Source organism: Peromyscus californicus, unplaced genomic scaffold, assembly GCF_007827085.1.
Source record: "Peromyscus californicus insignis strain IS unplaced genomic scaffold, ASM782708v3 Scaffold_4__1_contigs__length_199733344, whole genome shotgun sequence".
NCBI classification, from domain to species: Eukaryota; Metazoa; Chordata; class Mammalia; order Rodentia; family Cricetidae; genus Peromyscus; species Peromyscus californicus.
Genome location: NW_026294562.1, coordinates 185,503,020 through 185,641,894, shown reverse-complemented (window position 1 = coordinate 185,641,894; position 138,875 = coordinate 185,503,020). Strand labels below are relative to the sequence as shown.

At 42.6% G+C, this 138,875-nt stretch overlaps 2 protein-coding genes and 2 pseudogenes across 2 annotated transcripts; all 4 read right to left on the bottom strand.

The window, feature by feature from the left end:
- Positions 1–17,412: 17,412 nt before the first annotated feature.
- LOC128124191 (leukocyte immunoglobulin-like receptor subfamily A member 4) lies at positions 17,413–47,802 on the bottom strand (annotated as a pseudogene).
- A 9,779-nt stretch (positions 47,803–57,581) lies between these two features.
- On the bottom strand, positions 57,582–83,244 carry LOC128124190 (leukocyte immunoglobulin-like receptor subfamily A member 5; annotated as a pseudogene).
- A 3,169-nt stretch (positions 83,245–86,413) lies between these two features.
- LOC128124189 (leukocyte immunoglobulin-like receptor subfamily A member 5) lies at positions 86,414–102,746 on the bottom strand. Its single transcript, XM_052760383.1, has 3 exons — positions 102,416–102,746; positions 102,009–102,311; positions 86,414–86,610 (listed from the first exon to the last, which is right to left on the bottom strand). The coding sequence occupies exons 1-3, from the start codon at positions 102,744–102,746 to the stop codon at positions 86,414–86,416; spliced, it is 831 nt and encodes a 276-aa protein (XP_052616343.1).
- Positions 102,747–131,806: 29,060 nt separating this feature from the next.
- LOC128095356 (adenylate kinase 4, mitochondrial-like) lies at positions 131,807–132,472 on the bottom strand. The gene has a single exon (XM_052714217.1). The coding sequence runs from the start codon at positions 132,470–132,472 to the stop codon at positions 131,807–131,809; it is 666 nt and encodes a 221-aa protein (XP_052570177.1).
- Positions 132,473–138,875: the final 6,403 nt, after the last annotated feature.

Below are 138,875 nucleotides of genomic sequence, written 5' to 3'. Positions count from 1 at the left end.
CCGTCTAGGATTCAATCTCTCCAATTTCATCATTCACATTTCTTACTTGTCCTCCCCTCAATCCCTCCATACTTGTCTCTTTGTCTCACATTCTCCAGTTTCTGTGCACTCCTGTCCAAAGCTCTCAAAACCTCCTACTTCATCCCTTCCATACACAAGAAGGTCTTCCAGCCTACACTTCTGTCTACGATTTTCATGTGGATGGCAGCTCCTTCCTGTCAGTTGGCCATATCAGATTGACCCCTCCATTATCAGTGAAGACAATAGCCACAACCATTTTTACAATTCACTCCACTTTCATGACTCATCCTCTTCCCTCCGGACTGTCCTACTACATAACCCAGATAACGAGATAATCCGGATACTCGGCCCTCCTTCAACACAGGACACTCTGCCAACTCTTCCATTTCCTATTCCCTCAAAATCACCCATTCCCCACAAATCTCATCTCTCTTCTCACATTCCTACTTCTCTCTGCCCAAATGATTGCCTAACATCCACCACCAACTGACTCCCCTAAATTATTTAACTGTCCAGACATTCTCAGACAACACTCTGAACAAATCCTACATTCCCAATTACAAAACATAACTAAAACCAAGCTATATCCTCTCGAACACACGCACACACACCCTTTCATGGCCAAACCCTCCCTTGGGTCGAGGTCATGCAAACTTCCCTGATACCTACTTCAGTGCCTCTCACTGCTTTCCTTTCAACTCTCTTCAGTACCCTGAGTTAGTCACAATCCTTCTCACCACCAGTGCCCCAGCTGCCAATACCCCATCCCCACTACCGGCTGCTTGTCCCCTTCACCATCCAACTCCCCCTTTGGGAACCAAAGCCATGTTCTCTCAAGTTTCCCATAGCAAACCCCCCAAACCTTTTACACACTGGCCCGCTCTCCAACACAACCATACCCTGTTTTCACATAGCAATTTTTCTTTCTGTATTAACCTTATAGAGCCAATCTAAATTTTCCTGGCTCCTCTCAAGAACTTGCAAACTGACTCCAGACAAATACTTCTGTCAACTAATACCCAAAGTTTTCCTGCATTGCCTATTCCTAAAGATGGGGTCTCTTCCCCTTGCCCTGGTCTTTGGACTCTTCTTCACAACTACCAGGACCATGAACAGTAACAATGAAACCTAACAGTTTCAAATATACATCCATGAACAAGTTTTTTCTAAACTCCTTAACTTCACTTCTATATCTACTCTATCTGTCCCAACAGATTTCAAGTCAACTACAGACTGCTCCAAAAATTCCAGCACTAGCCTCAGCTGTCTCCTAGGAATCTATATCCTGGTCCATCATCATGTACTATGCTTCTCATACTCAGATGGTCCCACAGAACCTGGACATCAACGGACACACATCATGCTTCTTCCAGTCTTAAACAATACCCCAGCTTTCTTGGGTCCCATAAAAACTATGTCACCTCAGGGTCAGCAGGAAGTAGCCAGAGAGAATGATGCACACTTACCCAACACCTGGCCACCCAATAATAAAACAAAAAGTTGGGAATGAAGGGACACTAGCCCACAGGATCATGTGGCTCAGGCAGGCCTTGCCCTTCTCCCCAATTCCCTTTGCCTTGCTAAAAACCTGTTAGATTACATTCCTAGAGCAGGCCACCAAGGTCCATTTCCTTATTTGGCTAATCCCTCATCCTGAGGCTGACTACCAAGATCCAGCTATCAAAGTATTAAAATCCAACAATCAAAAGCCCCCTTTGGCTCACCTAATTAACATGCCCAATTAAAATTAACCACCTCATTCTAACACAGGGTTTCCTCTTGTATCTTTATAAACTACCATTTTCCTATGGGCCACATCTGCCTCCTCTCTATGACTGGAGGCAGTCCTTTTCCTCCAGGACAAATAACCCTTCCCCCTTTCCCTAGTTCCCTTCCCCTTTTCCCTCATCCTCTATCTCCTGTCTTTGTCTCCTATCCCTGCCCTCTGTCCCTCTGGGGAAAATAAATCTCCTTTGTGCTGAGAACTCTGAGAAATTCGTCTTGTGGTCCTAAGACAATACGTTCCTTTCAGTTTGTCTTTTCTTGATAAACATTACCAGTATTACATAATCTTTTGTCTTAATTAGGGTTTTTATTGCTGTGAAGAGATGCCATGACCAACTTTGCAACTCTTATAAAGGAAAGCATTTAATTGGGGCTCGCTTACACTTTCAGAGGTTCAGTCCATTATCATCATGGTGGGGAGCACGGCAGCATGCAGCCAGATATGGTGCTGGACTAGTAGCTAAGAGACCTACATCTTGCAGGCAACAGGAAGTCAACTGAGACACTAGGTGTTATCCTGAGCATAGGAAACCTCAAAACCCACCTGCACATTAACACACTTCCTCTAGAAAGGCCTTACCCACTCCAAAAAAGCCATGCCTCTTAATAGTGCTACTCTCTTTGGGGATCATTTTCTTTCAAACCACCACACCATCATTATAAATAAGACCTCTTTGGTGTGCAAATGAAAGGTAATCACTGTCAGAATTCCACATATTCACAGAGTACATTGGTCATGTCTTTCCATACTTTCTTTACACTGTATCCACAAACTGTTTTAAAATTTTATTTGGCACAAGGCCTCTCTGAGTTCCATAAGCTGATGTGAACTCTCTTTGTCACACAATCTGGCCTGAAATTCCTTATGTAATTGAGTTTGGCCACAAACTCATAATCCCCTTGTTTCATCAGCCAAGTGCTGGGAATACATATCTTCACACAACACTCATCTTTAGGCATGAATTTTTACTATATTTTCAAGTACAAATTTTATACATAAATAATGTGGGATGTTATCTTGACTATATGTGGAATGAACTGTAATCCAGAAATGGAGGACACACATGTGATCTGGATCTTGAAGCAAGAAGACAGCATACTTTTTATCAGGATCTTGAGGCTAGATGACACACCTTTAATCTGGGCCACACCTTCTGCTAGAAGGACATGGAAGAAGTAGGAGTGTGTTTGTTCCTTAGCTGCTTTCCCTCACCTGTCAGGACATCCATTTTCTTCACTGGCATTGAAGTCTACTTTTCAGGATTCTAGCATAGACAGAAGACAAGTTGAGACACACAGCCTTGTGGGACTGAGCAACTACTAGATTCTTGGACATTCTGTTCACAGATAGCTATTAGATCCGCTGTACTACATGTGGCCTATAAGTCATTCCAATAAATTCATGTATATATATATATATATATATATATATATATATATATATAGAGAGAGAGAGAGAGAGAGAGAGAGAGAGAGAGAGAGAAAGACAGACAAAGACAGGGACAGAGAGAGAAACAGAGACTGAAACAGAGAAAGAGATTTGTTCTGTAAGTTCTGTAACTCTAAGAACCACAATTAAAACATGGTTTTATTTTTCTCCAAATTATCATTTATGCTAACATTGTCATTACCTTATGTTGACCTTTCTCAAAAAAAAAATTTTGCGGTGTACAGTAATATAAACAGCTTGGTACTGGCATAAAAACCGACATGTGGACCAATGGAATCGAATTGAAGACCCTGACATTAATCCGCACACCTATGAACATATAATTTTTGACAAAGAAGCCAAAAGTGCACAATGGAAAAAAGAAAGCATCTTCAACAAATGGTGCTGGTATAACTGGATATCAACATGTAGAAGGCTGCAAATAGATCCATATCTATCACCGTGCACAAAACTTAAGTCCAAGTGGATCAAGGACCTCAACATAAATCCAGCTACTCTGAACCTGCTAGAAGAGAAAGTAGAAAGTAGTCTTGAACGCATTGGCATAGGAGATCACTTCCTAAATATAACACCAGTAGCAGAGACACTGAGAGAAACAATCAATCAATGGGACCTCTTGACACTGAGAAGCTTTTGTAGAGCAAAGGATACGGTCAACAAGGCAAAGCGATAGCCTACAGAATGGGAAAAGGTCTTCCCTAACTCCACATCTGACAGAGGACTGATATCCAGAATATATAAGGAACTCAAGAAATTAGACATCCAGAGGCAGGCGGATCTCTGTGAGTTCGAGGCCAGCCTGGTCTCCAAAGTGAATTCCAGGAAAGGTGCAAAGCTACACAGAGAAACCCTGTCTCAAAAAACCAAAAAAAAAAGAAAACAGAAAAGAAATTAGACATCAAAATGCCCAACAGTCCAATTAAGAAATGGCCTATAGAACTAAACAGAGAATTGTCAACAGAGGAAACTCAAATGGCTGAAAGACATTTAAGGAATTGCACAACATCCCTAATTATCAGGGAAATGCAAATCAAAACAACTCTGAGATACCACCTTATGCCTGTCAGAATGGCTAAGATCAAAAACACTGAAGACACCTTATGCTGGAGAGGATGTGGAGCTAGGGGAACTCTCCTCCACTGCTGGTGGGAATGCAAGCTTGTACAACCACTTTGGAAATCAATATGGTGCTTTCTTAGAAAATTGGGAATCAATCTCCCCCAAGATCCAGTTATACCACTCTTGGGCATATACCCAAGGAATGCTCAATAATACCACAAGAGCACTTGTTCAGCTATGTTCATATCAGCATTGTTTGTAATAGCCAGAACATGGAAACAACCTAGATGCCCTTCAACTGAAGAATGGATAAACAAAATGTGGTACATATACACAATGGAATACTACTCAGCAGAGAAAAACATTGACATCATGAGGTTTGCAGACAATTGGATGGATCTAGAAAAAATCATCCTGAGTGAGGCAACCCAGACTCAGAAAGACAAACATGGTATGTACTCACTCATGGGAGGATACTAGATGTAGAACAAGGATGACTGGACTGCTACTCACATCACCAAGGAGGCTACCTGGAAAACAGGACCACAAGAAAGACACAGGGATCACCCAATGACGGAGAAATGGAAGAGATCTACATGAGCAGCCTGGACATGAGTGGGGGTAATGAAGGGCGAGGGTCGAGGGAAAGATAGCTTGGGGGAGCGGGAGATCCCAGTTGGGTCAACAACAGAGAGGGAGAACAAGGAATAGGAGACCATGGTAAATGAAGACCACATGAGAACAGGAAGAAGCAAAGTGCTAGAGAGGTCCACAGAAATCCACAAAGATACCCCCACAACAGACTGCTGGCAATGGTCGAGAGACAGCTCGAACTGACCTACTCTGGTGATGGGATGACCAAACACCCTAATTGTCGTGCTAGAAACCCCATCCAACGACTGAGGGATCTGGATGCAGAGATCCATGGCTAGGCCCCAGGTGGAGCTCTGGGAGTCCAATTAGCAAGAAAGAGGAGGGTTTATATGAGCAAGAATTGTTGAGACCAAGGTTGGATAAATACAGACAAATAGCCAAAGGAATGGAAACACATGAACTATGAACCAGTGGCTGAGGGGTCCCCAACTGGATCAGGCCTACTAAAGGGTGAGACAGTTGATTGGCTTGATCTGTTTGGGAGGCATCCAGGCAGTGGGACCAGGTTCTGTGCTCATTACATGAGTTGGCTGTTTGAAACCTGGGGCCTATGCAGGGTCGCTTGGCTCGGCCTGGGAGGAGGGGACTGGACCTGCCTGGACTGAGTCTACCAGGTTGACTCAGTCCGCATGGGGGAGGCTTTGCCCTGGAGGAGGTAGGAATAGGGGGTGGGCTGGGGGGAAGATTAGGGGGGCGGGAGGGGGGGAGAACAAGGGAATCCGTGGCTGATATGTAGAACTGAACTGTATGACAAAATAAAAAAAAATTTTATGGTGATAAAGATTTAAATTATACATTATTCAGATATTTTTGTTGTAGAATTTTTATTTTAGCCTTTAATTTAACCATTTCCTTCAGTTTGATGTGCAATTTAAATTATATTTAGTTATACAACTTCATGTATATAAGTGTGTGCCTGGGTGTATGTGAGAGTGCACTGGTGTGCAATTTTAAATCTAGAATACTTGGTCATTGTGATTTACTTCTCTGTTCATTGACTATTAGAAGATGGACCTTGTACTTAAACACATCTACTGTCTGGATACTCTTTGACAATTCCCTAATATAGGTACTATATTTTCTTACAGAAACACATGAGATACTCAGATTTATTTCTCACACTCTGTCACCATGAAGGGTCTACTGCTCTCTCTTCTGTTCACCTCTGGCTCCAAATAGGGTCCTTCTTTGATCAATTGGCATGAGGTAAGAAGGAAATCTGGATGAGCAAGGTTTAGGTATCCAGTGCTGGTTCAATCTTCTAGAATCTGACCCTGAGTAATTTATTGTAAACATATTTAAGCACAGTACAATTTGAAAAAAAATGGTCTGGTATAATGTAATCTCCTGTACACAAAAAAGCATAACTATGTTGGAACTCAACTCAAAGTACAAATCACTTCTTCTAAGAAGATAGGTTCTAGAGATAGGGTAAATGCATTATCTTAAGGCCTAGGGAAGGATCTGGTGTGGACTCAGTCATGCAGATAGTACAGAGATCACTTGAACTATTGGCCGCCTTGGGTCTTAGTTGTGGGAGTTTGGGGGTGCCACTGCCTATACAGACAATGCAAAGATCACCAGGACTCTTAGCCACCTCAATCCTGCCTGTGGGAGCTTGATATGGCCTGGTCCTACAGACACCATAAATCACCAGGATATCCACCTCCATCCCCAGCATTCTGGGTGGAAAAACAGGTTATTCATCATTTTCCCTAAAAAGACAACCCTGCTTTTATAACATACCTGGTTTCTGAAACCCAATCTGTAAGAGCAAGGACTTTTGTGCTCCAAACAATAGTCACCTGGAATTTTCTGGATCAAGGTGTAGTGGTTGTGAAGAGTATTTCTGAAGACAACCTTTTTGGCCTCCACCTCCATGAAGGGTGAATAACACTCCTTAGAGAGTATCATTCACTCACTTCTGAATAAAAATTTCTCTGTGGGAAGAATACTGATTGTCATTTGAGTTCATAAAGGGCAGGGCAAGGAACTTCTTGAGAGACAATGAGCTTCATGTTGTGGTAGTCTGGATGCAATGGGCCCTCATAATCTCATAGGGAGTGACACTATTAGAAGATGTGGCTTTGTTGGAGCAGATACTGCCTTGTTGCAGGAAGTGTGTCACTGTGGGGAGGACTTTGAGGTTTCCTTTGCTCAGGATACTAACCAGTGTCTCAGACCATTTTGTGTTGCTGCAAGAAGTAGGACTCAGCTACTTCTTCAGCACTACGTCTGCCTGCATGCTCCCCTCCATGATGATAATGAACTGAACCTTTGAAACTGCGAGTGACCCACCCCAATGAAATGTCTTTTGAAAGTTTTGCCATGGTCATGAAGACTATTCACAGTAAAATAAACCCTGACTAAGACAACATGGAATGGGGATATGAAAACCAGTTTGGGGATGAACCTTGAAAACTATGTATAGCACATGTTGGTACCTTTGAGGTCCTAGATCTCAGGCTCATAAGCAGAGTTTATTATTCTGCTCTTAGATGAAATGAGGATAGGATGCTGCCTCTTTGGACAGGGGTGATGTCTACCAGATTCCATTACTGGAGCAGCCGGGAAACATGCCTAAAGATATTCAGATATCTCTAGAGCGTGTAGGTGAAAGGATGCCAACTTTCTTCTGAGCTGACACCTCACAGGGCCTATCCTGAAGACCTGGGCAAGGTCCATCTCCACGGGTCTTTCACTGCTCTCCTCTCTCTGTGTGTGGATGAGATGGTTATCACACGCCTTGCCTTCTGACAATAGGGCTTTGAAGAGGCATGTAAACCTTAGCATTTGTATTGGTCTATATAAAAGCCATTTACAGGGCTCATGACAAAGTTGGTATTCAAAAATCTAACTTGAAGCTGTCAGGTTTTTCTCTGGAAAAGGTAACATCCTTTTTGCTTGAACAGAGTGAGTCTATCACAGCTGATGTAATATCAACATTGAAGGGTCAGCTTCTCTCCAGAGACCAGGAGAGAGCCTTGACAACTTAACAAGGAGAAGTTTTTGCACAATTCTAGAGGGAAGTCAGGCTGTCTGTTGAAGAGATTGTTTGTTCTAAATTTCTGTCCTTTCCAATTCAGGCTGCAGCTGGCATTCCCTCTCACACTCTGGCACTCTAGCTCAGGGTTGGAACTCCCTTCTGCCACATTCTTACCTGGACACTTCGAGCAAAGCTCATGGAAAAGGGTTTAAACAACTCAGAAAATGATAGTCAATGATGGGTCTTCCTCACCACTGATGTGTATTCCTGGGGAGAGGGGGCTGTTACTGAATTCTGACCACACTTGTGGGATTCTCTCTTGCAGTAGTCACAACAATTGAATGTCCCTAGGCAACTAAGGGTGCCACAAAGCATACAGAAAACAGGGCTTGGAACTACCCAGAGGATGTCTCCTATGAGTCTAAGGCCCAAGAATTCTGTTCTCTTTCCTTCATGAGAGAAAATCCATCATTGCCTCAGCTGTGAGAAATGCTGTTGTATCATGTCATCTCCATTACTCACCACAGGGATGGGCTGGATTGATAGGCTATGTGTGCTGCAGAATCCTAAGAGAGGAGGTGAGAATATGTTCAGTAGGGTTACACAGCCCACTTGTCCCTCAGGGCTGTCTGTGAGAAGGGAACATCACTAACAGAAGACCCATTTCTGAGGGAAGAGTCTTGGGCTGGGATCCCTGAGTGTGTTCTCACATGTCACCACCAGCTCCAGGGTGTCACTGTGCTCTGACCAACCATCAGGGCTGTAAAAATAGGAGTGATATTTTCTTGTCTGTTGACATGTCATAGATGTTATAGAGAACCTGGCCTTGTTCCTGATCTCCAATGGAGTCTATCTGTCCCAAAGTTCTGGGTTTACCTTTTTTTGCAGAGTTTATATTTGGGTTTCCATGGTCCCCTGACACCATATTGTCACTGGATTCCCTGAGATGATCACAGAGCCTGGCTCAGCCCTGATGGTGGGTATGGGAATGGTATCTGAAAGGAAGCAGGTGAGGAGGTTGGTGTGTTTGAACAGTGCTGTGGTAATATATTGTGTACCTTTATAAAGCTTGCCTGAGGGTCAGAGGACAGAGCCAGCCACTAGATTAGAGGTCAGGCAGTTATGGCACACACCTTTAATCCTTGCACTCAGGAGACATAGATCCATCTGAATCTATGTGAGTACAAGGCCACCCTGATCTACATGAGATTGGCTCAGTCTAGGAGAGAAACAGAGCTAGACCATGGTGGTACACACCTTTTATCCCAGCACTTGAGATCTCATGCCTTTGCTTAGGAAGCACACATGCCTTTAATCCCAGGAAGTAACGTGGCAGGGCGAAGCAAGGTATATAAATTGTGAGGAGACAGGAACTAAAGGCTCTTTTTGCCTGAGGCCTTTTAGATGAGGACTCAGAGGCTTTCAGGATCAGCTGAGGAGTTGGCAAGGTGAGGTGGGCTATGGCTTGCTGTGTTTCTCTGATCTTTCAGCTTTTACCCCAATATCTGGCTCAGGTTTGGTTTGTTTGTTGTTTGTTGTTTACTATTAAGAGCGTTGAAGATTCAAACAGCACAGTGGCACAGAGAAGGCAACAGTTGGAGATGACCTGGAACTGCATTTGACGAGCCGACTATTTTCTCCAGAACGTCCCAGGGTTCCATTTCAAAGCCATCCAACTTGCATAAGGCTCACCATTATTTACAGACAGGCTTGGGCCTCCTTATCTGACACCAGGAGCTATAGGGTCTCACTGGGGTTCTGACCGTACTTACGGGTTTCTCCTGTATTAGCCATAACCTCTGAACGTTCACCTCTGGCTGAGGATCACGGCCCTGTAGGGAATAGGATCCTGGACTGCCTGGTGTATAAACACTATGAGTTCAGGGTCCAGGAGAACTCCTGCTTTCCTTCCTTGCTTTGAATGAATTATCATGGGCTTATTGTGAGAAACACTAAAGAATCACATTCCCTCTTGTAGTCACAGCAAAGCTGGAAAGGGCTGACATGCTGGGTTCTCTGTAGTAGACAGGTAAGAGGAAAGGAGACAGTGTGTTAAGTGGGCACTCGTCTTACACATTGCCAGTCAGTGTTAGGATGTGATAGTTGGACAACCCTGAGAGAAGACCCTTTCTCTGAAGGTAGATGCTGGGGCTGGGAACCATGGGTGCTCTCTCACACGTCACCACCAGACCCAGAGCATGGACCAGTTAGGACCGGTCTAATAGTCACAGAGCTATCTCTCTACATGGTGCCATTCAATAGATAGACAGGAAATTCAGCATTGCTACTGGGTTCCAGTAGGGTCTGTCTGCACCATGGATCTGGGCTTCCATCTTTACAGAGATGGCATTCTTGGAATCCTATTGTCCTCTCCACATGATTGTCGCTCGTGTCCCCCAGGGAACGACAGAGCTTGGCTCAGCCCTGAGGATGGGTTTAGAGAGGGTCCCTGCCAACCCTCAGCCTAAGGATCTCCCTTGCATCTCAGGGATCAGCCCATACCTGCTAACCACCATCTCAACTGCCCAGGAGGGGCTCATAGTTACCAGTTAGCAAAGAGCAACCTGGGACAGCCAGAAACACACTCACCCAGCAGTACCAGGTTCCAGAGAACAGACTCGACCCTGGAATAGATTGTCCTATGAGTGGTCTGTCCCTGAAGTCCTGACCAGTTTGATTCTTCTCAAGAGCTTCCTGGAGCCCCTAGGGCTTCCGATGGGTTATATTATGTCGCAGACCACACAGTGCCCTCCCACCTTCACATCTCACCCAGACAGAGCAGGGTTGTGAAGGGAAAAGTCATGGCATCTCCAAGGGGCCACAAGGCCTGGATGGATGGACAGGCACACAGGATGTGGCTGATGGAGGCTGGTGCTACTTGTCACGTGGTTGTCATTACAACAGCCCCACCGGGTAGGGCATTTCACTCCCTAGATGCCTGGTCCTCATTTGCTTGGTGCTCTAACAAGGACAGCCTCAAGACCCTGTATACATTTCTTACAGAAATGGTGTTTGCCTTGTGGGTGCACAAGATGCTGAGAATCAATAACAGTTGGGTGATCAGCCATAAACCAGACGTTTATAGCACCACAAGGAACACCATGGGAAGAAGAGCAGAAAGGATACAAGTACCAGAAGATAGGGAGGATGGTGTGAAATGCTGTCATCTGGGAATGGCACAGCTAATATAAGCATGAAGCTAGAACAGCTGTGGTCACTTGTTCTGACACCGCATAGGACTGTCAACAACCAATCACAGATGGGGGTGGGGGCCTCATGGGACCATGTGCTCCCCTTCTGAATTATTGGCTATTGACATATTCTAGGAAGTGCAGAGTCTTTGTCTTCAGCTGTGGACCCATTGGTGAACTCACCATGCTCCCATGAAGGGCTCTAAACCCATGGACACACAGATGCCTCTGGTTAAACCCTGAGAGTCACAAAACATAACTGAAAGAAAAGAATACAAAAACGGATTTACAGGGAAGAATTCAATTTGAGAGGGGTGGGAAAGAGACAACAGAGGGCAGAGGGGAGAGTACTGAGAATGTATTATATACAAGTCTGAAATGATAAAAGAACAAATTTAATTAATAAAAAAAATTAATGAGAGACTGGAGAGATAGGTCAGCAGTTAAGAACACTGACTCCTCTCAAGAGGACATTGATTTGTTGTCTCATAGAAGATATTTGATGAAAACATCCCATACTTTCAAAAAGACACTCTTTGACTGAACCTCAGAGCCAGAATTAATAGTACATTTTGAGGTCTTTTAAGACTAATAACCTGCCTCCTGTTCACCCTGTTTAACATGCCTTTAAGAGAACCTTTAAGAGGACAATGAATCAACAGACATTTCTTGCCTTGGATTTCCAACAAAATAAGCTTCTACAACTTATGCTAATGCATAACTTTATTTTAAATTAGTTAATCTCACATTCTCAAAACCCAGAGTAATATATCTTCTACAACAAATACGCACCATAAATGCTTAAAACAACATACAGATATTACTCATAAACAGATACTGTAGGACTGAATTCTTTGGGGTTAGTCAGGATAAGTGAATTAGTAATCCCTTATGAAACTCGGTTAAAATCTCTGTGGAATGCCCCTCATTCCTTCCTCATGTGATACTTTCTTTGTTGTTCAATACATGAAGAGACAAGCCTTTTGTTAAGGACTATCAGATACTACAAAGGCACAGCCAGACACACAGCAGAATGACAGACTAGTTAGAGGCCATGAATTGCGGATGGACAGAAGGAGCAGGGAGAGAAGTAGAGAATTCAAATTTGGTCTCCATCTTGGTCAAATCAATCTAAGGAAAAATGTTTCTTTCCATAACACAGCACTGACACATTTTGGTGATGCTTCTGAGGCTATCTATTGTTTTAATTAAGAATTTTTTTATTCATTTTATATACCAATGACAGATCCCCCTCTCCTGAGGCTGTCTTTAATGTGTTTAACGAATGCACAAATTCAGTTCCTAGCATCCACCATGAGCATTAGTGTGCTATTTCTGATATTATGTGTTATATTTCTTTGGAGTCTATTATGTGACTTCTTTGCTCAAATTGTTTATGGTCATCAGGGAAAAAGAAAAAAATGTGTTGAGTAAAGTAACCCAGGCCAAAAAGACAAAAATCTTGAGGATGGAGAGATGTCTTTGTGATTAGGAGTACACACACTCGTCTACGGGACCTGGGTTCAATTCCAAGCACCCATGTCAGATTGCTCACAGTTTGCTATAACCACAGCTCTAGGGGGATCAGATGCCTCTGGCCTCCCTGGACACCTGCATTCATATACACCATATCTACACATATAGTTTAAAATAAAGCAAATCTTTAAGAAGACAGAGGCCACTGAAGGCCTGAGCTGTCAGGAAGACACCCATTTGCTTCCTGATGCCATTGGACTCAGGTGGATATCAGGGACCCAGAGGCCAGCTTGAGCCCTTAAGGCTTGGGCTGGTGGGATAACATCCATAGGCCTGCCTGATACCATTCTGCTTTGGTGTGCGGATACTCCCTGCTGCAAGCTGCAGGAATACATTATAGAGATTCAGCTGTATATAATAAAGCTATACCTAGAAAGGTCAAGGGATCTTTCTAGAGAGAAGTCATTTATCAGGGAATATTTGGTATTATCTGGCCTTTAATAGATCAGCTGTCTTCTACTATGAATTTCTTGTGTACTTATACACTACTAGACCATATGGCAAACAGTATGAGCTTCTCAGACCTACTGCTAATCTACTAGGTAACACCCCCACAGGCAGTAAAAGAGACAGGCAGTCTGTAAATACATAGCTTTGTTTCTTGTGCAAATGAAGCTCAGACCATCCCTTCCTTCAGGCCTAGTGGCATGCCAGAGCTATTGACTCAAGACAAAAAGAGGTTTTTTTACATAAGGAGGTGCAGTAAAGACTAGGCCAGAATTCATGTGGCCAGAGAGAAGAGAACAAGGCAGAGTTTCTGCAGATGGTCAGGCAGACTGGCTCAGGCCAAGGAGTAAGGAGCAAGGAAAAGTTTTGCAGCCTGTAGGTGGATCTGAATCAGGTCAGGAGAGGAGAAGAGGAAGGAAAGATGGAGGATGAAGGAACAGAGGACAAGATGAGGTCAGAATTTAGTTATTACTAGGGCTATGAGAGGACAGAAAAAGAAGGGACAGAGAGGAACTTAGTGTCAGAACAGAACTGAAGCTGTGTAGATAGAAGTTTGTTATAGAGAAATATAGTAAATAGACATAAGAAACTGGTGTACATAGATTCTTTTCCCTCAGATAACCCCACACTGGATGTAGCATCTTCCCCAGGACTCTAGAAAGGATTTCCTCATGGCAGGACCTTGGGAAAACTCCAATAACTGCCCACTGACCAGTCTGGGTCCTCAAGGTCTGGACTGACTGAAGACATCATCAAGCCTGTATGATGCCATATGTCACAGGTAGATAGAAGCTACCCACAGGCCAGCCTGGGTCCTCAAAGCCAGGGATAGCTGAAGACATCAACCAGCCCACCTGGACCCTCATTGTACCAAGCAGGTAGGCACCATTATGATGAGCACATGTGTGGTGGAGAAATGGAAGAGGAAGAGAAGCATAATGGTGCATGTGTTGTAGAAAGAGGCAAAAAAGATGAATTGAATGTGGTGAGGGGCAGGTTGATATGGGTGGCCTACTTGCTACCTGAGGCCATGGTGAAATCTGGTTCCAGACTGCTGCCAAAGGTCATGTTTTGGTCTGTGGTCCTACCACTGCCCGTGTCTGTGTTGACATTCACGGCCCATGTTGCCACCAAAGGCCACAAGGATGCCCAGCCTCTGGGCTGCCACCTATGTCCATGTAGGTGTCTGAGTGCCTTGTCACAACAGCGACCATACTGATCTGAGTGGCCTGCACTGCCACCTAGTGCCATGGTGATGTAAGGGCCAGAGCTGAAAGTGAAGCCCATGCCTGGGCCCTAATGCAATCAGGGTAAACTTTGTTGATGACTTTGCCTCTGTTATCACCAAAGGTTGTGGGGTTGTCTGGGGTCTGTCCTGCAACCTGAGGCCATGTTGGTGTCCAAAAGCCATAGTGCAGCTATGACATAATGATCAGAGTGGTTTGCTCTGCCACCTGGGGCCAAGATGACCCCCGGGCCTAGGCTGCTCTTGAAGGTCTTGTCTGGGCCCATGGTCCTATTGAAGCTAGGGTCTGTGTTAAAGTCCATGGTCCATGTTGTCACCAAAGGCCACACAGAAGCCTGGGGTAGTTGGTGTCCAAGAGCCATGCCACAAATGGTGGATGACTACAAGGAGGCAGTGTTTTCTGACCTGGAAAGGCAGCTGCACGTCTGAACTCACAGCAGTGATGACAACATATACAAGCCCCTTATAAGCTCATGTCTGACCAAATATGAGCATAGAGAGGGGAGTTGGACATGAAGGCTCACCCATAGCTGAGGCAGTGCTGGCAACTGATAGCTCTTTGGAGATCCGACAGTCTGTATTTTTAAGGGCATGGGCTCTGGTTGATGGACCATAGTCCAGCGAAGGACTCTCTGGTATGTTCCTGAGAAGATATGTTAGGCTTCTTACAGTCACTTGAGCAACTAGGAAGAAATATAACAACCATGGGGGTGTGAATCTGGGGCACAGCCTGAAATGTCTACACACGTGTAATGGGATATAGGATAGCTTGGTATCTGCCAAGGGCCCTGGTGTTTTAAAGAATATATTACGAGTGTTCATTCTGCACTTGTCACTTCAGTGTTTAATACAATACGTAAAAATGGAAACTATATTACTAAGAGCTACCTGAGAAGAGATGACATGGGTGTGTGGATTTGTGGTGGATATTGCTGCATATGGACATCATGGAAGAGGAAAAATAAAGACTCTAAGAACCAGAAGATTGGGAGAATGGCCACCAAGTCATGACTTCCAGGTATAACACAGCCATTGCAAATGTGAACTATGTAGCCTGCACTGGATGTGTAAATTACTGGCCCTATCATCAGTCCATTATGGGTCAGGAAAGAACTCATGCGTCTCTGATCATGAGCTATTGACTCGTGATGAATTCTGGGTCAAGGAGACTCACTGTCTTAAGTTGCACACCCATCAGTGTACCTGCCAGGTTCCTACAGTTCTAAACACAGGTTCAGATGGACAGTTTTGGTTAAAATTGGTGGGAAATTACAAAAGAAACACAGATAAAGGATTAGGAATTTTAAGGATGAGATAAGAGTTGCTATGGATAGGAGGGAAATAGAAGAGGATGGGATAAGAATAATCAGAGAGAGGTATGTACATGTATGATGTTGTCAACAAACACATCCATTTAATGAAAAAGAAAAATAACTTGTAAAAAGGTGTAATTTGCTCTGCAAAGAGAAGTTCTGTGAATGGATCTAACATCTATGTTTCAGTCAAGTTGGTGATAGAAATCTCATCGTTTCCAAGCCTCAGCTACCTCTGAAGTCCATGTGATGGTGGTAATAGGCCACACTATCAGGAGGTAAATCTGTGCCTCAAATGGTGTTCTGTGGAGAGAAGCTCTCAGTTTCCATATGAATATAAACAATATCTGATGCCTTAAATCAACACCAGACATCAGTGTTACCATGATCCTGTCATGCTGGTATCTAAACTCATGCAAACTTCAAAACAATAGATAAAATTCTTGGGGAAGATTATCTCCTCGCCATGCATACAGCCTGGCTTCTTTTTCTTAGCAACAGTGGTTTCTGTCAATTTTCATTTTGCTTAACTGTAAGTGTGCTTTCTTATCAAGATCTTAGTTCATTGTGGGGATTATAATTCCCCTAAGAAGTGTGTGAGGAGCTGTTGAGAAAAGTATCAGAGCTAAGCTTGTAACTTAGAGCAGATGAACCTTCATACTTTCCAAGTCATGGTCCTCTAGCTAGAGTTTACAGCCTAGTAACGACAGAAACTAGATTGCAAAGGCTGACCAATCTTCACCTTGTTATTTTCTGGAGGAAATGGTTGACAAAATAGGTTCATGGTGACCTGAACTTTCAGCCCAGATAAGATCAGTTACTGAATTTCTGTGGAAGTGTCTTGCTCTGACATTCAGAACTGACTAAATGGGAGAGCGTGCCCCGGATGTAGGAGACAGCCAAACCCCAAGGTTTTGATATAATTCATGAAAGTGACCACTCTAAGAACGGTTGAAGCAACTCACCTTCAAACAACCACCTTCAGTGATGCTCCACATGCCCTGTCCAGCAAATGAGGGATTTCCTCTGGTCTCTTTTGTTATTTCGTTTGTGACAGTCTCACAATGTGTACGAGGCTTGTATTGAACTCACAATAATCCTTCTGCCTCAGCATTTTGAGCACTGAGATTACAGCCATGAGCTAGGATTCATCTCACTCCGCTATTCAAACTCAAACTGCATGGATTTCTAGTGTCAGTTCTAAAGACCACTTTAAGAAGAGCGGAAGATGGGGGATGCTCCTTTTCTCCCCTCCCTAAAGCTAGAGCCCCTCCCCTCCCACAATTCCTCAGTGTTGCTAGAGGTGTTGGTGAGAGAGAAATGACTTAGTGTGTCACTTTAGATTTAGCTATTTCACCTTGAGACTGACGTTGCCAATTGATTTCATTTTTTTCATTAAATTTGGGATTTGAGTTAAAGAAATAAAGCCTCTGCGTCATTCACGAAGGAATGCAGTTATTAACCCAAATTATTAAGTTACATGGAAAAACAATAGAAAATGAGTACTTTAGGGAGCCAAAGGGGTAAGAAAAGAAGGGACCAGTCAGAGAAAATAACAGCATTTGTGGGAAAGTATCAGAGTTTAATGGAAGAATAATTCTCTTCAAAAACTATCCTGACATCTCCGGGCTTCCAAATCATGTCACTGCCCTTGAGATTCCAAACTCAGAGTTCACCCAGTCTGTGCCCAGATTTAACTCCAGAACCACATCAGCTTGTAGAATTCAGTACGCACAGTAGTCGTTATTCCACCACTCAGAGATGGGTACTGCTGTCTCCGTTGTTCTCCTCCTGGCTGCATCTGGTGTCTTTCTCGGGCTGTGCTGAGCCTCAAATAGAAGAATTCCAAGAACCACCAGGACCAAGCCACCCAATGTGATCCTGGTAAGATTCTCCACTGTGTGATCTTGGAGATGTGAGTTCAGACACAGAGGTCACACTGCAGTCCAGACTCTATGTTCCCCACAGGGCACTTACCCCCACTAGACAAGGCTTGAGTGTCTGCAGCCAGCTCTGTATCTGCTCTCCTTACTCACCTGTTTTGGGGTCTGACATGTTTGGTGATGAGCTGGTGGTCTCAACCATTCCTAAGAACCATAAAAGAGGAAGAGAATAAATAAAGTGGCTAAGAGAATAGGTCATTGACTATTTCCTGGATTCCTTCTCTCTGTAAGTGTATGTTATTCTGATCATGATGGTTTGGGATGAACTACTTAACTGTTGGCTAAGGGTTCTTTCCAGAAACTCATCTTGCTTTCATATACAGCACCGGGCTTATGCCACCCACTGTGGACTGAGCCATGCCACATCAATCATTAATCAAGAAAATGGCCTACAGACAAATTCGATGATGACATCTTTTCAAGTCATGTTCCCTCTCTCTAGATGACTCCAGCTTGTTTCAAATAGACAAAAAACTAATCACCACAGAATGCATTATAAATATATATATATAAATTATATATATATAAAATAATATATTTCATAAATGTTGTATTTGTCATATATTTATATTATATCTTATATAATATGCATTTTATATATTTTATGTTTATGCAATGTAAATTTATATATTGTCAAAACTAAGATAAATTAATAAAAACACTTAACAAACTGTATCTACATTTGGGGACGGAGAGATACATTTGAGGATACATTTGGCTCAGTGGATAAGAGTACTCAGTGCTCTGGCAGAGGACCTGAGTTCAGTTCCCAGCACCCATGTAGATGGTTCACAAGTGCCTGTAACTCTACATTCTGGAGAACTCAATGCCTCTGGCTTCTGTGGGCACGTTAGTCATGAGCACGTACTCTCTCCACATTTATACACACAATTAAAAGTACAACAATCTTAATTTTTTCCACATTTTAGAATCTATGTAGAAGGACACACAATAACAACCAACTGGACAATATTAAGCAAGTGAATAAAAATAGTAAGCATGAATGTTTTCAAATGTAAACATAGGATGTTTATTATAGGTGAGCATGCAAGTGGTTTATCATGGAAGATGTGCACATACGTATATACACGTAAGACAAGAATGTTTGGGTACAAATAAGAAGTTAAGATGAAATTTTCCAACTTATTTTGGCTGATGTTCATGTCCTCCGTAAATGACAACAGACTGAAGAACCGTGGTGTGTCAAGAGGGAGGTTTCCTGGACAGTCCTGAGGGAGGGTTAGGTGAGGACTAAGAGGTTGTTTGTGAAAACACTTGCCAGCAGCCATTCTGCACAGCAGCTGCCTCCACTTCTCAAAGTGTCCATCTCCAGTTTAGTAGCACAGAACGAACAGAATTGGAAAGACCTCGTTGGGGTGTGACAATCATTTACAACCCAATCACAAAGGACTTCCCACTATTGGGGACAAATATTCAAAAAACTGCCCAGAGACATATACAGCACTGAAACCCTAAGTCATGAAAGAATGCCCAAATTGTGGCCATCCTTTGAGGGAACAAAGCCCAGAATTGTGAACAGAACATGTACACAAACCTCTGAAAATCTATGCAGAGGTGTGAAAAAAAAAGAGTCTTCACAAGCACATAAGTTTCTCTGCCCCTCCCAACACCCCCCCCCCCCCCCAGTCTACATTTCAACATACTGTCACTATTCCTAAGGCCTGGATACTCACTGATAACAGCCTGGTATCCAGAGCATGCTGGAGAGTGATGTACACATGGGGGCTTGGTACTTTGTTCTCCAGCTCACCCACCTGCTCCTCCCCAGTCTGAGTCCTAACATCTCTATCTGGATGTTCCTTTATGCACCCCACCCTCTAAGTCTCTGGGATGCTGCAGATACTGCTGGGATCTCAGCTTGGCCTCTGGGTCCTTGGACACAAACTGAGTTGACAGAGGAACCAGACAGATGTCCTAAGGGTTGGTAGACAGCCTGCAGATGGAGCAAACTCACAAGAGAGAAGTCAGTGACACTCACCAGATGCTGGAATGGGCTCTTGGGATGAGAAATTGGGGTCTTCAGAGGATCCTGATAAGAACTCAAGTGGAGTATGAGGGAGAGACGCTGACCCTGGAGACTTCATGTCTCATTGTCTACTTACATCTGCCTTGAAGCTACATAAGACTCTCCTGCTGTCCGCTTAGAACTTTCTGAATTTCAATAAAGAGGTGAGATGGGAAATCTCTGAAGGACTGATGCTGGGTTCTACAACTTGGGGTGGTGAATCCCCATGGGGTCCACCCTACCTATTTCCCCTCATGCTCTAGCTAAGCGCTCTTCCCAGGGTAGGATCATGAGTTACCCTTTTAGCATGGAGAGGCCAAAAACCGCTTACCTGAGACCACAAGCTCCACAGGGTAACTAGGGTATGACAATAAGTAGGGGAATGTGTCTTCAAAGCCGTAGCACTTGTAGATGCCCCCATCGATAAAGGTCGCATTGCTTTTGATGAATTTTGCCTGGTATAGCCCAGCTTGCAACACTGATCTTAAAGTCAGAAGTGGGTGTGCAGTCCCCTCTTTAGACAGAAGAAAACTGTCCATTTGATGCCTTGATTGACACAGCAGGGTTACATTCTCTCCAGAGGACACTCTGGGGCCTGGGTACACTGAGAGGGTCGGTGTGACCAAAATCTGACCTGAAGAGAAGAGGGATGGATGAGGGGTGCCTCACCTTCATCTGAGATGATCCTTCATCAGCACTAGTCTCTAAGGACTTGGGTCTCACTGAGTCAACTTCTTCTCTGCAACTCTACCACACACCTCAATTTGACCTTTACAACCTGGACTTCCACAGCCCATACTCTCTAATGGGGGTCTCTGATTGGACTGGCTAGGTTCCTAACTTGTGATCAGGGTGTCCAGAATGTCTCTGGGGTATAGTCCCTCAGAAGAGAGTCTATGAATACCATGTCATCTTTACTTGCCCAACAGGAGACACTCATGGGGCTCAAGGAGAAATTCAGCCCAAGGGCCCATCTGGGGTTGTAGGCCAGTGTGCCAGGAGAGGTCACTTCCTCCTTCCCTTCCCTGGACAGAGCAAATCCATTGAAGCTGATATCAAAGAAACACTGATGGGCTAGTGCCTCACCAGGAGCCAAGATAGGGCCATCCTGGGTCAGGAAGGTGGGTTTCCTGCACAGCCTTGGAAGGGAGACAGATGATTCCTATAATATTTCTGTCCCTTCCCATTATGGCCTGTAGGTACCACTTCCTTAACATTCTAAACCTCTAGTTAAAGAGCTAGGAGTTTCTTTAAGCACCTTCCTGCATGGGATTCCGTAGGGACCAGAGCCCATAGATCTCAAAAGATGATTAGACAGTTGCTGGGGCTACCTCACCTGTGATGTGTATTTCCAGGGGGTCACTGGGCTTCGACCACAGATAGGTACTACTCTTGTAGCCATAACATCTAATCGTTCCTCTATGAATGACTGTCACAGGACCTATATGGAAAAGAGCCTGGGACTTCCCAGTAGCGTTTATATGCTGTGAGTCCTGGGGCCTGGAGAACTTCTCATTTTCCTTGGTCAGAATAAAACTGTCGTATCTCTCCTGTGAGACACACTGGAGGGTCATGTTCTCTCCTGAAGTAACCAGAAGGCTTGTCAGGGCTGATAGTGTGGGTTTTGTGGAGAAATACCCTAGACAGAAGAAAGTAACAAGTTACATGGGCTCACACAGCCCACGTTGTCCCTCAGGATTGAGATGTGGGAGCTAAACACTCTTGAGAACAGACAGACCCCTGTCCTGAATGTAGAAACTTAGGCTTGAACCCTTACCTGTCACCACCAGCTCCAGGGTATCACTCTTCTCTGGCCAACTAGAAGGCTTGTGACACAAACAGACATATTGCCCGGCATGGGACTGTTTAATAAGTGGGATGAGGAATTTGGCGTTGTTTCCAGGCTTCATCAGGGTCATTCTGCGCACAGAAACTAGGTTTCTGTAATGGTAAAGATAGTAACCCTGAGCATCTGAGGTTCCCTCACATATGATGGTCACCTGAGATCCTTCGGCAACCACAGATCCTGGCTCAGCCCTGATGGCAAGCTTTGGAAGTATCGCTGCAAGGAAATCAATAGCTATGATCACCACAGGACATCAAGTTTTAGAAACCAACACTCTGCCCCAGCATCCTTTGCAGTTTCACAGCATCAGCCCACATCTGCTATTCTCCGTTCCCACTGCCCAGAGATGCTCCCCTGTCTTCAGTCAGTACCCGAGGCACCCGAGGACACACTTACATGCAGCTTCTAGGTTCCTGAGGCCCAGAGTCAGTCCTGGAAGAGAGTTCCCTGTGAGAGATTTGTCTCTGAGGCTGGAGTGCACCCTCCCTTCCACAGCTGCCTTCTGGGTTCCTGAGATGTCTTGATAGAACAATGCCGGGCTGCAGGGTAAAGCCCCCCACCCCCGACCAACAGTAGAATGTTCTCTCCCCTTCTTCACATCTCACCAAGGCAGACAAAAGCCGTGAGTGTTCCAGTCATGGCATCTCCTCCTGTGGTTGCACCCTTGTAGACGGTTGGCGACAATGCCTAGCAAGATGGGAAGACACACAGGGTGTGGCCTTTTATGGAGGGTTCTCTCTCTTATCACAATGCTGTCATTTCAGTGGCCTGACAGGAAGAGGAACTGCCTTTCCAGTCAACTGTCTTTGGTTTCTCCATTGACGTGACACAAGAAGGATCTGGATTCACTATATTTTTAGAGAAAGAGTCTGATGAAGCCCATGCAGTTCTCAAACTCATGATCATCATCACTCAGTCTCCTGGGATTATAGGTCAGTGATGAGCTAGTCTTTCCTTAAAGAAGCAGCAATCTCACAAAATCTCCCTATATCTGTCTAAATTATTTTTATGTCATCAATGGCCAGAACTTAGCAATAAATAGTCTCAGTGTCTTCCTGAGCAGTAACTTTCTAGCTGAGAGTTGTGTGTGGCTGACCATTCCTTCTCAAAGCCTCCCCACTGGATCTCCTTTACCATTCCAGCCAGACTATCTTCACAGACCTTCCTTCAGGTGACTTGTTGCCTCAACAGACGGCATGTCATCTGCCTTCTCTGATGCCAACACCCCAGAAATTCAGCCACAGCAGAAGCAACACATCCCTAGTGAGAAAGCAACTCCTCAGAAACCTCATTCCACGTTTATCCCCCAGTCATTGCTTCATGGACACCTCATTCCTGGTTGATTCTTCATGAATTATAGTCTTTTAAGACATAGCTGGATGAAATCTGCTGGTTAATCCTGCAATCGTAGTTGTCCACTAGTGTCCAACCAGCTGAGGACAGCTCTTACTGCTCATGATGGGAAGAGAGTCTCCCTATCTAGACTCAGTCCTGGTGTTGGGCACGGTCTGTGTACCTAGGTCTTCAAGTTAGGGTTTTTGGTGTTTGTGTGACTCTTCCCTTGGTAGCACACACTCAGTACTTTGTGTGTGTTGGCTGTTTAGGACAGTGAGTGATTTCCTGTTCATTTCCCAGTGGGTGCAGATTTCAGATGCTATTGGTGTAAATCATGAGAAGTCTCTGTGGTTGTAGGCCTTGTAAGGTATTGGTGTAGGCTTCGTAGCCCACGACAACTTCCTGAACACTCCTGGGTTGTCAGTGACTTAAAAAAAAACTACCTTTCTTGGAACCACAGTCGACATCACCTGGAAATGAGGTGGATAGGCTCATGACCCTTCTCTAGTAGATTAGGGCTTTTCCATTCTCATGATTTATTTCTGGCATTCACAAATGGCTCAGAAGACAAGTTCTTTTGAGTGCTTTTTAAAGATTAAATATGTTTTCATATACTGTACTTCTTTTTTAAACTTCATCATATTTTATTTTTTACACAAGCTTTTTATATGGAACTTGAAAAAAATAAACACATATCAAAATTCATCACACTAGAACTCTGTCCATCATAATATACTCTATACAATTAGGATAATTTTGTGTTTCATAGGGCAGTGTTGCCGTTGATGTAATTGAGTGGGGTGAATCATGGGAAGGTCATATGGAAAGAAGTCCTGGATGGGAGACAAAGGAGAAATTCAGGCCCTGTGCATACTGCCAAAGTCTCCAAGAGTTCAGATGTGCATCAGTCCTCTTTTGTCAGGAAGACACTGTTTCTTGGAGTCATCCATCACCTGCGCTGTTATAACCTTTCAAATTTGTCTTCTACCCAAAGCTCTGAGCCTTGATGGGAGAGATCTAATGAAGAAATCCCATTTAAGACTAAGTGCACTAAAATCTCACTGTCTGTGCTCATTGTCAAGTTGCGGGGCTTTGTGTTAATTCTCATCTATTCCAAGAATAGGCTTTTCTGATGTGGACTGAGCAAGATACTGATTCTTTATAATGCAGGGAACCACTGCACTGGCTTTGTGGAGCAGCCTTGAGAGGCATGTGCCATAGGTTCTTCAGGTTAGAGTCTATGTTCCTGGGGAACCAATGTGCCTTCCCTCAGAGAAGCACTGTGTTTCTCTGTATGTCCCCTAACAGCCTAGGAAGCATGGAAATTTGACAGGACAATTGGTCTGAGACACTAATCTTTTGTACCCTGTGTGACTTGCAGCTACAACTGTCGTCTACTGTACTTCTAGTGACTCTAATACACTCATTATTTTCCTTGTAAAAGTTCACTGTGGATTTTCTAATTATACGATTAAGGTCTTTGTAAAGACTTTTTTTCTTACAATATCCTTAATAGTTACAGCTCTTTAACTGAATTGTGACCTGCACCACTATACTACCATTGTCGTCTTTATATCTTCATGACCTTGCCTAGGGCAACATGGAGTATGCATGTGAAACAGAAAATACTGACGCCATTCCAAATTTCTAGGGTAAATATGTCACTTTATGCAACAGAAGAAGATTTTTGACAGATTCTTTGTAAATCCACTTGCAGTGAATGAACACTGGTCCTAGGTTTAACATTTCTGAAGACATCTTGACTTTTCATCAAATTCTCTTTCTCCATCTATTCTAGCAAACATGTTTCCCATTTACTTCTTGTCTTGGAAAATATCAGATTGATGTTTGAAATTTTTAAACCAACCTCGTTTCATAGAATGAACCCGTGTTGATCTTATCTGTTGTTCCTCTTGCATAACAGGGTATGGTACCTGCCAAATATTTAGTCCAGGGCATTATCTATAATGTCTTCTGAGGTCCTGAGCTGTCCTGGTCCTCTCATGAAATGAGATACTGAGGTTCTGGTTGATACCCAAGTAAGCCTGGAAAGTTTCATCTACTATTTTATTTTTATTATTATTATATTTATTTATTTATTTATTTATTTATTTATTTATTTATTTATTTGGTTTTTTAGAGACAGGGTTTCTCTGTGTTGTTTTGGTGCCTGTCCTGGATCTCACTGTTTAGACCAGACTGGCCTCGAACTCACAGAGATCCTCCTAGCTCTGCCTCCTGAATGCTAAGATTAAAGGCGTGTGTCACTGCCGCTCGGCTTTTTCATCTACTATTTTTGTGAAAGTTTGTTAAGGGAAACAGAGCCACTTGAGGCAACCAGCCCTGCACCATTCCTGACATACAGCCCCTGTCACATAGTTACCAAGGGAAAACCATGAGCTGCACCTCCGGTGGCCTAAAACCCCTGCAGACCAAGCCAACCACTTCCTCTGTAGCTGTGTGGCCACACCTCTCCTTCCACCAGGCACCAGAGACACAGTGCTCCTCAGACCCCAGGGGTCCCAGCAGCTGCCACCACAGGCCACCCACCCTCACCCAGTCACAGCAGCCCTCTAGGCTGCTGACAAATGACCTCACTGTGGCTTACAGCTGTTAACAGCAGCCCAGTTTATCCCTCTGCTCTGAAACCAGAATGCTGTCCTTTTCAGACTCTCCCAAACTGCCTTTCTCCCCCAGCCCCTCCAAATCTCCTTAATAACCCTTAACCCAAAAAACCCACCAGCCCCCTCCCCCTATGTCTATCCTTTCCCAGTCCAATCCCAGCTCTTGGCCACTGACTCCATGCCAGCCAGTCTCTGTTGTCAAGGCCAGCCAAAACTACCTCCTGCCACTTTCTCAGCATTTCCTGTCCTGAAACTCCTCCTGCAGCTCACACAAACACAGCGTCCCCAAATCTCTTAAATCTTAACTCTGTCCAAACTTTCAAAACTTCAACAACTTTTCATTTTTCCACCCTCTCTCCTCCTTAAACTGTCTCTATGAGACCAGCGGACTCCTCACTGCATTCCCTACAAAGAGCCCCCCAGCAAAATACTGCCTGCTCTCTCCTGTAGCCAAACCCAATTCCCCACTCCTGCTCTGTCCACACTTGCTCAGCCTACATTGTTACTCTGTTCCAGCCACTGACTCCTCCCTCCTCTCTTCCTAAAGCCAAGTTCTCCACTTTTGATTACTTTGTGGCCCTTATTTCACATCTCCTTCCTCCAAAGTTTGGCCTCTTTCCCAACTCATTATCCCTTTCCTGTCCCAACACTGCCTACAACTTAAACTCAGTCATACAAAACAAACTATCATATTCTGTAATGATAAAATTTACTGCATTTATGGTTTACAGAAACAAATTTTATTTAGCCTCCTGTGTATCAGATACACTTAATAGATACTTGCTCCTCATACTCTTCAGAGATCTGCTGAATATGACAGTTAAAATGTTTCATTAAAAAGTCTTTTCCTGATAGAAAGACATGCTAGCTCCTGGCAGCATGCCTAATCTCCTCCAAAGAATACAATAGTGCACAAAAGAACTTCTACATGGAGCTTGCTTTAAATGGGGCAAAGCGGGCCTCTGGGTGAAAAATCACCCTTCACCTTGACTGCTGCCATGACCCTGTTCCAGACTGTGGACAAGCAGGAGTGGGGGGTTGATTGTCTCACTTTGCCAGTTACCCTCCAAGTTCCTACTTCACAGGAAAGTATGTCAGATCCTCTGGTCCTGGTAGCCAATGACTGATGCTGCCCTGGGACCTCTGTCCCCAGTGACCACAGAAGATCATAGGGTGACTGTCCAGGAAGCCAGTAAGTCTCTGTCATTTTAATTGATACAAAACCATGTAAATTGTACTTCCTATACAAATCTATCCTTCTCAGGTCTCTGATGATATTGATGGCTAACTGTAGCTTTAACAACAAAAAACAGTCACCTTGCTGACAGGCTTCATACTAAGAAAGATTTGAATTCTGAAGGTTATGAGAAACAGATAAGTTATGTAGGTCAGGAAAAAATGAATGATACAAGATATGAAGGTCTAAGACAGGACTAAAGTTATGACAGCGTGAGTTAAGATTCAAAGATATGAAAATTGAAGTAAATCAGGAAGGTGTGAGTGGGTCATTTACGGGCCTGAGAAAGTAATTTAAGATCCTTGAGAAGTTGTTTCAGGTTTCTCTCCTTGTCTCTATGCTAATCCCTCTACCTCACCCAGTCAGGATATACAATCAGTCCTCCATATTCCTCCATTAACTTGCTGCTTTCAAGGTTTTATTTTTTTTCCACCTTTTTCCCTTGTGTCCTATTCCCTTACTGGAAAAGGGTGTCCTTTCTAGAACTGATTTATATCTTGCCTTTCACCATGACAACCACTCCCAGGATACTCCTGCATCCCTCCTCTTCCTTTCCTCAAAAATCCCCAAACCTCTCATGCCCTCTGCCTCCTTCTCTAGTCCATCCCACTGTATGGGGTACCATCTCTCATTCTTTTGCTGCACATCATAAAATCCTCTCTATTAAACTCAAAAACCCTTCTGCCTACACCTCCAAACCCCAATACTCCCTCCCCTTAACCAGCCTATACCTGGGCCTCAAACTCATCACTTCTATACCACACCTCCCCAACCGATAATACTCCACTAGTAAGAGTCAAAAAATTTCAAAGGAACCTTCCACCTAGTCCAGGACCTTCACTTCATTAACTCTTGTCCCTTTACACCCTTAAGTCTCTAACTCATAGGTCATCCTCTTTATTATCCATGGCAACATCACTCACTTTTCACTCTGAAATCTTAGACACTTTCTTTTCAATACTCCTGGGTGTCCACTCCAAAGACTGTTTTGCCTTCACATAGAGGGTCCCTGATTCTCAGCAATCCCAACTGACCTGGACTGTCCTTACCCAGGAATTCAAAGACAGTTCCTGTCCTTTTTGGCCAGACACCCACTACAGACTTAGCCTACCTCCCCCTTTTCTCTCCCACTCGCTTCAGTATATAGATAACCTCCTCCTTTACAATCATTCCCTCTATGATAGACAATCTGACATTGTTTAACTTCTCAGTTCACTCAGTTCCAGAAGTTACCGGTTTTCACCTTCCAAAGCTCAACTCCCCCAAGTCACCTATCTTAAATTCTCTCTCATGCCAAGCTCTAGACACCTCACTTTAAATCACCTTGTCCATCTCCACTCCTTATTTCTGCCCTTATGGCCAATTTCCTGCACTCGTGAGTCTCTGGATAACCATGGTACATTCCCTACACAAAGCTGCTCCTACACATCCCCCTTCTTCCCATCCACAAATAATTACTTAAACTTAAAATGTTCTCCTTTCTATTCCTGCTCTCCACCTCCCAGATCTATGCAAACCTTTCCATCCTTACACTTCCACAACACATAAACACTTCTTAACTGACCTTTGCCCCTGCCACCCACCTCTCCAGAACTATATAACACCATTCATGGCTGACTTCCCCATGGAAATCTAACAAGTTAAGTCTGGGATCCCTTCTCACAGTCTATTGATTCCCTATCACAATCTATTCCCACCAATATCCCCCTAAACACCTAAATGTTTTCCACCGTCTAGGATTCAATCCCTTCAATTTCATCATTCACATTCCTTACTTGTCCTCCCCTCAACCCCTCCATACTTGTCCCTTTGTCTCACATTCTCCAGTTTCTGTGCACTCCTGTCCAAAGCTCTCAAAACCTCCTACTCCATCCCTTCCATACACAAGAAGGTCTTCCAGCCTACACTTCTGCCTATGCTTTTCATGTGGATGGCAGCTCCTTCCTGTCAGTTGGCGACATCAGATTGACCCCTCCAATATCAATGAAGACAATAGCCACAGCCAAAATGAAAGCCTGTCAAGCTGCCACCCCAGTTTTACAATTCCCTCCACTTTCATGACTCACCCACTTCCCTCTGGGCTGTCCTACAACATAAGCCAGTAACGAGATCATCCAGATACCTGGCCATCCTTCAACACAGGACACTGTGCCAACCCGTGCTTGGTGTATTCATCTTCATCCTCCATTTCCTATTCCCTCAAGATCACCCATTCCCCACAAATCTCATCTCTCTTCTCACATTCCTACTTCTCCTCTGTCCAAATGATTGCCTAAACTCTACCACCAACTGACTCCCCTAAATTCTTTAACTGTCCAGACATCAAGCACTCTGAACAAATCCCACAATCCCAAATAAAAAATATAACTAAACCCAAGCTATATCCTCTCCAACACACGCATACACACACCCTTTCATGGCCAAACCCTCCCTTGGGTCGAGGTCATGCAAACTTCCCTGATACCTACTTCAGTGCCTCTCACTACTTTCCTTTCACCTCTCTTCAGTACCCTGAGTTAGTCACAATCCCTCTCACCACCAGTGCCCCAGCTGCCAACGCCCCATCCCCACCTCCGACTGCTTGTCCCCTCTACCATCCTACTCCCCCTTTGGGAACCAAAGCCACGTTCTCTCAAGTTTCCCATAGCAAACCCCCCAAACCTTTTACACACTGGCCCTCTCCCCAACACAACCACACCCTGCTTTCACATAGTAATTTTTCTTTCTGTATTAACCTTATATAGCCAATCTAAATTTTCCTGGCTCCTCTTGAGAACGTGCAAACTGACTCCAGACAAATACTTCTGTCAACTAATACCCAAAAGTTTTCCTGCGTTGCCTATTCCTAAAGATGAGATCTCTTCCCCTTGCCCTGGTCTTCAGATTCTTCTTTATAACTAACAGGACCATGAACAGTAACAATGAAACCTAACAGTTTTAAATATACATCCAGGGAAAAGTTTTTTCTAAACTCCTTAACTTCCCCTCTATACCTTGTCTACTTTTCCCAACAGATTTCAAGTCAGCTACAGACTGCTCCAAAAATTCCAGCACTAGACTCAGCTATCTCCTATTAATCTATATCCTGGTCCAGCCTCATGTACTATACTTCCCCATACTCAGATTGTCCCACAGAACCTGGACATCAACGGACACATCATGTTCCTCCCAGTCTTAAACAATACCCCAGCTTTCTTGGGTCCCATAAAAACTATGTCACTTCAGGGTCAGCAGGAAGTAGCCAGAGAAAATGATGCACACTTACCCAACACCCAGCCACCAAATAATAAAACAAAAAGTTGGGAATGAAGGGACACTAGCCCACAGGATCATGTGGCTCAGGCAGGCCTTGCCCTTCTCCTCAATTTCCTCTGCCTTGCTAAAAACCTGTTAGATTACATCCCTAGAGCAGGCCACCAAGGTCCATTTCCTTATTTGGCTAATCCCTCCTCCTGAGGCTAACTACCAAGGTCCAGCTATCAAAGTATTAAAGTCCAGCAATCAAAAGCCCACTTTGGCTCACCTAATTAACATGCCCAATTAAAATTAACCACCTCATTCTAACACAGGGTTTCCTCTTGTATCTTTATCAACTACCATTTTCTATGTGCCATATGTGTCTCCTCTCTATATCTGGAGGCAGTCCTTTTCCTCCAGGACAAATAACCCTTCCCCCTTTCCCTAGTTCCCTTCCCCTTTTCCCACATCCTCTATCTCCTGTCTTTGACCCTTATCCCTGCCCTCTGTCCCTCTGGGGAAAATAAATCTCCTTAGTGCTGAGAACTTTGAGAAATTCATCTTGTGGTCCTGAGACAATACATTTCCTTTCAGTTTGTCTTTTTCTGATAAACATTACCTGTATTACATAATCTTTTGTCTTAATTAGGGTTTTTATTGCTGTGAAGAGATACCATGACCAACTTTGCAACTCTTATAAAGGAAAGCATTTAATTGGGGCTCGCTTACAGTTTCAGAGGTTCAGTCCATTATCATCATGGTGGGGAGCACGGCAGCATGTAGCCAGATATGGTGCTGGACTAGTAGCTAAGAGACCTACATCTTGCAGGCAACAGGAAGTCAACTGAGACACTAGGTGTTATCCTGAGCATAGAAAAGCTCAAAACCCACCTGCACATTAACACACTTCCTCTAGAAAGGCCTTACCCACTCCAAAAAAGCCATGCCTCTTAATAGTGCTACTCTCTTTGGGGGTCATTTTCTTTCAAACCACCACACCATCATTATAAATAAGACCTCTTTGGTGTGCAAATGAATGGTAATCACTGTCAGAATTCCACATATTCACAGAGTACATTGGTCATGTCTTTCCATAGTTTCTTTACACTGTATCCACAAACTGTTTTAAAATTTTATTTGGCACAAGGCCTCTCTGAGTTCCATAAGCTGATGTGAACTCTCTTTGTCACACAATCTGGCCTGAAATTCCTTATGTAATTGAGGTTGGCCACAAACTCATAATTCCCTTGTTTCATCAGCCAAGTGCTGGGAATACATATCTGCACACAACACTCATCTGTAGGCATGAATTTTCACTATATTTTCAAGTACAGATTTTATACATAAATAATGTGTGATGTTATCTTGACTATATGTGGAATGAACTGTAATCCAGAAATGGAGGACACACATGTGATCTGGATCTCGAAGCAAGAAGACAGCATGCTTTTTATTAGGATCTCTAGACTGGATGACACACCTTTAATCTAGGCCACAGCTTCTGCTAGAAGGACATGGAAGAAGTAGGAGTGTGTTTGTTCTTTACCTGCTTTCCCTCACCTGTCAGGACATCCATTTTCTTCACTGGTGTTGAAGTCTACTTCTTCAGGATTCTAGCATAGACAGAAGACAAGTTGAGACACACAGCCTTGTGGGACTGAGCAACTACTAGATTCTTGGACATTCTGTTCACAGATAGCTATTAGATCAGCTGTACTACATGCAGCCCATAAGTCATTTCAATAAATTCATATATATATATTGAGAGAAACACAGACAAAGACAGGGACAGAGAGAGAAACAGAGACAGAAACAGAGGAAGAGATTTATTCTGTAAGTTCTGTAACTCTAAGAACCAAGATTAATACATGGTTTCATTTTTCTCCAAATTATCATTTATGCTAACATTATCATTACCTTATGTCTACCTTTCTCAAAAAAAACTTTATGGTGATAAAGATTTAAATTATAAATTATTCAGATATTTTTGTTGCAGAATTTTTATTTTAGCCTTTAATTTAACCATTTCCTTCAGTTTGATGTGCAATTTAAAATATATTTAGTTATACAACTTCATATATATAAGTGTGTGCCTGGGTGTATATGAGAGTGCACTGGTGTGCAATTTTAAATCTAGAATACTTGGTCATTGTGATTTACTTCTCTGTTCATTGACTATTAGAAGATGGACCTTGTACTTAAACACATCTACTGTCTGGATACTCTTTGACAACAGTTACCTAATACAGGTACTATATTTTCTTACAGAAACACATGAGATACTCAGATTTATTTCTCAGACTCTGTCACCATGAAGGGTCTACTGTTCTCTCTTCTATTCACCTCTGGCTCCAAATAGGGTCCTTCTCTGATCAACTGGCATGAGGTAAGAAGGAAATCTGGATTAGCAAGTTTTAGGTATCCAGTGCTGGTTCAAACTTCTAGAATCTGACCCTGAGCAATTTATTGTAAACATATTTAAGCACAGTACAATTTGAAAAAAAAAAAAAAGGTCTGGTATAATATAATCTCCTGTACACAAGAAAGCATAACTATGTTGGAACTCAACTCAAAGTACAAATCACTTCTTCTAAGAAGATAGGTTCTAGAGATAGGGTAAATGTATTATCTTAAGGCCTAGGGAAGGATCTGGTGTGGACTCAGTCATGCAGATAGTACAGAGATCACTTGAACTATTGGCCGCCTCGGGTCTTAGTTGTGGGAGTTTGGGGGTGCCACTGCCTATACAGACAACCCAAAGGTCACGTGGACTATTAGCCACCTCAATCCTGCCTGTGGGAGCTTGATATGGCCTGGTCCTACAGACACCATAAATCACCAGGATATCCACCTCCATCCCCAGCATTCTGGGTGGAAAAACAGGTTATTCATCTTTTTCCCTGAAAAGACAACCCTGCTTTTATAACATACCTGGTTTCTGAAACTCAATCTGTAAGAGCAAGTACGATTGTGCTCCAAACAATAGTCACCTGGAACTTTCTGGATCAGGGTGTAGTGGTTGGGAAGGGTATTTCTGAAGACAACCCTTTTGGCCTCCACCTCCATGAAGGGTGAATACCACTCCTTAGAGAGTATCATTCACTCACTTCTGAATAAAAATTTCTCTGTGGGAAGAATACTGATTGTCATTTGAGTTCAGAAAGGGCAGGGCAAGGAACTTTTTGAGAGACAATGAGCTTCATGTTGTGGTAGTCTGGATGCACTGGGCCCTCATAATCTCATAGGGAGTGACACTATTAGAAGATGTGGCTTTGTTGGAGCAGATACTGCCTTGTTGCAGGAAGTGTGTCACTGTGGGGAGGACTTTGAGGTTTCCTATGCTCAGGATCCTAACCAGTGTCTCAGACCATTTTGTGTTGCTGCAAGAAGTAGGACTCAGCTACTTCTTCAGCACTGTGTCTGCCTGCATGCTCCCCTCCATGATGATAATGAACTGAACCTTTGAAACTGTGAGTGACCCACCCCAATGAAATGTCTTTTGAAAGAGTTTCCATGGTCATGAAGACTATTCACAGTAATATAAACCCTGACTAAGACAACATGGAACTGGGATATGAAAACCAGTTTGGGGATGAACCTTGAAAACGATGTATAGCACATGTTGGTCCCTTTGAGGTCCTAGATCTCAGGCTCATAAGCAGAGTTTATTAGTCTGCTCTTAGATGAAATGAGGATAGGATGCTGCCTCTTTGGACAGGGGTGATGTCTACCAGATTCCATTACTGGAGTAACCGGGAAACATGCCTAAAGATATTCAGATATCTCTAGAGTGTGTAGGTGAAAGGATGCCAACTTTCTTCTGAGCTGACACCTCACAGGGCCTATCCTGAAGTCCTGGGCAAGTTCCATCTCCTCTGCTCTTTCACTGCTCTCCTCTCCTTGTGTGTGGATGAGATGGTCATCACATGCCTTGCCTCCTGACAATAGGGCTTTGAAGAGGCTGGGCCCTTGACTGGAACTCTTGGGCTTCTCTCCTATAAGTGCTCCTGCTCATCCCTGGAGACCAGTCACATGCAGGAGAGGCATGTAAACCTTAGCATTTGTATTGGTCTATATAAAAGCCACTCACAGGGCTCATGACAAAGTTGGTATTAGAGAATCTAACTTGAAGCTGTCAGGTGGTTCTCTGGAAAAGGTCACATCCTTTTTGCTTGAACAGAGTGAGTCTATCACAGCTGATGTAATGTCAACATTGAAGGGTCAGCTTCTCTCCAACGACCAGGAGAGAGCCTTGACAGTTTAACAAGGAGAAGTTTTTGCACAATTCTAGAGGGAAGTCAGGCTGTCTGTTGAAGAGATTGTTTGTTCTAAATTTCTGTCCATTCCATTCAGGCTGCAGGTGTCATTCCCTCTCACACTCTGGCACTCTAGCTCAGGGTTGGAACTCCCCTCTGCCGCATTCTTACCTGGACACTTCGAGCAAAGCTCATGGAAAAGGGTTTAAACAACTCAGAAAATGATAGTCAATGATGGGTCTTCCTCACCACAGATGTGTATTCCTGGGGAGGGGGAGCTGTTACTGAATTCTGACCACACTTGTGGGATTCTCTCTTGCAGTAGTCACAACAATTGAATGTCCCCAGGCAACGAAGGGTGCCACAAAGTCTACAGAAAACATGGCCTGGAACTACCCAGAGGATGTCTCCTATGAGTCTAAGGCCCAAGAGTTCTCCTGTTCTCTTTCCTTCATAAGAGAAAATCCATCATTGCCTCAGCTATGAGAAATGCTGTTGTATCATGTCATCTCCATTACTCACCACAGGGATGGGCTGGATTGATAGGCTAAGTGTGCTGCAGAATCCTAAGAGAGGAGGTGAGAATATCTTCAGTAGGGTCACACAGCCCACTTGTCGCTCAGGGTTGTCTGTGAGAAGGGAACATCACTAACAGAAGACCCATTTCTGAGGGAAGAGTCTTGGGCTGGGATCCCTGAGTGTGTTCTCACATGTCACCACCAGCTCCAGGGTGTCACTGTGCTCTGACCAACCATCAGGGCTGTAAAAATAGGAGTGATATTTTCTTGTTTATTGACATGTCATAGATGTTATAGAGAACCTGGCCTTGTTCCTGATCTCCAGTGGAGTCTATCTGTCCCAAAGTTCTGGGTTTACCTTTTGTTACAGAGTTTATATTTGGGTTTCCATGGTCCCCTGACACCATATTGTCACCGGATTCCCTGAGGTGATCACAGAGGCTGGCTCAGCCCTGATGGTGGGTATGGGAATGGTACCTGAAAGGAAGCAGATGTGGAGGTTGTTGTGTTTGAACAGTGCTGTGGTAATATATTGTGTACCTTAATAAAGCTTGCCTGAGGGTCAGAGGACAGAGCCAGCCATTAGATTAGACATAGAAGTCAGGCAGTTATGGCACACACCTTTAATCCTTGCACTCAGGAGACATAGATCCATCTGCATCTATGTGAGTTCAAGGCCACCTTGAACTACATGAGATTGGCTCAGTCTAGGAGAGAAGCAGAGCTAGACCGTGGTGGTACACACCTTTTATCCCAGCACTTGAGATCTCATGCGTTTGCTTAGGAAGCACACATGCCTTTAATTCAAGGAAGTAATATGGCAGGGCGAAGCAAGGTATATAAGGTGTGAGGAGACAGGAACTAAAGGCTCTTTTTGGCTGAGGCCTTTCAGATGAGGACTCAGAGGCTGTCAGGATCAGCTGAGGAGTTGGCAAGGTGAGGTGGGCTATGGCTTGCTGTGTTTCTCTGATCTTTCAGCTTTTACCCCAATATCTGGCTCAGGTTTGGTTTGTTTGTTTGTTGTTTGTTGTTTACTGTTAAGAGCGTTGAAGATTCAAACAGCACAGTGGCACAGAGAAGGCAACAGTTGGAGATGACCTGGACTGATTTTGACTAGTGGACTATTTTCTCCAGAACGTCGCAGGGTTCCATTTCAAAGCCATCCAACTTGCATAAGGCTCACCATTATTTACAGACAGGCTTGGGCCTCCTTATCTGACACCAGGAGCTATAGGGTCTCACTGGGTTCTGACTGTACTTACGGGTTTCTCCTGTATTAGCCATAACCTCTGAACGTTCACCTCTGGCTGAGGATCACGGCCCTGTAGGGAATAGGATCCTGGACTGCCTGGTGTATAAACACTGTGAGTTCAGAGTCCAGGAGAACTCCTGCTTTCCTTCCTTGCTTTGAATGAATTATCATGGGCTTATTGTGAGACACACTAAAGAATCGCATTCCCTCTTGTAGTCACAGCAAAGCTGGAAAGGGCTGACATGCTGGGTTCTCTGTAGTAGACACGTAAGAGGAAAGGAGACAGTGTGTTAAATGGGCACTCGTCTTCCACATTACCAGTCAGTGTTAGGATGTGATAGTTGGACACCCCTGAGAGAAGACCCTTTCTCTGAGGGTAGATGCTGGGGCTGGGAACCATGGGTGCTCTCTCACCCGTCACCACCAGATCCAGAGCATGGACCAGCTAGGACAGGTCTAATAGTCACAGAGCTATCTCTCTACATGGTGCCACTCAACAGATAGACAGGAAATTCAGCATTGCTACTGGGTTCCAGTAGGGTCTGTCTGCACCATGGATCTGGGCTTCCATCTTTACAGAGATGGCATTCTTGGAATCCTATTGTCCTCTCTACATGATTGTCTCTCGAGTCCCCCAGGGAACCACAGAGCTTGGCTCAGCCCTGAGGATGGGTTTAGAGAGGGTCCCTGCCAACCCTCAGCCTAAGGATCTCCCTTGCATCTCTAGGATCAGCCCATACCTGCTAACCACCATCTCAACTGCCCAGGAGGGGCTCATGGTTACCAGTTAGCAAAGAGCAACCTGGGACAGCCAGAAACACACTCACCCAGCAGTACCAGGGTCCAGAGAACAGACTCAACCCTGGAACAGAGTGTCCTATGAGTGGTCTGTCCCTGAAGTCCTGTCCAGTTTGATTCTTCTCAAGAGCTTCCTGGAGCCCCTAGGGCTTCCGATGGGTTATATTATGTCGCAGACCACACAGTGCCCTCCCACCTTCACATCTCACCCAGACAGAGCAGGGTTGTGAAGGGAAAAGTCATGGCATCTCCAAGGGGCCACAAGGACTGGATGGATGGACAGGCACACAGGATGTGGCTGATGGAGGCTGGTGCTACTTGTCACGTGGTTGTCATTACAACAGCCCCACCGGATAGGGCATTTCACTCCCTAGATGCCTGGTCCTCATTTGCTTGGTGCTCTAACAAGGACAGCCTCAAGACCCTGTATACACTTCTTACAGAAATGGTGTTTGCCTCGTGGGTGCACAAGATGCTGAGAATCAATAATAGTTGGGTGATCAGCCATAAACCAGACGTTTATAGCACCACAAGGAACACCATGGGAAGAAGAGCAGAAAGGATACAAGTACCAGAAGATAGGGAGGATGGTGTGAAATGCTGTCATCTGGGAATGGCACAGCTAACACAAGCATGAAGCTAGAACAGCTGTGGTCACTTGTTCTGACACCGCATAGGACTGTCAACAACCAATCACAGATGGGAGTGGGGGTCTCGTATTACCATGTGCTCCCCTTCTGAATTATTGGCTATTGACATATTCTAGGAAGTGCAGAGTCTTTGTCTTCAGCTGTGGACCCATTGGTGAACTCACCATGCTCCCATGAAGGGCTCTAAACCCATGGACACACAGATGCCTCTGGTTAAACCCGGAGAGTCACAAAACAAAACAGAAAGAAAAGAATACAAAAACAGATTTATAGGGAAGAATTCAATTTGAGAGGGGTGGGAAAGAGACAGCAGAGGGCAGAGGGGAGAGTACTGAGAATGTATTATATACAAGTCTGAAATGATAAAAGAACAAATTTAATTAATAAAAAACATTAATGAGAGACTGGAGAGATAGGTCAGCAGTTAAGAACACTGACTCCTCTCATAGAGGACATTGATTTGTTGTCTCATAGAGGATATTTGATGAAAACATCCCATACTTTCAAAAAGACAGACTCTTTGACTGAACCTCAGAGCCAGAATTAATAATACACTTTAAGGTCTTTTAAGACTAATAACCTGCCTCCTGTTCACCCTGTTTAACATGCCTTTAAGAGAACCTTTAAGAGGACAATGAATCAACAGACATTTCTTGCCTTGGATTTCCCACAAAATAAGCTTCTACAACTTATGCTAATGCATAACTTTATTTTAAATTAGTTAATCTCACATTCTCAAAACCCAGAGTATATATCTTCTACAACAAATACGCACCATAAATGCTTAAAATAGCATACAGATAGTACTTCAAAAGCATATACTGTAGGACTGAATTCTTTGGGGTTAGTCAGAATAAGTGAATTAGTAATCCCTTATGAAACTCGGTTAAAATCTCTGTGAAATGCCCCTCATTCCTTCCTCATGTGATACTTTCTTTGTTGTCAATACATGAAGAGACAAGCCTTTTGTTAAGGACGATCAGATACTACAAAGGCACAGCCAGACACACAACAGAATGACAGACTTGTTAGAGGCCATGAATTGCGGATGGACAGAAGGAGCAGGGAGAGAAGTAGAGAATTCAAATTTGGTCTCCATCTTGGTCAAATCAATCTAAGGAAAAATGTTTCTTTCCATAACACAGCACTGACACATTTTGGTGATGCTTCTGAGGCTATCTTTTTTTTAATGAAGAATTTTTTTATTCATTTTATATACCAATGGCAGATCCCCCTCTCCTGAGGCTGTCTTTAATGTGTTTAACTAATGCACAAATTCAGTTCCTAGCATCCACCATGAGCATTAGTGTGCTATTTCTGATATAATGTGTTATATTTCTTTGGAGTCTATTATGTGACTTCTTTGCTCAAATTGTTTATGGTCATCAGGGAAAAAGAAACAAAATGTACTGAGTAAAGTAACCCAGGCAAAGAAGACAAAGTTCTTGAGGATGGAGAGATGTCTTTGTGATTAGGAGTACACACACTCGTCTACGGGACCTGAGTTCAATTCCAAGCACCCATGTCAGATTGCTCACAGTTTGCTATAACCCCAGCTCTAGGGGGAACAGATGCCTCTGGCCTCCCTGGACACCTGCATTCATATACACCATATCTACACATATAGTTTAAAATAGAGCAAATCTTTAAGAAGACAGAGGCCAATCAAGGCCTGAGCTGTCAGGAAGACACCCATGTGCTTCCTGATGCCATTGGACTCAGGTGGATACCAGTCACCCTCAGGCCAGCTTGAGTCCTTAAGGCTTGGGCTGGTGGGATAACATCGATAGGCCTGCCTGATACCATTCTGCTTTGGTGTGCGGATACTCCCTGCTGCAAGCTGCAGGAATACATTATAGAGATTCAGCTGTATATAATAAAGCTATACCTAGAAAGGTCAAGGGATCTTTCTAGAGAGAAGTCATTTATCAGGGAATATTTGGTATTATCCGGCCTTTAATAGATCAGCTGTCTTCTACTATGAATTTCTTGTGTGCTCATATACTAGTAGACCATATGGCAAACAGTATAAGCTTCTCAGACCTACTGCTAATCTACTAGGTAACACCCCCACAGGCAATAAAAGAGACAGGCAGTCTGTAAATACATAGCTTTGTTTCTTGTGCAAATGAAGCTCAGACCATCCCTTCCTTCAGGCCTAGTGGCATGCCAGAGCTATTGACTCAAGACAAAAATAGGTTTTTTTTACATAAAGAGGTGCAGTAAAGACTAGGCCAGAATTCATGTGGCCAGAGAGAAGAGAACAAGGCAGAGTTTCTGCAGATGGTCAGGCAGACTGGCTCAGGCCAAGGAGTAAGGAGCAAGGAAAAGTTTTGCAGACTGTAGGTGGATCTGAATCAGGTCAGGAGAGGAGAAGAGGAAGGAAAGATGGAGGATGAAAGAACAGAGGACAAGATGAGGTCAGAATTTAGTTATTACTAGGGCTATGAGAGGACAGAAAAAGAAGGGACAGAGAGGAACTGAGTGTCAGCACGGAACTGAACCTGTGTAGATAGAAGTTTGTTATAGAGAAATATAGTAAATAGACATAAGAAACAGGTGTACATAGATTCTTTTCCCTCAGATAACCCCACACTGGATGTAGTATCTTCCCCAGGACTCTAAAAAGGATTTCCTCATGGCAGGACCTTGGGAAAACTCCAATAACTGCCCACTGACCAGCCTGGGTCCTCAAGGTCTGGACTGACTGAAGACATCATCAAGCCTGTATGATGCCATATGTCACAGGTAGATAGAAGCTACCCACAGGCCAGCCTGGGTCCTCAAAGCCAGGGATAGCTGAAGACATCAACCAGCCCACCTGGAACCTCATTGTACCAAGCAGGTATGCGCCATTATGATGAGCACATGTGTGGTGGAGAAATGGAAGAGGAAGAGAAGCATAATGGTGCATGTGTTGTAGAAAGAGGCAATAAAGATGAATTGAAGGTGGTGAGGGGCAGGCTGATATGGGTGGCCTACTTGCCACCTGAGGCCATGGTGAAATCTGGTTCCAGACTGCTGCCAAAGGTTATGTTTGGTCTGTGGTCCTACCACTGCCCGGGTCTGTGTTGACATTCACGGCCCATGTTGCCACCAAAGGCCACAAGGATGCCCAGCCTCTGGGCTGCCACCTATGGCCATGTAGGTGTCTGAGAGCCTTGTCACAACAGCGACCATACTGATCTGAGTGGCCTGCACTGCCACCTAGTGCCATGGTGATGTAAGGGCCAGAGCTGCAAGTGAAGCCCATGCCTGGGCCCTACTGCATTCAGGGTAAACTTTGCTGATGACTTTGCCTCTGTTATCACCAGAGGCTGTGGGGGTGTCTGGGGTCTTTCCTGCAATCTGGGGCCATGTTGGTGTCCAAAAGCCATAGTGCAGCTATGACATAATGATCAGAGTGGTGTGCTCTGCCACCTGGGTCCAAGATGACCCCCGGGCCTAGGCTGCTCTTGAAGGTCATGTCTGGGCCCATGGTCCTATTGAAGCTAGGGTCTGTGTTAAAGTCCATGGTCCATGTTGTCACCAAAGGCCACACAGAAGCCTGGGGTAGTTGGTGTCCAAGGGCCATGCCACAAATGGTGGATGACTACAAAGAGGCAGTGTTTTCTGAACCCAGAAAGGCAGCTGCACGTCTGAACTCACAGCAGTGATGACAACATATACAAGCCCCTTACAAACTCATGTCTGACCAAATATGAGCATAGAGAGGGTAGTTGGACATGAAGGCTCACCCATAGCTGAGGCAATGCTGGCAAATGATAGCTCTTTGGCGATCCGACAGTCTGTATTTTTAAGGGCATGGGCTCTGGTTGAAGGACCATAGTCCAGCGAAGGACTCCCTGGTGTGCTGCTGAGAAGATATGTTAGGCTTCTTACAGTCACTTGAGCAACTAGGAAGAAATATAACAACCATGGGGGTGTGAATCTGGGGCACAGCCGGAAATGTCTACACACGTGTAATGGGTTATAGGATAGCTTGGTATCCGCCAAGGGCCCTGGTGTTTTAAAGAATATATTACGAGTGTTCATTCTGCACTTATCACTTCAGTGTTTAATACAATACGTAAAAATGGAAACTATATTACTAAGAGCTACCTCATAAGTGATGACATCGGTGTGTAGATTTGTGGTGGATATTGCTGCATATGGACATCATGGAAGAGGACAAATAAAGACTCTAAGAACCAGAAGATTGGGAGAATGACCACCAAGTCATGACTTCCAGGTATAACACTGCCATTGCAAATGTGAACTATGTAGCCTGCACTGGATGTGTAAATTACTGGCCCTATCATCAGTCCATTATGGGTCAGGTAAGGACTCATGGGTCTCTGATCATGAGCTACTGACTCGTGATGAATTCTGGGTCAAGGAGACTCACTGTCTTAAGCTGCACACCCATTAGTGAGCCTGCCAGGTTCCTACAGTTCTAAACACAGGTTCAGATTGACACTTTTGGTTAAAATTGGTGGGAAATTACAAAAGAAACACAGATAAGGGATTAGGATTTTTAAGGATGAGATAAGAGTTGCTATGGATAGGAGGGAAATAGAAGAGGATGGGATAAGAATAATCAGAGAGAGGTATATACATGTATGATGTTGTCAACAAACACATCCATTTAATGAAAAAGAAAAATAACTTGTAAAAAGATGTAATTTGCTCTGCAAAGAGAAGTTTTGTGAATGGATCTAACATCTGTGTTTCAGTCAAGTTGTTGAATAGAAATCTTGTCTTTTCCAAGCCTCAGCTACCTCTGAAGTCCATGTGATGGTGTTAATAGGCCACACTATCAGGAGGTAAATCTGTGCCTCAAATGGTGTTCTGTGGAGAGAAGCTCTCAGTTTCCATATGAATATAAACAATATCTGATGCCTTAAATCAACACCAGACATCAGTGTTACCATGATCCTGTCATGCTGGTATGTTGCTGTTAAAACTCATGCAAACGTCAAAACAATAGATAAAATTCTTGGAGAAGATTGTCTCCTCGCCATGCATACAGCCTGGTTTCTTTTTCTTAGCAACAGTGGTTTCTGTCAATTTTCATTGTGGTTAACTGTTAGTGTGCTTTCTTATCACCTACACTTTTCACATCTCCCAAATCAAGATCTTAGTTCATTGTGGGGATTATAATTCCCCTAAGAAGTGTGTGAGGAGCTATTGACAAAAGTATCAGAACTAAGCTTCCAACTTAGAGCAGATGAACCTTCACACTTTCCAAGTCATGGTCCTCTAGCTAGAGTTTACAGCCTAGTAACGACAGAAACTGGATTGCAAAGGCTGACCAATCTTCACCTTGTTATTTTCTGGAGGAAATGGTTGACCAAATAGGTTCATGATGACCTGGACTTTCAGCCCAGATAAGATCAGTTACTGAATTTCTGTGGAAGTGTCTTGCTCTGACATTCAGAACTGACTAAATGGGAGAGCATGCCCCGGATGTAGGAGACAGCCAAACCCCAAGGTTTTGATATAATTCATGAAAGTGACCACTCTAAGAACAGTTGAAACAATTCACCTTCAAACAATCACCTTCAATGATGCTCCACATGCCCTGTCCAGCAAATGAGGGATTTCCTCTGGTCTCTTTTGTTATTTTTGTTTGTGACATTCTCACAATGTGTACAAGGCTTGTATTGAACTCACAACAATCCTTCTGCCTCAGCATTTTGAGCACTGAGATTACAGGCATGAGCTATGATTCATCTCACTCCACTATTCAAATCCAAACTGAATGGATTTCTAGGGTCAGTTCTAAAGGTCACTTTATGAAGAGCTGAAAATAGGGGATTCTCATTTTCTCCCCTCCCTACAGGTAGAGTCCCTCCCCCTCCCACAATTCCTCAGTGTTTCTAGTGGTTTTGGTGATAAAGAAATGTCTTAGTGTGTCACTTTAGATTTAGCTATTTCACCTTGAGACTGACGTTGCCAACTGATTTCTTTTTTTCATTAAATTTGGGGGTTGAGTTAGAAATAAGGCATCTGTGTTGTTCACGAAGGAATGCAGTTATTAACCCAAAATATAAAGTTACATAGAAAAACAATAGAAAATGAGTACTTTAGGGATGCAAAGGGGTGAGAAAATAACAGCATTTGTGGGAAAGTATCAGAGTTTAATGGAAGAATAATTCTCTTCAAACACTTTCCTGATATCTCCGTGCTTCCTAATCATGTCACTGGCTTGAGATTCCAAACTCAGAGTTCACCCAGTCTGTGCCCAGATTTAACTCCAGAACCACATCAGCTTGTAGAATTCAGTACGCACAGTAGTCGTTATTCCACCACTCAGAGATGGGTACTGCTGTCTCCGTTGTTCTCCTCCTGGCTGCATCTGGTGTCTTTCTCGGGCTGTGCTGAGCCTCAAATAGAAGAATTCCAAGAACCACCAGGACCAAGCCACCCAAAGTGATCCTGGTAAGATTCTCCACTGTGTGATCTTGGAGATGTGAGCCTGGGTGATTTCAGACACAGAGGTCACACTGCAGTCCAGACTCTATGTTCCCCACAGGGCACTTACCCCCACTAGACAAGGCTTCACTGTCTGCAGCCAGCTCTGTATCTGCTCTCCTTACTCACCTGTTTTGGGGTCTGACATGTTTGGTGATGAGCTGGTGGTCTCAACTGTTCCTAAGAACCATAAAAGAGGAAGAGCATAAGTAAAGTGTCTAAGAGAATAGGTCATTGACTATTTCCTGGATTCCTTCTCTCTGTAAGTGTATGTTATTCTGATCATAATGGTTTGGGATGAACTACTTAACTGTTGGCTAAGGGTTCTTTCCAGAAACTCATCTTGCTTTCATATACAGCACTGGGCTTATGCCACCCACTGTGGACTGAGCCATCCCACATCAATCATTAATCAAGAAAATGGCCTACAGACAAATTCGATGGTGACATCTTTTCAAGTCTTATTCCCTCTCTCTAGATGACTCCAGCTTGTTTCAAATAGACAAAAAACTAATCACCTAATTTCATATATGTTGTATTTGTCATATATTTATCATATATCTTATATAATATGCATTTTATATATTATGCTATATGAAATGTATATTTATATATTGTCAAAACTAAGATAAATTAATAAAAACACTTAACAAACTGTTTCTACATTTGAGGATAGAGAGATACATTTGAGGATACATTTGGCTCAGTGGATAAGAGTACTCAGTGCTCTGGCAGAGGACCTGATTTCAGTTCCCAGCACCCATGTAGGTGGTTCACAAGTACCTGTACTCTACATTCTGGAGAACTCAATGCCTCTGGCTTCTGTGGGCACGTTAGTCATGAGCACATACTCTCTCCACGTTTATACACACAATTAAAAGTACAACAATCTTAACTTTTCCTACATTTTAGAATCTATGTAGAAGGACACTCAATAACAACCAACTGGACAATATTAAGCAAGTGAACAAAAATAGTAAGCATGAATGTTTTCAAATGTAAACATAGGATGTTTATTATAGGTGAGCATGCAAGTGGTTTTATCATGGAAGATGTGCACATACATATATACACGTAAGACAAGAATGTTTGGGTACAAATAGGAAGTTAAGATGAAATTTTCCAACTTATTTTGGCTGATGCACATGTCCTCCGTAAATGACAACAGACTGAAGAACCGCAGTATGTCAAGAGGGAGGTTTCCTGCACAGTCCTGAGGGAGGGTTAGGTGAGGACTAAGAGGCTGTTTGTGCAAACACTTGCCAGCAGCCATTCTGCACAGCAGCTGCCTCCACTTCTCAAAGTGTCCATCTCCAGTTTAGTAGCACAGAACAAACAGAATTGGAAAGACCTCTTTGGGGTGTGACAATCATTTACAACCCAATCACAAAGGACTTCCCACTAATGGGACAAATATTCAAAAATCTGCCCAGAGACATACAGAGCACTGAAACGCCAAGTCATGAAAGAATGCCCAAATTGTGGCCATCCTTTGAGGGAACAAAGCCCAGAATTGTGAACAGAACATGTACACCAACCTCTGAAAATCTATGCAGAGGAGTGAAAAAAAAGAGTCTTCACAAGCACATAAGTTTCTCTGCCCCTCCCAAGAGCCCCCCCCCAGTCTACATTTCAACATACTGTCACTATTCCTAAGGACTGGATACTCACGGATAACAGCCTGGTATCCAGAGCATGCTGGAGAGTGATGTACAGATGGGGGCTTGGTACTCTGTTCTCCAGTTCACCCACCTGCTCCTCACCAGTCTGAGTCCTAACATCTCTATCTGGATGTTCCTTTATGCACCCCACCCTCTAAGTCTCTGGGATGCTGCAGAGGCTGCTGGGATCTCAGCTTGGCCTCAGGGTCCTTGGACACAAACTGAGTTGGCAGAGGAACCAGATAGATGTGCTGAGGGTTGGTAGACAGCCTGGGGATGGAGCAAACTCCCAAGAGAGAAGTCAGTGACACTCACCAGATGCTGGAATGGGCTCTTGGGATGAGGAATTGGGGTCTTCAGAGGATCCTGATAAGAACTCAAGTGGAGTATGAGGGAGAGACGCTGACCCTGGAGACTTCATGTCTCATTGTCTACTTACATCTGCCTTGAAGCTACATAAGGCTCTCCTGCTGTCCGCTTAGAACTTTCTGAATTTCAATAAAGAGGTGAGATGGGAATTCTCTGAAGGACTGATGCTAGGTTGTACAACTTGGGGTCGTGAATCCCCATGGGGTCCACGCTACCTATTTCCCCTCATGTTCTAGCTAAGCGCTCTTCCCAGTGTAGGATCATGAGTTACCCGTTTAGCATGGAGAGGCCAAAAACCGCTTACCTGAGACCACAGGCTCCACAGGGTAACTAGGGTGTGACGATAAGTAGGGGAATGTGTCTTCAGAGCCGTAGCACTTGTAGATGCCCCCATCGATAAAGGTCACATTGCTTTTGATGAATTTTGCCTGGTATAACCCAGCTTGCAACACTGATCTTAAAGTCAGAAGTGGGTGTGCAGTCCCCTCTTTAGACAGAAGGAAACTGTCCATTTGATGCCTTGATTGACACAGCAGGGTTACATTCTCTCCAGAGGACACTCTGGGGCCTGGGTACACTGAGAGGGTCGGTGTGACCAAAATCTGACCTGAAGAGAAGAGTGATGGATGAGGGGTGCCTCACCTTCATCTGAGATGATCCTTCATCAGCACTAGTCTCTAAGGACTTGGGTCTCACTAGGTCAACTTCTTCTCTGTAACTCTACCACACCCCTCATTTTGACCTTCACAACCTGGACTTCCACAGCCCATACTCTCTAATGGGGGTCTCTGATTGGACTGGCTAGGCTCCCAACTTGTGATCAGGGTATCCAGAATGTCTCTGGGGTATAGTCCCTCAGAAGAGAGTCTGTGTATACCACGTCATCTTTACTTGCCCAACAGGAGCCACTCATGGGGCTCAAGGAGAAAGTCAGCCCAAGGGCCCATCTGGGGTTGTAGACCAGAGTGCCAGGAGAAGTCACTTCCTCCTTCCCTTCCCTGGACAGAGGAAATCCATTGAAGCTTATATCAAAGAAACACTGATGGGCTAGTGCTTCACCAGGAGCCAGAATAAGGCCATCCTGGGTCAGGAAGGTGGACAGCCTTGTCCTTCCTTCCTGGACAGCCTTGGAAGGGAGACAGATGATTCCTATAATATTTCTGCCCCTTCCCATTATGTCCTGTAGGTACCACTTCCTTAACATTCTAAACCTCTAGTTCAAGAGCTAGGAGCTTCTTTCAGCACCTTCCTGCGTGGGATTTCTTAGGGACCAGAGCCCATGGATCTCAAAAGATGACTAGACATTTGCTGGGGCTACCTCACCTGTGATGTGTATTTCCAGGGGGTCACTGGGCTTCGACCACAGATAGGTACTATTCTTGTAGCCATAACATCTAATCGTTCCTCTATGACTGACTGTCACAGGACCTATATGGAAAAGAGCCTGGAACTTCCCAGTAGCGTTTATATGCTGTGAGTCCTGGGGCATGGAGAATGTCTCATTATCCTTGGTCAGAATAAAACTGTCGTATCTCTCCTGTGAGACACACTGGAGGGTCATGTTCTCTCCTGAAGTAACCAGAAAGCTTGTCAGGGCTGATAGTGTGGGTTTTGTGGAGAAATACCCTAGACAGAAGAAAGTAACAAGTTACATGGGCTCACACAGCCCACGTTGTCCCTCAGGATTGAGATGTGGGAGCTAAACACTCTTGAGAACAGACAGACCCCTGTCCTGAATGTAGAAACTTAGGCTTGAACCCTTACCTGTCACCACCAGCTCCAGGGTATCACTCTTCTCTGGCCAACTAGAAGGCTTGTGACACAAACAGACATATTGCCCGGCATGGGACTGTTTAATAAGTGGGATGAGGAATTTAGCCTTGTTTCCAGGCTTCATCAGGGTCATTCTGTGCACAGAAACTAGGTTTCTGTAATGGTAAAGATAGTAACCCTGAGCATCTGAGGTTCCCTCACAAAAGATGGTCACCTGAGATCCTTCGGCAACCACAGATCCTGGCTCAGCCCTGATGGCAGGCTTTGGAAGTATTGCTGCAAGGAAATCAATAGCTATGATCACCACAGGACATCAAGTTTTAGAACCCAATGCTCTGCCCCAGCATCCTTTGCAGTTTCACAGCATCAGCCCACATCTGCTGTTCTCCATGCCCACTGCCCAGAGAAGCTCCCCTGTCTTCAGTCAGGACCCGAGGCACCTGAGGACACACTTACATGCAGCTTCTAGGTTCCTGAGGCCCAGAGTCAGTCCTGGAAGAGAGTTCCCTGTGAGAGATTTGTCTCTGAGGCTGGAGTGCACCCTCCCTTCCACAGCTGCCTTCTGGGTTCCTGAGATGTCTTGATAGAACAATGCCGGGCTGCAGGGTAAAGCCCCCCACCCCGGACCAGCAGTAGAATGTTCTCTCCCCTTCTTCACATCTCACCAAGGCAGACAAAAGCCGTGAGTGTTCCAGTCATGGCATCTCCTCCTGTGTTTGCACCCTTGTAGATGGTTGGTGACAATGCCTAGCCAGATGAGAAGACACACAGGGTGTGGCCTTTTATGGAGGGTTCTCTCTCTTATCACAATGCTGTCATTTCAGTGGCCTCACAGGAAGAGGAACTGCCTCTCCAGTCAACTGTCTTTGGTTTCTCCAGTCATGTGCCACAAGAAGGATCTGGATTCTCTATATTTTTAGAGAAAGAGTCTCATGAAGCCCATGCAGTTCTCAAACTCATGATCCTCATCCTCAGTCTCCTGGGATTATAAATCAGTGATGAGCTAGTCTTTCCTTAAAGAAGCAGCAATCTCACAAAATCTCCCTATATCTGTCTAAATTGTTTTTATGACATCAATGGCCAGAACTTAGCAATAAATAATCCTAGTGTCTTCCTGAGCAGTAACTTTCTAGCTGAGAGTTGTGTGTGGCTGGCCATTCCTTCTCAAAGCCTCCCCATTGGATCCCTTTCACCTTCTCAGCCAGATCATCTTCACAGACCTTCCTTTAGGTAACTTGTAGCCTCTACTGATGGCATCTCATCTGTCTTCTCTGATGCCAACACCCCAGAAATTCAGCCACAGCAGAAGCAACACATCCCTAGTGAGAAAGCAACTCCTCAGAAACCTCATTTCACGTTTATCCCCCAGTCATTGCTTCATGGACACCTCATTCCTGGTTGATTCTTCATGAATTATAGTCACTTAAGACATAGCTGGATGAAATCTGCTGGTTAATCCTGCAATTGTAGGTGTCCACTAGTGTCCAACCAGCTGCTCATGATGGGAAGAGAGTCTCCCTATCTAGACTCAGTCCTGGTGTTGGGCAGTATCTGTGTACATAGGTCTTCAAGTTGGGCTTTTTTGGTGTTTGTGTGACTCTTCCCTTGGTAGCACACACTCAGTACTCTGTGTGTGTTGGCTGTTTAGGACAGTGAGTGATTTCCTGTTCATTTCCCAGTGGGTGCAGATTTCAGATGCTTTTGGTGTAAATCATGAGAAGTCTTGTAGGTAGAGTTTTCCTGCCTGGCCCACAGTCAGGGCAAATCTCTCTCACCTGCCAGTCCCACAGCCGTCAGACCCGACCAAGTAAACACAGAGCCTTGTATTGGTTTCAAACTGTATGGCCATGGCAGGCTTCTTGCTAACTGTTCTTTCAGCTTAAATTAATCCATTTCCATTAATCTATACCTTGCCACATGGCTCGTGGCTTACCGGCATCTTCACATGCTGTTTCTCATCGTGGCGGCTGGCAGTGTCTCTCTGACTCAGCCTTCCACTTCCCAGCTTTATTCTCCTCCTTGTCCCGCCTACACTTCCTGCCTAGCCAATTTCCAATCAGTGTTTTAATTATTGACTAATCAGCAACACATTTGACATACAGAACATCCCACAGCACTTCCCCCCTTTTTTTTTAAAAAAAAAAAGGAAGGTTTTAACCTTAACAAAGTAAAATTACATATAATTTGGGAATTTGGGCGTAGCTTCTCTTACTACTTCCTGCTGGAGGGGGGCGCTGTATCTTATGGGGATACAAAGAAAATTTTAGGATCATGGAAAAGTCCATGAGGGTGTATCGTCTGAGCCAGTTGCCTTCAAACCATTCTGGATGTTGGATCATCTGGGCCATGGTGTCATCGGAGACTTTTCAGGGGGTCTTGGCTGGTCAAACCTGATGTATCTTAATCTGGAACAAATCCATAGCCTCTGGCTTTCTGTGGGAACAAAAGCAGAGTCTCCTTTCCAAAGTAACATATCCTTATATCCAAATTTTGAAGTCAAGGTACCTTTAAAATATACATATTGGCATAACTCAACAGCTTTTACAATCAAATGTTTTTCTGCAGTTAAAGTCCCAAAGACAACACAATGCAGATTCTCTGTGTAATATCCATTTTTACGTGGCTTATTTTTTATACTACCTTTACTGTCTCTTTAAAGACTTTATTTTTTAAAACTATGTATTTATTTCTATAACTCTATATATCATCTTTTTTGTCTCTTTCAAGCCTACGTATCTTTTACACACATTGTAAACTATTACATCTGAATCTGTCTTATTGTGAATCTATTGCCTTAAACTGCAGCAGCTGTGGCTGCTGGATCCACCCACCTCAGCTTCCCAACATGGCCATGGTTTACCGCCAGCTCTGGGAGCTATCGGGGGTCTATGCTTTTAGCCAAGCAGCGTGTAGCCCAGAAACCTCCCCTTTTGCTGTGCACCAGCAAAGGCTAAATCCACTATGCAGCTCAAAGTGCCACTTGCAAAGGCCTCATTCCCGCCATAGGCAGGTCGAGCACGCACGCTAGGAACCCACCAGTAGCTCAAACCAGCAGCTGCCGCTCATTTGAGAGAGACAATTAGGAACTGTTTTTAGCTCCGTTTTAGAATCTTTTCTCAGGTTTTTAGGTGGAAACTCTTGCCACCACATTGGACGCCATTTGTAGGTAGAGTTTTCCTGCCTGGCCCACAGTCAGGGCAAATCTCTCTCACCTGCCAGTCCCACAGCCGTCAGACCCGACCAAGTAAACACAGAGCCTTGTATTGGTTTCAAACTGTATGGCCATGGCAGGCTTCTTGCTAACTGTTCTTTCAGCTTAAATTAATCCATTTCCATTAATCTATACCTTGCCACATGGCTCGTGGCTTACCGGCATCTTCACATGCTGTTTCTCATCGTGGCGGCTGGCAGTGTCTCTCTGACTCAGCCTTCCACTTCCCAGCTTTATTCTCCTCCTTGTCCCGCCTACACTTCCTGCCTAGCCAATTTCCAATCAGTGTTTTAATTATTGACTAATCAGCAACACATTTGACATACAGAACATCCCACAGCAAAGTCTCTCAGGTTGTAGGCCTTGTGAGGTATTGGTGTTGGCTTCTTATCCCATAACAACTTCCGGAACACTCCTGTGTTGTCAGTGACTTAAAAAAATTCTACCTTTCTTGGAACCACAGTGGACATCACCTGGAAATGAGGTGGAGAGTTTCATGACCCTTCTCTAGTAGATTAGGGCTTTTCCATTCTCATGATGTATTTCTGGCATTCACAAATGCCTCAAATGATAAGTTCTTTTGAATGCTTTTTAAAGATTAAATATGTTTTCAGATACTGGACTTCTTTTTTAAACTTCATCATATTTTATTTTTTACACAAGTTTATTATATGACACTTGAAAAAAACGCATATCAAAATTCATCATACTAGAACTAGTCCATCATAATGTCCTCTATACAATTAGGATAGCTCTGTGTTCATAGGGAAGTGTTCCTGTTGATGTAATTGAGTGGGGTTAATCATGGGAAGATCATATGGAAAGAAGTCCTGGATGGGAGACAACGGAGAAATTCAGGCCCTGTGCATGGTGCCGAAGTCCTCAAGAGTTCAGATGTGCATCAATCCTCTTTTGTGAGGAAGACACTGTTTCTTGGAGTCATCCATCACCTGTGCTGTTATAACCTTTCAAATTTGTGTTCTACTCAAAGCTCTGAGCCTTGGTGGGAGAGATCTAATGAAGATATTCCCATTTAAGACTAAGTGCACTATATCTCACTGTCTGTGCTCATTGTCAAGTTGCGGGGCTTTGTGTTAATTCCCATCTATTCCAAGAGTAGGCTTTTCTGATGTGGACTGAGCAAAAGACACTGATTCTTTATAATGCAGGGAACCATGGCACTGGCCAGGTCTAGCAGCCTTGAGAGGCAAGCGCCATGGGTTTTTCAGGTTTGAGTCCGTGTTCCTGGGGACCCGAAGTGCCTTCCCTCAGAGAAGCACTGTGTTTCTCTGTATGTTCCCTTAGCAGCCTAGGAAGCATGGAAACTTGACAGGACAATTGGTCTGAGACACTAATCTTTTGTACCCTGTGTGACTTGCAGCTACAACTGTCGTCTACTGTACTTCTAGTGACTCTAATATACTCATTATTTTCCTCATAAAAGTTCCCTGTGGATTTTCTAATTATACGATTAAGGTCTTTGTAATGACTTTTTTTCTTACAATATCCTTAATAGGTACAGCTCTTTAACTGAATTGTGACCTGCACCACTATACTACCATTGTCGTCTTTATATCTTCATGCCCTTGCCTAGGGCAACGTGGAGTATACATGTGGCACAGAAAATACTGACGCCATTCCAAATTTCTAGGGCAAATATGTCACTTTATGCAACAGAAGAAGATTTTTGACAGATTCTTTGTAAATCCACTTGCAGTGAATGAACACTGGTCCTAGTTTTACATTTATGAAGACATCTTGACTTTTCATCAAATTCTCTTTCTCTATCTATTCTTGCAAACATGTTTCCTTCCCACTTACTTCTTGTGGCTGGAAAACATCAGGCTGATGTTTGAAATTTTTAAACCAACCTCGATTCGTAGACTGAACCCGTGGTGATCATGTCTGTGCCTCTCTCTTTCTGTATCGCGTCTCCTTCCGTATTCTCCTCCTCCGTGCGCTCTCCTCTCTCTCTCTCTCTCTCTCTCTCTCTCTCTCTCTCTCTCTCTCTCTCTCTCTCAATAAAGCTCCAGAAAAGTAACCATGACTCGTGATTCTTCTGTCACCAATAGATCCAGCACTCTCCTCCGTCAACCTGGTCACCACAGATGGCGGCCAGCCACGAGTGCCACCACTTAACAGAGAGGATGTGTGTTAAATACTTTCACTACAAGAAATAAATGAACAGAAGAAGAGAAAACTGGGTTGATGGACATGTTAGTTAGACTGATTATGACAGTGAATTCATAAGGTAGATGTGTGTAAAATCATCAAATTGCACATCTCAAACATATACACTTCTTTTTAGCCATATTTCGTCTAAGATTAGGAAGAGGATTTTGCTTTCCTTTTTTATTTTACCACTTTATAAGACTACATATTGTATTTGCATAATATTGTTTAATTGAAATTAAAGTTTATATGTGAACTATTTTACTAATTAGAATACTACCTACAGAATAGAAACTTTTCAAAAGTTAAATATAATTATACTGTCCCCCTCCACTTTCCTTCCTCCAGTGACTCCCATCTCCCTCTCAAATTGATGGCTCTTTTTCAAATATATATATATATATGCACAAATATATAAACACAGCCTACTGAGGCCATTTAGTGTTTCTTCTTTGAACATGATGTCAGGGCTCACCATTTGGTATTAAGTGATAAACTGAAGGCCATCTCAGGGAAAGACTGATTCTCTCTCTCTTAGCATTCCTTAGTTGTCTGTTGTTCTTTGTCTAGGGGAGGTGCCCTGTGACATTTCCTCCTTCCCATTGACATATCTACTGGTGCTGCCCATGCTCAGCTCTTGTTTGGGCAGCCATATTGTTGGGGCATCATGGCTGTAGCTTCTCTGTCATTCCTAGGAGACACAGTCTCCCAGAACAGAGACCATGCCTGGTTCTTAAGGCACTTACAGTCTTCCTGTCTCCCCTTCGTCAGTGTTCCCAGAGCCTTAGGTGCAGAAGCGGTGCCACAGATGTATCGGTTGAGGCTGAGCAGCCCCATCAGTTTTCCCTGCAACGTGACCAGCTCTAGATTTCTCTAATGGTCTCCGGCTCCTGCAAACGAACCTCCTTGATGGGGGGTGAGAACTACACTTATCTATTAATTTGTCCATTGTTTTAAAACCAGAAATAAACCAAGAAAACATGATATTTCATTGGTGATACAACTGAGTGAGTTCAGAGTGAATGTCTTTTCTTGAAATTGTAAGACAATGACTAGCTTATAGAATGGTAATGTCTGAGGAATTGCAGGACTGAGCACTCTGTATTGGAGTGCTCATGCCAACAAGGAGGCTCATGCCTGAGAAATGCTAATTCTCCTTATAATGATCACTTTCTTCCTGCAGTTCTTTGCCTAAGCCTTGGTCCCCAAGAAATTTTCCCCTTCCATGTGAATACATTCATTGATACTGCATTTTTTAGATTGTATTTATTTCAAGTCTAGAAATAAAGCATTTCTCTAGACAGTTCTAGGAGAAAGTGTTTCACTGAAGACTTCCTGGCTCTTATAATCTTTCTGTGGTGTTCCCTGGGCCACAGATGCCAGAGCTGTGATATAGACATATCTGTTGGGACTGGACTCCCATGATCTGTTGATCACTGAATTGTGTCCACGTGTTGATTTCTGTGATGATCACCATTGGTTGTAAAGAGAGGCTTTTTTGAGGCAGGATTAATACTCTGAAACTATATATATATACAAAAAAAATCAGACTGACTCAGTAGATTTTGTTTATATATGTGTGCACATGCATGTTCATATAGACATGGATGGATGTGTATATATGTAACAATAATAAAAAGAGGTCATCAACTTGAGAGTGGGGGTATGGTAGAGGTTGGAGGAATGGTATCTGGGAGGGGCTAGAGAGAGACGAAAAGGGATATATTCTATTTTAATTAAAAACATATTTATAAAAGAATCATAAAAACTAACCCCTCATCAACAATGAATATGTTTTATCTCTATGAGCCATATAGTAAATGTATCAGAGTTTGACAAAGTCTATGAATTCAAAGAAAAAAGTTTGAATTTGCTTTCTTTTGAGAGGACTCATATGAAGACAAGACAAAAGAAAACATAGAGGTTGTTGGTGGGATAACTGACCTGATAAGTGATAACATGGATGTGTAGATTTGTGGTGGATATTGCTGTATATGTACATCATGGAAGAGGAAAAATGAAGACTCTAAGAACCAGAAGATTGGGAGAATGGCCACCAAGTCATGACTTCCAGGTATAACAGAGCCATTGCAAATGTGAACTAGGTAGCCGGCACTGGATGTGTAAAATACTGGCCCTATCAACAGTCCATTATGGGTCAGGTAGGGACTCATGGGTCTCTGATCATGAGCTATTGACTCGTGATGAATTCTGGGTCAAGGAAACTCACTGTCTTAAGTTGCATACCCATCAGTGAGCCTGCCAGGTTCCTACAGTTCTAAACACAGGTTCAGATGGACAGTTTTGGTTAAAATTGGTGGGAAATTACAAAACAAAAGAAACACAGATAAGGGATTAGGATTTTTAAGGATGAGATAAGAGTTGCTATGGATAGGAGGGAAATAGAAGAGGATGGGATAAGAATAATCAGAGAGAGGTATATACATGTATGATGTTGTCAACAAACACATCCATTTAATGAAAAAGAAAAATAACTTGTAAAAAGGTGTAATTTGCTCTGCAAAGAGAAGTTTTGTGAATGGATCTAACATCTGTGTTTCAGTCAAGTTGGTGATAGAAATCTCTTCTTTTCCAAGCCTCAGCTACCTCTGAAGTCCATGTGATGGTGTTAATAGGCCAAACTATGAGGAAGTAGATCTGTGCCTGAAATGATGTTCTGTGGAGAGAAAGTCTCAGTTTCCATATGAATATAAACAATATCTGATGCCTAAAATCAACACCAGACATCAGTGTTTCCATGATCCTGTCATGCTGGTATGTTGCTTTTAAAACTCATGCAAACTTCAAAACAATAGATAAAATTCTTGGAGAAGATTGTCTCCTCGCCATGCATTACAGCCTGGTTTCTTTTTCTTAGCAACAGTTGTAGCTTGAGTTTTCCTGCCTGGCCCACAGTCAGGACAAATCTCTCTCACCTGCCAGTCCCACAGCTGCTCAGACCCGACCAAGTAAACACAGAGACTTATATTGGTTACAAACTGTATGGCCGTGGCAGGCTTCTTGCTAACTGTTCTTATAGCTTAATTTAATCCATTTCCATTAATCTATACCTTGCCACATGGCTCGTGGCTTACTGGCATCTTCACATGCTGTTTCTCATCGTGGTGGCTGGCAGTGTCTCTCTGACTCAGCCTTCCACTTCCCAGCTTTATTCTCCTCCTTGTCCCGCCTACACTTCCTGCCTAGCCAATGGCCAATCAGTGTTTTATTTAATGACCAATCAGCAACACATTTGCCATACAGACCATCCCACAGCAAACATTGGTTTGTGTAAATTTTCATTGTGGTTAATTGTAAGTGTGCTTTCTTATCACCTACACTTTTCACATCTCCCAAATCAAGATCTTAGTTCATTGTGGGGATTATAATTTCCCTAAGAAGTGTGTGAGGAGCTGTTGAGAAAAGTATCAGAACTAAGCTTCCAACTTAGAGCAGATGAACCTTCACACTTTCCAAGTCATGGTCCTCTAGCCAGAGTTTACAGCCTAGTAACCATGGAAACTGGATTGCAAAGGCTGACCAATCTTCACCTTGTTATTTTCTGGAGGAAATGGTTGACAAAATAGGTTCATGGTGTCCTGAACATTCAGCCCAGATAAGATCAGTTACTGAATTTCTGTGGAAGTGTCTTGCTCTGACATTCAGAACTGACTAAATGGGAGAGCGTGCCCCGGATGTGGGAGACAGCCAAACCCCAAGGTTTTGATATAATTCATGAAAGTGACCACTCTAAGAACGGTTGAAGCAACTCACCTTCAAACAAAGACCTTCAGTGATGCTCCACACGCCCTGTCCAGCAAATCAGGGATTTCCTCTGGTCTCTTTTGTTATTTCGTTTGTGACAGTCTCACAATGTGTACGAGGCTTGTATTGAACTCACAACAATCCTTCTGCCCCAGCATTTTGAGCACTGAGATTACAGCCATGAGCTAGGTTTCATCTCACTCCACTATTCAAACTCAAACTGCATGGATTTCTAGTGTCAGTTCTAAAGGCCACTTTAAGAAGAGCTGAAGATGGGGGATGCTCATTTTCTCCCCTCCATAAAGCGAGAGCCCCTCCCCTCCCACAATTCCTCAGTGTTGCTAGAGGTGTTGGTGAGAGAGAAATGTCTTAGTGTGTCACTTTAGATTTAGCTATTTCACCTTGAGACTGATGTTGCCAATTGATTTCATTTTTTCATTAAATTTTGGGGGTTGAGTTAGAAATAAAGCCTCTGCGTCGTTCATGAAGGAATGCAGTTATTAACCCAAAATGTTAAGTTACATGGAAAAACAATAGAAAATGAGTACTTTAGGGAGGCAAAGGGGTGAGAAAAGAAGGGACCAGTCAGAGAAAATAAGAGCATTTGTGGGAAAGTATCAGAGTTTAATGGAAGAAAAATTCTCTTCAAACACTTTCTTGACGTCTCCGTGCTTCCATCATGTCACTGCCCTCGAGATTCCAAACTCAGAGTTCACCCAGTCTGTGCCCAGATTTAACTCCAGAACCACATCAGCTTATAGAATTCAGTACGCACAGTAGTCGTTATTCCACCACTCAGAGATAGGTACTGCTGTCTCCGTTGTTCTCCTCCTGGCTGCATCTGGTGTCTTTCTCGGGCTGTGCTGAGCCTCAAATAGAAGAATTCCAAGAACCACCAGGACCAAGCCACCCAATGTGATCCTGATAAGATTCTCCACTGTGTGATCTTGGAGATGTGAGCCTGGGTGAGTTCAGACACAGAGGTTACAGTGCAGTCCAGAATCCATGTTCCACACAGGGCACTTACCCCCACTAGACAAGGCTTGAGTGTCTGCAGCCAGCTCTGTATCTGCTCTCCTTACTCACCTGTTTTGGGGTCTGACATGTTTGGTGATGAACTGGTGGTCTCAACGATTCCTAAGAACCATAAAATAGGAAGAGAATAAATAAAGTGGCTAAGAGAATAGGTCATTGACTATTTCCTGGATTCCTTCTCTCTGTAATGTATGTTATTCTGATCATGATGGTTTGGGATGAACTACTTAACTGTTGATTAAGGGTTCTTTCCACAAATTCATCTTGCTTTCATTACAACACTGGGCTTATGCCACCCACTGTGGACTGAGCCATCCCACATCAATCATTAATCAAGAAAATGGCCTACAGACAAATTCGATGGTGATATCTTTTCAAGTCATGTTCCCTCTCTCTAGATGACTCCAGCTTGTTTCAAATAGACAAAAAACTAATCATCACAGAATGCCTTGTAAATATATATAAATAAATTATATATTATATAAAATAATATATTTCATTTATGTTGTATTTGTCATATATTTATCATATATCTTATATGCATTTTATATATTTTATGTTATATGAAATGTATATTTATATATTGTCAAAACTAAGACAAATTAATAAAAACACTTAACAAACTATTTCTACATTTGAGGATAGAGAGATACATTTGAGGATATATTTGACTCAGTGGATAAGAGCACTCAGTGCTCTGGCAGAGGACCTGAGTTCAGTTCCCAGCACCCATGTAGGTGGTTCACAAGTGCCTGTAACTCTACATTCTGGAGAATTCAATGCCTCTGGCTTCTGTGGGCACGTTAGTCATGAGCACATACTCTATCCACATATATACATACAATTAAAAGTACAAAAAACAACTTTTTCTACATTTTAGAATCTATGTAGAAGGACACAAAATAACAACCAACTGGACAATATTAAACAAGTGAACAAAAATAGTAAGAATGAATGTTTTCACATGTAAACATACGATGTTTATTATAGGTGAGCATGCAAGTGGTTTTATCATGGAAGATGTGCACATACATATATACACATAAGACAAGAAATAAGGGTATAAATAAGAAGTTAAGATGAGAAGTTTCCAACTTATTTTGGCTGATGCACATGTCCTGCGTGAATGACAACAGACTGAAGAACCGCGGTGTGTCAAGAGGGAGGATTCCTGGACAGTCCTGAGGGAGGGTTAGGTGAGGACTAAGAGGTTGTTTGTGCAAACACTTGCCAGCAGCCATTCTGTACAGCAGCTGCCTCCACTTCTCAAAGTGTCCATCTCCAGTTTAGTAGCACAGAAGGAACAGAACTGGAAAGACCTCTTTGGGGTGTGACAATCATTTACAACCCAATCACAAAGGACTTCCCACTAATGGGACAAATATTCAAAAAAGCTGCCCAGAGACGTAGGCATCACTGAAACGCCAAGTCAAGAAAGAATGCCCAAATTGTGGCCATCCTTTGAGGGAACAAAGCCCAGAATTGTGAACAGAACATGTACATCAACCTCTGAAAATCTATGCAGAGGTGTGAAAAAAAAGAGTTTTCACAAGCACGTAAGTTTCTCTGCCCCGACCAAACACCCCCCCCACCCCTCACCCCACCCCCGTCTACATTTCAATACTACTGTCATTATTCCTATGGCCTGGATACTCATGGATAACAGCCTGGTATCCAGAGCATGCTGGAGTGTCATGTACAGATGGGGGCTTGGTACTCTGTTCTCCACCCCACCCACGTGCTCCTCCCAAGTCTGAGCCCTAGCATCTCTATCTGGATGTTCCTTTATGCATCCCACCCTCTAAGTCTCTGGGATGCTGCAGACACTGCTGGGATCTCAGCTTGGCCTCTGGGTCCTTGGACACAAACTGAGATGACAGAGGAACCAGATAGATGTGCTAAGGGTTGGTAGACAGCCTGCAGATGGAGCAAACTCACAAGAGAGAAGTCAGTGACACTCACCAGATGCTGGAATGGGCTCTTGGGATGAGAAATTGGGGTCTTCAGAGGATCCTGATAAGAACTCAAGTGGAGTATGAGGGAGAGACGCTGACCCTGGAGACTTCATGTCTCATTGTCTACTTACATCTGCCTTGAAGCTACATAAGACTCTCCTGCTGTCCGCTTAGAACTTTTGAATTTCAATAAAGAGGCGAGATGGGAATTTTCTGAAGGACTGATGTTAGATTCTACAACTTGGGGTGGTGAATCCCCATGGGGTCCACCCTACCTATTTCCCTCATGCTCTAGCTAAGCGCTTTTCCCAGGGTAGGATCATGAGTTACCCTTTTAGCATGGAGAGGCCAAAAACCGCTTACCTGAGACCACAGGCTCCACAGGGTAACTAGGGTGTGACGATAAGTAGGGGAATGTGTCTTCAGAGCCGTAGCACTTGTAGATGCCCCCATCGATAAAGGTCACATTGCTTTTGATGAATTTTGCCCGGTATAGCCCAGCTTGCAACACTGATCTTAAAGTCAGAAGTGGGTGTGCAGTCCCCTCTTTAGACAGAAGGAAACTGTCCATTTGACGCCTTGATTGACACAGCAGGGTTACATTCTCTCCAGAGGACACTCTGGGGCCTGGGTACACTGAGAGGGTAGGTGTGACCAAAATCTGACCTGAAGAGAAGAGTGATGGATGAGGGGTGCCTCACCTTCATCTGAGATGATCCTTCATCAGCACTAGTCTCTAAGGACTTGGGTCTCACTGAGTCAACTTCTTCCCTGCAACTGTACCACACCTCTCATTTTGATCTTCACAACCTGGACTTCCACAGCCCATGCTCTCTAATGGGGGTCTCTGATTGGACTGGCTAGTCTCCCAACTTGTGTTCAGCGTGTCCAGAATGTCTCTAGGGTATAGTCCCTCAGAAGAGAGTCTATGAATACCATGTCATCTTTACTTGCCCAACAGGAGACACTCATGGGGCTCAAGGAGAAAGTCAGTCCAAGGGCCCATCTGGGGTTGTAGGCCAGGGTGCCAGGAGAGGTCACTTCCTCCTTCCCTTCCCTGGACAGAGCAAATCCATTGAAGCTGATATCAAAGAAACACTGATGGGCTAGTGCCTCACCAGGAGCCAAGATAGGGCCATCCGGGGTCAGGAAGGTGGACAGCCTTGTCCTTCCTTCCTGCACAGCCTTGGAAGGGAGACAGATGATTCCTATAATATTTCTGCCCCTTCCCATTATGGCCTGTAGGTACCACTTCCTTAACATTCTAAACCTCTAGTTCAAGAGCTAGGAGTTTCTTTCAGCACCTTCCTGCATGGGATTTCTTAGGGTCCAGAGCCCATGGATCTCAAAAGATGATTAGACAGCTGCTGGGGCTACCTCACCTGTGATGTGTATTTCCAGGGGGTCACTGGGCTTCGACCACAGATAGGTACTATTCTTGTAGCCATAACATCTAATCGTTCCTCTATGACTGACTGTCACAGGACCTATATGGAAAAGAGCCTGGAACTTTCCAGTAGCGTTTATATGCTGTGAGTCCTGGGGCCTGGAGAATGTCTCATTATCCTTGGTCAGAATAAAACTGTCGTATCTCTCCTGTGAGACACACTGGAGGGTCATGTTCTCTCCTGAAGTAACCAGAAGGCTTGTCAGAGCTGATAGTGTGGGTTTTGTGGAGAAATACCCTAGACAGAAGAAAGTAACAAGTTACATGGGCTCACACAGCCCACGTTGACCCTCAGGATTGAGATGTGGGAGCTAAACACTCTTGAGAACAGACAGACCCCTGTCCTGAATGTAGAAACTTAGGCTTGAACCCTTACCTGTCACCACCAGCTCCAGGGTATCACTCTTCTCTGGCCAACTAGAAGGCTTGTGACACAAACAGACATATTGCCCGGCATGGGACTGTTTAATAAGTGGGATGAGGAATTTGGCGTTGTTTCCAGGCTTCATCAGGGTCATTCTGTGCACAGAAACTAGGTTTCTGTAATGGTAAAGATAGTAACCCTGAGCATCTGAGGTTCCCTCACAAAAGATGGTCACCTGAGATCCTTCGGCAACCACAGATCCTGGCTCAGCCCTGATGGCAGGCTTTGGAAGTATTGCTGCAAGGAAATCAATAGCTATGATCACCACAGGACATCAAGTTTTAGAAACCAACACTCTGCCCCAGCATCCTTTGCAGTTTCACAGTGTCAGCCCACATCTGCTATTCTCCATGCCCACTGCCCAGAGATGCTCCCCTGTCTTCAGTCAGGACCCGAGGCACCCGAGGACACACTTACATGCAGCTACTAGGTTCCTGAGGCCCAGAGTCAGTCCTGAAAGAGAGTTCCCTGTGAGAGATTTGTCTCTGAGGCAGGAGTGCACCCTCCCTTCCACAGCTGCCTTCTGGGTTCCTGAGATGTCTTGATAGAACAATGCCGGGCTGCAGGGTAAAGCCCCCCACCCCGGACCAGCAGTAGAATGTTCTCTCCCCTTCTTCCATCTCACCAAGGCAGACAAAAGCCGTGAATGTTCCAGTCATGGCATCTCCTCCTGTGTTTGCACCCTTGTAGATGGTTGGAGACAATGCCTAGCCAGATGGGAAGACACACAGGGTGTGGCCTTTTATGGAGGGTTCTCTCTCTTATCACAATGCTGTCATTTCAGTGGCCTCACAGGAAGAGGAACTGCCTCTCCAATCAACTGTCTTTGGTTTCTCCAGTCATGTGCCACAAGAAGGATCTGGATTCTCTATATTTTTAGAGAAAGAGTCTCATGAAGCCCATGCAGTTCTCAAACTCATGATCGTCATCACCCAGTTTCCTGGGATTATAGGTCAGTGATGAGCTAGTCTTTCCTTAAAGAAGCAGCAATCTCACAAAATCTCCCTATATCTGTCTAAATTATTTTTATGTCATCAATGATCAGAACTTAGCAATAAATAGTCTCAGTGTCTTCCTGAGCAGTAACTTTCTAGCCGAGAGTTGTGTGTGGCTGACCATTCCTTCTCAAAGCCTCCCCATTGGATCCCCTTCACCATTCCAGCCAGACTATCTTCACAGACCTTCCTTCAGGTGACTTGTTGCCTCAACAGATGGCATGTCATCTGCCTTCTCTGATGCCAACACCCCAGAAATTCAGCCACAGCAGAAGCAACACATCCCTAGTGAGAAAGCAACTCCTCAGAAACCTTATTCCACGTTTATCCCCCAGTCATTGCTTCATGGACACCTCATTCCTGGTTGATTCTTCATGAATTATAGTCACTTAAGACATAGCTGGATGAAATCTGCTGGTTAATCCTGCAATCGTAGTTGTCCACTAGTGTCCAACCAGCTGAGGACAGCTCTTACTGCTCATGATGGGAAGAAAGAGTCTCTCCATTTAGACTCAGTCCTGGTGTTGGGCACGGTCTGTGTACCTAGGTCTTCAAGTTGGGCTTTTTTGGTGTTTGTGTGACTCTTCCCTTGGTAGCACACACTCAGTACTTTGTGTGTGTTGGGTGTTTAGGACAGTGAGTGATTTCCTGTCATTTCCCAGTGGGTGCAGATTTCAGATGGTTTTGGTGTAAATCATGAGAAGTCTCTGAGGTTGTAGGCCTTGTAAGGTATTGGTGTAGGCTTCTTTGCCCACATAACTTCCTGAACACTCCTGGGTTGTCAGTGGCTTAAAAAAAAATCTACCTTTCTTGGAACCACAGTCGACATCACCTGGAAATGAGGTGGAGAGATTCCTGACCCTTCTCTAGTAGATTAGGGCTTTTCCATTCTCATGATTTATTTCTGGCATTCACAAATGGCTCAGAAGACAAGTTCTTTTGAGTGCTTTTTAAAGATTAAATATGTTTTCATATACTGTACTTCTTTTTTATACTTCATCATATTTTATTTTTTACAGAAATTTATTATATGAAACTTGAAAAAAATAAACACATATCAAAATTCATCACACTAGAACTCTGTCCATCATAATATACTCTATACAATTAGGATAATTTTGTGTTTCATAGGGCAGTGTTGTCGTTGATGTAATTGAGTGGGGTGAATCATGGGAAGGTCATATGGAAAGAAGTCCTGGATGGGAGACAACGGAGAAATTCAGGCACTGTGCATACTGCCAAAGTCTCCAAGAGTTCAGATGTGCATCAGTCCTCTTTTGTCAGGAAGACACTGTTTCTTGGAGTCATCCATCACCTGCGCTGTTATAACCTTTCAAATTTGTCTTCTACCCAAAGCTCTGAGCCTTGATGGGAGAGATCTAATGAAGAAATCCCATTTAAGACTAAGTGCACTAAAATCTCACTGTCTGTGCTCATTGTCAAGTTGCGGGGCTTTGTGTTAATTCCCATCTATTCCAAGAATAGGCTTTTCTGATGTGGACTGAGCAAGATACTGATTCTTTATAATGCAGGGAACCATGGCACTGGCCGGGTCTAGCAGCCTTGAGAGGCAAGCGCCATGGGTTTTTCAGGTTTGAGTCCGTGTTCCTGGGGACCCGAAGTGCCTTCCCTCAGAGAAGCACTGTGTTTCTCTGTATGTTCCCTTAGCAGCCTAGGAAGCATGGAAACTTGACAGGACAATTGGTCTGAGACACTAATCTTTTGTACCCTGTGTGACTTGCAGCTACAACTGTCGTCTACTGTACTTCTAGTGACTCTAATACACTCATTATTTTCCTTGTAAAAGTTCCCTGTGGATTTTCTAATTATACGATTAAGGTCTTTGTAAAGACTTTTTTTTCTTACAATATCCTTAATAGGTACAGCTCTTTAACTGAATTGTGACCTGCACCACTATACTACTATTGTCGTCTTTATATCTTCATGACCTTGCCTAGGGCAACATGGAGTATGCATATGAAACAGAAAATACTGACGCCATTCCAAATTTCTAGGGTAAATATGTCACTTTATGCAACAGAAGAAGATTTTTGACAGATTCTTTTAAATCCACTTGCAGTGAATGAACACTGGTCCTAGTTTTAACATTTATGAAGACATCTTGACTTTTCATCAAATTTTCTTTCTCCATCTATTCTAGCAAACATGTTTCCCATTTACTTCTTGTCTTGGAAAATATCAGATTGATGTTTGAAATTTTTAAACCAACCTCGATTCATAGAATGAACCCGTGTTGATCATATCTGTTGTTCCTCTTGCATAACAGGGTATGGTACCTGCCAAATATTTAGTCTAGGGCATTATCTATAATGTCTTCTGAGGTCCTGAGCTGTCCTGGTCCTCTCATGAAATGAGATACTGAGGTTCTGGTTGATACCCAAGTAAGCCTGGAAAGTTTCATCTACTATTTTATTTTTACTATATTTATTTATTTATTTGGTTTTTTAGAGACAGGGTTTCTCTGTGTTGTTTTGGTGCCTGTCCTGGATCTCACTGTTTAGACCAGACTGGCCTCGAACTCACAGAGATCCTCCTAGCTCTGCTTCCTGAATGCTAAGATTAAAGGCGTGTGTCACTGCCGTTCGGCTTTTTCATCTACTATTTTTGTGAAAGTTTGTTAAGGGAAACAGAGCCACTTGAGGCAACCAGCCCTGCACCATTCCTGACATACAGCCCCTGTCACATAGTTACCAAGGGAAAACCATGAGCTGCACCTCCGGTGGCCTAAAACCCCTGCAGACCAAGCCAACCACTTCCTCTGTAGCTGTGTGGCCACACCTCTCCTTCCACCAGGCACCAGAGACACAGTGCTCCTCAGACCCCAGGGCTCCCAGCAGCTGCCACCACAGGCCACCCACCCTCACCCAGTCACAGCAGCCCACTAGGCTGCTGACAAATGACCTCACTGGGGCTTACAGCTGTTAACAGCAGCCCAGTTTATCCCTCTGCTCTGAAACCAGAATGCTGTCCTTTTCAGACTCTCCCAAACTGCCTTTCTCCCCCAGCCCCTCCAAATCTCCTTAACAACCCTTAACCCAAAAAACCCACCAGCCCCCTCCCCCTATGTCTATCCTTTCCCAGTCCAATCCCAGCTCTTGGCCACTGACTCCATGCCAGCCAGTATCTGTTGTCAAGGCCAGCCAAAACTACCTCCTGCCACTTTCTCAGCATTTCCTGTCCTGAAACTCCTCCTGCAGCTCACACAAACACAGCGTCCCCAAATCTCTTAAATCTTAACTCTGTCCAAACTTTCAAAACTTCAACAACTTTTCATTTTTCCACCCTCTCTCCTCCTTAAACTGTCTCTATGAGACCAGCGGACTCCTCACTGCATTCCCTACAAAGAGCCCCCCAGCAAAATACTGCCTGCTCTCTCCTGTAGCCAAACCCAATTCCCCACTCCTGCTCTGTCCACACTTGCTCAGCCTACATTGTTACTCTGTTCCAGCCACTGACTCCTCCCTCCTCTCTTCCTAAAGCCAAGTTCTCCACTTTTGATTACTTTGTGGCCCTTATTTCACATCTCCTTCCTCCAAAGTTTGGCCTCTTTCCCAACTCATTATCCCTTTCCTGTCCCAACACTGCCTACAACTTAAACTCAGTCATACAAAACAAACTATCATATTCTGTAATGATAAAATTTACTGCATTTATGGTTTACAGAAACAAATTTTATTTAGCCTCCTGTGTATCAGATACACTTAATAGATACTTGCTCCTCATACTCTTCAGAGATCTGCTGAATATGACAGTTAAAATGTTTCATTAAAAAGTCTTTTCCTGATAGAAAGACATGCTAGCTCCTGGCAGCATGCCTAATCTCCTCCAAAGAATACAATAGTGCACAAAAGAACTTCTACATGGAGCTTGCTTTAAATGGGGCAAAGTGGGCCTCTGGGTGAAAAATCACCCTTCACCTTGACTGCTGCCATGACCCTGTTCCAGACTGTGGACAAGCAGGAGTGGGGGGTTGATTGTCTCACTTTGCCAGTTACCCTCCAAGTTCCTACTTCACAGGAAAGTATGTCAGATCCTCTGGTCCTGGTAACCAATGACTGATGCTGCCCTGGGACCTCTGTCCCCAGTGACCACAGAAGATCATAGGGTGACTGTCCAGGAAGCCAGTAAGTCTCTGTCATTTTAATTGATACAAAACCATGTAAATTGTACTTCCTATACAAATTTATCCTTCTCAGGTCTCTGATGATATTGATGGCTAACTGTAGCTTTAACAACAAAAAACAGTCACCTTGCTGACAGGCTTCATACTAAGAAAGATTTGAATTCTGAAGGTTATGAGAAACAGGTAAGTTATGTAGGTCAGGAAAAAATGAATGATACAAGATATGAAGGTCTAAGACAGGACTAAAGTTATGACAGCGTGAGTTAAGATTCAAAGATATGAAAATTGAAGTAAATCAGGAAGGTTTGAGTGGGTCATTTACAGGCCTGAGAAAGTAATTTAAGATCCTTGAGAAGTTGTTTCGGGTTTCTCTCCTTGTCTCTATGCTAATCCCTCTGCCTCACCCAGTCAGGATATACAATCAGTCCTCCATATTCCTCCCTTAACTTGCTGCTTTCAAGGTTTTATTTTTTTTTCCACCTTTTTCCCTTGTGTCCTATTCCCTTACTGGCAAAGGGTGTCCTTTCTAGAACTGATTTATATCTTGCCTTTCACCATGACAACCACTCCCAGGATACTCCTGCATCCCTCCTCTTCCTTTCCTCAAAAATCCCCAAACCTCTCATGCCCTCTGCCTCCTTCTCTAGTCCATCCCACTGTATGGGGAACCATCTCTCATTCTTTTGCTGCACATCATAAACCCCTCTCTATTAAACTCAAAAACCCTCTGCCTACACCTCTGAACCCCAATACTCCCTCCCCTTAACCAGCCTATACCTGGGCCACAAACTCATCACTTCTATGCCACATTTCTCCAACTGATAATACTCCCCTAGTAACAGTCAAAAAATTTCAAAGGAACCTTCCACCTAGTCCAGGATCTTCACTTCATTAACTGTTGTCCCTTTACACCCTTAAGTCTCTAACTCACTGGTTATGCTCTTTATTATCCATGGAAACATCACACACTTTTCAGTCTGAAATCTTAGACACTTTCTTCTCAATACTCCTGGGCGTCCACTCCCAAGACTGTTTTTCCTTCACATAGAGGGTCCCTGATTCTCAGCAACCCCAACTGACCTGGACTGTCCTTCCCCAGGGATTCAAAGACAGTTCCCATTCTTTTTGGCCAGACACCCACTACAGACTTGGCCTACCTCCCCCTTTTTCTCTCCCACTCGCTTCAGTATATAGATAACCTCCTCCTTTACAATCCTTCCCTCTATGATAAACAATCTGACATTGTTTAACTTCTCAGTTCACTCAGTTCCAGAAGTTACCGGTTTTCACCTTCCAAAGCTCAACTCCCCCAAGTCACCTATCTTAAATTCTCTCTCATGCCAAGCTCTAGACACCTCACTTTAAATCACCTTGTCCATCTCCACTCCTTATTTCTGCCCTTATGGCCAGTTTCCTGCACTCGTGAGTCTCTGGAAAACCCTGGTACATTCCCTATACAAAGCTGTTCCTACACATCCTCCTTCTTCCCATCCACAAACAATTACTTAAACTTAAAATGTTCTCCTTTCTATTCCTGCTCTCCACCTCCCAGATCTATGCAAACCTTTCCATCCTTACACTTCCACAACACATAAACACTTCCTAACTGACTTTTGCCCCTGCCACCCACCTCTCCAGAACTATATAACACCATTCATGGCTGACTTCCCCGTGTAAATCTAACAAGTTAACTCTGGGATCCCTTCTCACAGTCTATTGATTCCCTATCACAATCTATTCCCACCAATATCCCCCTAAACACCTAAATGTTTTCCACCGTCTAGGATTCAATCCCTTCAATTTCATCATTCACATTCCTTACTTGTCCTCCTCTCAATCCCTCCATACTTGTCCCTTTGTCTCACATTCTCCAGTTTCTGTGCACTCCTGTCCAAAGCTCTCAAAACCTCCTACTCCATCCCTTCCATACACAAGAAGGTCTTCCAGCCTACACTTCTGTCTACGATTTTCATGTGGATGGCAGCTCCTTCCTGTCAGTTGGCCATATCAGATTGACCCCTCCATTATCAGTGAAGACAATAGCCACAACCATTTTTGCAATTCACTCCACTTTCATGACTCATCCTCTTCCCTCCGGGCTGTCCTACTACCTAACCCAGATAACGAGATAATCCGGATACTCGGCCCTCCTTCAACACAGGACACTCTGCCAACTCTTCCATTTCCTATTCCCTCAAAATCACCCATTCCCCACAAATCTCATCTCTCTTCTCACATTTCTACTTCTCTCTGCCCAAATGATTGCCTAACATCCACCACCAACTGACTCCCCTAAATTATTTAACTGTCCAGACATTCTCAGACAACACTCTGAACAAATCCTACATTCCCAATTACAAAACATAACTAAAACCAAGCTATATCCTCTCGAACACACGCACACACACCCTTTCATGGCCAAACCCTCCCTTGGGTCGAGGTCATGCAAACTTCCCTGATACATACTTCAGTGCCTCTCACTGCTTTCCTTTCACCTTACCTAGTCACAATCCTTCTCACCACCAGTGCCCCAGCTGCCAATACCCCATCCCCACTACCGGCTGCTTGTCCCTTTCACCATCCAACTCCCCCTTTGGGAACCAAAGACATGTTCTCTCAAGTTTCCCATAGCAAACCCCCCAAACCTTTTACACACTGGCCCGCTCTCCAACACAACCATACCCTGCTTTCACATAGCAATTTTTCTTTCTGTATTAACCTTATATAGCCAATCTAAATTTTCCTGGCTCCTCTCAAGAACTTGCAAACTGACTCCAGACAAATACTTCTGTCAACTAATACCCAAAGTTTTCCTGCGTTGCCTATTCCTAAAGATGGGGTCTCTTCCCCTTGCCCTGGTCTTTGGACTCTTCTTCACAACTACCAGGACCATGAACAGTAACAATTAAACCTAACAGTTTCAAATATACATCCATGAACAAGTTTTTTCTAAACTCCTTAACTTCACTTCTATATCTACTCTATCTGTCCCAACAGATTTCAAGTCAACTACAGACTGCTCCAAAAATTCCAGCACTAGCCTCAGCTGTCTCCTAGGAATCTATATCCTGGTCCATCATCATGTACTATGCTTCTCATACTCAGATGGTCCCACAGAACCTGGACATCAACGGACACACATCATGCTTCTTCCAGTCTTAAACAATACCCCAGCTTTCTTGGGTCCCATAAAAACTATGTCACCTCAGGGTCAGCAGGAAGTAGCCAGGGAGAATGATGCACACTTACCCAACACCTGGCCACCCAATAATAAAAGAAAAAGTTCGGAATGAAGCAACACTAGCCCACAGGATCATGTGGCTCAGGCAGGCCTTGCCCTTCTCCCCAATTCCCTTTGCCTTGCTACAAACCTGTTAGATTACATTCCTAGAGCAGGCCACCAAGGTCCATTTCCTTATTTGGCTAATCCCTCCTCCTGAGGCTGACTACCAAGGTCCATCTATCAAAGTATTAAAATCCAGCAATCAAAAACCCCCTTTGGCTCACCTAATTAACATGCCCAATTAAAATTAACCACCTCATTCTAACACAGGGTTTCCTCTTGTATCTTTATAAACTACCATTTTCCTATGGGCCACATCTGTCTCCTCTCTATGTCTGGAGGCAGTTCTTTTCCTCCAGGACAAATAAGCCTTCCCTCTTTCCCTTGTTCCCTTCCCCTTTTCCCTCATCCTCTATCTCCTGTCTTTGACCCTTATCCCTGCCTTCTGTCCCTCTGGGGAAAATAAATCTCCTTAGTGCTGAGAACTCTGAGAAATTCGTCTTGTGGTCCTGAGACAATACGTGTCCTTTCAGTTTGTCTTTTTCTGATAAACATTACCAGTATTACATAATCTTTAGTCTTAATTAGGGTTTTTATTGCTGTGAAGATACCATGACCAACTTTGCAACTCTTATAAAGGAAAGCATTTAATTGGGGCTCGCTTACAGTTTCAGAGGTTCAATCCACTATCATCATGGTAGGGAGCATGGCAGCATGTAGCCAGATATGATGCTGGACTAGTAGCTAAGAGACCTACATCTTGCAGGCAACAGGAAGTCAACTGAGACACTAGGTGTTATCCTGAGCATAGGAATCCTCAAAACCCACCTGCACATTAACACACTTCCTCTAGAAAGGCCTTACCCACTCCAAAAAAGCCATGCCTCTTAATAGTGCTACTCTCTTTGGGGGTCATTTTCTTTCAAACCACCACACCGTCATTATAAATAAGACCACTTTGGTGTGCAAATGAAAGGTAATCACTGTCAGAATTCCACATATTCACAGAGTACATTGGTCATGTCTTTCCATACTTTCTTTACACTGTATCCACAAACTGTTTTAAAATTTTATTTGGCACAAGGCCTCTCTGAGTTCCATAAACTGATGTGAACTCTCTTTGTCACACAATCTGGCCTGAAATTCCTTATGTAATTGAGGTTGGCCACAAACTCATAATCCCCTTGTTTCATCAGCCAAGTGCTGGGAATACATATCTTCACACAACACTCATCTTTAGGCATGAATTTTTACTATATTTTCAAGAACAAATTTTATACATAAATAATGTGGGATGTTATCTTGACTATATGTGGAATGAACTGTAATCCAGAAATGGAGGACACACATGTGATCTGGATCTTGAAGCAAGAAGACAGTATACGTTTTATCAGGATCTTGAGGCTGGATGACATACCTTTAATCTGGGCCACACCTTCTGCTAGAAGGACATGGAAGAAGTAGGAGTGTGTTTGTTCCTTAGCTGCTTTCCCTCACCTGTCAGGACATCCATTTTCTTCACTGGCATTGAAGTCTACTTCTTCAGGATTCTAGCATAGACAGAAGACAAGTTGAGATACACAGCCTTGTGGGACTGAGCAACTACTAGATTCTTGGACATTCTGTTCACAGATAGCTATTAGATCAGCTGTACTACATGCGGCCTATAAGTCATTCCAATAAATTCTTATATATATATATATATATATATATATATATATATATATATATATATATATATATTCAGAGAAAGACAGACAAAGACAGAGCCACAGAGAGAAACAGAGACAGAAACAGAGGAAGAGATTTGTTCTGTAAGTTCTGTAACTCTAAGAACCACGATTAAAACATGGTTTCATTTTTCTCCAAATTATCATTTATGTTAACATTGTCATTACCTTATGTTGACCTTTCTCAAAAAAACAAATTTTGCGGTGTACAGTAATATAAACAGCTTGGTACTGGCATAAAAACCAACATGTGGACCAATGGAATCAAATTGAAGACCCTGACATTAATCCGCACACCTATGAACATATAATTTTTGACAAAGAAGCCAAGAGTGCACAATGGAAAAAAGAAAGCATCTTCAACAAATGGTGCTGGTATAACTGGATATCAACATGTAGAAGGCTGCAAATAGATCCATATCTATCACCGTGCACAAAACTTAAGTCCAAGTGGATCAAGGACCTCAACATGAATCCAGCTACTCTGAACCTGCTAGAAGAGAAAGTAGGAAGTAGTCTTGAACGCATTGGCATAGGAGATCACTTCCTAAATATAGCACCAGTAGCACAGACACTGAGAGAAACTATCAATCAATGGGACCTCTTGACACTGAGAAGCTTTTGTAGAGCAAAGGATATGGTCAACAAGGCAAAGCGATAGCCTACACAATGGGAAAAGGTCTTCACTAACTCCACATCTGACAGAGGACTGATATCCAGAATATATAAGGAACTCAAGAAATTAGACATCCAGAGGCAGGCGGATCTCTGTGAGTTCGAGGCCAGCCTGGTCTCCAAAGCGAATTCCAGGAAAGGTGCAAAGCTACACAGAGAAACCCTGTCTCGAAAAACAAAAAAAAAAAAAAAAGAAATTAGATATCAAAATGCGGAACAGTCCAATTAAGAAATGGCCTATGGAACTAAACAGAGAATTCTCAACAAAGGAAACTCAAATGGCTGAAAGACATTTAAGGAATTGCTCAACATCCCTAATTATCAGGGAAATGCAAATCAAAACAACTCTGAGATACCACCTTATGCCTGTCAGAATGGCTAAGATCAAAAACACTGAAGACACCTTATGCTGGAGAGGATGTGGAGCTAGGGGAACTCTCCTCCACTGCTGGTGGGAATGCAAGCTTGTACAACCACTTTGGAAATCAACATGGTGATTTCTTAGAAAATTGGGAATCCATCTCCCCCAAGATCCAGCTATATCACTCTTGGGCATATACCCAAGGAATGCTCAATAATACCACAAGAGCACTTGTTCAGCTATGTTCATATCAGCATTGTTTGTAATACCCAGAACATGGAAACAACCTAGATGCCCTTCAACTGAAGAATGGATAAACAAAATGTGGTACATATACACAATGGAATACTACTCAGCAGAGAAAAACAATGACATCATGAGGTTTGCAGACAAATGGATGGATCTAGAAAAAATCATCCTGAGTGAGACAACCCAGACTCAAAAGACAAACATGGTATGTACTCACTCATGGGAGGATACTAGATGTAGAACAAGGATGACTGGACTGCTACTCACATCACCAAGGAGGCTACCTGGAAAACAGGACCCCAAGAAAGACACAGGGATCACCCAATGACGGAGAAATGGAAGAGATCTACATGAACAGCCTGGACATGAGTGGGGGTAGTGAAAGGCGAGGGTCGAGGGAAAGATAGCTTGGGGGAGCGGGAGATCCCAGCTGGGTCAACAACAGAGAGGGAGAACAAGGAATAGGAGACCACGGTAAATGAAGACCACATGAGAATAGGAAGAAGCAAAGTGCTAGAGAGGCCCACGGAAATCCACAAAGATACCCCCACAACAGACTGCTGGCAATAGTCGAGAGACAGCTCGAACTGACCTACTCTGGTGATGGGATGACCAAACACCCTAATTGTCGTGCTAGAAACCCCATCCAACGACTGAGGGATCTGGATGCAGAGATCCATGGCTAGGCCCCGGGTGGAGCTCTGGGAGTCCAATTAGCAAGAAAGAGGAGGGTTTATATGAGCGAGAATTGTTGAGACCAAGGTTGGATAAAGCACAGACAAATAGCCAAACGAATGGAAACACATGAACTATGAACCAATGGCTGAGGGGTCCCCAATTGGATCAGGCCTACTAAAGGGTGAGAGAGTTGATTGGCTTGATCTGTTTGGGAGGCTTCCAGGCAGTGGGACTGGGTTCTGTGCTCATTGCATGAGTTGGCTGTTTGAAACATGGGGCCTATGCAGGGTCGCTTGGCTCGGCCTGGGAGGAGGGGACTGAACCTGCCTGGACTGAGTCTACCAGGTTGACTCAGTCCGCATGGGGGAGGCTTTGCCCTGGAGGACGTAGGAATAGGGGGTGGGCTGGGGGGAAAATTAGGGGGGCAGGAGGGGGGAGAACAAGGGAATCCGTGGCTGATATGTAGAACTGAACTGTATTGCAAAATAAAAAAAAAATTTTATGGTGATAAAGATTTAAATTATACATTATTCAGATTTTTTTTTGTAGAATTTTTATTTTAGCCTTTAATTTACCCATTTCCTTCAGTTTGATGTGCAATTTAAAATATATTTAGTTATACAACTTCATGTATATAAGTGTGTTCCTGGGTGTATGTGAGAGTGCACTGGTGTGCAATTTTAAATCTAGAATACTTGGTCATTGTGATTTATTTCTCTGTTCATTGACTATTAGAAGATGGACCTTGTACTTAAACACATCTACTGTCTGGATACTCTTTGACAATTCCCTAATATAGGTACTATATTTTCTTACAGAAACACATGAGATACTCAGATTTATTTCTCAGACTCTGTCACCATGAAGGGTCTACTGCTCTCTCTTCTGTTCACCTCTGGCTCCAAATAGGGTCCTTCTTTGATCAATTGGCATGAGGTAAGAAGGAAATCTGGATGAGCAAGGTTTAGGTATCCAGTGCTGGTTCAATCTTCTAGAATCTGACCCTGAGTAATTTATTGTAAACATATTTAAGCACAGTACAATTTGAAAAAAAATGGTCTGGTATAATGTAATCTCCTGTACACAAAAAAGCATAACTATGTTGGAACTCAACTCAAAGTACAAATCACTTCTTCTAAGAAGATAGGTTCTAGAGTTAGGGTAAATGTATTATCTTAAGGCCTAGGGAAGGATCTGGTGTGGACTCAGTCATGCAGATAGTACAGAGATCACTTGAACTATTGGCCGCCTCGGGTCTTAGTTGTGGGAGTTTGGGGGTGCCACTGCCTATACAGACAACCCAAAGGTCACCTGGACTCTTAGCCACCTCAATCCTGCCTGTGGGAGCTTGATATGGCCTGGTCCTACAGACACCATAAATCACCAGGATATCCACCTCCATCCCCAGCATTCTGGGTGGAAAAACAGGTTATTCATCTTTTTCCCTGAAAAGACAACCCTGCTTTTATAACATACCTGGTTTCTGAAACTCAATCTGTAAGAGCAAGGACTTTGGGGTCCAAACAATAGTCACTTGGAATTTTCTGGATCAAGGTGTGATGGTTGCGAAGAGTATTTCTGAAGACAACCTTTTTGGCCTCCACCTCCATGAAGGGTGAATAGCACTCCTTACAGAGTATCATTCACTCACTTCTGAATAAAAATTTCTCTGTGAGAAGAATACTGATTGTCATTTGAGTTCAGAAAGGGCAGGGCAAGGAACATTTTGAGAGACAATGAGCTTCATGTTGTGGTAGTCTGGATGCAATGGGCCCTCATAATCTCATAGGGAGTGACACTATTAGAAGATTTGGCTTTGTTAGAGCAGATACTGCCTTGTTGCAGGAAGTGTGTCACTGTGGGGAGGACTTTGAGGTTTCCTTTGCTCAGGATACTAACCAATGTCTCAGACCATTTTTTGTTGCCTACAAGAAGTAGGACTCAGCAACTTCGTCAGCACTGTGTCTGCCTGCATGCTCCCCTCCATGATGATAATGAACTGAACCTTTGAAACTGTGAGTGACCCACCCCAATGAAATGTCTTTTGAAAGTGTTGCCATGGTCATGAAGACTATTCACAGTAAAATAAACCCTGACTAAGACCACATGGAACGGGGATATGAAAACCAGTTTGGGGATGAACCTTGAAAACTATGTATAGCACATGTTGGTCCCTTTGAGGTCCTAGATCTCAGGCTCATAAGCAGAGTTTATTAGTCTGCTCTTAGATGAAATGAGGATAGGATGCTGCCTCTTTGGACAGGGGTGATGTCTACCAGATTCCATTACTGGAGCAGCCGGGAAACATGCCTAAAGATATTCAGATGTCTCTAGAGAGTGTAGGTGAAAGGATGCCAACTTTCTTCTGAGCTGACACCTCACAGGGCCTATCCTGAAGACCTGGGCAAAGTCCATCTCCTCTGCTCTTTCACTGCTCTCCTCTCCTTGTGTGTGGATGAGATGGTCATCACACGCCTTGCCTTCTGACAGTAGGGCTTTGAAGAGGCGTGTAAACCTTAGCATTTGTATTGGTCTATATAAAAGCCACTCACAGGGCTCATGATAAAGTTGGTATTAGAGAATCTAACTTGAAGCTGTCAGGTGGTTCTCTGGAAAAGGTCACATCCTTTTTGCTTGAACAGAGTGAGTCTATCACAGCTGATGTAATGTCAACATTGAAGGGTCAGTTTCTCTCCAGAGACCAGGAGAGAGCCTTGACAGTTTAACAAGGAGAAGTTTTTGGACATTTCTAGAGGGAAGTCAGGCTGTCTGTTGAAGAGATTGTTTGTTCTAAATTTCTGTCCATTCCAATTCAGGCTGCAGGTGTCATTCCCTCTCACACTCTGGCACTCTAGCTCAGGGTTGGAACTCCCCTCTGCCGCAATCTTACCTGGACACTTCAAGCAAAGCTCATGGAAAAGGGTTTAAACAACTCAGAAAATGATAGTCAATGATGGGGCTTCCTCACCACAGATGTGTATTCCTGGGGAGAGGGGGGTGTTACTGAATTCTGACCACACTTGTGGGATTCTCTCTTGCAGTAGTCACAACAATTGAATGTCCCCAGGCAACGAAGGGTGCCACAAAGCCTACAGAAAACATGGCCTGGAACTACCCAGAGGATGTCTCCTATGAGTCTAAGGCCCAAGAGTTCTCCTGTTCTCTTTCCTTCATGAGAGAAAATCCATCATTGCCTCAGCTGGGAGAAATGCTGTTGTATCATGTCATCTCCATTACTCACCACAGGGATGGGCTGGATTGATAGGCTAAGTGTGCTGCAGAATCCTAAGAGAGGAGGTGAGAATATGTTCAGTAGGGTCACACAGCCCACTTGTCCCTCAGGGCTGTCTGTGAGAAGGGAACATCACTAACAGAAGACCCATTTCTGAGGGAAGAGTCTTGGGCTGGGATCCCTGAGTGTGTTCTCACATGTCACCACCAGCTCCAGGGTGTCACTGTGCTCTGACCAGCCATCAGGACTGTAAAAGTAACAGTGATATTGTCCTGTTTGTTGACATGTCATAGATGTTATGGAGAACCTGGCCTTGTTCCTGATCTCCAATGGCATCTATCTGTCCCAAGGTTCTGGGTTTACCTCTTGTTGCAGAGTTTATGTTTGGGTTTCCATGGTCCCCTGACACCATATTGTCACTGGATTCCCTGAGGTGATCACAGAGGCTGGCTCAGCCCTGATGGTGGGTATGGGACGGATACCTGAAAGGAAGCAGGTGAGGAGGTTGGTGTGTTTGAACAGTGCTGTGGTAATATATTGTGTACCTTAATAAAGCTTGCCTGAGGGTCAGAGCACAGAGCCAGCCACTAGATTAGACATAGAGGTCAGGCAGTGGTGGCACACACCTTTAATCCTTGCACTCAGGAGACATAGATCCTTCTGGATCTATGTGAGTTCAAGGCCACCCTGATCTACATGAGATTGGCTCAGTCTAGGAGAGAAACAGAGCTAGACCATGGTGGTACATACCTTTTATCCCAGCACTTGAGATCTCATGCCTTTGCTTAGGAAGCACACATGCCTTTAATCCCAGGAAGTAATGTGGCAGGGTGAAGCAAGGTACATAAAGTGTGAAAAGACAGGAACTAAAGGCTCTTTTTGGCTGAGGCCTTTTAGATGAGGACTCAGAGGCTTTCAGGATCAGCTGAGGAGTTGGCAAGGTGAGGTGGGCTATGGCTTGCTGTGTTTCTCTGATCTTTCAGCTTTTACCCCAATATCTGGCTCACGTTTGGTTTGTTTGTTTGTTGTTTACTATTAAGAGTGTTGAAGATTCAAACAGCACAGTGGCACAGAGAAGGCGACAGTTGGAGATGACCTGGAACTGCATTTGACGAGCCGACTATTTTCTCCAGAACGTCCCAGGGTTCCATTTCAAAGCCATCCAACTTGCATAAGGCTCACCATTATTTACAGACAGGCTTGGGCCTCCTTATCTGACACCAGGAGCTATAGGGTCTCACTGGGGTTCTGACCGTACTTACGGGTTTCTCCTGTATTAGCCATAACCTCTGAAGGTTCACCTCTGGCTGAGGATCACGGCCCTGTAGGGAATAGGATCCTGGACTGCCTGGTGTATAAATACTGTGAGTTCAGGGCCCAGGAGAGCTCCTGCTTTCCTTCCTTGCTTTGAATGAATCATCATGTGCTTATTGTGAGACACACTAAAGAATCACATTCCCTCTTGTAGTCACAGCAAAGCTGGAAAGGGCTGACATGCTGGATTCTCTGGAGTAGACACGTAAGAGGAAAGGAGACAGTGTGTTAAGTGGGCACTCGTCTTATACATTGCCATTCAGTGTTAGGATGTGATAGTTGGACACCCCTGAGAGAAGACCCTTTCTCTGAGGGTAGATGCTGGGGCTGGGAACCATGGGTGCTCTCTCACCCGTCACCACCAGATCCAGAGCATGGACCAGCTAGGACCGGTCTAATAGTCACAGAGCTATCTCTCTACATGGTGCCCCTCAATAGATAGACAGGAAATTCAGCATTGCTACTGGGTTCCAGTAGGGTCTGTCTGCACCATGGATCTGGGCTTCCATCTTTACAGAGATGGTATTCCTGGGATCCTGTTGTCCTCTCCACATGATTGTCGCTCGAGTCCCCCAGGGAACCACAGAGCTTGGCTCAGCCCTGAGGATGGGTTTAGAGAGGGTCCCTGCCAACCCTCAGCCTAAGGATCTCCCTTGCATCTCAGGGATCAGCCCATACCTGCTAACCACCATCTCAACTGCCCAGGAGGGGCTCATAGTTACCAGTTAGCAAAGAGCAACCTGGGACAGCCAGAAACACACTCACCCAGCAGTACCAGGGTCCAGAGAACAGACTCGACCCTGGAATAGATTGTCCTATGAGTGGTCTGTCCCTGAAGTCCTGTCCAGTTTGATTCTTCTCAAGAGCTTCCTGGAGCCCCTAGGGCTTCCGATGGGTTATATTATCTCCCAGACCACAAAGTGCCCTCTCACCTTCACATCTCACCAAGACAGAGCAGGGTTGTGAAGGGAAAAGTCATGGCATCTCCAAGGGGCCACAAGGCCTGGATGGATGGACAGGCACACAGGATGTGGCTGATGGAGGCTGGTGCTACTTGTCATGTGGTTGTCATTACAACAGCCCCACCCAGATAGGGCATTTCATTCCCTAGATGCCTGGTCCTCATTTGTTTGGTGCTGTAACTAGGACAACCTCAAAACCCTGTATACACTTCTTACAGAAATGGTGTTTGCCTCGAGGGTGCACAAGATGTTGAGAATCAATAATGGTTGGGTGCTCAGCCATAAACCAGACGTTTATAGCACCACAAGGAACACCATGGGAAGAAGAGCAGAAAGGTTACAAGTACCAGAAGATAGGGAGGATGGTTGTGAAATGCTGTCTTCTGGGAATGGTACAGCTATTACAAGCATGAAGCTAGAACAGCTGTGGTCACTTGTTCTGACACCGCATAGGACTGTCAACAACCAATCACAGATGGGGGTGGGGGCCTCATGGGACCATGGGCTCCCCTGATGAACTATTGGCTATTGACATATTCTAGGAAGTGCAGAGTTTTTGTCTTCAGCTGTGGACCCATTGGTGAACTCACCATGCTCCCATGTAGGGCTCTAAACCCATGGACACACAGATGCCTCTGGTTAAACCCTGAGAGTCACAAAACAAAACAGAAAGAAAAGAATACAAAAAAGGATTTACAGGGAAGAATTCAATTTGAGAGGGGTAGGAAAGAGACAACAGAGGGCAGAGGGGAGAGTACTGAGAATGTATTATATACAAGTCTGAAATGATAAAAGAACAAATTTAATTAATAAAAAACATTAATGAGAGACTGGAAAGATAGGTCAGCAGTTAAGAACACTGACTCCTCTCATAGAGGACATTGATTTGTTGTCTCATAGAGGATATTTGATGAAAACATCCCATACTTTCAAAAAGACAGAATCTTTTACTGAACCTCAGAGCCAGAATTAATAATACACTTTGAGGTCTTTTAAGACTAATAACCTGCCTCCTGTTCACCCTGTTTAACATGCCTTGAAGAGAACCTTTAAGAGGACAATGTATCAACAGACCTTTCTTGCCTTGGATTTCCCACAAAATAAGCTTCTACAACTTATGCTAATGCATAACTTTATTTTAAATTAGTTAATCTCACATTCTCAAAACTCAGAGTAATATATCTTCTACAACAAATACCCACCATAAAGGCTTAAAACAGCATACAGATATTACTTCATAAGCGTATACTGAAGAACTGTATTCTTTGGGGTTAGTCAGCATAAGTGAATTAGTAATCCCTTATGAAACTTGGTTAAAATCTCTGTGGATTGCCCCTTATTCCTTCCTCATGTGATACTTTCTTTGTTGTCAATACATGAAGAGACAAGCCTTTTGTTAAGGACGATCAGATACTACAAAGGCACAGCCAGACACACAACAGAATGACAGACTAGTTAGAGGCCATGTGTTGTGGATGGACAGAAGGAGCAGGGAGAGAAGTAGAGAATTCAAATTTGGTCTCCATCTTGGTCAAATCAATCTAATGAAAAATGTTTCTTTCCATAACACAGCACTGACACATTTTGGTGATGCTTCTGAGGCTATCTATTTTTTTAATGAAGAATTTTTTTATTCATTTTATATACCAATGACAGATCCCCCTCTCCTGAGGCTGTCTTTAATGTGTTTAACTAATGCACAAATTCAGTTCCTAGCATCCACCATGAGCATTAGTGTGCTATTTCTGATATAATGTGTTATATTTCTTTGGAGTCTATTATGTGACTTCTTTGCTCAAATTGTTTATGGTCATCAGAAAAAAAGAAACAAAATGTACTGAGTAAAGTAACCCAGGCAAAGAAGACAAAGTTCTTGAGGATGGAGAGATGTCTTTGTGATTAGGAGTACACACACTTGTCTACGGGACCTGGGTTCAATTCCAAGCACCCATGTCAGATGGCTCACAGTTTGCTATAACCCCAGCTCTAGGGGGATCAGATGCCTCTGGCCTCCCTGGACACCTGCATTCATATACACCATATCTTCACATATAGTTTAAAATAGAGCAAATCTTTAAGAAGACAGAGGCCACTCAAGGCCTGAGCTGTCAGGAAGACACCCATGTGCTTCCTGATGCCATTGGACTCAGGTGGATACCAGTCACCCTCAGGCCAGCTTGAGTCCTTAAGGCTTGGGCTGGTGGGATAACATCGATAGGCCTGCCTGATACCATTCTGCTTTGGTGTGCGGATACTCCCTGCTGCAAGCTGCAGGAATACATTATAGAGATTCAGCTGTATATAATAAAGCTATACCTAGAAAGGTCAAGGGATCTTTCTAGAGAGAAGTCATTTATCAGGGAATATTTGGTATTATCCGGCCTTTAATAGATCAGCTGTCTTCTACTATGAATTTCTTGTGTGCTCATACACTACTAGACCATATGGCAAACAGTATAAGCTTCTCAGATCTACTGCTAATCTACTAGGTAACACCCCTACAGGCAGTAAAGGAGACAGGCAGACTGTAAATACATAGCTTTGTTTCTTGTGCAAATGAAGCTCATACCATCCCTTCCTTCAGGCCTAGTGGCATGCCAGAGCTATTGACTCAAGACAAAAAGAGTTTTTTTTTACATAACGAGGTGTAGTAAAGACTAGGTCAGAATTCATGTGGCCAGAGAGAAGAGAACAAGGCAGAGTTTCTGTAGATGGTCAGGCAGACTGGCTCAGGCCAAGGAGTAAGGAGCAAGGAAAAGTTTTGCAGACTGTAGGTGGATTTGAATGAGGTCAGGAGAGGAGAAGAGGAAGGAAAGATGGAGGATGAAAGAACAGAGGACAAGATGAGGTCAGAATTTAGTTATTACTAGGGCTATGAGAGGACAGAAAAAGAAGGGACAGAGAGGAACTGAGTGTCAGCACGGAACTGAACCTGTGTAGATAGAAGTTTGTTATAGAGAAATATAGTAAATAGACATAAGAAACAGGTGTACATAGATTCTTTTCCCTCAGATAACCCCACACTGGATGTAGTATCTTCCCCAGGACTCTAAAAAGGATTTCCTCATGGCAGGACCTTGGGAAAACTCCAATAACTGCCCACTGACCAGCCTGGGTCCTCAAGGTCTGGACTGACTGAAGACATCATCAAGCCTGTATGATGCCATATGTCACAGGTAGATAGAAGCTACCCACAGGCCAGCCTGGGTCCTCAAAGCCAGGGATAGCTGAAGACATCAACCAGCCCACCTGGACCCTCATTGTACCAAGCAGGTAGGCGCCATTATGATGAGCACATGTGTGGTGGAGAAATGGAAGAGGAAGAGAAGCATAATGGTGCATGTGTTGTAGAAAGAGGCAAAAAAGATGAATTGAAGGTGGTGAGGGGCAGGCTGATATGGGTGGCCTACTTGCCACCTGAGGCCATGGTGAAATCTGGTTCCAGACTGCTGCCAAAGGTCATGTTTTGGTCTGTGGTCCTACCATTGCCCGGGTCTGTGTTGACATTCACGGCCCATGTTGCCACCAAAGGCCACAAGGATGCCCAGCCTCTGGGCTGCCACCTATGGCCATGTAGGTGTCTGAGAGCCTTGTCACAACAGCAGCCATACTGATCTGAGTGGCCTGCACTGCCACCTAGTGCCATGGTGATGTCTGGGCCAGAGGTGCAAAAGAAGCTCATGCCTGGGCCCAACTGTAATCAGGGTAAACTTTGCTGATGACTTTGCCTCTGTTATCACCAAAGGCTGTGGGGATGTCTGGGGTCTGACCTGCAATCTGAGGCCATGCTGGTGTCCAAAAGCCATAGTGCAGCTATGACATAATGATCAGCGTGGTTTGCTCTGCCACCTGGGGCCAAGATGACCCCCGGGCCTAGGCTGCTCTTGAAGGTCATGTCTGGGCCCATGGTCCTATTGAAGCTAGGGTCTGTGTTAAAGTCCATGGTCCATGTTGTCACCAAAGGCCACACAGAAGCCTGGGGTAGTTGGTGTCCAAGGGCCATGCCACAAATGGTGGATGACTACAAGGAGGCAGTGTTTTCTGAACCCAGAAAGGCAGCTGCACGTCTGAACTCACAGCAGTGATGACAGCATATACAAGCCCCTTACAAGCTCATGTCTGACCAAATATGAGCATAGAGAGGGTAGTTGGACATGAAGGCTCACCCATAGCTGAGGCAATGCTGGCAACTGATAGCTCTTTGGAGATCCGACAGTCTGTATTTTTAAGGGCATGGGCTCTGGTTGATGGACCATAGTCCAGCGAAGAACTCTCTGGTGTGTTCCTGAGAAGATATGTTAGGCTTCTTACAGTCACTTGAGCAACTAGGAAGAAATATAACAAGCATGGGGGTGTGAATCTGGGGCACAGCCTGAAATGTCTACACACTTGTAATGGGATATAGGATAGCTTGGTATCCGCCAAGGGCCCTGGTGTTTTAAAGAATATATTACAAGTGTTCATTCTGCACTTATCACTTCAATGTTTAATACAATATGTAAAAATGGAAACTATATTACTAAGAGCTACCTGAGAAGAGATGACATGGGTGTGTGGATTTGTGGTGGATATTGCTGCATATGTACATCATGGAAGAGGAAAAATGAAGATTCTAAGAACCAGAAGATTGGGAGAATGACCACCAAGTCATGACTTCCAGGTATAACACTGCCATTGCAAATGTGAACTATGTAGCCTGCGCTGGATGTGTAAATTACTGGCCCTATCATCAGTCCATTATGGGTCAGGTAAGGACTCATGGGTCTCTGATCATGAGCTATTGACTCGTGATGAATTCTGGGTCAAGGAGACTCACTGTCTTAAGTTGCATACCCATCAGTGAGCCTGCCAGGTTCCTACAGTTCTAAACACAGATTCAGATGGACACTTTTGGTTAAAATCGTTGGGAAATTAAGAAAGAAACACAGATAAGGGATTAGGATTTTTAAGGATGAGATAAGAGTTGCTATGGATAGGAGGGAAATAGAAGAGGATGGGATAAGAATAATCAGAGAAAGGTATGTACATGTATGATGTTGTCAACAAACACATCCATTTAATGAAAAAGAAAAATAACTTGTAAAAAGGTGTAATTTGCTCTGCAAAGAGAAGTTTTGTGAATGGATCTAACATCTGTTTCAGTCAAGTTGGTGATAGAAATCTTGTCTTTTCCAAGCCTCAGCTACCTCTGAAGTCCATGTGATGGTGGTAATAGGCCAAAGTATGAGGAAGTAGATCTGTGCCTCAAAAGATGTTCTGTGGAGAGAAAGTCTCAGTTTCCATATGAATATAAACAATATCTGATGCCTTAAATCAACACCAGACATCAGTGTTACCATGATCCTGTCAGGCTGGTATGTTGCTTTTAAAACTCATGCAAACTTCAAAACAATAGATAAAATTCTTGGAGAAGATTGTCTCCTCGCCATGCATACAGCCTGATTTCTTTTTCTTAGCAACAGTGTAGCTTGAGTTTTCCTGCCTGGCCCACAGTCAGGACAAATCTCTCTCACCTGCCAGTCCCACAGCTGCTCAGACTCGACCAAGTAAACACAGAGACTTATATTGCTTACAAACTGTATGGCCGTGGCAGGCTTCTTGCTAACTGTTCTTATAGCTTAATTTAATCCATTTCCATTAATCTATACCTTGCCACATGGCTCGTGGCTTACTGGCATCTTCACATGCTGTTTGTCATCATGGCGGCTGGCAGTGTCTCTCTGACTCAGCCTTCCACTTCCCAGCTTTATTCTCCTCCTTGTCCCGCCTACACTTCCTGCCTAGCCAATGGCCAATCAGTGTTTTATTTAATGACCAATCAGCAACACATTTGCCATACAGACCATCTCACAGCAAACAGTGGTTTGTGTAAATTTTCATTGTGGTTAATTGTAAGTGTGCTTTCTTATCACCTACACTTTTCACATCTCCCAAATCAAGATCTTAGTTCATTGTGGGGATTATAATTCCCCTAAGAAGTGTGTGCGGAGCTGTTGAGAAAAGTATCAGAGCTAAGCTTCCAACTTAGAGCAGATGAACCTTCACACTTTCCAAGTCATGGTCCTCTAGCCAGAGTTTACAGCCTAGTAACCACGGAAACTGAATTGCAAAGGCTGACCAATCTTCACCTTGTTATTTTCTGGAGGAAATGGTTGACCAAATAGGTTCATGGTGTCCTGAACTTTCAGCCCAGATAAGATCAGTTACTGAATTTCTGTGGAAGTGTCTTGCTCTGACATTCAGAACTGACTAAATGGGAGAGCGTGCCCTGGATGTAGGAGAGAGCCAAACCCCAAGATTTTGATATAATTCATGAAAGTGACCACTCTAAGAATGGTAGAAGCAACTCACCTTCAAACAAAGACCTTCAGTGATGCTCCACACGCCCTGTCCAGCAAATCAGGGATTTCCTCTGGTCTCTTTTGTTATTTCGTTTGTGACAGTCTCACAATGTGTACGAGGCTTGTATTGAACTCACAACAATCCTTCTGCCCCAGCATTTTGAGCACTGAGATTACAGCCATGAGCTAGGATTCATCTCACTCCGCTATTCAAACCCAAACTGCATGGATTTCTAGTGTCAGTTCTAAAGGCCACATTGAGAAGAGCTGAAGATGGGGGATGCTCATTTTCTCCCCTCCGTAAAGCTAGAGCCCCTCCCCTCCCACAATTCCTCAGTGTTGCTAGAGGTGTTGGTGACAAAGAAATGTCTTAGTGTGTCACTTTAGATTTAGCTATTTCACCTTGAGACTGACGTTGCCAATTGATTTCATTTTTTTTTCATGAAATTTGGGATTTGAGTTAAAGAAATTAAGCCTCTGCGTCATTCACGAAGGAATGCAGTTATTAACCCAAATTGTTAAGTTACATGGAAAAACAATAGAAAATGAGTACTTTAGGGAGGCAAAGGGGTGAGAAAAGAAGGGACCAGTCAGAGAAAATAAGAGCATTTGTGGGAAAGTATCAGAGTTTAATGGAAGAATAATTCTCCTCAAACAGTTTCCTGACGTCTCCGGTCTTCCAAATCATGTCACTCCCCTCGAGATTCCAAACTCAGAGTTCACCCAGTCTGTGCCCAGATTTAACTCCAGAACCACATCAGCTTGTAGAATTCAGTACACACAGTAGTCGTTATTCCACCACTCAGAGATGGGTACTGCTGTCTCCGTTGTTCTCCTCCTGGCTGCATCTGGTGTCTTTCTCGGTCTGTGCTGAGCCTCAAAGAGAAGAATTCCAAGAACAACCAGGACCAAGCCACCCAATGTGATCCTGATAAGATTCTCCACTGTGTGATCTTGGAGATGTGAGCCTGGGTGAGTTCAGACACAGAGGTCACAGTGCCGTCCAGAATCCATGTTCCACACAGGGCACTTACCCCCACTAGACAAGGCTTGAGTGTCTGCAGCCAGCTCTGTATCTGCTCTCCCTACTCACCTGTTTTGGGGTCTGACATGTTTGGTGATGAGCTGGTGGTCTCAACCATTCCTAAGAACCATAAAATAGGAAGAGAATAAATAAAGTGGCTAAGAGAATAGGTCATTGACTATTTCCTGGATTCCTTCTCTCTGTGATGTATGTTATTCTGATCATGATGGTTTGGGATGAACTACTTAACTGTTGATTAAGGGTTCTTTCCATAAATTCATCTTGCTTTCATTACAACACTGGGCTTATGCCACCCACTGTGGACTGAGCCATCCCACATCAATCATTAATCAAGAAAATGGCCTACAGACAAATTCGATGGTGATATCTTTTCAAGTCATGTTCCCTCTCTCTAGATGACTCCAGCTTGTTTCAAATAGACAAAAAACTAATCACCACAGAATGCATTATAAATATATATATAAATAAATTATATATTATATAAAATAATATATTTCATATATGTTGTATTTGTCATATATTTATCATATATCTTATATAATATGCATTTTATATATTATGTTATATGAAATGTATATTTATATATTGTCAAAACTAAGATAAATTAATAAAAACACTTAACAAACTATTTCTACATTTGAGGATAGAGAGATACATTTGAGGATACATTTGGCTCAGTGGATAAGAGTACTCAGTGCTCTGGCAGAGGACCTGAGTTCAGTTCCCAGCACCCATGTAGGTGGTTCACAAGTGCCTGTAACTCTACATTCTAGAGAATTCAATGCCTCTGGCTTCTGTGGGCACATTAGTCATGAGCACATACTCTCTCCACGTTTATACACACAATTAAAAGTACAACAATCTTAATTTTTCCTACATTTTAGAATCTATGTAGAAGGACACACAATAACAACCAACTGGACAATATTAAGCAAGTGAACAAAAATAGTAAGCATGAATGTTTTCACATGTAAACATAGGATGTTTATTATAGGTGAGCATGCAAGTGGTTTTATCATGGAAGATGTGCACATACGTACATACACGTAAGATAAGAATGTTTGGGTATAAATAAGAAGTGAAGATGAAATTTTCCAACTTATTTTGGCTGATGCACATGTCCTCAGTAAATGACAACAGACTGAAGAACCGCGGTGTGTCAAGAGGGAGGTTTCCTGGACAGTCCTGAGGGAGGGTTAGGTGAGGACTAAGAGGTTGTTTGTGCAAACACTTGCCAGCAGCCATTCTGCACAGCAGCTGCCTCCACTTCTCAAAGTGTCCATCTCCAGTTTAGTAGCACAGAGCGAACAGAACTGGAAAGACCTCTTTGGGGTGTGACAATCATTTACAACCCAATCACAAAGGACTTCCCACTAATGGGACAAATATTCATAAATCATTCGGGAAAAAAGCTGCCCAGAGACGTACACAGCACTGAAAAGCCAAGCCATGAAGGAATGTCCAAAGATGTAGCCATGATTTCAACCAGACAAGGGGAACAGAGCCCAGAGTTGTGAACAGCATCTGTACACCAACCTCTGGAAATCTATGCAGAGGTGTGACTGGCATCTGTGAGCCCTGGAAGGAATGCTTAGAAAAAACTGGCTCCTAGGCAAGGTATCACATTTAGATTCCACATGCCTACCCAGATCTAGTTTATTCACATGAACTCAATAATTTGTTAATTTAATAAAAAATGTTTTTGAGACAAAGTATCTCTGTGTAACTCTAGCTGAACTGAAAGTTATTATGTAGACCAGGCTGGCCTAGGACTCACAGAGATCTGCCTGCCTCTGCCTCCCAAGTGTTAAGATTTAAGGTGTGTGGCACCATGGCTGCATTAATAAACACCAGTTTAGAAGATCAGCTTTTTCTTGTTTTACTCAATTTCTCTCTCTCTTGGCCTTGTATTTATTTTTGCATCATATGTTTTCTCTATATTGCTGTGGTAATTTGAATGTAATTGCCCCCCTTAGGCTCTAAGTAGCGGCACTATTAGGAAGTGCGGCTTTTCTGGAGTGGGTATGGCCTTGTTGGAGGAAGTGTGTCACTGTGGTTTCCTATGCTCAGGGTACCACCCAGTGTCTCAGACCATTTCCTGGTGCCTTCTGATCAAAATGTAGCCAGCACCATGTCTACCTGCATGCTGCCATGCTCCTTGTCATGATAATAATGGACTGAAATTCTGAACTGTAAGCCATCACTTCAATTAAATATTTTCCTTTATAAGAGTTGCCATGGTCATGGTGTCTCTTCACAGCAATAGAAACCCTGACTAAGAGAATTACCATTCCACAGTCTTTTTTTTTTTCTGGAGCTGAGGACCGAACCCAGGGCCTTGCGCTTGCTAGGCAAGCGCTCTATCACTGAGCTAAATTGCCAACCCTTCCACAGTCTTTTTAAAAGATGTATATTTAATTGCATTTATTATAGTGTATATGTGGTAGTATGTGAGTGTGTGCACATGAACACCATGTCACCTTGTGGAATTAGGGAACAACCCCAGGTGTCAAGTAAGTCTCACTTCTGTGTCTGGCTTCATGTAGGTTCCAGGGGATCCAAATTGAGGTCCTTTCACTTTCAAACAAGTGTTTGAACCACCGAGCCATCTCTCCAACCCACACTCCACAGTCTTACTCTGATTTTCTTTTTCTATTCCACTTATACCCCAGCGCTGGACACAGTACTTCAATGCTCCGTTACCTCCTAGAGTGACTAGGGTTGAAGGGAGGTTTATTTTTTAAGTGAATGTTGTAGAGATACACAAGTATTAGTTTTTTAAAACAGACAATTGCAACATGGTTTCCCCTGAAAATTAGTTTCCACATAATGGTTTCCAATGTGCATGATTAAGGCAAAATATTAAAGAATTCAAAAGAATGATTTTAAGCAAAAATCATAATAATTGAAGGCGACATGGACAAAAATTTTGAGGTAATTCAAAGAGTGAAACAAACAGCTGAATGAAATAGGGAAGCAAATATAGGATATGAAAGTGGAATTCACACAGACTGATAAATACAAAGAACTGTTGTAGAATATTATTTTAAGATGTGCTACATATGTTTATGCTGTAGAATATTTAATGATGCAAAGATGTGCTGCATTATTTTATGTTGTATTTGTTTAACTCTGTGAAGTTGTGTTATTCTGCCTGTCTAAAATACCTTATTGGTCTAATAAAGAACTGAATAGCCAATAGAAAGACAGGAGAAAGGATAGGCAGGGCTGGCAGGTAGAGAGAATAAATAGGAGAAATCTGAGAAAAGGATTGAGAAGCAAGAAAAGGAGGAGAAGAGGATTCCAGGGGCCAGTCACCCAGCTATATAGCAAGGCACAGAGTAAGAAGTAAAGAAAGGTATAAAGAATAGAGAAAGTTAAAAGCCCAGAGGCAAAAGGTAAATGGGATAATTTAAGTTGTAAAAAAAATCTGGCTAGGAACAAGCCAAGTTAACGCTGGACATTTATAAGAAAGAATAAGCCTCTGTGTGTATTTATTTGGAAGCTGAGTGGTGGGCCCCCAAAGAGCAAAGAGTAAAAAGAAAAAACTACAAAGGTCTAATTAAAATGAGGGGAAAGAAACTATATGAAAGAAAAAGATAAAAAAGAATAATAAAAAACAAAAACTTTTATAAGCAAAATAAGAAGACCAGTGGAAAGCCTCACAAACAGGATTAACCAAGTACAGGGCAGAAGAATATCAGGGCCTAAAGACAGGTAGGTGAATTAGAACATCCTGAAAATGACTAAGAAAAATTAATGAGAAATTACAAACAATTCATACAATGCCCTGTTTACAATGAAAAGACCAAATCAAAAAGTCATAGGCATAAAGGTGAAGAATTTCATCACAGTGATGCAAAAACAATTTGAATAAAATAAGAGCAGATATTTATTTGTGCTAATCTAGGGAAAGATGTACCTATCTAGGCAAAGACATTTTGAACACCAAGCAGTCATACTACAGCCACAAACACTCCTACTTCAAACATTCATATTATAGTTAAAAAGCTAAATATACAGAGGAAAGAAAGCATAATGAAAGATATGAGAAACCCGTAAAGGACAGACCAATGGCGAAGGCATGGGCCATTATATTTCAGACTATGGAAGGTAATAACTGCCAAAACTGGTAGAGTAATATCCTGGAAATAAATACAGTAAAATCCAAGAAAACTGTCATAATGGAAAAATAAAGGAAAATATTTCCATAATGAAAACAAGCTGAAGTCATCCATGAATTCAGCTCTACAAAAAATGCTTGAAGAATCCTTGGGTGTGGTGATACATGCTTTAATTCCAGCACTAGGGAGGCAGAGGTAAGAGGATCTCTGCACTGAAGCCCAGCCTAGTCTACAAGGTGAGTTCCAGGGCAGCTAGGACCACAAAAAGAAACAAAGACTCAGCTCCCAATACCTAGAAACACATTTTACCTAGAACCCCCAGTGGCCATACCTGGCAGGATGCCAGAAGAATTTCCTGTCAGGCAACACACAGCCACCACACCTCCTAAGAAAGAAAGAGGATGACAGAAACCAAGGAACAAATACACACGTAATAAAGGCAAGACCAGATATCATCATCATCAATTATAATCATTCCAAACCCAGATGCTTAGACATCAACATAAAAACACAATTAATAACAGCCAGGAAAATATGTCTCCGCCAGAATCCAGCAACATTACTGTAGCAGACTTGGAGATTACAGCATAGCTAAGGCACAAGGCATCAACCATAAAACAGGCTTTATGAATATTGGTCTTTAAAGAGATTGGCTAAATCCCTTAAAGAATTTAAGAAAGCACAAACAAACTGAGGAAATTCTAGAAGTGAAAAATTTAGGAACTCAAACAGAAACATCAGAAACAAGCCTTGGCAACAGAGTACAAGAGGTGGAAGAGAAAATATGAGGCGTTAAAGACACAATAGAAGAAATGTATACATTTGCCAAAGAAAATGTTAAATAAAATATGTTCCTGGCACAAAACATTCAGAAAATGTGGGACATGTTGAAAAGACAAACTCTAAGAATAATACTAGAGGAAGGATAAGAAACATAGGTCAAAGGCACAGAAAGTATTTTAAACAAAATGATAGAAGAGAAATTTCCTAACATAAAGAAGGAGATGCCTGTAAAGGTTCAAGAAGCATATAGAATACCGAATAATCTGGGTCAGAAAAGAAAGTGCCCTCAGCATATAATAATCAAAACACTAAACATAGAGAAAAAAGAAAGAATATTAAAATCTTCAAGGGATAAGGATCAAATAACATATAATACAAACCTATTAAAATAACACCTGACTTCTTCTCCTTCTTTTTTTTTTTTTGAGACAGGGTTTCTCTGTGTGGCTTTGCGCCTTTCCTGGAGCTCGCTCTGTAGACCAGGCTGGCCTCGAACTCACAGAGATCCACCTGCCTCTGCCTCCTGAGTGCTGGGATTAAAGGCGTGCACCACCACTGCCCAGCACCTGACTTCTTAATGGAGATTATTAAATGCCAGAAGTGTCCAGATAGATGTTCCACAGACTCCCAGAGACCACAGATGACAGCCTAGAATAAGTTGCAAACACAATAGATGGAGAAAATAAAACATTCCATGATAAAACCAAATATAAGCAATATTTTTCTACAAATCTAGCCCTATGGAAGGTGCTAGAAAGAAAACTCCAACCTGAAGAGGTTAACTACATCCAAGAAAACACAAGGAATAAATAATCCATGACCTTCAAATTAAGAGAGTTTCTCTCTGTGTGTGTCTCTGTCTCTGTCTCTGTCTCTGTCTCTCTGTCTCTGTCTCTCTCTCTCTCTCTCTCTCTCTCTCTCACACACACACACACACACACACACACAGACTCACACACACAACCACCACCAGAAGCAACAGCAAGAAGAACAAAACAACAGGAATCAACAATCATTGGTCATTGATATCTCTCAACATCAATGGCCTCAATTTACCAATAAAAAGACACAGATTAACAGAGTGGATGTGAACACAGGATATAGCATTCTGCTACACCCAAGGAACACAGCTTAACATCTAGAACAGACATCTCCTCAGGGTAAAAAGATGGAAAGAGATGATCCAAGCAAACAGACCTAAGAAGCAAGCTGATGTAGCTATTTTAACATCAGACAAAAAAAAAGACTTTCAACCAAAACAAATCAGAAGAGATAGTGAAGGACAATAAATAGTCACCAAATGAAAAAAACCCTCCAAAAGAGCATTGCAATTCTAAACATCTATACACCAAACAAAAAGGCACCCGAGTATGTAAAAGAAACACTACTATAGCTTAAATAGATATTAACCCTCACATACTGATATTTCAACATACCACTCTCACAAATAGACAGGTCATCCAGACAAAAGCTAAACAAAGAAATTCTGGAGCTAACTGATGTTATAAATCAAATGGACCTAACACATTATAGAGCATTTTACTCAAACGCAACAGAATAACAGAATATACTTTCTTCTCTGCACTTTATTGAACTTTCTCCAAACCTGACCACATATTCAGACGCAAAACAAGTTAACAGTTATAAAAAAATGAAATAACACCCTGTACCTTATCATAACATCATGGATTAAAGCAAGATATCAACAATAACAGAAACAACAGAAAGTTTACAAACTCGTGGAAACTAAACAAATCACTACTGAATGAAAAATGGGTCAAGAAAAAAAATCAAAGAATTTCTAGAATTGAATAAAAAAGAATACCCAACATACTCAAACTTACAGGACACAATGAAGCTAATTCTATGAGGCAAATTCATAGCACTAAGTGCCTACATTAAAAATTGGAGTGATCTCATAAGAGCACCCCTGAAAGGTCTAGAACAAAAAAGAAACAAGCACACTCAAGAGGGGTAGATGGCAAGAAATGATCAAACTCAGGGCTAAAATCAACAAAACAGAACAAATAGAAAGATACAAATAATCAATGAAACAAAGAGTTGGTTCTTTGAGAAAATCAGTAAGACTGACAACCTCTTACCCAGATTAACCAAAAGGCAGATAGATAATCTGAATTAACAAAATTAGACATGAAAACGGGGACATAACAACAGGCAGAAAGGAAATCTTGAGAATCATAAAAATCGTTTTAAAAACCTCTACTCTACCACGTAGGAAAATCTAAAAGAAATGGATAATTTTCTCCATATATACCACCTACCAAGGTTAAATCAAGATCAGATAAGCAATGTAAACAGACCTTTAATCCCTAGTTAAAATAGAAGCATTAATTAAAGCCTACCAACAAAAAGAAAAAGAAAAAGCCCAGGGCCCGATGGTTTTAGTACAGAATTCTACCATACTTTCAAAGAAGAGTCAATGCAAATACTTCTGAAATTATTGCAACAAATAGAAACAGAAGAAACATTGCCCAATTCATTTTACAAATCCACAATTACCCTGATTCCCAGAACCACATAAAGACCCAACAAAGAAAGAGAATTACAGACCAATTTTCCTTTATGAACATAAACACAAGCATTCTCAATAAAATACCTGAAAACTGAATCCAAGAACACATCAAAAGATCATCCCTGAGGATGAAGTAGGCTTCATCACTGAGATTCAGGGATGGTTCAACATATGTAAATCAATAAATATAATAGACCTTACAAAGAAACAAAGCCAAATGATCATTTCATTGGATTCAGTATGCCTTTAACAAAATTCAAAACCCCTTCTTTTTGTTTTCATTTTTTTATTGAAAATAGGTTCTTTTCTCATATAATATATCTTAATTACTGTTTCCCATCTCTTTACTCCTCCCAATTCCTTCCCATCTCCCCTCCAATCCCAATACATTCCCTTTCTGCCCTTTATTAGAAAAAAAACAGGCTTCTAAGAGACAATAAAACATGACAAAATAAAGTTTAATAAGATAAAGCAAAAACTATCACATCAAGGCTGGGCCAGGTCACACAACAGAAGGAAAAGAGCCCCAAGAGAAGTCACGAGAATCAGAGACTCTTTCCTTCAAACACTTAGGAGTCCCATAAAAATAATCATCTGAATGCTAAAATATGTATACAGAGGACCTGGTTCAGTTGAATCAGAAGGCTTTGTATTCTTGGTGTCCTCTGTGCTCTGTGGCTCTTACAATCTTTCCACCCCCTCTTCTGCAGGGTTTCCTGGGCTCTGAGGGGAGGGATTTGAAGGAGATACCCCATTTAGAGCTGTGCCAACACTCTTTCTTGATAAAAAGTCCTGAAGAGGTTAGGGATACAAAGGACATACCTCAGCATAATGAAGGCAGTTTATACCAAGTCCATAGCCAACATCAACTTAAATGGAGAGAAACTAAAATTAATTCCACTAAAATGAGGAACAAGACAAAGATGCCCATTCTCTCCATAAATATTCAATATAGTACTTAAAGTCTTAGCTACAGTAATAAGACAAAAAAGGACATTAAGAAAGAGGATTTTCTTAATATATCAGAAATAATATCAGAAAAGAAGTCAAAATAACTTTATTTGCAGATGCTATATTAGTGTATATAAGTGACCCTAAAAATTCCACTGTGAAACTCCTATAGCTGGGAACACTTTGAGCAAAGTAGCTGTATGCAAAATTAACTCACAAAAATCAGTAGCCCTCCTATGTACAAATGATAAATGGACTGAAAAAGAAACCAGTGAAACAGCATCTTTCACAACAGCCTCAAATAATACAAAATATTTACTATGACAACTCTAGCCAAAAAAGTGAAAGGTTTTATGATTAAAAAAAAACACTTAAGATGTTGAAGAAAGAAACTGAGGAAGATATCAGAAGACAGAATGATTTCCCATGCTCACAGAGCAGTAGAACTAGTATTGTGAAAATGGCCATCCTACCAAAAGCAATCTCCAGATTCAAAACAAGCCCCATCAAAATTCCAACACAATTTTTCTCAGACTTTGACAAGACAATTCTCAACATCACATGGAAACACCAAATAAACAGGATACTTATAATGTTCCTGAACAACAAAGAAAAAGAATTACAGGAGGTATCACCATCTCTGATCCCAAATTGTACCACAGAGCTGTAGCAATAAAAGCAGCATGGTATTGGCACAATACAAAATGGATGTGTTGATCAATGGAATCTAATTGAAGATCCACATACCCATGGACACCTGATTTTTTTTAAGAAGGCAGAAATACATGCTGGAAAAAGATATCTTCAACAAATTGTTCTGGATGTACACATGTAGAAGAATGCAAAGAGATCCCTACCTATCTATCACCTTGCATAAGTCCAAGTGGATCAAAGACCTCAGCATAAAACCAGATACACTGAACCTGATAGAAAAGAAACTGGGAAATAGCCTTGAACACATTGGCACAGGAAAAAAACTTTCTGAACAGAATATAGCATAAGCACTAAGATCAACAACTAACAAATGGAACCCCGTGAAACTGAAAAGCTTCTGCATGGCAAGGGATGTTACCATTTGGACAAATGATCATCAGCCTACAAAAAGAGAAAAGGATTTTTACCAACTACACCTCTTATAAAGGGCTAATATTCAAAATATGTAAAGAACTCAAATAAAACTAGATATCAAGAAAGTAACTCAATTAAAAATGGGGTACAGATCTAAACAGAATTCTCAGGAGAGGAAACTCAAATTATTGAGAACACTTAAAGAAATGTTCAACATCCTTAGTCATCAGGGAAGTGCAAATCAAATCTACATTGATATTTCATCTTACTCCCATCAGAATGGCTTAGATCAATAAAACAAGTGGCAGCTCATGATGCTGAAGATGTGGAGTAACTGGAACACTTCTCCATTGCTGGCAGGATTGTAGTTTTATACAGGCACTAAGAAAATCATTGTTGAGGTTCCTCAGGAAGATGAGAATTGATCTACTTCAAGATCGAGCTATACGACTCTGAGGCATGTATCCAAAGGATATTTCATCCATCACTATATGCCACAAGCCACAAGAATAGGAAGTAGGTTTTCAGCTGATTATGACAAGCTAATACCTGGAAGAAGACAAGGGTCTTCCAGAGGTCAAATTGAGACTTAAGGAGTCTCAGTGATATTAGCTCTTGAGCATTAGCCGTTTTCCTACAATGACATTTCTTTCGTGCTATTGTAGCTTTTTCATTCAACTCCTTTTCTAAGAACAGTGTGTTGATCATTTATTGGGTACCATTTCCCCTCTACAATGGAATATTTAGATAACCTTCTGGGCTGACAGCTATACACAGCCAGAACCCCAGTTCAAGCCTCCCTGTAATTATCGTCATTAGCAGCATCCAACTAGGACCATCCCCAGACCGACAAAAATATCTTATTAGAGATACCTCTATACTCTCTATGAACAAACTTAAGCCCCAGACTATCTGTTTGAGAAGGCCTGGCAGATGTGCAATTAAGCTTAACTTTCTCCCTTTCCAAAGCCTTATCTCTAGTTTTAGATCTACCTTTAACTATTAACTCAGAACTAAAGGGTTTCTACTTACAGGTACATCAAACTGACTCAGGTTGCCCAGCCACTGAGTACACTTCCCCGCCCTGCCAGAAAACCACAGTAGCCAAGATAGCTTGGACAGATAAGGGGACAAAGGAAAACAAGGCAGTTTTATTTTCACTCATCACTGATAGACTCCTAAGACTTTAACTAACCACTTCTAAGAATATAGTTGAGCACATAAAATCCCCCTTGCTCAGATATTAACCGAATTTAGCCCTCAGTTGATTCTTTTCCCCATTAGTCACTTCCCTTTTTGGGTTTCAGATGATGGCTGACAGTTATTGCTCTTCTGTGTGGATCTTGTTGCCCTTCCTTTTGACCCTGAGGGAATTCAAGTCTGATGATCTTGCCTTAGCCAGAGTATTGCTATAGCATGGGTATATAACTGTAAACCTCGGAGACTTGAGGGAATGGATTGGACGAGAACTAGATTGGGGGAGAACAAGATTGGAGGACTAGAAGAGAGAACTAGAAGAATGAGATGGAAGATGAGGAAGAGCCAGATGGGAAAGAACTAGATGGGTAAGAATAAGATGGGAAGAACTAAGGAGATGGGGAAGAGCTGGATGGGAAAAAATGAGAGAGAGAATTTAGAAGATTATACAGAGGAACTAAGGATGAAGAGGAGCTAAGAAGGGTAAGAACAAGATGAGAAAGACCAACACAGAGCAGAACTAAGATGAAAGAATTAAGAAAGCACATAGAGGGAAAGAAGCTAAGTAAGAGACCAGAATAGAAGCAGTGTAGAAAGAACTAACTCAGAAAAATAAAGTGAATGGATGAAAGAGTTTCATGTACATAGATTTATTAGAGAATCCCTCAGATTAATCCACCACCAGTAGCATCTCTTCTGGGACTTTGGGAGAAAGCTATCAAGGGGCTGGACCCCAAAAGCCTTTGGTAACTCTATATTCTATTTCCCTTCCTGGGAAGCTCTATCTGTTCTCCCTAGTCACTTACTCTGTGCCTACCTCTGTGGTTCTATGGATTATAGTTTGGTTATCACTGACTTAGCAGCTAATATCTACATATAAATGAATATATACCAGATTTGTGTTTGTGGGTCTGGGTTGCTTTGCTCAGAATGTTTTTTTCTGGTTCCAACCATGTGAATTTCATGATTTAATCTTTTTAATTGGTGAATACTAGTCCATTGTGTAAGCTTGCCACATTTTCTTTATCCAATTATCTCTTGAGAGATATCTAGGTTGTTTCCAATTTTTAGGTATTGTGACTAGAGTAGCAATGAACATGGTTGAGGAAGTGTATCACTGGTAGAACTGAAAGACCCTAACCCTTCAGGCTTACACCCCCAAGCCCCAGGAAATAAGGAACTAAAAAAAAAACTAGTTCCAAGGGCCACCTGACTCAGCCACTACTCAATCACCCCTGTAACAATATAACAATGTAAAAAGATTTCTGTTAAGAGATGTGCTCAACTGTGACTTGGATAGTTGCAAGTGTTCCAGGAAGGACCACTGTGACCTTTGTGTAAACTCCACTCCCGCCCTGATACCCCCTTTGAGGTTTCAGGAAGAATGTACCTGTGGATGTGACTGTACCCACTCTGTGATCAGACCATGATCTTGTGAAACGAAATTGTATGGGAATTGTAATCTTATGGCTTTTGTGGGTTTTTCCTTTAAAAGCCCCCATGGGGCTGCAGTAAGATGCAGCTCTTGTTCTCAGGACAAGAGTTTGCCTGTCTGTACAGTCACTTCTTCAATAAACACCTCTTGCTGTTGCATCAACTGGACCAGAGTCTGGGTTCTTGGGGCGCCCACTCGAGACCCTAGATTTTGGGGTCCAACAGAACGAAGCAACCTTTGAGTATATGAGGTGTAGCTGGGTCTTGAGGTAGGTTGATTCCCATCTTCCTGAGGAACCATGCTCATTATTTTATTGGTATCCTTTAGAAGACTGTTTGATTTCTAATGAGAGACATAAATGTAATGGATCCAGATGGGAGGAGATTTGAGGAGGAACTTGAAGGAGTAGACTGAGGGGAATCCAGAGTCAGGATATATTATGTGAGGAAAAAGAATCTGTTTTCAATAAAAGGGAAAAAAGAAATAACTTCAAACTGAAGAGAAACATAAACATATTCATGAGACAACAGGAAAGCATAAACAATGTTGGACTAAATGAAGAGTAGGAACCGGACAAATACAACCAAACAAATCGGAATCAACCAAACAAAAAGAATTAATGCACATCCTCCAATAACAATTAAATATTAATGATCCTAACTTCCAAGTCAAGCACACAGACTGGCAGATAGGATTACAAAATAAGACTTATCTGCTTCTTGTCTCCATAGAAACCCACCTTATCATCAAAGACAAATGCAACCTCAGGGTGAAGGATGGGCAGACACATTTAAAATACAAAGAACTATAAAGCAGGTATGTGTTGTTATTCTAACATCTGATGAAGTAGATTTCAAGCTAAAACTAATCAGAAGAGATAAAGAAAGTCACTTCATATTGGTTAAAGGAATTGTGAATTAAGATGATAATACTATTCCAAACATGTATGCATCACATACATGATTTCAGGATCTTAAAATAGATACTACTGTATATAAAAACACAGATTAATCTCAACACAATAATAGTAGGTGACTTGAATACTTCACTTGCACCAATAGACAGGTCATACTAATAAAACACAAAGAGAGAAACACCTGAGTTAAATGACACTGTAAATCAAATAGAAATACCAGGCTTATGCAGACAGTCCCATTCAAACACTGCAAAATACTCATTCTGCTCAGCAACCCATGAGACATTCTCTAGAACTGGCCATATGACACACACACAAAAAATCTCAACAAACATGGAATAGTAATGTCAGGAGCTATGCAATGGGACAAACAGGCAGCGTTAGAACTCATGGAACATGAAAGGGCAGTTGACAAAGCCAAACTTGAGTGAGCCTTGGAGAGGCAAAGCCCAAAGGACTACATGTCCTGAGGACCTCATGCTGTTATTGAGCATAGCACTGATCATTGCTCTCATGGTCACCACATCCCTCATAAACTATGGGTTGTATGTTTGAAAACTCTCAGGGAGTTTCTAGTCCCTCACTGGGCAGTATTACTGGCACTACAAAAATAGCGATTGATTTTTTCCAAGCATTGCTGCTGGAGCAGATTAATGATTCAACCACCACCCTTAGAAAGAATTCAGACATGTAGAACTCTTAGTAAGGTTAGGTTAAGATGTTTTGTTAATAATTTTGAGGTAGAAAATCTTGGGGAACAATTTAACGTTTAGAAAGACGCACTTTTAATAGTTGAACAAGGGACTCATTGAGGTCAAGAAACAAGAAAAAAGACAACCCAGTTAATAATAGCTGACATACTATTCTTGCTAGGATGGGTTGGCGATCAAGAGTAACAATCTATTCCTTGTGCTGTTTTCTGCCCTCAGCTTCCTATTATGAAATACTATTAATAAATGGATATGTACCCTGAGTATTTAAAGTAGAGCTGACTGATGTATTTCATATATAAAAGTTTAAATTTGTGATTAAGATTTTTTATAAGATTACCTTTTGAGGTAAATAATAAAGTGATTGATCCTTTCTTTGCAACAGCAAAATGCAGCCTGTCAGTAAAAGAACTGGCTGAGAAAAATACTTTGCTTGCTTATGCTCTGTTAATCTATAACAAGTTGCTTGGACATGAATGTATGTAGGTTCTTGGAGGTAATTTGTTTTTCACCTGTAATTCCTAAAATGTTTAATCATGAAAGAGATTGGAAAGAGATATGGAAAACATTATGTTTTTTTACCTGTCTGCATTGTGATCATTCACTTAAAAATAGAATATATCCACATTGTAATTTTTATATTGCTTGAAAGATTTTGCTCTGGTATATAAGCTGTAAGGAAAAAATTAAGTATATATAGAAGTGATACATCTGGATAGAAATAAGAAAAAAATAAAGAGATTAGAGAGAGATGATAAAAAAGACCCTAAAGGGGTGTGTGTGTGTGGTGTGTGTGTGTGTGTGTGTGTGTGTGTGTGTGTGTGTGTGTGTGTTTTCCCTTTTTTCCACTTTGCCCCACTTGCCAGTCCCAGAGAAATAAGTTTTAGTCCCTCAGATAGAAAAGTTCAATTGAATGATTACTTCGCCAACTCTGTGGCTCTCCCTCAGTTCCTGAGCTGCTGAAGATTGACTCTTACAGCAGCAGAGTAGAAATGATTTCTTGTGTTCTATTGGACCCTTATTGGGCAAAAGAGCTAGACACTTACAGCAAGAGAAACTACAGACACATGTAAATTCTAAGTTCATGGCAGCTGAGCAGCACTTTATCAAAAGAGGAATGGTTCTCAAGGAAATCAAATGCAGACCAGGTGGTACAGTGGGTAAAAACAGAAAGGCAAGAGTCCACTCTCTCCATTCTGATTCAGTTCAGTGCTTGATGTCTTCACCAGAACAATATGTCAGCACAAAAGAATAAAGGAAGTTCAGGTCTTTCAGATGGTATGAAACATGTTTGCTTTCCTAATAAATCTTGCATTTATATACAGATATACAAAACCATGTATGTATGCATGGCACGTAAGGAGAAATGAAAGTTTCCAGGGCAGGGAGTAGACTAAGAGGAAGGAGAAAGTAAGAAAGTAGCAGATAGTGAGGTGCAGCGTGAATATACCCAAAGTAGATAATGAATGTGTATGGAGAGATATCTTTACGAACCACAATACCATGCGCAATGGTTTTATGCCAGTTAAAATTACATTATTTGAACAAACAAAACGAAGTAAAAACTATTTTTGAAATAGCTGTGTCTAGGAAGAGATTCTCACCTGAGATTATGAGCTCCAGGGGTTCACTAGGTGCTGACCATACTTGGGCGTTGCTGTTGTCATACCCGTAACACCTGAACTTCCGCCTGTGGCCGGGGCTTACGGGACCCATCGGAAAAAGCGCCTGCATGTGCCCCTTTGGATGTCTCTGTGAGTCACAAGTCCAGGAGAGCTTGTTTTCTCCCTCCTCAGTCAGAATGAAGGTTTCAAATCCCAACCATGAGACGCACTGAAAGGTTACGTTCTCTCCTGGGGTCACCACAGAACTGGGCAGGGTTGACAGGCTGGGTTTACTATAGACACCTAGAGAGAAGGAGACAGGATGTTAAAGGGTTCACATAACCCACAACGTCCTTTCCCTGTGTCTATGCTGTGGCAGGGACCTGGACCCGTAAGTGTCCTCTCACCTGTCACCACCAGCTCCAGCATGTCACTGTGCTCTGAAGAACCAGCAGGGCTCTCATAGTAACAGCGATATCGTCCTGCATAGAGCTCTGTAATGAATAAGATGGGGAACATAGCCTTGCTCCCAGGCTCCATTACAGTCTGTCTGTACAAGCGTGATGTTCTCCCTTCTTTATTCAAGTAGTACTCCTGTGCTTGGATATTTCCTTGACACAAGATGGTCACCGACTTCCCCCAAGAGATGATAGAACCTGGCTCAGCCCAAAGGATGGGTGAGGGGAGTGTTTCTGAAAAATATTCAAAAGTTGGGTCCCAGGATATCACCTCTCTCATTCTTGCACTTAGTTCTAGGACCTTCCAGATTACAACAGAATCACCTCTCACCAACTGTTCTCCATCCTCACAGCACAGGACAGTATTTGTTGTCTCAAATGAGGATGAAGGAGTTGGGACAGTTGTGAAGCTACTCACCTTTCTGCACTATGGTAGTACTGGGACTCAGACTCAGGCCTGGAGGAGTATTTCCTGGAAGATATTTGTCCCCCAAATGCTCAGCAAATTGCATTCTCCCAAGAGCCCCCTGAGTCCCTGCATTTTCCTTAGAAATCTGGATCTTACTCTCAAACAGATCACAATGTCCCTTCCACCTCTGCGAATCTCACCAATGCAAGACAGGATGGTGAGGATGGTGATCATGGTGTTTCCTTCCACTGGCTCAAACCCACAGATGAGTGAGACCATGGTGCTTGGTAGCACTTGCAGACACAGGAGATTTGGACACTGCAGAGCCTGTGCTCGGTATCATGAGGTTTCTCATTTCAGAGAGAGGAAATACCACCCCCAAGAAGGCATGATTTCATTTCCCCTGGCTTGTGGGCTTGTGGCTGGATCAGGCACCAGTCTCTTTGGCAACATTAACAGGGTCTCACACAGACACATCCACTAACTGCCTCATGACTTTGACATCAGAAAACAGCTGCAAGTAGAACTTCTTTGTTCCTGGGCCAATCCAGTCTCAGTGAGAGTGACTGAAGGCTGGTGCTTCCTCCTAGAGTCTCCCCTTGGGGGTTCTCTTTCATTCCTTCAGTCCATCCATCCATTCGGCACTGTGTGGTCCTTATCATGTCCAGTAATCTCCCCAACCCAAGACATGCTTAGAGGAAGATATAAATGTACGCTATAGGCAGATGCAGAGCAGCAGAGACACAGCTAGTGCCCGATTCTTTGGTTCACATGGAATCAGTTCTGAAAGTCTCATGTCTATTACTTTTACATAGTAGGTCAAATCCTTTCTTTCCCAGATAACAAGTCAGTTCAAGAGTTGTTATTTTCTCCCGTTGGGTATGCCGTCTGCCACTATCTCATCTGCAACTAACCACAGGAAGAGAAGACATAGGAGAGAACGGAAGGGGCGTTCCACTCTTTCCTGAGTTGACTAGAAGAGTCGATAGGATCACTGAATGGATGGCTGCAAGAGAAGGATATCTGAGACCCTGTAAGACATAACTGACTCAGTGAAGGTGCTTAACTTCCCTCTCAGGAAGTGCTTGAGTTAAAACTTATAGGAAATGTAAGCATTTGGAATAATAATAATAATAATAATAATAATAATAATAATAATAATAAGCTACAGTATATTCCGGTTCAGAATGTCATAATGGTAATGGCAATGCATAGATTAATTTTAACTCTATTACAAGGTTAAAGCAAAAGGTATTACAGAAACAATAAAGGCAGCAAGGTTTTGATGAATTTACATTTTTATTTATTTACTTACAATTTTTAATATTAAGAAATTTTCTATTCACTTTACATACCAACTGCAGATCCCCCTCTCCTCCCTCCTCCTGCCCCCAGCCTTCCTCCTCAACTCACCCCCCATTCCTACCTCCTCCAAGGCAACGTCTCCCATGGGGAGTCGGCAGAACCTGGTACATTCAGTTGAGGCAGGTCCAAGCCCCTCCTCCCTGCACCAAGGCTGTGCAAGGTGTCCCAACACAGGCACTGGGCTCCAAAAAGCCAACTCATGCACCAGGGATGGATCCCAATCCCACTGCCAGGGGGCTCCCTAAACAGTTCAAGCTAAACAACTGTCTCACCTTGGATTTACATTATATAAACTACTTATTGTACATAGAGGCACAGGACCAAATAGGACTTTATTCTTGGGAATTAAGGGCAACAACTGAAAAATTGGACTGCACAAAACCAAAAAGCTTCTGTACAGCACAGGAAATAGTCAGCTGAGTGAGAAGAAACCCCACAGAATGGGAGAAAATCTGGTAGGAGATTAATATCTAGAACACACAAATAAATAAAAAAGCAAAGCACCAAGGGAACATATAGCCCAATTAAAAGTGGGCTGTAAGACCCAAAGCTGCAGGATCTCCACAACACAGGGCAGCCATGGGACATCCAAGAGTACCAGTGAGGGCCCAGAACTAATAGTGTAATAGAACCAAGAGGCCTCAAACCAGACCAACGACTCTTTGCAATAAGCACTTGCAAGTAAAGATAGGTGGACAAAAGGGTTTACTGTGTGACTCACTGCAGCTTCCATGATGATAATTTTAATTTCCCCCTTTTTTCTTTCTTTTTCTCTCTTAAATTTTGTTTTATTTTCTGGGGGGGTTTGCAAGGGCAGAGCACAGGTGTGAAGGAATGGGGAAATGGATGAGATCAAGATACATGATGTAAGAGACACATGGAATGAATAAAAAGAAAGTTAAAAATAGGCTATAAATCTGAACCAAATACTCAAAATAGAAATACAAATGGATAATAATTATTTAAAAGTGTCCAGTGTCATTAGGTATCAGATAAATTCAAATTAAAACCACTTTGAGTTCCGTTGTGCTAGAATTAGGATAGTGGTCATCAAGAAATTATTAAAAACATCAAATGCTGGCAAAGATAGGCAGAGAGGATCATTTATTCACTATTGGTGGAAGTGTAATGGTACGACCACTATGGAAGGAAACCAGTAGGAAGGGTCCTTGAAAAGCTGAAAATAGAACTAAAATATGACCCAGCTATACCGTTCTTTGGCATGTGCATACTGTAGAGATACTTGCTCATCCACGTTCACTGTTGTTCTGTTCATAATATTTAGGAAATGGAATGAGCCTAGATGTCCATCAATTGATGAATGGATAATGAAAACATGATATGATTGTTACATAATATCCAGCTCTTAAAAAAAATGAAGTTAAATACACAAATCAATCCAGAAAGCTAGAAGGGGCTCATTGGCGCAGAGGGGAAAGACATATCTTAAAGGTAGATATGGAGAGAGGTTGAATTGGGGAGAGGGACACAAGGTGAGATAGAGAAGGTAAGATAGGTAACTGAGAGATAACCAACACCAAGGATGTTTGAAAAAGCAATACAGAAATCTGCTGTTTTATGATGAATATATATATATATATTCTCAGGGATGTGTGTGTGTGTGCATATCACCAGAACTTGATGATAAAATTCTTATTGCTAAAGTCATCACACTCATTTGTTACAGGAATGACAGAAATGAAGTTGATACTGACCAGGAAGCTTCCTTCCTAGTAGCTAGATTTCATATTATCAGAAGGTGCTATGCAGTCTTCTGGGTTAAAAATCACCAGTAGCTCTGCACAGATACAAACCCTGTGTGCTACAATAACAACTGGTGGGGCAAAATATGCCCATGGATCCAATAGTGGTATAAATGTTATAGGGTCAGCCAACTGCTTCCTAAGTAGAGGAAATTTATTTCTGGTACTGTAAAAGTGGACAAGAACCTGGGTCAGGGAACACACATACTATCATTATTTTGCCAAATTAACATAATAACAAACCTCTAAATTCATTTCTCTTTACACACGGATTTATACAGATCTCAGACTTCATCAGAGAAGTTTCTTTGCACAGTAGACAGCAGTTAATGCAGAAATGTACAACTGGTCAAAATATAGAGAATAAATGTCTATGGACTGCTCAGCCACAAATGAGACATCTACATCACATCCCTCCTTGCAAGGCTCAGGATCATCTTGGAAGAGGGTCCAGAAAAATCTTAAGAGTCTAAGGTCAGAGAGGACTGGAGTGAAACAGTGTCTTCTGGACGTGGCGGGACTCCTGCACTCATGAGCTCACAGCGGCCATAGTTGCCTACACAGGACCCAAAGAAGATCAAGACAGGTCCTTTGCAAACTTATCAAGTGGTTTTAGCCACTGGTCCATCTCTCCAGTCCCACATATATAATAAAAAAAAAAAACACTTGATTATGTGGGTCTAAAGTGTGAACTTTGCAGATGACAGTATCATGTCATAATGTCAAGTGTTGGATGTGCCTGGGCCTGATGCTTATTGAAGAACATGCTGTTTGGCTCACTTGAATTTGTGTGAATTCTTGTTTCATTCTCACGATTATTATTTTTCACACTACTTGATATTGAACCTAGTGTTTTGTGGCATCTGCACACAAATGAATGTGCATACACACCAACACACACACACACACACACACACACACACACACACACACACACACACACACACACACACACACAAAACAAAACACAAAACATCTCATGGTATTTGAAGTATGCGTGCAGTTTTGTGTAGGTTCACAGCTGTTTTCAGGCATTTCTACCACTGAACCACATCCCTTTCCTGTTTTTACCTTTTATTTTTTGATTCTCACCCAAAACTAATAATCCTCCTTCTTCAGCACCCCAAGTGCCTGGAATTATGGGTGTGCATCTCCAGACCTACCTTCCCATTTTATTAGTCATTTCTAATTTCACCTGATTGTTGTCTGACTCACATATGGGATTTCAATATTCCTAATGCTGTAACCTGCTCTGTGACCCTCAGTAACCTGTCCTAGAGAGATCCATGAGTGCCCTGAGGGTTGAAAGTTCTTAAATATCGGCAGTGCTGTCCATATCTACTGCTTTCTTACTAATGTTCTGTCTGGATGTTATGTCCAATGTTAAAGTAAATTATGGGAGTCTAGTATAGCATTTCCTCAATCTCTTTTTACGAGTTTGTATGTAATGATATGGAAGGAATATGCACACTGTTAGCTGTTCATGCTGAAGTCTTGATTCAGAATGATAATATAGAATGAACTTTTTTGTCTCTTGTGACAGATTTTCACCTCAGTTCTATTTTACATAATGTAAATGTGACTACTACCTCTTTGATCTATCTATCATCTATGCTTACATCTCTCTATTTCTCTCTTTCTTTCTATCTATCTAAGAAAGAAGTAGAGCAGATGGGCGGCTGGAAGGTGTGTGCTTTCTTTTTATTTTCAACCTAGAAGAAAACAGGATTTACCTAAGACCTGTGATAATTAGTCATCATTGTTAATGCAACTAGATTTTTAATCACCTAGGAGATACACTTCTAGGTGTGTCTTGGAGGACATTTGCAGGGAGTTTTAACTGAGGAAGGAAGACTCATGTTGAACGTGGATGACCTCAAGGAACAGAAGAAGGCTAGAGAGATGGCTCATTGGTTAAAGTGCTTGCCTATCCTATTATGAATATAATTGCTTATTAATGTTTATTGACCATTTATAAATGACAAAAGGGTGATCTTTCTAGATATTACCAACTTTAGCATCTGCTGGTTTACAGAGCAAATCTTCCCCTGGAAGGAAGCTGCTTGCTGCCAGTTTTCACTCTCAACTTTGCCTGCTCTCCTTCCTTGTAATACATTGGAAAATAAATTTCAATCACTCCACCCTCAAACTCCTTCTGCTTCTCCTGACTCCCTCTCAAATCACTGATGTCCTTTTTATTTATCATTGTTACATGTACACACCACTTCTTTTATCCATTTAGTATTGCTCCTATGTACATATGACTAGGGCTGACCACTTGGAATTGAACAACCTGTGTGGAAGCTCATCCCTGGAAGAAACTGATTCTCCCTTTCAGTAGCTATTGACTACCTATAGCTTTTCATCTAGGCATGGGACCATGTGTAATTCCCAATGTCTATATTTGCATGCCAACAGGTGATGTTTTTATGTTGCTCTTGTTTTGGCAACTGAGTTGTTGAGATTTCATGGGTTCTTTTTTCCTTACCATGTCTAGGGAACACATCCAGCAGCAGGCATCTTGACAAGATTTGAGAGCCTCTGGCTCTCAAAATTCATCTTTCCCCTCTCTCATAACTGTCCCCAAGCCTTAAGTATGGGAGTTGTATTGAAAATACAAAAGTTGATCTTACACCCTGTTTCCAAAGACACCACACACTTTGGACACAGGATTTGGAGGAATCAAGTTGGAACTGAGCTGGTGTCTTCCTCCTTGAGAACTGGCCCTCATAGTACCAGAAGATGCTCTGCATGCTGCCAAGTGAGGGGAAAAATCTGTAGTCCTATCAAACTGCAAAGTCTACAAGCCACAACAATGACTGGACCAGCAAAATATCCACAACAGTGAAATCGTGGCACTACTGTCTTGTGAATAACCAACAGCTATCTGATCAGATGTAATACCCACTCAATAAAAAGGGATTCATGTCTGGTATTGTAAATTTAGACAACCAACTGTGGCTAGAGAGGTCATAGACCTATGAGGAGAACCCTCCACTTCTCTTGCATAACTTTCTCCCCTTTCATCAAAGAAGCTTCTGTTTCCCAACATACTGTCTTTGTTTGTGTTCCTTGTTTCCTCCATATTCCCCATGTTTGTATCAAATTATAGTCTTCCTCATTGAAGAATTACTTTTATTTTTCTTTTATTTCCAGCCTACAGTAAAACATTTCATTAATGTTGGTAGCAAGGTTCTCACTCATCTTCATTCATAAAAGAAGGAATGAAATTCTGAGAAGGCAAAACTATTTTCTTTCTCCCGTTCAAATGAAGTCTATTGCCTCCTGCCTTCCCTTTTGCCAAAGTCAGTGATCAGTTCAAAGTCTCTTAATGAAAAGTCCCACGCCATCAACATAGGATGCTGCTAAGATTTTTTTCTCACTTTGATTGTGTTTCTATGTACAGATCTCACTGTTTTCACTGACTAGAGTTAGGTACGATTCCGAATCACAGAGGCCCTTGTAATGACTTTGAAAGTTTCTTTCTTCCCCTCACTGTAGTGACATAATTTAATACTTTGCAAAGTTACAGGATGCTATTTCACTTTTTCTTTATTTGTTGAGACATTTTTTGTATACTAATATATGATTGATTATGCAGAGAGTTCCATAGACTGCTAAAAAGAAATCTGTATTCTTTCATGTTTGGATGGAAAGTTCTGTAGATGTCTGTTAGGTCTGCTTGGTTTATAATATATTTTCACTCCAATGTTTCCCTATTTCATTTTTGTCTAGATGACTTGACTGTTGTGGGAAATGGGGCATTAAGGTTAATCTATAGTTTCATATATAGTCATATTTATTTTATAGAATTAGGTGCTTCTGTGTTTGGCATGCTTGTTTAGAATTGTAATACCCTCTTGGTGGATTGTTTATTTAATAAGTATGAAGTGACATTCCTTAGCTCCCCTGACCACTTTTGGTTTAAAATCCGTTTTGTCAGATATATAATCTATAACAGAGCAGCACAAAGAAGGGAGGGTAAATGAGTACAGATAATTTAAGAGTCTGTTTCAGGGCCACAGATACAGTGGTTGAGCAATGTATGTCATGAACAGGCTTCGGTTTAACACTCTGCACCATGAAGGAAGAAAGTCTATGGCATTGAGTTAAAGAGAGTGGGTTGTCTCTCAAGCAAGGTGGTACCAGGGAATGTAGCGAGAAATCACTAGGTTCTGCACATCTGACAAAAGTAGCAATGGATCAAGAAAGAAATCAACCCAAGTGTGAGAGAAACGGGAACCCAATCCAACATCAAGATTTCTATCTTGAGCAAGGTTCCACGGGAGTCCCTAAGTAGAACAAGATCCTTCCGTCATGCACAACCACTGTGACTGCATCAAGTACCACACGTCTGTGTGTCCTAGTTGAGGACAGTCATCCAACACTTGGACATATTTATCTGAACAAAGATTACACCATTTTCTTTTTGCTCTTCTTATGCTGTATTATTTGGGGGTAAAAATATATGTGCCTTAATATGAAAAAAAAATTTAAAAAAAATAAAGCACTTACCTATCAAGTGTGGGGAGCTAAATTTGAATTCAGGAATTCACATGAAAAAATAGGCACTGTGATGGCCCAGTAATCCAAGCATTGCCATGGTGAGATGGTTGGCAGAGACAGGCAGATACCAGGAAGTTTGTAGATACCAGAAAGATAATCTGGATTTTGGGTCAAATTTCCGGGCCAAGCAGAGGTGAAAGATGCCTGAGGACTGATATTTGAGGATGTCTTATAATCTCAATGTGCACACCATGCATATGTGTACCCACACTCACAGGTGCACTCCCATATACACACTCAAACTGCAGAAATGAGATGGGGAAAGGGTAGATGGGGTTGTGCTTCTTCTCCTCCTCCTCCTCCTCCTTCCTATTTTCTTTCTAGTTTTGCTCTTTGGTTATTATGGGCATAATGTAACCAGTGGCCTCAAGATCCTGTTGCTATAACTTCACAACCACAGTGGACTATCTTCTCTCAAACTGTGAGCCCAAACAAACCTTTCCGTTCATAGGTTGCTGTTGCCTTAGTTTTTGACACAGCAACAAGAACAATAATTTTATTCTGTATTTATACGGTTCATCAGAGATTTTTATACTGCCTTATTTATTTAGTGTGTGTGTGTGTGTGTGTGTGTGTGTGTGTGTGTTAGGAATTCACCCTAGGGACTTTCTCAGGCTATGCATACCACTAAGATCAACCCCAGCTCTCATGCTTCTAGGTAGTATCCTTTGGTTTATATTTCTTTTACTTTTTAGGATTTATTTATTTTTATCTTATATGTATGAGTGTTTGTCCTCATGTACTTTTATTCACCACATGTATGCCTGTTGCCCCCAAAGCTAGTAGAAGGCATCAGCACACATGGAACTGGAGTTATACACAGCTATGAACTATTCTGTGGATACTTGGAACTGAATCTGGGTTCTCTGGAAGAACAGAACATGCTCCTAACTGCTGAGCCAATCCTCAAACACTTGGTTCCTAGTTTTTTAAAATTATTTTTATTGTTTATTTGGGAATTTCACATCATGCATCCTGATTTTACTCACCTTCCTTTCTGCCTCCCTCCTCTGTGACTTCTCCTTCCAGATCAAAAGTCTATTTTATGTTGTCTATATATTCACTGGAGCATGGTCAAATTCCTAGTGTCCAGCCCCCTAAGGGAGGATAAGTCTTTCTCCACATACATCCTGACCAGAACCCATCCACTAAGGAGGGCTGTTTGCTGGCAGGAGTTGGGCAGAGCCAGGTCTCCTGTACCCATGCCACCCCCTGTACCTGCAGTGCTATGGACTGGTGAGGAGCAGAGTCAGGTCTCCCACAAAAGGCAGGGTCAGCTCTTCAGTGCCCATAAACATTAACATGGCTTCAGGAAGCAGCCCAGATCACAGGCATCAACATGGGCTTCAGTGGTAACATGAGCTACAGACATCAACGCGGCCCTTGTGTGTATCAGGACCACTGATCCACTTGTGGCCCTCGGCAGCTGCATGGTTCTTGAGTCTTAACATGACCTCAGCTGGTTACACATGCCACTCACATCAGCATTATGCCCTAAGGCAGCAAAACCTGAGCACATTACCAAGACATCAGGCAGTGGCACAGATGACATACTTCCACATGTTCCTGAAGCCTAGGGGCAGCACCCTGGACCACAGGCGATAACATGGCCTGCAGTTGCATCATGGGCCACAGTGGTCTGTTCAGAAGGTCCAGTCCAGGAAGTGAACCTTTCTTCATCTCGGGCCTCCATCACTGCCCAGAGCCAGGGGTATCCCAAGTCCAGGAGGCAAGTTCAGGGGGTGGGGCTCAGTCTGTGTCTGAATAAGCTCCAAGCTGTTATACACCACCCAACCAACCCTACTGGGCAAGATGGCCTGTCGATCTCAGCCCTTTCTCCCACATCCATTACCACCATCACACTCCCAGTTCCACCTCGCTCCACAGCACACGTGCCACTCTGTTTTTTCTATCTTTCCCAACTCTCCATCACATATTTGTTTTTTGTAGTGGTGTCTGACACCACCCCAGACTGTAAGGCTAGGGTAGTGTTTGGCTGCCTTCATCACTGCCCTGGGCTGTGAGACCCAGCTTGGTTTGTATTTCTTATGGGGCAGGGATCATGGGGATGAACACCTTAGTGTTTGTGTGTCTGATAAACTCTTCGCTACTTCTCCACTTCTGAAGGACACAGACATATGGTTCACTCATCTCTATTTTGGGGACATGCCTAAAAAGTTGAAATCAGAGCCCCAGCTTATCAAACTCAGCACCCAAAATTGATGCTTGCACATCCATGTACTGCAGTATTATTTGCAATAGCCAAAATATGAATCAATAGATTAAAAATGAAATGTATGCACAATGTTTTTAAAGGTTTATTTTAAATTATGTGTATGTGTGTGCTTGTCTCTGTGTGGATATATGTGTGTGCTGGGGGGGCGGGACAGGGGAGGTGCTCAAGGAGGCCAGAAGAAGGCATCATATCCTCTAGAGCTGGAGTTAAGGTGGTTATGGGCTGCCTGACATAGGATTCAGAAAAAACATACTTGGGTCCTCTAGACAAGCAACAATTACATTTAGCTTCTAAGCCATCACTCTAGTAAACACAATGTTACACTCAGCAATAAAGAACAAAATGATTCCATTTATAGAAAACTGGATGGAAATAAATATAATCATACTAAGAGAAGCAACCCTGTGTCTTAGTTAGGGGTTTATTGCCATGAAGAGACACCATGACCATGGCAATTCTTAATCAAGAAGATATTGATTGGGGCTGGCTTACAGTTTCAGAGGCTTAGTCCGTTATCACCAGGATAAGAAGCATGGCGGGGCACAGGTAGACATGGTGCGGGAGGAGGAGCTGAGAGTTCTACATCTGGATCGGCAGGCAGCAAAAAGAGAGGGTGACACTAGGCCTGGCCTGAGCTTCTGAAACTTCAGCACCTCCTGAGGTGACACACTTCTTCTGACAAGACCACAACTACTCCAACAAGAACATACCTCCTAATAGTGCCAGTCCCTGTGAGCCTATGGGGACCATTTTCATTCAAACAATCACATCCAGATTCAGGAAGATAAATTTTTCATGTTTTCCTCCATAGGCAGAATCTAGATTTTTAAAAGGTATAGAATAAAAGGAAGATTCTTAAGGAAAAGGAACAGACACCAGGAGAGGCACAGGAAATCAAAGAGTGACCTACAGAGGCCAATATATTCAAAGTAGACATTATGTTTCCATGGAGATGACATAATAAAATCCATTGTTTGTGCAACAAATACACACTAATAAATAAAAGCATTTCCTAGATAACATGTTCAATGTCATGTCTAGTCTTTTTAAGCTTTAAGAATTTTGTTCAGAATAAGAAAAATTGCCCTATTCATCAATTAATTCACAACTATTTTAATAGGATATTATTCAAAGCACAGTGGGGTTTGAAATATTTTCATATATAGTGTTCTGATGAGAAGCACGAAACAATGATTTTCCTATGAATGCTAAACAATTAGTTACATTCTTTAAATTCCAAAGTGCTCACAAAAACATACAAACACACACACACACACACACACACACACACACTTATGGCTTAAAAGCATTGTAGTTTCTCCTTCTGTCCATCGCTCCCCATCTCTGAAATTCTCTTTTGAAATTTCAATTCCAAAAAGAATAATGTAATTTGGGATACTAAGAACATTCAATAGTTCCACAAATAATAAGTCAAACAGCAAAGTGACCATTTTAATCATTAGCTAGAAACAAAACTGTGTTAAAAACTCGGAAGAATTAGACAAATTGTTGACAGAACAACTGAAATGATAATCAAAATGTCATTTTTCATGATCATTTATTCCACATGCAAAACTTCACATTAAAAGACTTAGGTTTTGATGGGTTTACTCAAACAGGGGCAATGTGATGTTTATATTTATGTTTGAAGACTTCCATTTTGTAGTTTTTATCTGTAGTAAATGAAGATGAGAGTGAAAGCAAATGAAAAAAATGTTGGCTTATTTTAAGCACTTGGATCTATGCTTATGAAAATGCAGAACCACCTGGCGAAATGGCACTTGCCTTTATTCCCAGCCTCTGGGAGGCAGAAAGGCAATGGGATCTTTGTGAGTGCCAGGACAACCTGGTCTCCATAGTGAGCTCCAAGCCAGTCAGGGCTATGCACTGAGACCCTGTTTTGAAAGCGAAGAGGAAAGTCAAAGTTTTCATCAGTGAAAAGATAAATGAAGTGGAAATAAGATGTAGAAAGGAAAATAATGTAACAATAACAGAGAAAGAGAGGAAGAAGTGGAGGAAGTAAAGGAGGAGGAAATGGGGGTACAGGAATATCGCTACACCATCAACAAAAGCAAGCACAAATGAGACCACACTTTTACAAATAAAGGAAGAAAGAGCATAAGTGTTCTACAAACCAAAGAAAACTGAAGGACACATATGCTGTCTGTGAGTTTATGTAAGTTTGTCAGTACCCCTCCTCTCTGGTGTCCCCAAGGAGCTCATCTCATATCTTGGGTGTGCTCCTTGCCTCGTGAGGTTCAGCTGTTCTTCCAAGCATCCCCCGAAAGGCTCTAATACCCTAAGTATATTCCACATCCACTCAGGGACATCTCAGCAGGTGGAGTTCTTTCCAAAGTCCATTCTGCCAAAAGATCTGTTCAGAGGGTTCTGGCAGAAATTCCTCTCATTTCAACCTGTGGTGTCTCCTTATGGTTCCACCAGGCCTCAGCCAACATTATCAATGGAATAAGGAGTACCATCCCTGCCACGCCCATCCTGATTGAATTCTTCAGGGTGTAATCCTTCATGACAGAACCTGGCAGGGGGGAACAGAAAACTTTATGAGTGGATCAGGCCATCCACCACAGGAACTCGGAAATGCAACTCTTTTCTGTCTACCTTAAAAGAATTCTTTCTGTCCAGACAGTATCCTCTGCCCTGAAATCATATTAATTCTTTCAAGGGGAACCACATTCATTCATTCCTCATCCTTGCAAGTTTCCTTTGAACTTCCTAGTCTCTGAGTCTGTGCACAGGTCTGTTAGTGACTATCATCTTTCTCCTCCCCAACCATGCTAGGATTCAGGGGTAGAGATCCTCCATGGACATATGTCTATTCACCTGAATGTCCTTTGTTGCTACCTGGACATAAAATAGCCCCTGTTTCTCTCAAGCCTGCTAAAGGGACATGGGGGACCATGGTCCTCAGTTTTGCCTATATCCATTGTAAATATCAAGGACTCATTTTCTCTCCTGGTTAAAAAAAAAGATACCAATAAGAAACCTTCTGGAACTTCCACATCTAGGGTTAAGGTCTGATTGACAGTTGGGATGCAGTGAACTAGGGTATGTTCAACAGGAAAACAGAAGCAAGACCAAGTGATGAAATGTCAAGAGAGAAGATAGATTTAAGGGCAGGGCAACTACAAGAAATCTTGTAAGTTCCGTGTATACGCTGACTACCCACTGTGTTCACATACTCCTGTGTCCCCACCCTCTGACATGGGTATCCCTGGTACTTACCTTGTGTGACGTTAAGATGATATAAAGAGTTGGAGGCATCAGGAACTGGGAGGCAGAGGAAGAACAGAAGATGAGGTCTGGATTCTTCCTACAAGAGTTTTCAGCCCACCTCTTTCCTCTGCTTGCTCCAAGAACTTCGCATTTGTTGTAAAGTCACTTCTCTACAAGAATGTTCACTGATGCTTCCTGGCACCATATGCTAGTGACCCTTTTGTGAGTTTAATTCCCTGCTGTCATTTTCTTGAATACTAATTTCTTCTATAAATTTTAGCATTGGCAGCAATATAGTGTACCAAACCAGACTGAGAAAGAATACATTTTCTATCGCTTTTTGGGAACTTAAGTATGTTATGTTTTTAAACTACTCTATTTACCTTCCTTTGTAGATTAATGGAGTAATAGTATGATGGAGATTTCCTATAGCCAACCTGTCCATCAATGAGTTTCATTTTTTTTTATAAAATTGTGAAGTGCTGTTTTTAGAGTTAGGAAAAAATGCTTTTCTGTCCTCTACTCTCATTGGCATTATTCACCAATCTATTTAATTTCTCTCTATATATTTCTATATTAAAATATTTATGCTGAGAATCAAACCTAGGGTCTTGTCTTGCCTGCACAGGTTAGGCAGATGCTCTACAAATGAGATGCACTCTCAAGACTTTTGCATTTTATTTTTTTAAAGGATTTATTCATGTTTATGTTGTGTCTACGGGTGTTTTGCCTGCATGTGTGTCGTATACCAAATTCATGCATCATTCCCAAAGAGTCCAGAGAAGAGCATCAGAGCTTCTGAACTAGACTTAAAGACAGTTATGAACCACTGTGCGTGTGCTGGAAACCAGACCCAGGTCCTCTGCAAGAGCGGTAATTGTTCTTAACCAGTGAAATGTCTCTTCAGGTCCCAGAGATATTTTTTTAAATTATGTGTATGTGTGTAATGTGTTTCTCTGTTGTATACATACTCACATGAGTTCAGAGCAGTTGGAGGCAGAGTATTGCATGACAGCCCTTGGAGATGGAATTATAGGAGGTTGTGGGCCATCCAACGTAGGTGCTGGGAAAAGAACTTGGTTCTTCTTGAAGAGTATCAAGTGCTCTTAACCACTTAGCTACCTTTACAGTCTTTCATTTTTTTAAAATAACTTAACTTTATTTTATGTGCATTGGTGTGAAAGTTTCCAGTCCCCTGGAACTGGAGTTACAGACATTTGTGAGCTGCCATGTGGGTGCTGGGAACTGAACCCTTGTCCTCTGAAAGATCAGCCAGTGCTCTTAATCACTGAGCAATCTCTCCAGCCCTGCCTTTCATTTCTTAAAAAAATATTTTATTTTACTATGTGTTTGAGTGTTTTATTTACAGGCATGCATGTATGTATGTATGTATGTGTATATATATATATATATATATATATATATATATATATATATATGTTTGTATGTGCACCACATGTATGCAATGCACACTGATATCAGGAGAGGACATTGGAGCCTCTGGGACTGGAGTTACAGTTGGTTGTAAGCCACTATGCAGGTGCTGGGAATTGAACCTGGGCCTCGGCAAGAGCAACAAGGGCTCTCGACCACTGTGCCATCGTCAGCTCCTCCTTACATTTTTTTAAGTTAACTGCTTCCCTTCTCTCTCTCTCTCTCTCTCTCTCTCTCTCTCTCTCTCTCTCTCTCTCTCTCTCTCTCTCTCTCCCCCTCCCTCCCTCTGTCCCTTTCCTCCTCCCTCCCTCCCTCCCTCCCTCCCTCCTTCTCTCCCTCTCCCTCTCTGTTTCTCTCCCTTTCTCTCCCTCTCCGCCTCTCTCCCCTCCCTCTCTCTCTTTCTCTCTCCTTCCCTCCCTCTCTCTCTTTCTCTCTCTCCCTCTCCTCCTCCCTCTCTTTCCCCTCTGTGTGTGCCCACATCTCTAATTTACTTGACTCTACTTATCTCTTTTGGACCCAAAATGTAGTTTCCTCCTGAGTCATTCTATAGCATCAGTGATTATTTCAGAATATGGTCTCTAAAAGCCAGTTTGGAGATATAGGGAAGACATACAAACACCCAGGTACTGGTGTTCAGCCTCTTCACCCAGGACCATAATATAAGGTCATTATGACTCAAGCAGAGAAAGAAGGGAGGGTCCAACTAAAGGCAGTGTGAGGAATCATGGTTGAAGCAGCGTGAGAGAGCACAGCACAGTCCTGAAACTCAGGTCAGGTAGCGGATATGTCTGGGTTTCCTGGTTGAGAAGGGAGACGTAGCAAAATGGAAACTCAATTCCTGAACCTGACAAGGTAAGAGTGGAAAGAGCCTCTTTCTGACCCATGTGTTGTATCACCATGGTTTCTCTGCTGTTTGTCTCTGTTCATAACTCCTCTGATTCCCCATCTATGTTTTTAAAAAATTATTTATTTTATTTTTGAGATTATAAAATACATAACTCTCCCTTTCCTCTGCCAAACCTTCTTCTCTGTTTCTACATAATAATATTAACCTGAGTTTCCTTTGTCATTGTCTCTGTCATTAAAACTCTCATCAAGTCTATTTCTCTCCATAAGTACCCAATACTTACCATCCTCCTGTCCTAAGACTGCCCAGTTCAAGAACATCCAGTACATATATGAACAAGAGCCTTAGGAATAAGTCTGGAAACTCTCACCTGAGATTACGATGTCCAGTGGGTCACTTGGGTGTGACCACACATGGGAATGTTGACTGGAAGAACTGTAACATCTGTAGGTCCCCGCGTGTGCTGCAGTCACAGGAGCTATAGAGATGTTGGCTTGGGAGCCACCAGCATAAGGCTTCCCAGCTAGATGCGTTTGGACCTCATTTACATCCTCTCTGGACACAACCAGAATGAAGGTCTCAAACATGGCATCTGAACAGCACTGCAATGTCATCATCTCTCCTGAATTTATTGGAGGAGCTGGTAGGGCCGAGAGAGAAGACTTTCTGTAGACGCCTAAAAACAAACAGGTGTGAGTTTGAGAGTTACTCTTCCTCACCCCACATCATGGAAATGGGGATAACAAAGGTTCTCCAAGCCCAAGTCTTTCCTCCTACTCATATGCCCATGTTCTCTTCTGTGGCTATCTCCCAACCCACACACTTATCCATTTTTTTCTGTCTTTTGTTCGATTCTCTGTGTCTATAGTTTCAGGCTCCATCTGACTGGATGCAGATGACTGTTGCATTCATCTACCACAGACCTCTTCCATTTTCTATGATGGATGAGGGTAGAAAACACGGCATGCTGGGTTTCAGGCTCCCCTCTGTATACATTGCATGCCCTTTGGGGAAAAGTGAGATCCCTGCCCGGATGTGTTTTCTCCTGAACCTAGACTGGTTCACCCAGTGTGCCTGGGCCTTGTCTGTAGTCCCAGCTCCCACAGGGCAGCCTTGAGTCTGGATTCACGAGCATCACCCCCTCTCAACCTGATGGCAGCAACAGTACCCTGGTCATACTTGTCTCGGCTTCGCTTCTCTTCCTTTTGTCTCTGACTCGGGTACATTTCTAGTTACTAATGCTGATGTTAGAAATGATCATAAAGATGACATAGGAAAAGGAACATGCATGTGTAATATGTTCTGTTTCTGGAGGTAAAAAGTCTGAAATGAGCCCACTGGTACGAGTCGTGTCTTAAGTGTTGCATTTTTTTTCCAAAGGCCCCAGGAGGAAGAATATATTTCTTTTTCTCTTCCAGATTGTAGAAGCTTCCTGAACTCCTGTGGCTTGTGGACACTTCGCTTTCAGAACCCGGAAAAGATGGAGTGTATCTCATGCTTCCTTGCTCTCACCATCGCTATCTTCTTCCTTCTCTTTTATGAGCTAGTGTAGCTACTCCAGCCTGTGCAGACCGCCCAGGACATTCTCTTCATCTTAAAGGCAGCAGATTAAACCAGGAATTGCATCCTCAACCTTTGTCCCTCTTCCATATGGGAGTTGTTTTGTACCAACTGTCCGGTGAGAACTCGCCAGGGTCTACATTAGAACCTTGTCAGTGCAGTGTCCTTCATAACCTAAATACCGTGTATTAAACCTTACTCTTAAAGATCTCTCCATCACAACACATCTACCCTTAGAACCAAGATTTTAGCACATAAACTTTAGGTGGAGGTTAAACAACCAAACCATCAAACCACATGACAAATATTAATTTGTTCTAGGGCTAGGAATATGAATATCATCAGGGGAACAATCTCCTAACTACCTGAGTACTCAGTCTCCTACACTGATGTTTCTGGAGGCTAAGATACTTGAAGACATCCCTGCTATTCTAGGGGACTCCTACCTAGTAATCAGACTTAAAATCTCAATAGAAATGGTGAGATAATGAAGAACACCTCTGACGTGGGCTGTCTCACCTGTAACTATGATCAATAGGGGATCACTGATTTCTGTCAATACATCACGGATGATAGGAGCAATGCCCTGACATCTATAGGTCCCCACATGTGCCACGGTCATGGGGTACATGTCAAAGCTGTGTCGAAATATGATGTCTTGGAACTCCCCATCTTCCTTGAACAAATGGAATATTTCAAACCCAAAGTGGGACTGACACCTCAGAGTCACACGCCCTCCAATGGGAACCAGAAGACTGGGCCAGGCAGACAGGGTGGGCTTGTCAGAAACCCCTGTGAAGAGAAAATGGCCCAGTCTTAGAAAGGAGGAGGCAGGAGCACCTCCTTTTCCTTTGTGCTCAGTACTCTCCTTGCTTGTGTATTTCTGAAGTTCCTGCCAAGCCAATACATCCAGAAATACATGATGACGCCACATCCTACTGAAACTTATGTGCAACTACTACATAAGAAATCCAAAGCATTATGAAAATAAGTTACATATAAAAATGTAGTCATCAACAGAGAACCAAGTGACATCAATTTACATCAGAAAAAAACATTAAGCAGCTGAGTTTGACTGGAATAATCTGGAATTCCCAGGACATAGTACAAAGTTCCCCCACCTCTTCTGGTACAATAACAGCTGACCTCTGCATGCTCCACCATCATGGATGCTCTGGGGAGCTTGCATCCTCATCTCATCTTGAGAGGGACTGGTATTCCAAGCTATGTGTCCTTCGCCACTACACAAATGACATCACTTTTCCTAGACACTCAGACCTCTTCCAGTCTTTTCCCCAGTGTTGATTGAGTCAACCAAGGAAAGAAAGTCTGGGGGGTCTCTGGGACAGAATCAGAGAGCATATTTCCAGTTCTTCCACTTTCCAACTTATAAGATGTCACTCACAGGCCTTCCAGCAGCCCAATCCCTGTCCTGTTTGCCTTCCTGTTGCAGAAAAATCGTTCTGTGTAGCATGAGAAGTAATCCACGATCTGGGATCAGACTCACGCACTTGTGTCCACGTCCTCTGGAACAGGAAGAATCCTGGAGGGAATGACCCATGATAGATGAGCTGTCCCCTTCCAGCAGCCTGGCCCTCTGTCTCTCTGCCCTGGTTGGTCCTCTGTACATTAGAAGTCAGAGTCCACTCAGTGAAGATGAACTCATGTACCAATATCCACCATTGCATGGAAGCCAGACCCCCTGCTGTGCGCAGATCCAGCATCCCTGGCTGATATTTCCACCCTTGTACTCCACACCATTCATTCCCAGCAGAACTCACCAGGACACACCAGGCTGAGGAGTGGAGGCAGCATGGTGCTGCTTCTGCTGTCAGGAGGCAATGCCCCAATATAACAGACAGGATTTCCTGAGAGACCCACTTAATCTGTTTCACTGGCTGACCACAGCTGAGGAAGCCGATACTTGTTGGCTCCTTGCATCTTGTATGTGGCTCACAAATTATGATGACTTTTAGAAAATTCTCAAGACTCCAAGGCTCGCTTTGCCGATTTTTTATCATGGCTATACTGGAACATGTCTTGACCTCAATTCCTCTTATTCAGAGCCATCAAATGAGGTAATTATATCAAAACTGTATCTATAGGTTTTTATACAATATTTAAATATTCTTCCTATGTAGTGTATATTCATTAAATGAGTACTTTTAAGATAATAATCTTAACATGTGGCCTCTAGGACCCAGGCCCTGGGACACAGCCAGTCCCAGGGAACCCCCACCCAACTCTGCCCCAGTTGCTGGCCAGCAGGGAAAACTCCTGCAGGAAGACCCACACACACACCAACCCGCCCCCCATTGGACCTTGCATTCTACATGCCCTGCCCCAATAACCCTGTGAACCCAGTAACTTCCTGAGGCACAGAAACCAAACCACCAGCTGTCAATGCACCAAGAGGCGAGTGATTCTTCTCACATCCAGAGTCCTGCCCCTAGGACCCAGGCCCTGGGACATAGCCAGTCCCAGAAAACCCCTACCCAACTCTGCCCCAGTTGCTGGCCAGCAGGGAAAACTCTTGCGGGAAGGCCTCCCCCCAACAAAACCCCCCATCAGACCCTGTAATCTACAAGTTCCACACCCTTCCCCAATACCCAACCACCTGTGACCTCAGTAACTTCCTGAGGCACGGAAACCAAACAACCACCTCACATTGGACCAAGAGTAACTTCCTGAGACAGGGAGTCCACCAGACCTCATTAGACCAAGAGTAGCTTTCTGAGAGATAGAATCTGCCAACTCTCATTGGACCAAGAGAGGTTTCCTGAGACACAGAATCTGTCACCTCTGACTGGACCAAGAGCCCTAATAAGACCAAGAGCGGGAGTCACATAATCAACTAACTTGGGTTGAGTTAAAGTAGCTCCCTGAGATACAGAATCTGCTAGTTGCAATTAGACCAAGAGCTAAGATTGGACCCAGAAGGTCCCCCTGAGACACAGAAACAGCAAGCACAGAGAGGACCAATAGCAACTCCCTTAGACACAGGCACCTCTTTTACCTATTAGATGAGGAGATAGGTAGCTGTCAAGGTAGAAGCACATAAAGAGCAACATGGCATCACCAGAACCTAGCCCTCCTCCAACAGCAAGACCTGAACATCACAATTTGGAAGAAGCAGAAGAAAGTGACCATAAAAATAGGTTCATAAAGATGCTAGAGGCCTTTCAAGAAAAATTGAAAATTCTCTTAAAGAAATTGAGGGAAAGGCAAACAAAAAATTGGAAGAAACCAATAAAGAAATTGAGGAAAAGAAAAATAAAAAATTGGAAGAAATCAATAATTCCTTAAAGAAAGCTAAGATAACCATGAAAAAGCAATTAAACATGTGAGGGAAACAGTTCAAGATCTGAAAAGGGAAATAGAAACAATGAAGAAGACACAAACAGAGGGAATGCTGGAAATAGAAAATCTGAGTAAACGAACAGGAAACACAGATGCGAGCATAACCAACAGAATACAAGAGATGGAAGAGAGGTTCTCTGGTGTGGAGGATACAATAGAGGAAATAGAGTTGTCAGTCAAAGAAAATACCAAAGCCAAAAAAGTCATAATACAAAATGTCCAAGAAATCTGGGACACCATGAAAAGGCCAAACCTAAGAATAATAGGGATAGAAGAAGGAGAAGAATACCAACTCAACGGCACAGAAAATATATTCAACAAGGTCATAGAAGAAAACTTTCCCAACTTAAAGAAGGAAATACCTATGAAGATACAAGAAGCCTATAGAACATCAAACAGACTAGACCCCCCCCCAAAAAAAGTTCCTTTGACACATAATAATTAAACTACTAAACATACAGAATAAAGAAAGAATATTACGAGCAGCAAAGGAAAAAGGCCAAGTTGCTTATAAAGACAGACCCATCAGAATAACACCCAACTTCTTAATGGAGACTTTGAAAGCCAGAAGGACCTGAACAGATGTAATGCAGACACTAAGAGACCATGGATGCCAGCCTAGACTAATATACCCAGCAAAACTTTCAATAACCATAGACGGAGTGACCAAGACATTCCAAGACAAAACCAGATTTAAACAATACCTATCTACAAATCCAGCCCTACAGAAAGCACTAGAAGGAAAATTCCAACCTAAGGAAATCAGATACACCCATGAAAATATAGGCAATAGATAACCCCACAGCAGTAAATACCAAAGAAGAGAAATGAACACACACTACCACCAAAAGATAACAGGAATTAACAATCGTTGGTCAATAATATTCCTTAATATCAATGGACTTAATTCACCTATAAAAAGACACAGACTAACAGAATGGATATGAAAGCAGGAACCATCTCTTTGCTGCATACAAGAAACACATCTCAACTTCAAAGATACCTCAGAGTAAAAGGCTGGGAAAAGTCTTTCCAATCAAATGGTCTTAAGAAGCAAGCTGGTGTAGCTAACCTAATATCCAACAAAATAGATTTCAAACTAAAGTCAATCAAAAGAGATCAAGAAGCACACTACATACTCATCACAGGAAATATCCACCAAGATGAAGTTTCAATTCTGAACACTTATGCCCCAAACACAAGGGCACCCACATATGTAAAAGAAACATTATTAAATCTTAAATCACACATAAAACCCCACACATTAACAGTGAGAGACTTCAACATCCCACTCTCACCACTGGACAGATCTGCCAGATTGAAACTTAGCAAAGGAATAAGGGGCTTAACTGATATTATGACTCAAATGGACTTAATTGATATCTACAGAACATTCCACTCTAACAAAAAAGAATGTACCTTCTTCTCAGCACCCCATGGAACCATCTCTAAAATCGACCCCATACTCAGTTACAAAATCTCAACTGATACAAAAAAAATTGGAATAACCTCCTGTATTCTATCAGACTACCATGGTTTAAAGTTAGATTTTAACAATAACAAAAATTACAGAAAGCCTACAGTCTCATGGAAGCTGAACAATGCTCAACTGAATCACCAATGGGTCAAGGAAGAAATAAAGAAAGAAATTAAAGACTTCCTAGAATTCAATGAAAATGAATGTACTACATACCCAAACTTATAGGACACTATGAAATCAGTGCTAAGAGGAAAATTCATAGCACCAAATGCCCACATAAAGAAGTTGGAGAAATCTCACACTAGTGACTTAACAGCATACCTGAAAGCTCTAGAACAAGAAGAAGCAAAGTTACTCAGGAAGAATAGATGCCAGGAAATAATCAAATTGAGAGCTGAAATCAATAAAATAGAAACAAAGAGAACAATACAAAGAATCAATGAAACAAAGAGTTGGTTCTTTGAGAAAATCAACAAGATAAACAAGCCCTTATCCAGACTAACCAAAAGGCAGAGAGAGAGCATCCAAATTAACAATCAGAAATGGAAAAGGAGACATAACAACTGACAATGAGAAAATCCAGAGAATCACCAAGTCACACATCAAACACCTGTACTCCACAAAACTGGAAAATCTAAAAGAAATGAACAATTTACATACCAAAGTTAAATCAAGACCAGATAAACTATTTAAATAGACCAATAACCCCTAAGGAAATAGAAACAGTCATTAAAAGTCTCCCAACCATAAAAAGCCCAGGACCAGATGGTTTCAACACAATATTCTACTAGATCTTATAAGAAGAGGTAATACCAATACTCTTTAAATTGTTCCATACAATAGAATCAAAATAAACATTACCAAACTCCTTTTATGAGGCTATAGTTACTCTGATTCCCAAGCCAAACAAAGATGCAACAAAGAAAATTGCAGACCAATCTCCCTCATGAACATTGATGCAAAAATACTCAATAAAATATTAGCAGACAGACTCCAAGAACACATCAATAAAATTATCCACCATGATCAAGTTGGCTTCATCCCAGAGATGCAAGGTTGGTTCAACATATGAAAGTCTGTCAATGTAATACATCATATAAATAAACTGAAAGAAAAAAAACCACATGATCATTTCATTAGATGCTGAAAAGGCCTTTGACAAAATTCAACACCCCTTCATGATAAAGGTCTTGGAGAGATCAGGAATACAGGGAACATACCTAAACATAATAAAGGCAATTTACAGCAAGCCAACAGCCACCATCAAATTAAATGGAGAGAAACTCAAAGTGATTCCACTAAAATCAGGAACAAGACAAGGCTGTCCACTCTCCCCATATTTATTCAATATAGTACTTGAAGTTCTAGCTAGAGCAATAAGACAACAAGAGGAGATCAAGGGTATACAAATTGGAAAGGAAGAAGTCAAACTTTTATTTATTTATTATTTTTTATTTGCAGATGATATGATAGTGTACATAAGTGACCCCAAAAATTCGACCAAGGAACTCCTACAGCTGATAAACTCCTTCAGTAAGGGGGCAGGATACAAGATTAACTCAAAAAAGTCATAGCCCTCCTATATACAAATGACAAATGGACTGAGAAAGAAATCAGAGAAACATCACCCTTTACAATAGCCACAAATAATATAAAATACCTTGGGGTAACTCTAAATAAGCACGTGATGGACCTGTATGACATGAACTTTAAGTCTCTGAAGAAAGAAATTGAAGAAGATATCAGAAAATGGAAAGATCTCCCATGCTCATGGATAGATAGGATTAACATAGTAAAAATGGCAATCTTACCAAAAGCAATCTACAGATTCAGTACAGTCCCCATCAAAATCCCAACACAATTCTTCACAGACCTGGAAAGAACAATACTCAACTTCATATGGAAAAACAAAAAATTCAGGATAGCTAAAAGATTCCTGTACAATAAAACAACCTCTGGAGGCATCACAATCCCTGACTTCAAGCTCTACTCTAGAGCTACAGTATTAAAAACAGCTTGACGGTGGTGGCGCACGCCTTTAATCCCAGCACTCGGGAGGCAGAGCCAGGCGGATCTCTTTGAGTTCGAGGCCAGCCTGGGCTACCAAGTGAGTTCCAGGAAAGGCGCAAAAGCTACACAGAGAAACCCTGTCTCGAGAAACCAAAAAAAAAAAAAAAACAGCTTGGTACTGGCATAAAAACCTACATGTGGACCAATGGAACCGAACTGAAGCCCCTTACATTAATCCACACACCTATGAACACTTGATTTATGATGAAGAAGCCAAAACTGTACAATGGAAAAAAGAAAGCATCTTCAACAAATAGTGCTGGCATAACTGGATGTCAACATGTAGAAGATTGCAAATAGATCCATACCTGCCATCATGCACAAAACTTAAGTCCAAATGGACCAAAGACCTCAACATAAATCCAGTTACTCTGAACCTGATAGAAGAGAAAGTAGGAAGGAGTCTTGAATGCATTGGCACCAGAAATGACTTCCTAATTATACACTAGTAGCACAGACACTGATAAAAAACAGTTAATAAATGGGACCTCTTAAAACTGAGAAGCTCTTGTAAGACAAAACCACAGCCTACATCATGGGAAAAGATCTTCACCAACCCCACATCTGACAGAGGGCTGATCTACAGGATATATAAAGAACTCAAGAAATTAGACATCAAAATACCTAATAGTCCAATTTAAAAAAATGGGCTACAGAGCTAAACAGAGAATTCTCAACAGAAGAAGCTCAGATGGCTGAAAGACATTTAAGGAATTGCTCAACATCCTTAATCATCAGGGAAATGCAAATCAAAACTACTCAGATACCATCTTACACCTGTCAGGATGGCTAAGATCAAAAACACTGAAGACAGCTTATACTGGAGAGAACGTGGAGCAAGGGGAACACTCCTACACTGTTGGTGGGAATGCAAGTTTATACAGCCACTTTGGAAATCAGTATGGTGCTTTCTCAGAAAATTGGGAATCAATCTTCCTCAAGACCCAGCTATACCACTCTTGGGCATATACCCAAAGAATTCTCAATCATACCACAAGGACACATGCTCAACTGTGTTCTTAGCAGCATTATTTGTAATAGCCAGAACCTGAAAACAACCTGGATGCCCTTCAACTGAAGAATGGATAAATAAAATGTGGTACATATACACAATGGAGTACTACTCAGCAGAGCAAAACAATGACATCATGAAGTTTGCAGGCAAATGGATGGAACTAGAAAATACCATCTTGAGTGAGGTAACCTAGACTCAGAAGGACAAACATGGTATGTACTCACTCATAAGTGGATACTAGATGTAAAGCAAAGGATAACCAGACTGCAAACCACAGCTCCAGGGAGGCTAGCTAGTAAAGAGGACCCTAGGAAAGACAGGGATCACCCAGTGATGGAGAAATGGATGAGATCTACATGAGCAAACTGGATATGTGTGGGGGGTAGAGGGCAAGGGTGGGGGAAAGAGAGCTTAGGAGAGCGGGAGTTTCAAGCTGGATCAGGAACAGAGAGGGAGAACAAAGAGATACCATGATAAATGAATACACCATAGGAATAGGGAGAAGCAGAGTGCTAGGGAGGTCCCCAGGAATCCACAAAGATACCTCCACCACAGACTACTGGCAATGATCGAGAGGGTGCCTGAGCAGACCTACTCTGGTCATTGGATGGCTGAATACCCTAACTGTCATGATAGAGTCCTCATCCAGTGACTGATGGAAGCAGATGCAGAGATCCACGGCCAGGTCCCAGGCAGAGTTCCAGGAGTCCAATGGACAAGAGAGAGCTTTTGTGGGTCACAGTGAAATGCCATCAGAGTTCAATATATTCCCCAGAAATCTATTCATCTCAGAAACAAAAATAAAATCAACAAATTCAGTAGTACAAACTCTCATAAAACTAGAAAAGAGCCTGGAGCCCAAACATTGCTTGCAATTTCCACAAACACCAAGTTTTCCATTTTCTTCCCTTTTCCTCAATCCAAGAGAGGTGATGATCCTTTCAAAGATTTTAAACAAGAACTTTTTGTTGACTTCCTATAGTTGTCTGTTACTAGAGTCTCTATCAATGTCACATGTGAACCTTTGCCATCTGAGCAATGGCTCCACCTATTCCCTTCACACCCAACTACATACTGAATGGTCAAACCAAGAACTGTGCAGTGTGCCACACCAAAAATAAAGAGTGGCATTTATGGCTAACTTTCATGGTTTAATAGGTGCAGGCTTTGTTCATATGGCTTCATGGCTTCCTGACACCTGGAATAGAGGCCAATCAGCCTGGGTCTGAATCCAGCCTGCCTCCGTGCCTTGTATTTAGAGGACTCTTCTAGCAACTTCCTTTGCTTAAGCAAAGAGAGTAAAGAAAGTCTCCTGCAGCAACTCTAATGATGTCTGCCACTCTTCTGAGGCCACAAGCAGACCTAACCAGGCTCATTCATGGTCCTGGGTTGCTTAGGTCAAAACAGACAGCTAACATCCAATAAAAGGCTGTGGTTTCTGAAGGAGGAAAACCTGGAACTGAGTCATAGCTGCACTGTTTAATTGTATCAAGAGCCTGGGCAAGACTTCATAACCTGGACTCCTTGTCTGTGTCCACCTCATGGGATGCTGGGAAGACTCACCAAGATGCTTATAGAGGTCCTGAGAGTGCATGATCCACTCAGATGGCCTCCTTCATAGCTAGTACCTTTTTGTTATAATACTGAAGGAACGAACATGCAGGGTTTTCCAAGCTCTAAGCAAGAGGATGTGGGAAGCAACCTGAGTGAAGAGCCAGGCGGAGTCTGCGATTCAAGTCACAGGAGTCTCAGGAGCCACCCCCACTGAAGGAAAGGCATTCGTGGCGCAGGAAGGAGAAGATGCCCCTGTCACTCCACCTTTGTCAAGACAGTTTCAGTATTAACGCTGTTTCTACAAAATCGTTTAGAAGAGAACAGGCGAGTCCGGTAGAGAAAACCAGAGGTCTTTTTTTAGGTCAATGGACATGAGAATCAGCAAAGACCTTGGAAAAGATGGGTTTTGCCCCTTGCTGGTCTCACCAGAAGACAATCCTGACCCCTAGTGTCCCAGTGGTGGCTACCATGGTAGCTTGAGATGCAAATAAAAAAAAAGAGGGAGCAACACAGTGTGCAGGCAGGGGTCTCATCACACCCTATTGCTCTTCCCAATATCTACAAGAGGTGAAGAAAGAAGTTGGAGGATAGTCCCCCGCCCACTCTCAAGTTACCCAGAATTCCTTTAACTCTCTACTTCCCTTGGGTGATCCTCCTCTAAACTGTACGGTTTCCCACACCTGACCTGCTTCCCCAGGAAACCCCAGGGGCTTTATCTGTTTCTCCTGACCCCTACCAAGTGACAACCAAATGCAAGCTTCCAAAGTGCCCAGCATCAATGTGACGACGCCCGGATGGTCACAGACCTGGGCCAGGCAGTGCCTGAACTTCAGAAGCTTACCTAGATTTCTCTGTGTGGAGAGCATGAGTGATGCTGGTCTGCATTTCCACTAAGGCAGTCAAAGAACATGCACACAGCAGGACAACTGAGAGGAACCACAAGAGTCCAGGCAGTACAGCGAGGAAGAGAGACTCATGAGCACACAGGATGTGCGGACGGCAGTGACTGGACTGGGGATTCACAGGACGCCTTCAGAATGTAATGTTTCAATACCACTAAAGTGCTAAGTCCACCCCACACTCCGCCCCCACACAGACTATGAGATGTCACACTAAATCACCAGTAATAAAGGATGCTCTCTGGGGACAGGCAGGTGCAGGACACCTTTTTAAGGCAGCGGGAAGAAATTTCCTCATTCTTCCAAGAGAAGAGTAAGAATTATATACAAGGTGGCCAACAAGTCTGGAAACCAGGGAAGTCTTTAACAAATGCTTTATTGTCATATGATGATTGACAAAATATCAGCGTCTTCATTTCTGGACTTTATGGCCACCTATAGACTGCATCTTTGGAATAGGAAGAAAACAAAAAGAGCTTTACCATAATGGTAAAGCTGTCTTTCTCAGTACAGGTGCAATGTACATCTAGTGCAAGATGCTTCAAGCCCACAGGCTTGTTCCCTTTACTGACTTCCTACCATCTGCTTGGATCACTCACAGAAGAAAAACACTGTCAGCATTAATATTTAGCAGCATGTTCAATATTCATCTTGCCTTGACTAAAGAAGCCTAAACCATCTCATTAGTCCAGTGATTTCCATATGATTACTACATCAATGCAGAAGATACGACCATCCCACATTTCCTTAAGTGAGCATTTCCCTTGTTTTTGAGAATTCCCAAAGACTTTGGGGAATCTTTTTTAAACAATAAAAGGTACAGAGTAGGTTCAGGACAGTCAGAGCAGCTGTTTAACCAAGTAAGCTTTCTGCCTGGCTCAGATCCCAGTATGAAGGGATTGAATCCAGTCCCCTGGTTCTCAGTTTGTAGAAAGAGGAAGTTAAGAGGGATAAAGGCGGAAACTATCATGTTACTGAATCACCTATGGAGGGAGCAAGCAGACGAGAGAAGACACAGTCAGCAGAAACTAGGGTGTCTAAGATTGGAGGGAGAAACAGTCACTGTGGAGAATCAGTCACTGAGCGCAATCAGCATCTATTCAATCGTCATCAAGAGAGTATGGCAGAGGACAAGCTGGGACAATAGCCCTTCAAGTTCTCAGGCTTACAGTGTTGTGGTTCAACAGCCTGTGTGGAAGGTGGCATGAACCAGAGATTCCTCCACCATCGCACGCAAAAAGGCTATGAGAGCAGCACGTGGCTGTCAACCCATCTAGTGTAGGCTCAACACTGGTGGGCATCCAGTCTGTACTCACTTTCCCGTGAAGGGCGTGATGCACCTGCAGAGCTATACCTTCTTTTCAAAGGCAGGAGGGTTTCTTCTTCACGAATTCTTTCTACCTACTAGATTTGCCTCATTACTTCATCACTTAAACTAGAAAAGATGCTGCACGCTGTCTCAGCTAGCTTCTGATTTGGCCAGGGCACCAGGACTGCACGCATGATTGAGGAAACGACCATGTCTTCTTGGTTCTTCCGATGGCAGGCTCAGTATGCTTCCTTGGATTGAATAGGTGCGATTTTGTTTGAGAAAAGCGTGTAAACACAAGGCCATGTTTTGTTAGTCTCCGTCCCAGAAAACTGGTGGAGCACTCCGCGGCTCTTGTACAGTTCGATGTCTGGTTTTGCCGCATCCTTGGACCGCCATAGCCTGGCAGCAACTGCTTCAGGTTTATCACCTTCCTGTTGGACAGGTGGCTCACCAGTGACGTCATCAATCCCCTGCACTTGAGGCGGGTTGAAGTCCAGGTTATAGACTCTCCCACTAGAAGGGTGAACCCATTGTTGGCTCAGACGATCCTTAAGTGTCTCAAAAGGAATATGTCTCAAACTGACCACAAGGTCCACATCGCAGATTCTGTCCAAGGCTTCTGCCTGTACTAATGTCCTCGGGAACCCATCTAGCAGCCAGTGTTCGGTGCTCCGGGTCTCCAGTTCTGACACCGTTAGGCGTGTGATCACATGATCTGGAACCAAAAGACCTTTTTCTAGGAACTGCTTTGCCGTGTCATCAACTTCCCTGCTGGCCTTGAGGTTCTCCTGCAAGAAGTGGCCGCAGGAGAGATGCCTGAGGCCAAAGTTCTGGGCGATCCTCTGGCCCTTACCCGAGCCGGGAGGCCCGAGGATGACCACGCGCAGGAGTTTGGAAGCCATGGCTTTGGCGGGGAGGGGGTGGCCTGGACCGCAGCCCGAGCACTTTGCCGGACAGGCCCTGCCTGGGCACCCTCCGCAAGCGTGGATTCGCCTGCCCAGTTTTCTTTTCTTGGTGGGGCTGTCCGTTAAACACCAATGTTTCAGTGATTTCTCAAAAAATTAGGATAATTTCATGTAGAGAGAAGGGTCCAATGGAATAATTTTAGACTTACCTATTTCTGCTTGGGATCCAATTTTCCCCAGTTTTCTGCTGTTTCACAAGATACTGGGTTTGAATTAAAGAATCTTTCACTCACACACAAAATAAAATTGTCAAATTGCTTTCCAGGGTGGTTGTACCATTTTGCTTCCCATTGACAGGTGAAACTGATACATCCAAACATGAATTTTTCTATGATCAAAGAAAACCTAGGTATTTGATTTTCCAAAAACTTACCAAATTGTTTCACAGAATGTTTGTACCATTTTGGTTCCCATTAGTAATGTCTGACTGCCTACATGAGTGTTCAACTATGGCATGATTTTATCTTTGTCCTTTTTTAAAATAGAAAATGAAAGCGTTATTGTGGTTTAAATTTGCATGTTCCTGGTGGCTAGTCATTTTGAAATTTTCTATTTAATTACTTGCCACCAATGTATTCTCTACTGAAATTTCTGACCAGAACTTTGTTTGCCTTACAATTGGAATTTGTCAACCAAAACAAAAGAGAGATCCAACAGTTTACACAAGGGAATTATGTAATTACTCAACCTGGAATAAAGTGCATGGAAGTTAACTAGGCAATGAGAACTTCACAGATGCTGTGGGGTGAGAATAGAAGGTATTAGTTAAGCTCCACAGAACTTGAGGAGAACTATCTGTATTAGTTACCTTTCTATTTCTGTAATAAAACATTATCACCAAGTCAGCTTATAGGAGAAAAGTTATTTGAACTCATAGTTCCAGAGGGTTAGAGTTCACCATAGCATAATGAAGGAATGATAGGAGGCACAAGATGCTGGGGACTCACATTCTGAATTATAAGCACTGTTAAGAGAGTGTGAACCAGAAATTATGTGAGTATTTAAATTATCAAAGCTCACTCCCAGTAACACACTTCCTCCAACAAGGCCACACCTTCCCAACCTTCCCAAAGAGTTCTATACCAACTGGAGACCAACCATATTTCAAATGCCTGAGAATATGGGGGCATCTAATTCAAAATACTATATTCCACTTCCTAGCACCTATAATTTCCTGGGCAAATAATGATGCAAAACTCATTTAGTCCAATTTCAAGACTCTCCATAGTCTTTTGCAGGCACAACACTGTTTAAAAGCCCAAAGTTTCTTAATTGTAGCCTTTGTGCAACCAAAATGCAAATTATATACTTCCAACATATAATGGCACAGAATATACATTACCATCCAAAAGAGAGGGGTGGCCACACAATGAGGAAATACTGTACCAAAGGAAACCCCAACCCAGCAAAGGAAACAGCAATTTCTTGAGCTCCATGTCTGATGCCAAAATTGGCTCTCCTTTTTTTTTTTATAGATAAATCTTTTTGTTTTATTTTACATACCAACCACAGTTTCCCCTCCCTCCTCTCCTCCCATTTCCTCCTCTTACAGCTTTGCTAAATGCAACACATTTTCTGTCTTAGACTCATTCTACCCCCGTGTGCAGACAGCAAGCACCTCTGGCATCTCCAGCGTCTTGGGATCTCTTAATGCAAACTAGGCTTTGCTTTCAGAGCTTCATGCAACAGCTTCTCAGGGTGTCCACTCAGGGACTCCCCTGCCGCATATGGCCTAGCTTCAGCAGCTCTCTAAAATCATGGAGGAAGATTCCATGACCCATTATCTTACACTGCTCTAAAGCTAGAACCATGTAAACCACTGCTAAATTTAGCTGCCAATTTGGAGTGAATCATTGACACAGTGAACGACATCTGCTGTATCTTTGGTTCGTTTGTTGTTCTCTAGGAGCAAAAAAGGCCTTGTGCTCTCTTTCACAACTGGAAGCTTAGGTGGTTGGGGTGATGTCTTGAGGGCAACCTTCCAGTGCAGATGAGGTCTCTCCTTGATCTCCATGTTCCTTTCTGTACAAGCATTAGATGGAACATGAGGTTTCCTGGTACTCTTTTTCTCATCAAACTGTACATTTTTGTTTTCCGTCTGCCCCACTTGGTCTTCTTCATTACAAACCTGAATGAGAGCGATTAGTAATAACAGCACAACAGAATCAATACTGGGCTATCTTGAAATCTCCCCCAAAGAAATTAGTCCATTAATTTTTTTCCTTTTGTTGAAAATAGCTTCTTATACAAGATATCTGAATTACAGTGGCTCCTCCCTCCACTCTTCCTAGTTCCTCCCCACATGCCTACCCCCTCCAGATCCATTACTGATCTCTCATTCATTATAAAAGAAGTCTTCAAAGAGATAACAACCAAACACAAAAAAACATAAAATAATTTAAGATAAAACAAAAACCATCACATCATGTCGAGGCTGAACAAGGCAAGCCAGCAGAAGGGAAAAAAAAAAAGAGCAGGGACAAGAATCACAGAACCACTCTTCCACACACTCGGGAGTCCCATAAAATACTCAGCTGAAAGCTATAAAATACACTCAGCTGACCTGGCAAGAGGCCAGTGCTGGCCTTGTTTCAGACTCTGTGCATTCATAAGAGACTTGCTCGGTTGACTCAGGGGGTCTTATTCTGGTGTCCTCCGTGTCCTCTGACTCTTGTACTCTTTCTGCCTCCTCTTATATGGGGTTCCCTGAGTTCTGAGGGGAGGGACTTGATGGAGATAGCTCATTAGAGCACTGTGTTGTAAGTTCTCTCTCTCTCTCTCTCTCTCTCTCTCTCTCTCTCTCTCTCTCTCTCTCTGCATAATGTCAAGCTACAGGTCTCATCATCTGTTCCCATCTGCTGAAGAAGGAAGTTTCTCTGATGATGATTGAACAAGGCAGTGATCTACGAGTATATCAAAATATCATTAGATTTATTTTATTAACACATTTTTAGATGTTTGAATTTACCTTAGGTCGCTGGGCTGTATAGTCTCTGGTTCTTGTTTACTGAAGCAGTGTTGGGTAGTTGGTTATGGGTTCCTTCTTGTGGAGTAGGCCCTTCTTCAAATTAGGTATTGTTTGGTTACTCCCACAAGCTGTGTGCCACCATTGCCCTAGCATATATTGCAGGAGGGACAGATTACAGATCAAAGGTTTTGTGGTAGTTGTTTCTCTGCACATTCTTTTCCTGAACCGTATCTCCCCTACCTCTCTCCACCTGATCCTCCTGTTTCCATCCACAACCACCACAACCTAGCCATAAAATCTGTTCTAAGTCACTCTCCCAGGGAGATACATGTTCCCCTCTTAATCCCTTCTTCCATATCTAACAACTCTAGATCTATGGATTGGAGTTTGGTTATAATTTGTTTAATGGCTAATATCCACATCTAAGTGGATACATGTCATATTTGTTTTTCTGGGTCTGGAATAACTCACTACAGATTTTTTTTTCTAGTTAAATCCACTGTCCTGCAAGTTTTTTTGTCATTAAAAAAAACTGTGTAATACTCCATTGTGTAAGTGAGCTACAATTTCTTTATCCATTCTTCTTTTGATAGACATTTTTTCTAGTTTCTGACTATTATGAGTATAGCAGCAATGAAAATGTTTGGGCCAGTCTCCTTGTCTTAAGATGAAGTGCCCTTTGTGTATATGCCCAAAGGTGGTATAGCTGGATCTTGAGGGAGATAGATTCCCAACATTCTGAGAAAATGTTATTTTGATTTCCAAAGTAGTTGTACAAGTGTGCACTCCCACCCACAATGGAGAAGTGTTACCCCTATTTCACATCCTCTCCAGCATGAGCTGTCACTTGTGTTGTTGATTTTAGCCATTTTGACAGGTGTAAGATAGAATTTCAAAGTAGTTCTCATTTGCATTTTCTTGATGACTAAGGGATATTGAACATTTCTTTAAGTATTTTTCAGCCATTTGAAATTCCTCTATTGAGAACTCTCTGTTTAGATCTATACTACATTTTAAATCAGATTATTTGGTTTTTTGATACCTAGTTTCTTGGTTTCTTTATATATTTTGTATGTTAGTCATATATCAGATATGGAGTTGATAAAAATATTGCCCAATCTGTAGGCTGCCACACTGTCCTATTGATGGTGTCCTTTGCCTTACAGAAGCTTCTCAGCTTCATGAGGTCAATTTAATAATAGTTTATCTTAGTGTCTGCACTATGGGTATTCTGTTCAGAAAGTTATCTCCTATGTGAATACATTCAAGGCTATTCCACACTTTCTGTTCTATCAAATTCAGTGTATCTGATTTTATATCAAGGTATTTGATCTACTTGGACTTGAGTTTAATTCAGGGTGATAAATATGGATCTATTTGCATTCTTCTACATGAAGACATCCAGTTTGACCAGCACCATTTGTTGAAGATGCTGTCTTTTTTTCACAAATGTATCTTTGATGTCTTTATCAAAAATCAGCTTTCATAAGTGTGTCTATTTATGTCTGGATCTTTAATTCGATTCCATTCATCAATATGGCTGTTTTTATGATGTCTCAGTTAAAGTTTCTATTGCTGTGAGGAGATACTGTGACCATAGCCATTCTTATAGAGGCAAACATTTAATTGGGGTGGCTCACTTACAGTTCAGAGGTTCAGTCCATTATCATCATGGTATCACATGGTGCCAGGCAGGCAAGCATGGTGCTGGAGAAGTAGCTGAGTGTCCTACATCTTTCAGGCAACAGGAAGTGGTGTGGGTGTTACACACTGAGCGAAGCTTGAGCAAAGGAGACCACAAAGCCCACCCCCACAGTGACACACTTCCCCCAACAAGGCCACACCTACTCCAACAAGGCCACACCACCTAATTGTGCCAGTCCCTATGAGCTTATGGGGCCAGTACATTCAAACTACCACATCATATGCCAATATCATACAATTTTTATTACTATAGCTCTGTAGTATAATTTGAAAATGGGAATGGTAAGACCTCCAGTTCTTTTGTTATTCACTCTAGTTTTAGCTATTCAGAGTTTTTTGTTTTTTCCATATGTAATTGAGAATTTTCCTTTAAAGGTCTGTGAGAAATTGTATTGGAATTTTGATGAGGTTTGCACTGAATCTGTAGATTGCTTTTCATAGGACGGCCATTTTTACTATGTTAATCCTACAGATACATAAGTATGGAAGATCTTTCAAATTCCCATATCCTCTTTAATTTCTTTCTTCAAAGACTTGAAGTTTTTGTCATACAAGTCTTTCAGTTGCTTTGTTAGAGTTACCCCAAGATATTTTAAATTATTTGAAGTTATTGTGAAAGGTGTTGTTTCTTTGATTGCTCTCTTGGCCCATTTGTCGTTTGTATACACGAGCGTTACCAATTTTTGTGAGTTACTTTTGTATCTGGCTACTTTTCTTAAACTGTTTATCAGCTATAGGAGTTCCTCAGTGGAAATGTAAGGGTTACTTATGTATACTGTCATATCATCTGCAAGAAAATACATTTTGATGTCTTCCTTTCCAGTATGTATCCTCTTGATCTCCTTCAGTTGTCTTATTGCTCCAACTAAAATTTCAAGTGCTATATTTAATAGCTACAGAGAGAGCAGATAACCTTAACTTGTTCCTGATTTTAGTGGACCTGCTTTGAGTTTTTCCCTATTTAAGTTGATGTTGACTATAGGCTTGCAGTAACCCCCTTAATATGTTTAGGTATGTCTCTTGTATCCCTAGTAACTCCAGGACTTTTTTCTTGAAGAGATGTTGGATTTTGTCAAAGAACTTTCTGTATCTAATGAGATGATCATATGGTTTTTGTCTTTCAGTTTATTTGTAGTACAAATTACATTTACTGGTTTTTGTGTATTGAAAAATCCCTGCATGTCTGGGATGAAATCTATTTGATCATGTTGGATGATCTTTTTGCTGCATTCTTGGATTTGGTTTCAAAGATTTTGAGTCATTTTGCATTTATATTCATAAGGGAAATTGGTCTGTAATTCTCTTTCTTTGTTGAGTCTTTATGTGGTTTGGGTATAAAGGGTAACTGTGGCCTCATAAAATGAATTGGACAATGTTTCTTCTGTTTCTATTTCATGGAAATTTTTGAGGATTATTGGCATTAACTCTTTTTTGAAAGTCATAGAATTCTGCCCTAAAACCATCTCTCCCTGGACTCTTTTTGGTTGGGAAAATTTTAATGACTGCTTCTATTTCACTGGGGATTATAGATTAGTTTTAATTGCTTATCTGATCTTGATGTAACTTTAGTAAGTGGTACCTATCAAGAAAATTATCCATTTCATGTATATTTTCCATTTTGGCAGAGTACAGGTTTTGCAAGTATGTCCTTATGATTTTCTGGTTTTC

What these genes read in the sequence shown, in the direction of transcription:
- LOC128124189 (XM_052760383.1), bottom strand. Translation starts at nt 102,746, where the DNA reads ATGAGAGAGGTGATATCCTGGGACCCAACTTTTGAATATTTTTCAGAA. An exon ending in GCTGGAGCTGGTGGTGACAG is followed by an intron (nt 102,312 to 102,415) that starts GTGAGAGGACAC and finishes CCTTCTCTCTAG; the next exon opens with GTGTCTATAGTAAACCCAGC. An exon ending in CCTGGAGCTCATAATCTCAG is followed by an intron (nt 86,611 to 102,008) that starts GTGAGAATCTCT and finishes GAACTCACCCAG; the next exon opens with GCTCACATCTCCAAGATCAC.
- LOC128095356 (XM_052714217.1), bottom strand. Translation starts at nt 132,472, where the DNA reads ATGGCTTCCAAACTCCTGCGCGTGGTCATCCTCGGGCCTCCCGGCTCG.